At 42.1% G+C, this 143,203-nt stretch overlaps 3 protein-coding genes across 7 annotated transcripts; all 3 read right to left on the reverse strand.

Moving 5' to 3' along the window:
* Window positions 1–9,318: 9,318 nt before the first annotated feature.
* si:ch211-117k10.3 (Krueppel-like factor 15) lies at window positions 9,319–19,160 on the reverse strand. Of its 2 annotated transcripts, XM_042296454.1 has the most exons (4): window positions 18,971–19,160; window positions 16,570–16,649; window positions 14,553–15,614; window positions 9,319–12,311 (listed from the first exon to the last, which is right to left on the reverse strand). In XM_042296454.1, the coding sequence occupies exons 2-4, from the start codon at window positions 16,578–16,580 to the stop codon at window positions 12,143–12,145; spliced, it is 1,242 nt and encodes a 413-aa protein (XP_042152388.1). In that variant the 5' UTR covers window positions 16,581–16,649; window positions 18,971–19,160; the 3' UTR covers window positions 9,319–12,142. The 2 variants fall into 2 exon arrangements, with proteins under 2 accessions (XP_042152388.1, XP_024234578.1); XM_024378810.2 differs by lacking the exon at window positions 16,570–16,649 and having other exon boundaries at window positions 18,971–19,158.
* Window positions 19,161–19,720: 560 nt separating this feature from the next.
* LOC112218186 (solute carrier family 45 member 3) lies at window positions 19,721–40,727 on the reverse strand. 3 transcript variants are annotated; one of them, XM_024378778.2, is made up of 9 exons: window positions 34,264–34,407; window positions 25,973–26,328; window positions 23,215–23,909; window positions 22,848–23,089; window positions 22,604–22,716; window positions 21,978–22,462; window positions 21,534–21,799; window positions 21,099–21,326; window positions 19,721–20,966 (listed from the first exon to the last, which is right to left on the reverse strand). In XM_024378778.2, the coding sequence occupies exons 3-9, from the start codon at window positions 23,354–23,356 to the stop codon at window positions 20,775–20,777; spliced, it is 1,668 nt and encodes a 555-aa protein (XP_024234546.1). In that variant the 5' UTR covers window positions 23,357–23,909; window positions 25,973–26,328; window positions 34,264–34,407; the 3' UTR covers window positions 19,721–20,774. The 3 variants fall into 3 exon arrangements, with proteins under 3 accessions (XP_024234546.1, XP_024234564.1, XP_024234556.1); XM_024378796.2 differs by lacking the exons at window positions 25,973–26,328; window positions 34,264–34,407 and adding an exon at window positions 40,614–40,727; XM_024378788.2 differs by lacking the exon at window positions 25,973–26,328.
* Window positions 40,728–42,944: 2,217 nt separating this feature from the next.
* nucks1a (nuclear casein kinase and cyclin-dependent kinase substrate 1a) lies at window positions 42,945–78,625 on the reverse strand. 2 transcript variants are annotated; one of them, XM_024378760.2, is made up of 8 exons: window positions 78,352–78,625; window positions 70,805–70,854; window positions 70,613–70,709; window positions 70,374–70,420; window positions 60,598–60,747; window positions 60,368–60,514; window positions 47,283–47,441; window positions 42,945–47,123 (listed from the first exon to the last, which is right to left on the reverse strand). In XM_024378760.2, exons 1-8 carry the CDS (start codon window positions 78,366–78,368, stop codon window positions 46,849–46,851), a joined length of 942 nt encoding a protein of 313 aa, XP_024234528.1. In that variant the 5' UTR covers window positions 78,369–78,625; the 3' UTR covers window positions 42,945–46,848. The 2 variants fall into 2 exon arrangements, with proteins under 2 accessions (XP_024234528.1, XP_024234536.1); XM_024378768.2 differs by lacking the exon at window positions 47,283–47,441.
* Between the last annotated feature and the right edge of the window lie 64,578 nt (window positions 78,626–143,203).

Genomic DNA, 143,203 nt, shown 5'->3' on the forward strand with positions numbered 1-143,203 from the left:
TTTAATTCCACGTCTAATGTCGAATCTTTGTGAAGTTCCATGGGATAATTTAACAGAGTTGTTACTATTATTGTAAAGTGTCTTAATTACACTTTGAAAATATTGACCAAAGCCAAAAAAAATCGAAGAGTCTCTAAAAGAAAATAATGTTCAACTGTATCAAATGCCTTGTAAAAGTCTACAAATAAAATAAAGCTATCTTCCATGATGTGCTCATTGTAGTCTATCAAGTCCAATACTAGTTGAATATTATTACATATATGTCTGCCCTTCATAAAACCAGACTGGGTTTCATCAATGATTTGGTCAAGACCTTTTTTAAGTCTTTCTGCAAAGATGGATGCAAGTAGCTTTCCATCATTGTTCATTAATGTGATTGGTCTCCAATTTTCTAACATCATAGAATCTTTGTTTTGTTTGGGTATTACAGAAATTAGATCCTGTGTCATAGAAACAGGCAGGACCCCTAAATCAACTGCCTCAATTAAAAACATTTAACATAAATGCAATAATATCCTCCTGAAAATATTTATAGAATTCACTGATAATGCCATCATTCCCTGGAGATTTGTTCTCTTTTAACTTGCTGATACATTTTTTTATTTCATTAATAGAAATAATTTAATCAGAAGACTTTTGGAAGTCTTCATCTATAAATTTAGCACAGTCTTTGACAGAGTCTAGAAAGCAGATATGTCACTAGTAGGACAGGCATTACTGGTATAAAGGTTACCATAGAATTCTGAAACATATTTTGAAATATCTTTGGGTTTTTTATTTTCTTTGCCATCTATATCGAGCTTATCAATAGATGTAAATTCAGAATTCTTTCTTTCTAAATTGTAAAAGTATTTTATTTAATTTTTTTTACCTTCCTCCAACCATCTCCTTCTTGATCTTACAAATGCCCCTTTTGCTCTCTCTTGATACATCCGGTCCATTTCTAGTATCTAACACTCCCTTGTAACCAGTGTGAAATTGCTAGCTAGTTAGCCGGGTGCGTGCTAATAGCGTTGCAATCGATGACGTCACTCGCTCTGAGACTTGAAGTAGTTGCTTTTGTGAAGAGACAGGTAACGATGCTTCGTGGGAGGCAGTTGTTGATGTGTGCGGAGGGTCCCCGGTTCGAGCCCAGGTAGGGGCGAGGAGTTGAACGAAAGCAACACTGTTACACTCTGAACACCTGTGTGTAACGGAAGAAGGCCACCAGAAACGTGTTGTCACTGACAGATAGTGTCAGCTGCAACTGTGATAAAGCTTGTTAAAAAAGTAAGTGTATATTTTGCATTTTTTTAATGATTTTGATGTAATATGAAAGTAAAGGGCTTTATGTTTGTAGAACCATATCGCCATTGAGAATCAATTCACATTTAGATTAAGAATTTGGCTGTTTTCGCTGCCAGAGCCAGTCTCCCTCTGAAAATAACATACACTACATAACCAAAAGTATGTGGACACCTGCTTGTATCATTCCAAAATCATGGACACAAATTTGGAGTTGGTCTGCCCATCACTGCTATAACTGCCTCCAGTCAAGTTCTTCGACACCAATCTCGACAAACCATCGCTGTATGGACCTCGCTTTGTGCACAGGGTCATTGTCATGCTGAAACAGGAAAGGGCCTTCCCCAAACTGTTGCCACAAAGTTGAAAGGACAGAATCATCTAGAATGTAATTTTATGCTGTAGTGTTAAGATTTCTCTTCACTGGAACTAAGGGGCCTGAATCATGAAAAACAGCCCCAGACCATTATTCCTCCTCCACCAAACTTTACAGTTGGCACTATGCATTTGGACAGGTAGCATTCTCCTGGCATCCGCCAAACCCAGATTCGCCCGTCGGAATGCCAGAGGGAAAAGTGAGATTCATCACTCCAGGGAACTCGTTTCCACTGAGTCCAAATGGCAACACGCTTTACACCACTCCAGCCAAACGCTTGGCATTGCGCATGGTGATCTTAGGCTTGTGTGCCTGCTGCTAGGTCATGAAAACCCATTTCATGAAGCTCCCAACAAACAGTTCTTGTGCTGTCCCTTTCTGTGAGCTTGTGTGGCCTACCACTTTGCGACTGGGCTGTTGTTGCTCCTAGATGTTTCCACTTCACCGAAACATGACCCGCCAAACCGCACTTCTTAACGCCCGCTTGCACCAATGTGTCAGAGGAAACACCATTCAACTGACGACAGGCTGACCTTGGCCTGCCACAATTACTTTTTTTATTTAACCATTATTTTACCAGGTAAATTGACTGAAAACACATTCTCATTTATAGCAACAACCTGGGGAATAGTTACAGGGGAAAGAGCCAATTGTAAGCTAATCACAAGAAGTCACTAGAGCCCGATGAGCCAAGTAAAGACTCCCCGGCCAAACCCTCCACTAACCGGGACGACGCTGGGCCAATTGTGCACCACCCTACGGGACTCCCGATCACAGACGGTTGTGATACAGCCTGGGATCAAACCCAGGTCTGTAGTGACGCCTCTAGCACTGAGATCAAGTGCATTAGACGGCTGCGCCACTCGGGAGGCCCCACAGCATAATTATTAACTTGACCATGCTTAAAAGAGATATTCAATGTCTGATTTGATATTGTTACAGATCTACTAATCACTGGCCTTTTATGAAGCTTTCAAAAGGCTCCCTGGTCTTTGTAATTTAATATGTGCTTGAAATTCAATACTTGACTGAGAGACCTGACACAGAGGAAGTGTTAGTCATAAAAAAATCCTGTCAACGCCTATTATTTCACACAGAGTCCATGCAACATATTCTGTGAATTGTTAAGCCAAATTTTACTCCTGAACTAATTTAAGCTTGCCTAAACAGAGGCTAAATACTTATGCAATGACTGTATTTTAGTTGTCACATTTTTTTCTTCATACAGAGTATTTAATACCAATTTTAACACAATAAAATGTGAAGAAAACCAAGGGGTATGAATAATTTTGCAAGGCACTGTATACTCATAGTGTACTTGATCGCTCACAAACAGAGTTTCATTATAAAAGTAATCAATGCTTCAATTAAAAACAACTCTATGCATTTCAAATGGAAGCACAATGAGTGTGTTTAAGTTCAATGATAGTGAATATATAGTATACTTAAAGACTAAAAAACTATTCATTTAAAGTACACTTTTAATAAGTGTTTTGATGACAGTATATTTATAGTATACTAAAAGATTGAGGTTCTGGTACTTTGCTCCATTCATCTTTCCCTTGATCCTGACTAGTCACCCAGTCCCTGCCACTGAAAAACATCCACACAGCATGATGCTGCCACCACCGTGCTTCACCGTAGGGATGGTGCCAGGTTTCCTCCAGACGTGACGCTTGGCAAAAACTATTAATATAAAATACGCTTTTAATGAGTGTTTTGAAGGTTGATGATAGTATATTTCTGTTATAATAAAATACTGAAAAAAAATACTAATTTTAAGTACCCTTTTAATAAGTGTATGGAAATGTAATGATAGCATATTTATAGTATACTTAAACACTGAAAAAATAATGTGCATTCGGAAGTATTCAGACCCATTAACATTTTCCGAATTTTGTTAAATTACAGCCTTGTTCTAAAATGTATTAAATTGTTATTTTCCCTCATCAATCTACACACAATACCCCATAATGACAAATATGTATCATAAATAAAAAACGAAAATATCACATTTATATTAGTATTCAGACCCTTTACTCAGTACTTTGTTGAAGCACCTTTGGCAGCGATTACAGCCTTGAGTCTTCTTAGATATGACGCTAAAAGCTTGGCACACCTGTATTTGGGGAGTTTCTCCCATTCTCCTCTGCAGATCCTCTCAAGCTCTGTCAGGTTGGATGGGGAGAGTCGCTGCACAGCTATCTTCAGGTCTCTCCAGAGATGTTCATTTGGGTTCAAGTCCGGGCTCTGGCTGGGCCACTCAAGGACATTCAGAGACTTGTCCCGAAGCCACTCCTGCATTGCAATGGTGGAAAAAGTACCCAATTGTCATACCTGCGTAAAAGTAAAGATACCTTAATAGAAAATGACTCAAGTGAAAGTAACATAGCAAAATTTTACTTGAGTAAAAGTCTAAAAGTATTTGGTTTTAAATATACTTAAGTAACAAAAGTAAATTCAATTGCTAAAATATACTAAATTATCAATAGTAAAACTATAAATCATTTCAAAGACCTTATAATAAGCAATCCAGGTGGCACCATTTAAATTTGTATTTATTTACTGATAGCCAGGAGCACGCTCCAACACTTAGACATCATTTACAAACTAAGCATGTGTTTAGTGAGTCCGCTAGATCAGAGGCAGTAGGGATGACCAGGGATGTTCTCTTGATAAGTGTGTAAATTAGACAATTTTCCTGTCCTGCTAAGCATTCAAAATGTAAAGAGTACTTTTTTGTATCAGGGAAAATGTATGGAGTAAAAGTACATAATTTTGTTTAGGAATGTAGTGAAGTAAAAGTAAAAGTTGTCAAAAATATAAAAAGTAAAGTACAGATACCCCCAAAAACTAAGTAAGTAGTACTTTCAAGTATTTTTACTCAAGTACTTTATACCACTGCTACATTGTCTTCCAGGTTTTCATCAAGGATCTCTCTGTACTTTGGTCTGTTCATCTTTCTCTCGACCTGACAAGTCTCCCAGTCCCTGCCGCTGAAAAACATCCCCACAGCATGATGCTGCCACCCCAATGCTTCACCGTAGGGATGGTATTGGCCAGGTGATGAGCAGTGACTGGTTTCTTCCAGATGTGTCGCTTGGCATTCAGGCCAAAGAGTTCAATCTTGGTTTCATCAGAAAAGAGAATCTTGTTTCTCATGGTCTGAGAGTCCATTAGGTGCCTTTTGGAAAACTCCAAGTGGACTGTCATGTGCCTTTTACGGAGATGTGGCTTCCGTCTGGCTACTCTACCATAAAGGCCTGATTGGTGGAGTGCTGCAGAGATGGTTCTGCTTCTGGAATGTTCTCCCATCTCCACAGAGGAACTCTGGAGCTCAGTCAGAGTGGCCATCGGGTTCTTGGTCACCTCCCTGACCAAGGCGCTCTGACATGCATTGTCAACTGTGGGACCTTATATAGACAGGACCTTTCTAAATCATGTCCAGCTGGCTAGCATTTACTGCTAGTTAAGTTGTTAGCTAGCAAGTTAGCATAAACTAGCCCTAATTAGGCTAGTCATTGTCTAAATGACTGGTAGAAACACATTCATAACCATAAAGGGGTAATTAGCCCCCAGGGGCCAGTTACCCCCTAGTAAGGTGGGGGTGAGTTGCCCCCAACACTCTCATCCAACATATTACTACTTTACAAAAAAGTATCTACATTTCTTTGTCTAAACTGGTGGATTATTTATCTTAAGGCTTGCCTTCTTGTATGTAAAAAAATAAATAATTTGAATATATCTACAACTTTTTCAACATTTCAAAAAATTAGATGAACTTACCACAAAATCGTTTTGTTGAAATATCTCCAAAAGTTGTGCTGACACAGAGGACATTTTTTTGTTGAGCAAGAGCAGCTAAGGAAAATAATTTGGTGACAGCATGTGGTCTTTGTCTTGTTTTGCACACGTTGTACAAAATAATAAAAAGCAGTACTACAGGATATTTCTTAACGTAGCTCTTTATTAGCTAGCTATAACTGGCATGTTCACCTATCGCCAACCAGGATCAAACTGACCATGACCTAACCATTTGGGTGGTCTTAACCAATCATAGCACAGTATGATATGGCGGTAAAATGCATCCAATTACAATTCAGTATGTTTACACATATGAATAATACAGTCTTAATATGAATTACAAGGGCAGAGTTAGCCCCCAGGGAGCTAATGACACATGTTCATAATTGTTACTCTTTTATTTTGCAGATGCTCTTATTGGTAGAGCATGTCCTGGCGCTGCTAATGACATGCTCTACCAACTGAGCCACATGGGACCACATACTGCCTTTGTCATGATAACTAGGCCTTCTTTATGACTATGCTTGCTACTTGTGTTAGCTTTATATTGTTTGTTTGCCACGTTATGTAGCCATTGATAAATTAGCTTGCTATAGCTTCGGCCTACCATGCTATATTTATGCATAACTTTTCTAATTTACACTGAGTGGAAAAAACATTAAGAACACCTGCTCTTTCCATGACATAGACTGACCAGTTGAAGCTATGATCCCTTATTGATGTCACTTGTTAAATCCACTTCAAATAAGTGTAGATGAAGGGGAGGAAACAGGTTAAAGAAGGATTTTTGAGCATTGAGACAATTGAGACATGGATTGTGTATGTGTGCCATTCAGAGGGTGAATGAGCAAGACAGAAAATGTAAGTGCCTTTGAACGGGGTATGGTAGTAGGTGCCAGGCGCACCGGTTTGTGTCAAGAACTGCAACACTGCTGGGTTTTTCATGCTCAACAGTTTCCTGTGTGTATCAAGAATGGTCCAGCACCCAAAGGACATCCAGCCAACTTAACAACTGTGGAAAGCATTGGAATCAACATGGGCCAGCATCCCTGTGAAACGCTTGACACCTTCTAGAGTCCATGTCCCGGCCAATTGAGGCTGTTCTGGGGGCAATATTAGGTTTTTTTAATGTTTTGTACACTCAGTTTATAGTATTCACTGTAGTGTTTTTGCAGACATGACTGTAGTTACACCTGCCAACTAGGGTTAGCTAAAATGTCACAACTACCAGACTAGACTGTTAATGTTTTGTATACTGTCACGTTTGTAGTCGGACGGCATGGACCAAAACACAGCATGGTAAGTGTTCATGATACTTTATTACTCAAAATACTTACAAAATAACAAAGAGGAAAAACAAACAGTTCTGTAAGGCAAAATGACTATACAGAAAACAACTACCTACAAAACACAGGTGGGAAAAAGGCTGCCTAAGTATGATTCCCAATCAGAGACAACGATAGACAGCTGCCTCTGATTGGGAACCACACTCGGTCAAAAACAAAGAAATAGAAAACATAGAAATAAAGAAACTAGAATGCCCACCCTAGTCACACCCTGGCCTAACCAAAATAGAGAATAAAAGCCTCTTTATGGCCAGGACGTGACATATACTCAGTGTAGTATACTAGTCATGTTCGCAAAAACTCAACAGTAAATACTACAGTATACTATGGTCATGTCTGCAAAAACACTACAGAGAATACCAAGGGTTGGAACCGGTTCAGGGAACAGAACCAAAAACCATAAAATAACTAAATTATTTGATGAATAGAACCTGAACCGGAAGCAAAAGTTATCTATACTGTTCCAGAACAGAACCTTTATTTTAAAAGCATGGGAACCGGTTAATAACGTTATTTTACTAAAAAACCTTAACAAAGCTCCTATGCAAAGCCCTGACTCTGTCACTCAGAAAGCAGCATCTGCCTGCTAGCTGAAAATCTTTGCCAGTGGATGTGCTTATGTGTAGGCTACCTGCCCCACTCCTCTGAAGCATAGGTTACTATAGGCTACTGACAACTTTACAAGCATGATTCAGAAATTAGGGAGAAATGTTTAAAATAATGGATTCACTTTTTCAATGCTAATTAAAGATACTATAGTCATCACGTTTCACATTGGATTTATTAACTACAAAAAGGTAAGACATGTTTTTAATTCTACTGCTGCTTTGCACACACAAGCTTGTTAGCTAGCTAGCCAGCTAACTAACTAACGTTTGCTCTGGTCCAATGTTAAACCAATTTGGATGTTCAAAGATATTCAAAGTTCCTCCATAGAAGCCGCTCCTCCGCAGTATATATCTGTGCGCCTAATTCAGATAATTCATGTCATAACAAGATGCCCAGCGCTTCAAGGCAAGCTTCCTCCTTCCTTCCTCTCTTGCTCTCTCCTCACCCACAAAATGTCAGTTGCATTGCACACCCTACACTGACTGGCAGCACAGTGTGTGTTTGTCTTTCCATATGAGTATACCATGCTGTTACCGCAAAATGCAATTTACTCTTAACGACTTCACTATACAGATTAAATCGCTTACCCGCTGCATAGCAAGCTGCGCTATCCACACTGATTGGTGAAGTAATTTAACGTTGTGCTAAATGTAAAAAAAAAACGATATATATTTCAGAGGTTTAAATAGGAACAGAAACAATCTATATAAACCTGTAATTATTTAGGTTTCCACCAGTTCAGAATTTTATTTTGCTGGTGGAACAGTGGAACGGAACAAAAAAATTGATATATTCTGTTCATAATGAAACGATAGGAAAATAATTACAACCCCTGATGAATAATATAGTAATCTACAGTCATGTCCTCAAAAACACTACAGTGAATACTATAGTATACAGTATAAATATAGTAATACTACAGTATTTAGACCATAGTAGACTAGTGTATTTTTTAATGTGGGTCTGCAAAGTACACAGAGGTTTTCAATTAAAGAGAAAACGTATGCTACTAACATCACACTGGTTCAAGCGCTGGACAGAAAACACAGGAAACAAATGTTAAAGATTTGTCAAACCATTTAATCACTGTTGGGGTATATAAAAATTGTGGACAAATTATTCACCTTTTCAAATTCTGTGAGGGTTTAAGGAGATGGACTGAAATGTATTTTTTACTGAGATGGGCCTAGTACCTGCACATAGTAGAAGTAGCCCGTCGGCACAGATTTAGGATCAGTTGGGATACCCTCCCTCCCCAATCTAAACCTCAACCACTAACCTGTGAAGCGTGATGTCACCTGTGGCTCTCATTGGAATGCATCCACAGCTATAGGGCCAAGAATGATGTATGTTTATTCTAGAATGACAGTAACCCCTGGGCCTGGACAATATGGATGCTTATTTGCAGCCTCACAATTCTTCTAGCGATCTCAGGACTGCACCTCATTCCAAAAAGATGTCTCCTTCCCTCTGCTCTCGTTTACTTCCTTTCACAGATCTGGATAGATGAGAACAACACACCGGGAACTAGGGTGAGTGATGGAGGCTTACACCTACCCAGTTGTCTCAGGTTTGTGAATGGGAGAGTCAAGTGAACAAGGGCAGAGGGGAGGGGATGCTATTTTTTTAAATGAAATGCAGTCCAACCTTCTTCCAGACACACCTTCAGTCCCAGAACGACTCAGCTCCACACAGTGCCAGACATTCCAGTCTTACAGGCAGGCTGGTTTCTGAAGCACACTGGGAGAATTTCTCTCTCTCTCTAGCATTGTAAACCCAAATTTCTTCACTCTGTAACAGCGGAATCAATGTTAGAAATATGCCAGGGTTCAGAGTACTAAAGCCTACGGCATTCTCTTCCGAGGCAGAGGCTCTTGTAGGAACAGCCTCCCACTGTGCCACAATCAACACCTTTATTTGGGGCAGAGACAAAGCAATAGTTTTACAATGTTTGAATGTCACTCCAATGAAAGAATAGATGGACTTAATGACTTCCCAATGAAAGCATGGATCATTTTGTTTCTTGAAATACACAACAACAACAAAAAGCCATGACTCAAATAATGGCGAGGATCATGTTTACATTTTCTTATCCTTTATTCTCATACAGAGGAAAATAGCATTTCTGGTATTCAATTCTTTTTTTAACGTGTATTTCAGCAGAACTGAATTATTACAGTAGTTAGAGTTACTGGGAGAGAGCGACCTATGGTTGAAAGTAAGGCAGAAAGGGGAAAATTTACAATAGGACTGAATCAGAGGGACCCGATCAGCCATGGACACACAGCTGGGTCAGACTTATGTCTAGGGTTGATGTGGTCGTGATCTAATCAAACAAGTCATGTCCAAAGAAAGAAATACACAAACAATATTAAAAAACAACAAACTGTTTCTGTAATGGCAAGCTATCCATTTAATGATGATGATTGCCAGTGATACTGATGATGTGGTGGTCCATTCTGAGTTTACCCATCCAAATGGGTAAATGTGTTTTAAAAAAAAGGTTGGCTCATCATAAATTCTGAATCACTGGCATCGATGGCAAATGTGAGTGATGGACTGGAAATTTGAGTACAATATAAGTGGGTTTAAAGCGCATGTACCCACTCTGGTTTCTCTGAAGGAATATGGGCCAAAACTGCTACCCTGAAAAGTCCATTGTTTTCTCTATATGGTTTCCTAAGTGCAGTAGCCTGTTGAAAAAGCACATTTTACACTCAAATCCAGAGCTACAGCTTACATACTGGTAGCAGAGCCCTCCAGTCCTTGGCATAGCATTTAGAAAACAACTTTATTGTCCATGTCTTACAGCACACATCACACACAGTTGAGACAAGCACAGGGTCAAGCTGCAGTGCAGGGCCCCCGGATGGAAAGCATGCTGTGGGGTTAAGGGCCCAACAGTAGAAAAACATCTTTAGGATGTGAATCCAGCAGCCCTTCAGTTACCAGATCAATTCACACCTATTTTTCCAGTTCCCGCCACAGGATTTGAACCAGACACCTTTCAGCAACAGGTCCAATTCCTTAGCCGTTGGGCTACCTATAACTTTTCTCCATGCTTAACCCTCTCCTGCTGGACCTGCTAACATAAGTGCACTTGAGAACAGAGGGCTCATATTGATGAGGTGTGATGGGTTAACTCATTAATGGAAGAGTGAGTCTCATAATTAACTCCCGTCTGGCTGATCTGATGACCCCTCAATAACATTCCACAGTTTCACCAAGCACAGACACCACTGGATAGCTTAATGTACTGACTGGGGTTTTCTGGAAAGGAGCTTCTATATGTTCTGTACATGTAAATGTTATATTTTACAGACACAGATTGGACAACGATCAGCTGCCCTTTTCAGGTACAGTACTGTACACTATAAATGACTAGCTTTGCTTGCTGGCCTAACCTACTAACCTTTACTACAGTAAATGACTAAGCACTTCTTCATATCGGATTGCTTTGCATTGAAAAGCCCATGTATAAAACATACAGTATACACATAAGTAGCTTTCGCCGAGTCTCTTTTGTCAGTTTAACATTGATTTCAAAGACATATAAAGAAAGTAAAAGAGCTTATAGGTTTAAGAGTGTGGACCAGTTGGGCTGCGGTGTCTGCTGGTTTTCACTCAGTTACTTGCCTTCAATCAGCATCTGACGCAAACCAGGTGGCTGTGAGTGAACTCTTAACTAACAAGTTATTACATAATGGACCACTAAAGCACCATGGTGAAAACCAGCAGACACTAGTCTGCAGCCCTGAGGTCTTTTAGGGAGTGGGAAGAGGCACGAGGTCAGGGAAGCGGTGATAACAGTACTGAATTGGCCGTTAGAGTCAGGGGGGGATGTGATTGGGCCAGAGGGTTGGCACTATGGGGAGCAGGAGGGGATATGTAAGAGATTTAGACTCAAACCTGTTCTCTGAGAGAATCTGGCAGCTCACATATCAACACAGTACTTTCGAATTTCAACTGGGCTAATAGCACAGATTATGGGCTAGAATGAGCTGGGCCAGTGCATTTACCTCAAACTGTCTTGAGGGTCTAACTCCTGAAGCAGATTCACAGAGCAATATAATATGTAGAATAGAATGTGTGACAGTGTAGTCTTTTAAACACAATCTAATGACATATACAACATTATCTTCTGAGAGTTAGACCTTGTGCAGCTGCCTGTCACACTTGTCATCTGCTAAGGGTAGCGAGGTGTGTGTGTGGCAGGGGGATTTGATTTAACCTAAAGGCCTGAAATCCGCTTTAAGCTGAACAATCACATCCTTGAGATGGCCGTTACCTGTTAGTTCACTGTCTAGCACAAGGACAAGCCCTCATCTGCTCTGCTGCAGGAGGGAGGAGAGGAGAGGGTAAAGAGGGCAGAGCTCAGCAGGGTCTGAATCAGATTCAGAACCCTACTCTAAGTTCTGGCCCAGGTCTGCTCCTGTAGCACCAGTGTCCTGATGAGGACTCAGACTCCCTAACGGGGCCTTCCCGGGGAAGGTCTGGGTGGATGAGTCTGATAAGTCTGTTCGCCTGTGGTCGGGTTGAGGTTGGACTAGCCAGTGTTGGGCAGGCACAGCCAGGGTGTAGGTGTGGGACCAGGCTGCTCTGAATTCTAGAGGCAGGTACTAATAATTATTCCGTCCAGGTCAAGTGCTGCAACGGGGTTAAGGGTGGCATCAGGATCACGACTGGGCTGAGCTGGGTTTGCTGTGTCGAGATGCTGGCTGGGTCAGACGGTAGTTCTGACGATTCTGCCAGGCCGGGGGCTGCGGTGCACCTTGGTGTGTTTGGAGAGGTGATCACTGCGGGCAAACTTCTTCTCACACAGAGAGCACTCGTAGGGCTTGACCCCGGAGTGGGAGCGCCGGTGACGAGACAGCTCATCAGAACGAGAGAACCTACAGAGATAGAGGTGCTTTAATGATTTCTCAGAATTTTAATTGTTTCTACGCTAAATACATAGTTCAGTTGGTTCCAGCTAAGTGTGTCAGGAGGCCTGTTCTTCCCACTGTTTGAATGCCCCCAAATTAGAGCTCAGACCCAGCTCTGAGGGAAATAGGAACACTAAATGGTGGGTCAAACAGTATTTACAATATACAGTGCCGTCAGAGTATTCATACCCCTTGACTTATTCCACATTTTGTTGTGTTACAGCCTGAATTCAAAATGGTTCATATATGTTGTATTCTCACCCATCTACACACAATACCCCATAATGACAAAGTAGAAATTTGTGCACATTTATTGAAGATGAAATACAGAAATCTTATTTGCATAAGTATTCACACCCTTGAGTCACTAATTTGTAGAAGCACCTTTGGCAGGGATTACAGCTATGAATCTTTCTGGGTAAGTCTCTAAGAGCTTTCCACACCAGGATTGTTTAACATTTGCCCATTATTCTTTTCAAAATTCTTCAAGCTGTCAAATTGGTTGTTGATCATTGCTAGATAACTATTTTCAGTTCTTGCCTTAGATTTTCAAGTAGATTTAAGTCAAAACTGTAACTCGGCCACTCAGGAACATTCACTGTCTTCTTGGTAAGCAACTCCAGTGTAGATTTGGCGTTGTGTTTTCGGTGATTGTCTTGCTTAAAGGTGAATTAGTCTCCCAGTGTCAGGTGGAAAGTAGACTGAAGCAGGTTTTCCTCTAGGATTTTGCCTGTGCTTACCTCCATTACGTAAATGTTTTATCCTGCAAAACTACCCAGTCCATGTTGATTAGAAGCATACCCATAACATGATGCAGCCACCACCATGCTTCAAAAATATGAAGAGTGGCACTCAGTGATGTGTTGTGTTAGATTTATCTCAAACATAACACTTTGTATTCAGGACAAAGTTAATTGATTTGCCCCTTGTTTTTGCCGTATTACTTTAGTGCCTTGTTGCAAACAGGATGAATGTTTTGGAATATTTGTATTATGTACAGGCTGACTTCATTTCACTCTGTCATTTAGGTTAGTGTTGTGGAGTAACTACGTTGCTAATCCATCCTGTTTTCTCAAAACTCAAACTGTTTCAGTCACCATTGGCCTTATGGTGAAATCCCTGAGCTGTTTCCTTCCACTCCAGCAACTGAGTTAGGAAGGACAACTGTATCTTTGTAGTGACTGGATGTATTGATACACCACCCAAAGTGTAATTAATAACTTCACCATGCTCAAAGGGATATTCAATGCCTGTTTTTTTTTTACATATTATATATATATTTTTTTACACCAATATGTACCCTTCTTTGCGAGGCATTGGTAAAACTCCTTGGTCTTTGTGATTGAATCTGTTTGAAATTCACTGCGCGACTGAGGGACCTGTGTGGGGTACAGAGATGAGGTAGTCATTCAGAAATTATATTAAACACTATTATTGCACACAGAGTGAATCCATGCAACTTATTATGCAAATGTTAGGCTTATTTAGGCTTGCCATAACAAAGGGGTTGAATACTTATTGACTCAAGACATTTCAGCTTTTCATTTTTAATTAATTTGTAAAAAATTCTAAAAACATCATTCCACTTTGATATTATGGGGCATTATGTGTAGACCAGAAAAAAAGGAATCTCAATTTTATCCATTTTAAATTTGTGCTGTAACACAACACAATGTGGAAAAAAGTCAAGGGTTGTGATACTTCTGAAGGCACTGTACAAACATTATAAGCATATCCTTTCACGTCTTCTAACTACTTTAATAACCCTAAGCCCAATCATTTACTTAGAGTTCACTGCAGTTACATATTGGGAAACTGTAACTGTTAGCAACAGTGAGTGTGTTGTAATATCTAATATTTGCTGAGCTTCTATATTGTTACCATTTCATACCAGCTATACTCCCTACCTCTGCAGAGACAGAACAATATTTTCTTTCTGCTCAGCTTTATAAAATAATTACAGTGAAATACTGTATTTCAATATCCCAACAAAAATAACAACCGTGATAGAGCATCTGTTTGTCACTGTCATCATCATAACCACTTCATTTTAAACCAGTCATTACAGGCTTTTCTTTCTTCTCCCTCCGTTTTAGTATCCTATCACATGTTAATGGCTAGCTTATATGGTAATAAACTACATTTAACAAACCCAAGGTTCCTGTGTTTTCTCTGCATGTTGACTAGCATTGTTATGATTTAACCCACCTCCAGACACAGTCAGGCCAGCTGCAGGTGTATGGCTTTTCTCCGGTGTGTCTGCGGAAGTGGGCCTTCAGATGGCTGCTCTTGGTGTACATCTTCTCACAGCCCGGGTGAGAACATTTGTGTACCCTCAGTGTCTCTTTAGGAGGGGGTCTGTTGACCCTAGGGGGGGCCACAGATTTGACCACAACCCCTCCACTGTGACCCCCAATGACTGTTGCCCCAACAAGCCCCCCGGCAATCCTCACAGTGATCGGTAGAGGGGCAATTTTCACGTACTTCTGGTCTGGAGCGTCCGTGCTGGCTATGTTGAGAAGGGTGGATGGCACCTGTGAGGCCAACAGGGTAACATTCTGTCCTCCGTGGAGTCCCAGAACCAGGTGGGCCAATCTCAGCCCACTGGATGCACCAGGAGGAGAGCCTGTCTGGGGGTGAGGCTGGGCCAGAGGCAAGGACTGGACCTGGAAAAGGGGTGCTCCCAGGAACACTGGGGGGGTGAGGGGGGATGGGCTTCGGGTGTGAAGGCAATTATGGGTTTGTGGGGTGGGGGGTGACAGAGCATTGCTGGTCCCTGGCTCACTGTGTCCCCCTGAGGAGAGGGGTTGTTCCATGGAGCTAGAAGGGGAGGGAGCTGGCTCCTCTATGGGTTCACTAGAGAAGAGAACCCCCTCTCTCACCAGCTCCATCTTCTCCCTGAGGAACTCCTCGATGTCCTCCATGGTGGGAGAGAAGGGTGAGGGCAGGCGGGGGCTGAAGTCAGGCAGACCCTCTGTGGGGGTCAGATGGAATTGGAGCAGGCCCCCTTCCTCTTCGTCATCCTCCTCTCCAGGGCTGAAGCTGAGTCGAGCCCCCATGTCCCCGGCCTCGGGACTGTAACAGGAAGTAAAGCTCCCCCCCTCGCTCCCCCCCTCACTGCCCTCTCCCTCTACAAGCCCCAGGGAGACCAGGCTAACACCTTCCCTAAAGAGGTCATTATCAGAGACCAGTGCTCTGTTGCTTAACGACACCATTGATACAGTCCAGATAAAGTCCAGATACACAGGAGAACCACGCTTCTCACTACACCTGCATAGAAAACGTTGGGGATACCGCAGTTAAAAACGTAAATGCTGAATCATGAATAAGAATATAATATTTAACACCGATTTAATTAAGTACCTAATTATAGGGCAAAATAAATAACATGGGGATGTATAGAAAGGGTAGTTGAAAGCATTCATTCTCGTAAGAAAGTCAAACTCATACAATTGAATGTGTTTCATTAGCAAGATCTCTTTAGTTATTACCATTTCGCAACCTGGTAATAATAACTGAAACCTGACAATCTACAAATGACTAGGCCAAACATCCAATCCAATGGGATCAAGGCCTACACGCATGTACTGAAACAGAGCAAATCTTATCACCAAATTAAAAATAATGAACACGTTAGTGCTTTTTAATGTCATTCATACCAATGTAGCAAAACTCTGGATAATTAAATGGATACATTGTGCATAATAATGTGCCCAGTGTAAACAGTAGCAGGGTTGCCATGTGGGCGGTTTTCCTTTGAAAACCATATCGGCGGTTTTCCTTTGAAAACCATATCGGCGGTTTTCCTTTGAAAACCATATCGTGGGTGAAAATGGCATTTCTCTTTTATTTGTATTACATTTCACTGTGACCTACTACTACTGATAATCAGGGAGTGATGCAGGCTGCTGCTGAGTGAGTAAGTCAGTGGCCGTGTTCGAGGGGATCATAACCACAATATCATGGGTAAACTGTGACTGACCGATCTACGAATAATAATGAGTTGTTATTCATGATGCAAGGTTATCAGTCAGTTGGCAGTCACCTGCAGTCGTTTTGATGTTCTCGAACACTGCCAATGAGTGGTGGGGAGGGAGCGCCGGAGGGGTGTGTGTGTGTGTGTGTTGAGCACAGTCATTGGTGTTGACAGAGCGCTGCAGAAGGAAGTCATGACACGAGATGTGAAAACAACAAACTAATAAACTAGCACTAGCTAGCTACTTACTTCTCCCTCATAATTCTTGTTTGCCTCGTTCGCTGTATCCTGACCACCCCCAGTCCTACCAATCATTACTAGAGCCAACACTGCAAGGAAGAGAAACTGAGAAATAATCATCCAACAGTTTCAGCAAGAGGATTGAACTATGTGCTTTCTCTCTGGGTAAACTATGTAGCCAGGGCTCAAAATTAAGGGCCCCCCGTCGTCCCGGGACGATAAATAAAAATGTCTGGGATGATTTGAACAGACTCTAGGACAGTTTTAGGCCGATAGATTCTAAATCATACAACTACTGTACTTTTTTTTAAAAACAAGTTAAGCAATGAGGCTAACGCAACAGATCAGAACATTTAGCTTAAAATAATGATGAACTATTTCTTCACATTAGTGCAGCAATGTGCACACAGCAGTAACCTACACGCGAATGTTCCAAAATGCAATTAGCGGGAACGCACCTTTCTAAAAAGCGCACCACACATGCGAGGGGTTTCATGTGACAGAAATGAAAATATCCTTTTGAAATTTTGAAAGAGGGGAGATCTAAAGATGCAACAACTAGCATGGGTTGCTAATATGGCTAAGTTTGAGTCTTTGCCTGCTGGACAATGAAAAAGTTGATTTGAAAATCAATAGAAAAATAGAAAATGTTGGTTTCAACGGCATAAGGATTTTACTTTTTTTTATCATTCCCTCAACATATGGTCTGATTTTGGCTAAGCTACTTTGAAACAAGGGAAGACATGCCTCATGAATAAAATGTTAAATGTTATGGCTTATTAGTTTCAAAATGCTGACTGCCTCCACTCAGATTTCAAAGTGGGTGATGTGTGCGTTGCGCAACAGGAACTGGCCTTTCTCTCTGCTGTTGTGACCATTTCATCTGAACGAACCGTGCTTGGAGTATGTCAACAGAATCAAACCTTTAGATGTTAACGTTAATTATAAACTGTGTGATTCCAGCCCTGAATGCTGATTGGCTGACAGCCGTGGTATATCAGACAGTATACCATGGGTATGACAAAACATGTATTTTTACTGCTCTAATTACATTGGTAAACACTCCACGATACGTCTTGCATAACAACAGCGCTTGGCCGTGATATATTGGCCATATTCCACACCCCCTCTTGCCTTATTTCTTAATTATTTGTATTTTATTTAACCTTTTATTTAACTAGGCAAATTACAATACTTTAACTAGGCAAATTATACTACATGATAATTGTCAAACATGACTGGCGTTTAGCCTATATTTAAGTAATTTAACTAAAATGTGGCTTTGGTATCGGTGTGGACGAGAGGCTGTAACGAATATGCATATTACCTAGTCTACATTTCCATGTAGCCTAATTCTTTTTGTACATTTATGCTAAATAGATTTAATTATCCCAATGTCTTTTTTAGACAGACAGGATTCTTTTATCTATTTCGGTAGTAGGCTACTCTTATTAGCCTTTTAAATCTATGAATGACCTATGTCCTATGAGTAGACCCAATTTAATTTGGGACGATTCATCTTCAGTTTGGGACAGTTTAAAATTGCACTTTGGAACGATTTTGGGACAGTGATGAAAAAACGATGAAAAAACGATTGAGCCTTGCAAGCTAACATTGGTCAGAAAGTTGAAGTCAGAGGAGAGAGAGCGGCACAGAGCGGAACCGATTAACTCCATTACTAACTATCAAATTATAATAGCAGTGATTGATTAATAGTACAATAAACTCTGTTGATCCACTGGACTCATGATGGATGGCTTCTCTCCATTTCACTTTCCATGTTGCTCCAGAGGGGTGGATGACTAGGACATCAGATTGCAGCCATACATTAACTTACTTTAATTAAATAAAGGAAGCCAAAAAACTTTTTGGGCTTTTCGATTTATAGTTCAAATTAAATCATTTGGTGTGATAAACCATTAACAAAGGGATACATGTAGAGAACAAGGTAAAGCAATTTTACCAGCTGTATTTAGATTATCATTATGGAGACACCTATTGAATAAATGTGTCAACTCTTCACTTGCTGCGAAAAACATTTTTGAGCCTAGTTCAGGCCTTGTGGGTGGGGTTTGAGCAATAATTGGCTCAACATTTATGCTGGACCTGGCAACCCTGAACATTGGCCACATGACGCACATATGTGTATCGGGCGCAAAACAACATGGAGCAGGACCGTAATAAGTGCGTATTACACCGAAGTGAAAACTGTAATAGGCCTACAATCGATGAACTATCTTCGACATCCGCAAACAGTATTATTTACAACTTCAACTGCTTTTAAATGCAGCGTATGGGCAGGTGAGGCACATGGCAAAAGGGACCTGACAACAGCCAGACAAGGAATTCACAAGTTCGGAGTGTAGGGTCAACCGAAAACAGCAAATACCACTAGTGAGGGTGAACTTACCGTAGATAATCATTAACTATATTAAAACCTTTCGAAATGACCGTCCTGGAAGTTTTTCGCCGTCTTATTTTTGCAGAAAGGGATCCCGTCCTTGCCACAGTTCCATGTTGGCATTATTTCTGTGGCCATTACATGACTGCATTGCTGTACACTAGGAAGCATTGATCCAATTCCGCCGTTCTGATTGGCTAAGCGTACGGAGGCTCGCCCTAAAACAAGGGATTCTATTGGTTTCCGCTCGATGGGCGCGTGTTGCCATTATTTGGGGAACTGTCACTATTGTAGGTTCCTGTCCAAGAAGCCTACTTGAAGGGTGCCGCATTCAAGTGCTAATCGGAACTAGGAAACTGACATTTGACTTGTTAACTGGTCTGCTTGTCGTTATACACGTGTCGCCTTCAGTTAACAAGTCGAACATTTCCAAGTTTACTAGTACGTGGCAAATGTATCCAGTGTTTTCGAAATGTCATATATAACGTGGCTCATTCAGTAACTATGTCAGTCATGAACTGAACAAGGTAGAGCTTTGCACTGCAGGTATGGTACAATGGCCCTTTTGTTCAACTGTAGCCTATGCAGTACTTAAGTCGCATTAACAGGGACAGCCTTCTTCATGATTAACCAAATGTTGGTGTCACTCAGCCCCGTGGAGAGCACATGTATGAACATGAAACTAGAGACCTCCATTCTGATGTTTGGGAGAGTGCAGCAATACAACCTTTGTATTGCACACAAAGGACTGTTAGGTCATATAATTTACATTAAAATGTTTTGTTTAAAATATTTTATTCATAAAGAGAGAATGCTTGCATATAACCTATTAACGTGTGTAACAACTTAACCTTCAATTATTATTATTTTTAAAACACTGGATACATGCAGTGAAATGTGTTGTTTTACAGGGTCAGCCATAGTAGTACGGCACCCCTGGAGCAAATGAGCTATTACCCTGTATAATAACTAATCCTTTCCCTTGACACAATTACAAACAGTTTAAACCGTGAAAAACAAATCAATATATTATGTAAAAAATATTTACCACATTTTTGCATTAGGCAAAAGCATGTCTGAGGACACCATGCCAGGAAAACATGGAATAACTGTACATTTCCCACCTGATGACAATGGATTATGACATTCAAGTACATGGTTTAAAAATAAGGCATTTAGCTAGCAGCCTACAACAGAAACTGATTTACCTGCACTGAGTTCCCTGAAGAATAAAATGCCACATTCCCAATGCATACGTTATCAATACATACCATATCACTCTTCGAGTAATTATGATATCATAGCATACCGAAAACAGAAGATTTACATGTTGGGTTAAGGGATAGGTGACAGACTCTTGATGTATTATCCAAAACACAATTGGCACTGTTCATATGACTACCTGGTTCTTTATGTTAACATAAGAAACTATAAGGTTTGTAAATTCATTACAATTCCAGATAAAGAAATGCCATAGTGGAATGAGACACCAACCAACAGCAGAGAAATACATCTACAAAACTATATGAAATGTGCCCAGAAGTAACTGCACACAATGCAATTCTGTGGCTGGAAGAAAAAAGGTATGTGCAGAAAGAATGATCTGTCTCTTCGATTGTGTTGTTAACCTCTACCTGTGTCAACACAGCACCTGTCTGTCTCAAAGGTGCTGATGTCAGAGCTGCAATCCCCAACCCTTTGAGTCATACGGCATATTTTTCATGCTACAGGTTTCTATAACGGACTGCCAAAGTCCAGTAAAAATCTACAATTCCACAATAGAACACAGATACCAACTAGAATCCACAATGGATTAATCCTTTTGCCCCCTCAGCGTTGGAGTGTCGCCCTTTGACCCTGTGAGCTTGTGGAGGTCGCTGCGTGTGAAGACGACCCCGGTGGAGCAGAGCAGGGACAGGAGGCTAAGGAAGCAAGCGGAGGCCATATAGGCACTGACGCTGTGGGATTGCTGCACTATAGAGCCCAGACACAGAGCAGGCAGCACCTGCAGGGGAGAGAACAGTACATTATTAGCCATAATTGTTGAGACAAATATTTGTCCCAAGCAACACAAAGACACACATACAAGCACAGGTCAACCGGTCTAACTTGTAGAGAGACGAGCAGCTGTCCTTACCTGGGAGAGCAGGTAGGCACTGTCCAGGATAGCCATGTCCAGACACATCCCTCTCTGAGGCAGGGGTATGGCCTCTCCCTCTCTCTCCAGGGGCAGAGACACATGGGGGGAGGCAGAGGTGAGAAGCGGGGTCTTGCCATGGTCGGGGGTAAGGAGCGGCTTTGAGTTGGTGTGGTCGTCACTTTCTCCTTGGTGAGAAGGTCTGGATTTGGAGCTGGAGAAAAAGACCTGAGAGAGAGAGAGATGGGGGTTATCTACTGTGATTACTTCTGTCAGAATGTGACGTTTCGGTCGGCGCCGGCCATTCATCTGGCTCCTGTGTGTGGGGGTTCTGCTGGGTCTGCAGGTCTTGTCCCAGGCCTTTCACCTAGCTGCCCCGCTCTACCCACAGCACCCCTGCTGGCTAGAGTGGTAATGTATGTGTGTGTGTCTTACCCGTTTGTCTGAGTGGTACAGACACAGCAGGGTGTAGGGCAGGACCTGCAGCACACAGAAGGTATATCCAGTAGCTGCAGCCATGACAGTGACCATCACTACACTCTTTGAGAAGCTCATCACAGCTGTAGCTAATGCTAGCAGGATCACACTGCTAACGTAAACAGCCCGGGTGCCTAGCAACACCATCCAGCGCTCCATCAGGATGGAGCAGACCACTGAGATCAGGCACTGCAGAAACAGACCCACACTCGCCATGCGTACACCTGGTAGATACGAGGGGAGAGTAGATCTATGGCTGCATTGAAATGGGTGTATTGAAAATCTTATAAAAATGTCACAGGGTAAGGAGGATTGGAAAAGAAAAACGGAGAGGTCAAATTCGCAGCAACTTTTTGCAGTAAATGAAAAGATAAGGATCAAGTAAATGTCTGCCCATCCTACCTTCATCGTATCGTAGTCTCTCCTGTGTTCCAGGTGTAGCGTTGGGTACTCCACGGTACAGCCCCACTCCCATAAAGTCTGTATAGAACAGCATGAAGCTCATCAGAGCCATCCAGCTGAACAGCTCAGCTACAAACAGCCGCCGTATCACTGCCGGCAAGCTCATACATACACCATACACACGTGGCAGTGCCGACACGCACAGCGACACACACCACCCCACAGCCATCCGTACACACTGGGTCTGCGATAGCAAGGGGTGTCCACAGTATCGGCTCCTCCAATGGGAAGGGCTCAGGGTGGAACTAACGCTAACGCCCTTCCTGGTTCCCTCTCCTCCGGTCCATCTGTCCTCTGATATGAAGACTGTGCTGAGGAGGCAGGTGAGGAAGATGAGGGTGATCAATGCATAGATAAAGGCCTCCTGGCCACCTAGGTAGGCTGCTGTGGGGGCATGGCTCCAGTCCAGGGCTGGGAGCAGGTATCTAGGATGAGACAGAAGGATCACAGAGGTTTATTTTCTGGTTCTCTTTTATGACTTGATCTCTGTCCTATCCACTTTATCTCAGCGAGAGATGTAACCTGCCCCAGGCAGCTCCTGAGGCTGATCTTGAGAGGTCCCTTACCCAAGGCATCCTCCCAGGCTGATCATCAGTGAGTAGACAGAAAAGGCTCTTCTGCTCTCCTCCTCTCCAGGGAACTGGTCTGAGATCAGCGCTTCCAGCGGTGTGAAACAGGCCTGTCGAGAACAGTCATTTAGGCGCTATAAACTCCATAAACAAAACACACACACAGTAAGGAGCACTCAAATAAAGTCAAACATCTACATCAATGTTATTGATTTAACAATATATTGAGTTTCTGCTCCACCTGTCCTGAGAACTCCAGCAGACAGGCTGCCCCCACCAGCAGTATCCCCTCCAGCCATCGGGGGCGCTGTGGGTAGAGCAGGGCAGCTAGGTGAGAAGCCTGGGGCAAGACCTGCAGGCCCAGCAGAACCCCCACACATAGGAGCCAGATGAATGGCCGGCGCCGACCAAAACGACCACGCCACGAGTCACTATACGAACCAATCATGGGCACAAAGATCAAACCCAGAACCGGCCCGACTCCTGAGAGAGAGGTAGAGAGGGAAGATCTACTTCCAAGCTCAAGAACAAATCACTTATTTCAACCATGGTTAGTGTTTACACCCAGGTCACTCATCCAGAGCTACGGTCATAGAGTGTTGACTCACCCAGCACCATGGTCATGTAGCGTTCCTCCATGCCAGCCTGCAGCAGTAGAGGGGGGATGTAGAAGGTCCCTGCAGCCATACACACCTCCAGACCACAGGTTAAAGCATTCACCAGCAACAGCTGACACACACGGCCCTGCATGACTCAAAGTTGCTTCCTCTGCCTATACTTCTAACGTCCACTCTATATCTCAAGCTCTGGTCTCTCCCAAACAGTTCCCGAGACACCTGTGATACAGGAGTTTATAGTGACTGTGTGGACAGGACAGAATGCTCTTCTCTATGCACGTGTTCTAAGGGTGACTCTTCCAGAGGGAAGTCCTTGGGGTACCTGCACATGTAAACGAGTGGGTGGTGCAGAGGAAAAGGTGGCAGGGTTCTGGCTGGTGTTTGTGTCCCATGCTTCTGTGAGGAGGTTCCAGTGTCTCTACTCAAGATGGTGGAAAACAGACAATATAGCTGACCGGACGGCTTCCCCATGTATACAGTTGTCCGAGCTCACATTGTACTTCTGGCAGACAGAGGTAAAGGTAGAGTTGTCTTTCTTGCGCCATCTATTTTGGTCTTACGCAGGTAGAGCAGCAGGGTCAATGGAGGTAAGAGAGTCCAGTCCTGTGGTCATGCCTGTTGAGGCCTGATGTAGTTTACTCAAGTCTGCCAATCGCCAGAGAAATCCACACATGGAAACATGGACCCTGACAGAAGTGAGGGAGAACAGGCCGACATGAAGAGGCACACCGTGACAATGGATACTATACCATATCTTTAGTCATTACAGGACACAACAAGCTTCCTAATTCTATAGTAATGAGAGCTAGGTTCTATCTGCATTTTTGTCAAAATTGAGTTGACATAACATTGAACAGAACAAAGCTCTACCTATATAGTATTCTAAATACCCCAATTCATGTCGTTAGGATCAAAAGAACAAGGCAAAAATTGCTGACACCATTCAAAACAATGAGGGGTCAGAACTTAAGCCAATTATCTAGGAAATCATATTTTTGCAGATACAGTAGAACCTTAGTCTTAAGCTTTCAATATTTAATTGCCCTAATATTGGGTCTGGACTCATTGGTGGGCTTTAGAGATGGGGCACAATGCTTAGCGACTGCCTTTAAAAAGCAATGAATCCATTTGAAAAAAGGTCTACGTGGCATCGATATGAGTCAGTTATTTAGTGTGAAAATGTACTACAAAGTGTAAATATGATCATTTTGGTCCACTAACATGGGCTGAAGAGCTGCAGTGATTGCTCTCCATCCAACAGCATAGACAGTACGACAGACCTGCCCAGCAGTTCTGAATTTGTTTATATAAGAAATCTTGACTTTTTTTTTTTACTTGAGAAATTCCTCATAACACCTGTTGGATGTTTTAGTTATGGAATTTTACATCTTCTGCAAAAAACGACAAATTCAATTACAGATCGAGTTATGATTCATTCTGGGGATTTTGAGAAAGTGAAATAGGCTTCTGCATCTACAGTGTCTCATGGGGGACAAACATCATTACCAAACACAGAATCAGTAAAAAAACACCTCAAAGACTGAAATCAAATTGGCTCTAGACAGGTGAAATTTAAAGCTTAACACAGGGGAAGGGGGGGCAAGGTTCTATTGTTAGCTGCCTCATCCTGTAACTTGCAGGGGAAACAGGATGGAACTCCAGTTGATTAAGATTCTAAGATGTGATGAACTCCAATAAGACTCTTCAGGTGAGCTGGAATGTACCTGCCCAGGAGGGAAATCAACTGAGTCACTGTGTACATACACCCTGTCGTGGTGTATGTAGTGGTTGATTCTCTGGAAGGGAAAAAGACCAGCCCCCCCCACCAAGTTGAGTTCAGCCCAGCCTGACTTGCAGTGTGTGTCCTATTCTTTCAGTCACACACACACACACACACACACACACACACACACACACACACACCCAAACCCTGACACAATACCTTAATACCCAGTATCAAAACATGTGTACAATGCCTAGATAAAAGGTGTCTGACTTGCATCAGGAAGAAACTGACTCCTAAAGACTTGGCTTCACAGTTGAGGCAACTTGACAAAACGAGAGGAGGACTTTTCACATAACTAGTTTGTTCTTTTTTTAATGTTAGTGACAGTCCGATTGAGGACGAGTCAGGAACAGTAGCTCTCAGAAAGCAGCTCAGAGCTTGAAATGAGGATTTCACAGTGAGCACTGTTGATTATTTCCCAATTATATTACACATCAATTATTTATTACAAAACATCTTGACATTTCTAATTCTCTCACCTCAATGAATAAGGACATTTTAAAACCTACACTTATTTAATTATGTTGAACATGAACCTTATACTGCAGTGGGCTAAATCAGGGTCACAGTGTGTTTCGTTATAGTACTGCACAAATCTGCTTTAAATCAAAAGTATAAACTTCACACATATGGTTATGGAATTAGAAAAAAATAAGACACCTGTACCATGTCAGACAGAGTTGAAATGCATTACATTGAGTTTGCATCCCAATATTACACTTCATATACATCACAGAAGACTGAAATGTAACAACCATTTGACAGCAAATTTGGCATAAAAAAAAAAGTTTAATTCTGAAAAATATTAATAACATTCCACTCATGAGGCCACTAGAGGGCGATTGTCATTTGACTGCAGGAAAGTATATACTACGTAGGGCCTAATATACTGCTACATCACTTTGAATTATTACACTCTTCCTTGCATCAAAGGTTGTAAAGTCAATAAAATTCAAAACTCACTGTCCAACCATAAAATAATCCGGTGTCTCTCGTAGAGCTGTGTCCACTCCTCATGTGCCCATGTCCGTCATCTCTCAGGAGGAAGTCGTGTGTGTGTGTGTGTCATTTCCCATCAGCCAAGCAATGCAAGGCGTATCTAGGAATAAACCATATTCCTAGGTAACACACCTGTTGTGATGTGTGTTGCACCTGTCGTGAGGTAACACTTGTAACCTATTGTCAGCTGTCGGGAGTGCCAGGCTCAGGTTGGGAACTGGAATATCAGCATCCCCATCACGTCCGGGAGAAAGGAGTCACATCAGCAGGGCAAACAACAACAGTGTCCCTGCCAGCCAATAGCAGCAGAAGGGTGTGGCCTAAGAACAATGGTCACAACTGATTATAGAAAACCATCTCAAGACACACTCCTGACAACAAACCCCTTAGAACAATGCTTTCTAACCCTAGTCCTGGAGAGCTTTAGGGTGTGGCGACTTCTGTTCCAGCCCAATATAATTGACTCAACAAATCAAGGTTGTTATGATTGGTTGACTAGTACTGTAACAAAAGCCTACACATCATGTAGCTCTCCAGGACCAGGGTTGGTGAACACTGCTGAAAAATAGAGACACTCTGACTCTCAGTGTAAAGATCTAATGATATCCCAGAGGTAAAGAAGCTATCAGTCAGTCACTACCCAGCATGGATGTTTACCGAGGCCGCAATAAAGCTGAGAATCACATCCTGGTCCAACAGACCCACACCTGCCAGGGGAGCATATCCGTGACAACAGGTAGGTAACCTAAACCACTAGGACAGTGAGACGACACTGCTTCAATAAATCCAAATGAGAGGGCATTGAATGGTCATCATGTTACCAAAGAAACCCAGCTCTGAGCTGTAGCTACCTTTTCACTGGCACAGAAATTCCAGATGGGCATGAATAATGTTCTAGTCAGAAGAATCAAGTGTTGCTTAACATGAGCAGAGAAATGAGTAATGTAGTAGAGCAAATCAGCACAGTGCTCAATGCTGAAACAAGCACTTTGAAGGCGAACAACACCAAAGTGTTCATGCGGCAGTTATTAAAATTGCTGAATTAAGGGAAAACGGCGCCTGAGGTCACACACACACAAAGTCAGTTAACGGAACTATCAGTGTAGCAACAAAGGATCCTTCATGAGTGTATGTTTATCCTCCAAAAACAATGAAAGCGAGAGCACCCTGAGATGTTCATCTCTGAACAATCAGCCACCACTCCCTGGACACACTACGTCATTGCAATGTGGATAATATTTGTCAGTTCAAAAGACAGTTGAATTTCCAATGTGTTATCATTATGCTTCAACCATCTAAAAGCACAACCAAACGGAAAAACAATGTCTGATTTTTTTTTTTTCCCCAGTTTCTTTTTTGTAACAGTATTTTTATTGGAATTTCACAATTTTCACCCATATTAAGAGATAGAGACAAAGCACACAGAACAAAAACAGCACCCACTTACACACACACATACCCATGCATATACACACGCATGCATATACACACGCATACATACGCACACCATTTTCCTCTTCCCGCTCGGTGCTTCTCACCCAATCACCATCATTGCGTCTCTCAATACATACATTTTAAACAAACTTACAAACAGAAATTAAACAAAAAAGCTCAGTTTAAACCAAGAGGTTAGGTTCCACACATGGAACGTACAGTGTAGTTCTGAAATACATAGATCCCCGCCATTCTAAGAGAATCCTTGCAGCATAATAGCTGATATCTAAATGACCTAGAACCTGAGGTAAGGTTCCCATACTTTGTAGAACTGGTCTGTTTTAGAATGAAACGTACATGTCAGATATTTCAGAGGCACCCATTCAAATAATATCTTATGCCAATCTTTAATAGAAGGAACCTTATCAGTAATCCACTGTAAAAGGATGTTTTTCCTCGCTGCGAAGGTAAGGATGTTGTAAAGCCTCCTTTTACCCACAGAAGTAACATGCCTACTAGGGAGACCTAACAGTAAAGAAACTGGGTCCAATTCTAGATCAATCCCTAGGATCTTTTCAATTTCTTGCAGAACACCAGACCAGTATCTTTGTATTTTGGTACATGACCATAAACAATGTGTTAGGGTGGCTGTATCAGTTTTGCATTTAAGCCACTGAGGGGAAGAGGAAGTGGGGCTAAAAGCATGTCTGCGATTTGGGGATATATGCAATCTGTGTATTATTCTTAATTGGATTGCTCTAGTACGGTTACATATAGATATTGTTTTTGCATATCTCCAAATGTCCTCCCACATCTCTTTGTCAATAGTAACAGAAAATTCTTTCTCCCACACTTGTTTCACCCTCTGTGTGTTGACAGCAGAAAAGGACCTGAAAGTATCATAAAACAGACATTTTCCTTTGTGGGAAAAAAGCATTCTTTCAATGACAGACACATCAGGGTTACCAATTAAGGTGGTGCTCTTCAGAATATAATGTCTTACTTGTAGGAAGCGGAAAAAGTCCTGCTTTGGGAGTCGATATTTCTCGACCACCTGCTCAAATGACAACAAAATCTTATCAGCAAATAAGTCATTTAGCCTGCGTATGCCCTTATTAAGCAATAAGTTAAAGACAGCATCCAGCAATCCTGGACTGACATCTGGGTTGTTAAGAATTGGGGTAAGAGCAGAGGTTAGTTTGGACCTTCCCAGGAAGCGTTGAACTGACCTCCATACTTTGAGTGTGTTAAGTGTAACAGGATTATTGCAGTGATCTTCTACAGAGTTGAAACTTCTGAAAAATAAAAGATCCTGTAAGGGGTATTTTGAAAGAGAAGTCTCAATGTCTAACCAAATAGAGGAGTCATCATTTGTGATCCAGTCAGAAATATAACAAAAGGTGGGCACACCATTGATAGAACCTGATATTGGGCAGGTCCAAGCCGCCCATAGAACTTGGCAGCTGCAATATTGCCATCTTAAGTCTTGGCTTGCGTTTACTCCATATAAAAGGAACTTAGCCATCTATTTACATCCTTTATTACCTTATTGGAGAGTAATACTGGGATCATTTGGATTGGGTAAAGTAGTCTAGGTAAAATGTTCATTTTCAAGAGGGATATTCTACCCAACCAAGAAATCGGGAGAGAGTTCCAGCGCTCCAGATCCTGTCTTATTGTATCAAACAAGGGAACAAAATTGGCTTTGTACATTAGCTGGAATTTAGGAGTTACAAATATACCCAGATACATGAAACCTGAGGGAGACCATTTAAAAGGGAAGGGGGGAGAAGTATTAGGTACAGAGTGTAGGCTACCAAGTGGCATAGCCTCTGACTTAGTAAGGTTAATCTTGTAGCCTGAGAATTCGCTGAATAATTCAATAATATTAATAAGAGATGTAATTGAAGTCTCGGGACTAGAGATGAATATCAGGACATCATCAGCATACAAGCTTATTTTATGGTGAATATCACCAATGAGCAGCCCCTGTATAGCAGGCGTTACCCTGATGGCCTCGGCCAGTGGTTCCATAACAAGTGCAAAGAGGGGGGATAAAGGACAGCCCTGTCTGGTACCTCTGTGTATAGAGAAGCTATTTGACCTTAGGACAGCAGCCTGAGGATCATATATAAAACTTTCACCCATTTCATAAAGTTGTCCCCCAGACCAAATAATAGGTAAGACCACTCCACACGATCAAATGCTTTCTCAGCATCTAGGGAGAGCACAAGACCATCCACAGCACTTTGTTGGTAGGCTTGAATTACATTAAGAAGCCGCCTGACATTGTTGCATGATTTACGGCCCCTAATGAAGCCAGATTGGTCTCCTTTCACAATTAGTGGCAGTGAGTCCTCTAATCTTGTGGCTAGAATTTTAGAAAGCAATTTTCTATCCACATTCAGAAGGAAAATTGGTCTGTAAGAGGAACAAGACTCTGGACATTTTCCCTTTTTGAGAATAAGTGAAATGTTGGCTTCTCTCAGCGTTTGAGGGAGTTGGACATTTGAAAATGAGTGGTTAAACATATCACGCAATGGCTCAAGGATCAGGCCATGGAACTCTTTATAGAACTCACTACAAAACCCGTCTGGTCCTGAGGCCTTACCATTTTGCAGATTCTTAAATTGCGAACATTATCTCTTCCTTGGTAATAGGGGCATTAAGGAGGGACCTCTGCTCTTCGGAGATAGTAGGGAGCTCAATCGTACAAAATAAGTTCTCCATTAATTTGGGTGCATCCTTTGGCAGTTCTGAGGCATAAAAGGTTTGTATAAAATTTCTTAAATTAGTCACTTATCAATTTATTTTCATATAAATGATTACCATCAGAATCAGTAATAGTAGCAATTGACTGAGAGTCAGCCCTATTTTTAGCTAGGTATGCCAAGTACTTTCCTGGCTTATCGCCATGTTTATATAGCTTTTGCCTGACAAATCTCATTTTCTTTTCAGCGTCCTGTGTTAGGAGAGAGTCTAACGTTGATCTAATGACTGATATTTCCTTTAATAGGGCAGGAGTGGGCGTTTTAATGTAGTCCTTCTCTTTAGAGGGTGAATTAGGAACTAACATTTTTTGCTTTTCCCGCTTTTTCCATCTCTTAGTAGCTGTGTATGACATAATCAGACCCCTGGCATACGCTTTACAGGTCTCCCAAAGGAGCGAGGGGTTCTGTTGATTGAGAGTTAGAGAAAAATGCTTTAAACTCTGTTATAAAATATGATGTGAATGTATGGTCTTTAAGAATGGTTGTGTTCAACCTCCAATGTCTTGACCGATTTAATGCCCCATTGAGTTTTATGTCCAGGATCACCTCAGCATGATCAGATATGACTATGCTTCCTATCCCAGCGGATAAAACAGACTGCAAAGATGTCCTGGGCATAAAAAAATAATCTATTCTAGTCTGACATCCATGAGGTGCAGAGAAAAAAGTGAACTCTGTTGGAGGGATGAAAAGCTCTCCAGACATCCGCATACCCCAGATCATCACAAATAGCTTTAAGTGACTTAGCTTGAGGAGAGAGTGAAGCTATACCGCTGGGAAACTTATCAATAAGGGGGTTCAACAAGCAGTTAAAATCTCCTCCAACCACTGCAGTGTCTGAGTTTAATTCTGAAAAGTCTAGAAATACCTTAGTGAGGAAATCAGGGGGGTGAGCAAATATTCATTATGGAAATGTTCTGCCCTTGTAAAGTACCATTAATTATAACAAAGTGACCAAATTTATCTTTCACACAATTCAAGACCTTAAGTGGTAAGTTCTTTTTCACCAGAATTGCTACACCTCTACTTCTAGATGTAAATGATGAGAAAAACACTTGACCAAACCCCCCCCCATTGTTGTAATTTCAGGTGCTCCTTATCATCCAAATGAGTTTCTTGCAACAGGGCAATATCAATATTTTCTTTTTTCAAAAAAGACAGTACCTTCTTCCTTTTAATGGGGTTATGGCTCCCTCTAATGTTCCATGTACATACACGCAGTCTGTTACCTGCCATTGTATCTTGACCATTCAATATCCAGACTGGATCCTACTGTAAAAGTGGGGTGGTACCTTTTTCCATGTGTTGAACTCTCCTCTATCTCACTGAGCATAAACAAACGATATGAACCCTGAACTCAAACTATACTAAACCCAAAAATTAAACATGTAAAGATCCAAAAGGGGGTTTTCCCACTAGCTAACATGCAGGGGATTTCAACTCTCCAATGTAGACTCTTAAGTCCTCTTAAGACTCATTGCCGCTCAATAGCCTCATCCTTTATATGTATGGGAAAGAAAATCAATAGAAGATTGAGGCTCTTCCACCTAAAACAAAGCCTGGGCACCAATATGGATTCACACATATCTCAGCCTGAGCTATAGCGACTATTACTTTAGCAAGAAAAATAATAAAGATACAAATATTACTGAGCCGGAGTACGTGAGGACTCACACCACTGTTTCATGATCAGATTCAACCAAAAATAAACAAAGTTATTCAATGCTGTGAAGGTGCAGCTTAAAGTTATTTACCCGAGAGTGTCAATAAACGCAGCAGCCTCTTCAGGTGTGTAGAGCTTTTTAGGTGATCCGTTGACCATAATCTTCAATGTGGCCGGGTACAACAGTGCGTAGTCCATCTTCATTCTCCTGAGTCAAGCCTTCGCCTCAAACGCTTTGAGTCTTCGTACAACCGCTGTGGAATAATCATTGAAGAATGAGACCTTTGGACCTTTATGTTGACTACCATCAGAGCCGATGTTTTTAGCTGCATCCATGACGCGCTGCTCGATCCATGGGCGCTGATTGGGACCGGGTATCGGTGCTTGAGAGCGATGGGCTCTGTCCAGCTTCACCAGCCTTAGTGTCAATTTGTAGGTAGCCAGGGATCCATTCCTCAAAGAATTTTACTGAACGTGTCCCTTCAGAATTTTCCGGGAGTCCCACAACACGAATATTGCATCTGCGTCCTCGATTATCCAAGTCGTCAATGTGCTCCGCCATTTCGCACACCTGTTTCTCAAGTGCTTTTATCTTAGCGTCCATAGATGTAGTTGAAGTTTCCACTGCAGCAATTCTTCCTTCCGCCTCACCAACACGTTTCACAACCCTCTGTATTTCAGCTGAATGGCCTGCTATTGCTTCCAAGACCGTTCTTATCTTAGCATCGATCAGTCATCTTTTGAATCATCAGGTCCATTGTGCCTGGATCCGCAATGGTGTTAGCTTCGCTAACGTTAGCTAGCTCCTCATGCACATCCACAGGGGTGGTGGTTTTGGTCGACTTCTTAGTAGTTCTATTGGGCATGTTGTCAGAGATTTTTGCGAAATAGTCGTCAAGACTCATGATATGGTAACTTATTTAGCCAATTCTACCAGTTTTTCAAGCTAGGAGATTAATGTAAGAATATAAATTTACGAATGCCACGAGAGCTCGCTGAAACACCGTGTTCTCTCTACGGCGCCATTTTGTCCCCCCAATGTCTGATTTTTGGTTTAGTTGTCACCCAAATGTCTATCACTGTGCTTTCAACCATTTAAAAGCACAGCATATTTCAAATGGGAATACAATGTCAGATACTTTATTTATACAATAGATTGTCATCACTGTTAGCAGAACCAATGGACCTGGAATGCACCAAGGCACTCTTCATTTAATTAATAAAAATGCCCATTTTTGTATGGCATGTTCAATTAAACAAATCTTTTTTTAAACTCTGAAGCATTTCGGCTGCTTGGCCTTCGTCATGGAGTAAAGATTTCTTGGAACAAAGCAGTTTCCAATCAACCCTGATTTGAGAAGAGGGAGTAGTTACAGAAGAGTCAATATTAGTTGGACAACATCTAGTAAACAATACTATCAAATCAAAGCACCGACCTTACCGTAAAATGTTTACTTAAAAGCCTTTAACCAACAATGCAGTTCAAGAAATAGAGTTAAGAAAATATTTACTATAAGAAGAAATGTATAGTCACAGTAACTTCAAATTTAAAGGAGATGGAACTATCCAAGCAGTAGATACATCTGAGCCACTGGCTTAATCACATTCTTTAACTGTATTTTTGGTTGAGTTGGAGACATGAATCCAACATATCATTTGTTAACTTGTCAACATGTTAAAAGGGTATTTATTGTATTTCCAAAGTGATATTGAATTGTGTCTAGTTGTCAAAGCAACCAAATATCAAAAAGTTAACTTGGATAGGTCCATCTGTGCACTTAATGTCTTTAATTCAAGTTTGTCTACAAATTAATAATTGATGTTGGATTCACATCGCCATCTCAACCAAAAATCTTAACTTAAAACAAATCAAACTCTAAATGCACTTAAAATAAAGCTCGATTTGATTTAGTCCTTTTCTTTAACTGTGGTTGAGATGGAGACGTGACTCCAACATATCAAGTATTCATTTGCAGACAAACTGAAATTAAAGCCAGACTAATTAGTGGCACAGACGCAGAAGAAACATCTCCTTCAAAATGTTGATATTTGGTTGCGTTGACAACCAAACAATTCAAAACTCACTAAATATCATTACATTTTAAATCAACCAGAGCTTAAAACCCCAGGTCTATTTGTTCTATTTTTAGTTGAATTCTAGGTTAAACTGAAACAATAGCAGCTGATGACTTTGCAAATGCTTTAGGCTGAAATAGCTTAATTGATGATATATGAATGATAAAGGTATGGTCACATTAAATTTACTCTGTTAAACCTACCCTTTGGAATGACTTTGATAGCAACAGTAAATCGATTTAGTTTAAGTGGAGATCTCTCAAGAATCTGTCTCACAGCACATTGGTAATAGTCAGTGACAAATATCATACCTGGGCTGGGCTTGGTTAACACCTTGGATGGGAAACCAAAGATAGATCAATTCTCCAGGAGGAGATCTGCCCAGCCTATTGTTTTATTGCTGATAGTGGATATAACGTTGAAAATCTGATGTTGCTTTAAAGCGGGGGTGGGAATTTCCAGTCTTGATTGGTGTCACAGTTTTGCCTCAGCCCCAGCTAACACACCTGATTCCAATGATCAACTAATCATGAACTTCAGTTTAGGATGCAGTTTGATTAATCAGCTGTGTTTGCTAGGGATGGAGAAAAAGTGTGACACCAATCAGGCCCTCAAGGACTGGAGTTCCCCACCCCTGCTTTAAAAGTTACAAATTAAACATATGTTATACAAGGTTTGTCCATGTTAAGATTTGGTTACCATGATGACCTAATCTTGTTGTTGAAATGTTACCCTCAACAACAGTTAATGACTTGTTGAAATCCAATGTTTTATTCCATGTAGATTCCATGTCACAATCCGTTGACAAATGACATTGAAACAATGTTGATTCAATCAGTTTGTACCCAGTGGGCAGTGAAGTGTTTAGATACCCCCATTGTAGTCTAAGGTGCATCTTCTGAGTTGTGACTTTCTGGCCATACTAGAAAGGACAGAGGTTTGGCACTTCCTATCTACAAATCCCATTAAATTAGTCTGTTCTCATAGGCTAGACGTAACATAGTAAATTTAAATCTGGGACACTCAAATTAGTATGACATTATGTTTGGTATGGTGACATAAGAAACAAGGTTACACAAGGCAAAAACGAAAGCAGGGTGAATGGTTGGTGTGGATTTGTGGCATTATAACGCAAACTTCTAGCAACGAATCTCATCATGGACAACGTTTTCATTTTTAGCTAATTAGCATTTATTTACTACTTTTGAGCTACTTTGCAACTACTTAGCATGTTAGCTAACCCTTCCCCTGACCCTAACCATAACCCTTTAACCTAACTCCTGACCCTAACCTTAAACCTAACCCCGAGCCTAGCTAACATTAGCCACCTATCTAAATTGGAATTTTTAACATATCATACATTTTTCAAATATTAACACATTGTACGAATTGCAATTTAACATATCATACGGATTATAATTCGTAGCATATGATACAAAATTGATGATGGACATCCACAAATGAATACATACCATACGAAATGTAACATCATATTGGCATGTACCGGATTTACATTTACTATGTTACATCTACCCGAGTCCAGGAGGATTCAATTAAGACAGATTGATAAAGCAGAGATGAGTTTTACTCAGGGAAGATGGTGGGAAACGGATGTTCTGTTTGAAACTGATGACGGGTTGGGTGAAGATGAGAGTGAGAACGAGTGGGTTATAGTCGTGATGGAAACTAAGAAATCCCTGGATTTGTTTATAGTCAGAGTGAAGGTTTTGGATCAATGTTACTTGGGGGATCTGTTTGAAGTCACCAGGAGTATCATGGCTGCGTTGAGTGAGGTGAGAGTCACAACAGCTGGTATTCCAATTCTGTCCGCGGAACAGAAGAAGCGTGCTTTGCACCTCAAAAATATTTGTTTATATAATGTTGTATATGGATTTCCAAAGCAGGGCGACTGTCAAGTGGATTATCTCTGGGGTTGCAAATTAAGTGAATGCAGATGACATACCTGAGGAAGTAGGTGAAGTGATTAGTGCATGTCGACTGACCTGTATGGTGGATGGAGTAAGTAAACCCACTTTGTCCATATTATTGTTTTTAGGACGAGTCTATCCCTTCTCATGTAAAGCTAGGCTTAATGAGATACCCTGTAAGAGCTTTTGTGCACAAGCCCCTCCAGTGTTATGAAGGCAAAAGATTTGGGCATGTACCAAGTGTATGCTGACAAAAAGAAAATTGTATGCCAGCTGAGGTTATATGTTGCAACTGTGGTGGCAAACATGCGCCCGAATCCCCAGATTGCCCTGTTAGGGTGAAGGAGACTAAGGGATTTCCAGCATGTCTCCTATCTGGAGTCGGCGAGAAGAGTGGAAGGAGCAAGTGGCGTTGAAGACGCCATGGTAATTGACACTGCACAAGTGAATGTTTCTCGGCAATCAAGGGATCCTGATATATTACATGTGAAAAAGGTGGACTTTGTAGCATTTATTGCAATGGTCATAAACAGTACAGCACAAACAAAGAAGAAATCAGAGAAAATTAGAATTATTGTGAGTGCAGCAGAACCCTTTTTTGGAGTCAGTGACTTTACAGCCGAGGCATTGCAAGAAATCCTGTCAAAGGATGTTGCGCCCTCACAGACCCCTGAGCCTTTGTAGGAATGTGACTTGAATTGGAATGTGACTGAAGGAGTGGGCTGTTTTTCTCATGTGTCGATTTTTGTATGAAGCCGTTTTTCCCCCTTTTTTCCAACAATGGATATTTTTTCTATAGTTTACCACCCATACAGTAGGTGGCGGCATGCACCTCTAACTCTTGTTTGCGTACCGCCATAATACCATAGAAGAAGAAGAAGAAGAAGAAGAAGAAGAAGAAGAAAGCAGAGATGATGGATGGCCCAGCCCGTCTGAGCAAGTAAGTTTAACCCATCTCAGTATATTTGCCAATACTAAGGAACATTTTAACAGCCAACAACAGTGGACTGGACTGCAGTATATTATCAGAGTTTCTAAACCTAGAAGCACAACATCGCAAGACTTCTGAGAACCACAGGAGATTGGTGGCACCTTAATTGGGGAGGAAGGGCTCGTGGTAATGGCTGGAGCAGAATAGGTGGAATGGTATCAAATACATTAAACACATGGTTACCGTGTGTTTGATGCCATTCTATTCCACGTTCGAGCGGATCACTTTTGGCAAGACGTTGATCAACGTTGGTCACCACCTTTCAAAGTGTGTTGCATTATGGGTATAACAATTGTCAGACTTGCGACTACATGTCGACTGCATGACCTTTACAACAACCATGTGATCAAACGTCATGAACTTTCGACTGCAGCCAACTGGTAATTTCTGTAGTTTCTCCTCACCAACTGTAACTTGAAGTCGGAACCAAAGAAATGTGGGAGATGACCTTCTTTTTTGGAAGCAAAAGGCACGACATGCTCATAAATGGTTGATGTCGCCACCTGTCACTGGTTATTAACAATGCATGTTTACTGTTTTGGGTGGATAACTATTTAGAGCTTAAATACATCTTTATCTTTACATGTGATCCAAATTTCTAACATAAATAAATGAAATATCCTACTTGTGACAATATAGCTCATGTATTTATCTCGACGTTACTGTAATGTTGTGTCCCATGTTATAGCCTACAATTTGTCTTCTCTGTATTATTATTGTCACCAAACAAATTCAAATGTGTTGATTGTCTATTAAGTGTGAATAAAATGTAATACATATTGTAGGCTATATATGGGTTATTGTAGGGGATATCTACAATTTTAGAGGCTTAATCTGTGTCTGGGAAACTGGCCCTTTATGAGCAAGTACCCCAGACACCAGTTGTGGGGTCAATACCAAGTGTATCTGCTTGGCATATTGTTTATTCAGTATGGGAACTGATGTACATGTAGTCTAATCCTTTTCATAGTGTTTACCCAGTAATTTATGTGAACTGATGTACATGTAGTCTAATCCTTTTCATAGTGTTTACCCAGTATGTGAACTGATGTACATGTAGTCTAATCCTTTTCATAGTGTTTACCCAGTAATTTATGTGAACTGATGTACATGTAGTCTAATCCTTTTCATAGTGTTTACCCAGTAATTTATGTGAACTGATGTACATGTAGTCTAATCCTTTTCATAGTGTTTACCCAGTAATTTATGTGAACTGATGTACATGTAGTCTAATCCTTTTCATAGTGTTTACCCAGTATGTGAACTGATGTACATGTAGTCTAATCCTTTTCATAGTGTTTACCCAGTAATTTATGTGAACTGATGTACATGTAGTCTAATCCTTTTCATAGTGTTTACCCAGTATGTGAACTGATGTACATGTAGTCTAATCCTTTTCATAGTGTTTACCCAGTAATTTATGTGAACTGATGTACATGTAGTCTAATCCTTTTCATAGTGTTTACCCAGTAATTTATGTGAACTAATGTACATGTAGTCTAATCCTTTTCATAGTGTTTACCCAGTAATTTATGTGAACTGATGTACATGTAGTCTAATCCTTTTCATCGTGTTTACCCAGTAATTTATGTGAACTAATGTACATGTAATCTAATCCTTTTCATAGTGTTTACCCAGTAATTTATGTGAACTAATGTACATGTAATCTAATCCTTCTCATAGTGTTTACCTAGTAATATATGTGCATGTATAGCCTAATCCTTTTCTGTACAGTGAGTGTTTTGTACTTCATGTGACTGAATCAAATTCTATTTTGTACATGCTGACTGACAAAAGCAACATAAAGGTTGAGAATTTAAGAAATACACTGCAGGCTGTAGTGATGCTAACATGCAAACATGTACCATACAGTAAGAATCTTTGTGGACTCAATCACATTCGTTACAATTCAATGTTGCACAATCACAAACAATAATGGGGAAGGTACAAGGGCATGAAGTACTGGCAAACAACAGAGCATATCCTATATGCTGCCAATTATATATATGTAGCCTACATGATGAGATTATTATGGACGAAAGAGCGAGATTATTTTTATTTGTCAAATGGCAGCAAAGCATCGATTATCACGTCAACAGAATAAGACCCTTGATATTTATTGGAAAGCAGCATCAAGCTCACCTTGCATCATCACCACCCTGTGAAGTTCATCATAATTTAATCTGTAGGCTAATAAACTGCATGCTTTCCCTCCCTGACTTAATGGGAGGACCATACATGTCATCACATGACTCCAAGTTTACTTCCATATAATGGTTACTATATCAGTATTTGCGCATAAAAGCGTTTCTACGATATTTCTAGCATATCTCGACACAAAAGATCCCACCTTGTCTAGCATATTTAGTTTTTTTGACATTTGGAAAGTTAACCAAAAAATATTCTCTTTCCATCAGGCCTGTCATTACATGTTTTATCCAACATGTACTTTACTAGCATAAAAAGGTTGGACGGAAACCTGATTAGAGTTGGGTTTCCTAGAAACAGCAGAAGTTGTCCGATTGGCTGTTGGTGCATGTACTTCCACCCTGACTTTACTTGTCTACTTGTGTCCAGTCGAATTGTCACTCAAACACGCCAAATGAGAGAAGTGAAATATTCTTCCAGAATCTGAAGGCACAACCTAGATTCGAACCAATGTCTTAAGTAGTTGAACATGTTATTACCATAACCTTATTAAAGTGACACATTTTCATTTTTGTCAAAAACAACTTTATATGAAACGAGTACCTCTGATTTGAAGACCAGTGGTGTAATGTACTTAAGAAAAAGCACTTTAAAGTACTACTTAAGTAGTTTTTTGGGATATCTGTACTTTACTATTTATATTTGACTACTTTTACTTCACTACATTCCTAAAGAAAATAATGTACTTTTTACTCCATACATTTTCCCTGACACCCAAAAGTACTCTTTATATTTTGAATGCTTAACAGGACAGGAAAATGGTTAAATTCGTGCACTTATCAAGAGAACAACCCTGATCATACCTAAATACAAATGCTTCATGTGTAAATTATGTTTGAGTGTGCCCCTTGAATATCATCCGTAAATTTAAAAAACTTCTGGTTAGACTAATAAGGAATTTGACATTATTTATACTTTTACATTTGATACTTAAGTATATTTCAAATCAAATACTTTTAGACTTGCTCAAGTTCTATTTTACAGGGTGACTTTTAATGTGGCACCCAGTTCAATGCGGCCTCTGCATGCCAACGTCGCCATAACATCGCCTATAAGTGTGCTCGGCTATTTCTATTGGAGAAGCAGTGTTAGCCTATATTCATACTGTACTGTCTTTAATATCTTTGATATTAGTGTAGTCAAAGCCTACTTTCTGTAGATTACATGTAAAATGAGCACAATTCTCACATTGATGTTTGAAAAGTAGCCTACTTTTTGTGCTTACGAAGTTGTTTTAAAACATGTGTTTGTAGTTCCTCGTTCACAGACAGGTTAAGAACCCATTCCGGAAATGGTAGGTCAAATCGTGATGTCAAGACTTTAAAAAGACTATTGCATCAAACGCACATAGCCTAATTAAACCAAGCTCGCAAACAATACATCAAAACTAATTAAAGAACCAAGTGAAATGACAATAGACTGTTCTAGGCTGACTAAAGCACAGTGTATACAACCCTGGAGAAAACATGTACCGCATCAAACTCTTCTCGATCACTTCTGTACAAAATGAGAGGTGCGTTTAAAGTTACTGTACCTGTTGAACTCTAGTTGTGGAACCAGTGGCTTCATTCTGCGGAGCCTGTGCGCGCACTTGGAGATGCTTCCCTGTTTAGTAGCGGAGCCAGATTAAAATGTAACTGCCTGACTCTACTGCAGTGGGATTGGACAAAGAAAATTAGGTAGCTATAACCCGTTCTATATCAATATGAGGAAAACGTTCGATGTTAATTATGGGCCATGATAGGATAATTATTGATTATAAAATAATTCAACAAAGTGTCCACCTATTTAGACTACTAAACTTCGTTTTTTTAAGCAGACTCACTGCAGAGCTATGTAGACCTATAGTGGACTGACTGCGACTTTAGTACCTATACCTTTTTATGACTAGGCCTAGGCTATTGATGATCCGATGTCAATGTGTTAACTATTTAATGATTTTTGTATTATGTGTAATGATTAAGATCATGTTTTCACCTATTCTTTCCTGTGACTAAGGTAAACAAAGGAGATGAGGCCGCTAGACTAAACTATTGTGATATACAGCCCTGGACTGCATGAAAACAGTGCCACTGTGTGGCTAACAGTGAGTAGTGCACATATTGGGCCCTTGGAGAAAAAGGCTCTTGGAATGAGCCTCACATAGGGTTTTAAAGGGAGGGTCACTTTCGAAGTTTACCAGTACACTACCAGAATTTTGTTAACTTTCAAGGATTTTATGTAATTATTCACAAGTGGCCCTTTTGGTTACTTCAGATTATCTCAGTTATCTGAAATTATCTCTGGCCCTCTGTGTGGCTGGTCTTCTCATTTTGCCATAACTCTGGAAGTATGCTTGGGTCATTGTCCATTTGGAAGACCCATTTGCGACCAAGCTTTAACTTCTTGACTGATGTTTTGAGATGTTGCTTCAATATATCCACATGATTTTCCTTTCTCATGCTGCCATCTATTTTGTGAAGTGCACTAATCCCTCCTGCAGCAAAGCACCCCCACAACATGATGCCACCCCCGTGCTTCACAGTTCGGATGGTGTTCTTCGACTTGCAAGCCTCTCCCTTTTTCCTCCAAACATAACGATGTTCATTATGGTCAAACAGTTCTATTTTTGTTTCATCAGACCAGAGGAAATTTCTCCAAAAAGTACGTTCTTTGTCCCCATGTGCAGTTGCAAACCGTAGTCTGGCTTTTTTTATGGCAGTTTTGGAGCAGTGGCTTCTTCCTTGATGAGCGGCCTTTCAGGTTATGTCAATATATGACTTGTTTTACTGTGGATATAGATACTTTTGTACCTGTTTCCTCCAGCATCTTCACAAGGTCCTTTGCTGTTGTTCTGGGATTGATTTGCACTTTTCGCACCAAAGTACGATAATCTCTAGGAGACAGAATGCGTCTCCATCCTGAGCATTATGACAGCTGTGTGGTCCCATGGTGTTTATACTTGCGTACTATTGTTTGTACAGATGAACGTGGTACCTTCAGGCATTTGGAAATTGCTGTCAAGGATGAGCCAGACTTGTGGAGGTCTACAATTTTTTTTTCTGAGGTCTTGGCAGGTTTCTTTTGATTTTCCCATGATGTCAAGCAAAGAGGCACTGAGTTTGAAGGTAGGCCTTGAAATACATCCACAGGTACACCTCCAATTGACTCAAATGATGTCAATTAGCCTATCAGAAGCTTCGAAAGGCCTGGCATCATTTTCTGTAATTTTCCAAGCTGTTTAAAGGCACAGTCAACTTAGTGTATGTAAACTTCTGATCCACTGGAATTGTGATACAGTGAATAATAAGTGAAATAATCTGTCTGTAAACAATATTTGTGTCATGCACAAAGTAGATGCCCTAACCGACTTCAAAACTATAGTTTGTTAACAAGAAATTTGTGGAGTGGTTGAAAAACGAGTTTTAATGACTCCAACCTAAGTGTATGTAAACTTCCGACTTCAACTGTATATCAAATGATTATGTAAAATAAAATGTATGACAGCTTTTTTTTTTACAAACTTTTATTTATTTTACTATGTCAATATGTCTTTGTTAATGTGTTGGCACCAAAACAGAGTTAATTGAAAATGCCATTGTTGGTTAATGCTTTTTTAATTAATTAGGCTATTTTCTCTTTAACCATATGGTCTATCCACTAGAAACTCATGAACAATATGGACACAGATATAGAACATTTATACTATATATGAATACATTTAAAAGTTATTGAAGTATAAATTACCAAAGTTACCCAAGATTGCCATAGATGACATGTTAATTACCAAAATGACTAAATGTTCTGGTAACTTTGTTAAAATACTGGTAGCTGTGCAACCCTACTCGCACATGAAACACAGAGCTCGACATCACAAAACAACTAGTTAAATCTGTATAAAAAGTAGGTTGCCTTTATTAGAAGCCGGGAAACCAAAATGTCATCAACATCATTGTTGTCGTTAATACTTTAAGACCACAATATTGCCTTCATCATCATTACCATCATCGTCGCCACTCACTTTTCCACAACATGCAAAATATTCAACAGTTCAGCGTTCCCATTCCACAACACTGACAAAAGCTTCTCGGCGCAATCACCTGTAAGAATCACAATTTTGCTTACATTTACATTGCCAGTACAATTTAAGATACATAGAAAAAAACAAATGAAAAGCAATATAATGCAGGGATATTGAAGAAAGGATGGGAAAGAAATAGTAAATCCATTGTTTATCATGGTCATGTGTTCATGTTAAACAGGGGGATTCAAATCTGGGCCTGGAGGTACACAGCACTACTGGTTTCAATCCTTCCCGATTCAAACCTCCTACCATGTAAGAGAGTTCTCTGGCCAACCAGTGACATGAATCATTTGATTAACTAGCAGAAAAGAAGCCTAAAAGTATGGACCTTATAGCCCTGTGTGGGATCCCCTACTGCCTGGACACAGAAACCCCACACAGTACAAGCATTCAGGAACATGATACAAGCCTTATACTAAGATGACCAATCCAAATGAACTCCTAACCCTAAGGCCCATGTGGAGCCAAGGCTTGAATAGGCAATTTGGTAATCAATAACGTTTGATTTTTGTCATCAAAATTTGCTAATACCCATCTTTGATCTACAGAATTGCTTGGACCTATAGGGGCCAGTTTGGAGTTAGGCATATAAACACTTGTCCACTGCCGTCAGGAGGGTACCAGGGAAAGTGCACCAGAACCAAAGTTTGGTTTGGGTCTGCTGAAACATCTTCTAGGGCACATATTTGCAGTCTTGAGCGATTTGGTACTGGTCAGAACATCATTGGGTCTGACAGATAGGCCAAAAAATATATACATACAGTGGTCCCTTGGTATAATAACAGCTTTGATCTCAGTCAGCTAGGTCTTCTATTTCATTATTTTCTTTGATGACAGACGTCATCCTCTAATACTATGTTAGATCTATGGCTTCAGTTGGTCAACATCCGAGGCAGAGCACTCATTTGCGGAATTCCAAAGCGACCACTAGCCCCAACGCCCTAGGCACTCCTGTAGGCCGGGTGGAATCATTTCAGATCTACAGGTTTAGTATTCACACTAACATCCCTCCAATCCCCCTGTATTACGCCATACCGAGAGCCCCTCTAGTTTAGTAGTACCAAGGGAATATAAGGCAATAAGAAACCGAGTCAATCTTTAAGCACCCAAACTTGTTTTAATTACTAGTAGCTTTTATTCTCAGCGAAAACAATAATGAACCCACAGACCAAGAATGCTTTACAATACCATAGGTTTGGCTCAAAAATGTTTTCAACCCAGGGAGGAGTAACAAACATTCTCTTGCACTTATTTCATGCCTTCTCTTTCACTTCTGCCCATGTACACTCCTATTTGCAGATCTGAAACAACCGGAAAGGCATAAGCAGTGGTTTGACCTAGATTCCTTCATATAGAGTACCACAGTATGAGTCATAATACCTAGCGGTCAAAAAAGGAAATGGTTCCAATCGTTTTTCCACCATTCATTTCTCATAGTGGACTTTAGAAACACTTCAAATAAAATAAGGACTGTGTTTCGTGTAGACTTACCCTGGTGTGACGTTTTAATAACGGTGTGAATCTCTCTAGGACAATGTGACTTAATATATTGGCCTGTATTTACCCACCTAAAATTAAATGCTAATTAGCTGCAGCTAGTTTTTATTGGTTGTAGAGTGCAGAGGAGAGGTATAGAGAAAAACATATGCCGGCATCACTGACTACATCAACATACTGACTTCTTCTGTCTGAGGTGAATGAGCCGTGTGTGTGTGTGTGTGTGTGTGAGAGAGGGAAGGAGTAAGTATGAGCTGAGTGCAGGAGAGGGAGAGCGCGTGAGATGAGCGATAGAATGAGAGAAAAGGAGAAGAGTGGAACAGAAAGGAGTTGCTGGGTCTGCTCCCCCAGTCTGCCTAAACCCAGCAGAAAAACAGATGGATAGGGTCGACTTTTCTTTTTAAAATCAAGATACATTTTATTTATTTTCTTAAAAAACAAACATTACAAAAAATCTGAATAGAGAATTGAAACAAAAAAAAAAAAAAAAAAACACATTCATTTTAGGGGCTCTCAAAAAAACAACTCTCGATTCAATTAAAAAGGCTTGTGGATGCCTGGCACAAAGGGTTGAACATTGAAAGGATGCTCTGGCCATGCCAGGGTAGTGTGTGTGTTGGCATGGGTGTATGGTTTATGCTTGTGTCATGCCCAGCACAGATGCAGCCAAAATCTCAGAACCACAAACCAATGGTAGAGGGTCTAGGGTGAGGAAACACCAACCCCCCTGAGCGTGTGCTCCATCACAACCACACACTGGTAGTACCAGCACGCAGCAAACAAACAGGCTCTCTTAGGGCTGATCTAAGACCTGCTTCCATGACCCCCTCTCACGACATAATTAACCGTTTACAGCTCAGAGCAATCTCTCTGTCTAAAGCACAATAACACACTGCTACTCCAAAGTGATCTTCAACTCTGTTCCTTGTACTATGAATGTACTGTTATATTGAATATCATGTAAAAATGTGTTGGGTGTGCGCTGATTGTTATTTGTCCCGTGCCAATTATTCTGCCTATTTGCTTTAATAAAATCAAAACAATTGATCTCAAAGCACGACTGGACAGTTCTATATTCAATAACAAAACAAGTTTGTGTATGTGTTATAGTGAAGACACAGGGCCAGAGCTTAACTTCGGAGTAGGTGGAAATACAACAGCATTAATTCAACCAAGTTAACATTTAAAATAACAACCGTAAAACCTTCCTTAAAACATATTGTGTTTGAGAGTTTAAAAAGCACTTTGTCAGTGTCGGCACAGCGCTATGGGGTGAGTGGGCACAGGACCTAAGGGAGAACAATCTAACACGCTTACATATCCTCCCTCCGAGTCTCCAGTGTGGCCTTCTCTGATTAGTCAGCATTGGGCTGTAACTAAACCAATGGGTATTGTGGCACAGTGAATAAAATAAAAAAGTGCTTTGATTGGACAACAGCAGTCCACTGAGAAACCAGGATAGAGATGGAAACCCTAACCCAGACAGACCCAGGGCTCAGTAATCACTGATCTTTCACTACTGGATAGGTCAGGCAAGAGTTATACTACATAGCTTTCACCTATCCAGTCATGTCAGACCAGAGATTACATGGAGAGGGGAATGGAGAACTCAGCAGATAAAGAAAATGGCTAGAATATATATATATATATTTTTAATAGAAGGCTCACTTGCACACACATCAGCCTGCAGAAAGAAAAGGAATGACTCTACACTTCAAGCGACTGTTGAGGACAGATGTCCACTAGCACGGAGCTCTCAGAAAGGCAAACTAACAAAGCCCAAATAACTGTTTTCTGAGCTTCACACAGACTTGTGTAGGAAAGACTAATGCAGCCACTGTGGAGAGGGAGATGAAAAAGAGAAGAGAGGTGTGCCAGTAGAGGTGTAGCTGAGCAGAGGGGACAGGGATGGAGGAATGGGACATGTTCAGAGAGATGGAGTAAAATCTCACTTGTTCTTTCCTTCCATCCCTCACAGCCATATGGTATGCATGTTCTTATGCACACAGATACGATGTGCTCAGTCAGTCAGTCATTACGGGAAGCCAGACACTAAACAACAAACACTAAACAACAAATCCACATGAGGTTCAAACCATTGAGCCAGGCCACCAATGAAACCAAAATAAACTCTAAACCAAGAGAAACAAAAACTTGAGAAGGTAAAGAGAGGGAATGGGGAAGAGAGAGAGGTGGGACTTCTGTGGGTCTAGTCTTCCCCAGAGGGCACGTCCTCTTCCGATCCGTCCTCCTCTTCCTCCTCCTCCTCCTCCTCATCTTCCTTTTCCTTCTTCTCCTTCCCGGGTGCCTCCTTTGTTTTCTTGGGAGTGGGGGAGGAGTCCTTCTTCACCACCTCCTCCTCCTCCTCTTCCTCCAGGGGGCTCTCCGGCTCCTCCTCTTCCTCCTCTTTGGGCGAGCTCTTCTCCAGGGCCTTGGCAGCACTGGGGCGACCTTTACCCTTTCCTTTCATTGGGCTGGGGGTCACTGGGGGAGGAGAGACACACAAAGTTATGAATACACATTCATTCAATGAAGTTATGAGGCTGGGAAGATACTTACACATTATCTGAAAAAAAGCATATAACAACCGATGCTTGCAGTTCTGAAGAATATGGGTGATTGATTCATGGTGAGCGGTCCTACCAGTGGCCTTTAGTCGTGGTTTGGGGGATTTCTTTTCCTTCCTTTCTGGCCGGCTCCGTTTGATCACCTTCTTGCTGCTCCTCTTGCTCTTGGAGCGGCCATAGTCACTATCATCATCATCCTCAACCATGAAGTCTTCATCACTGCCCGACTCATCAGCTAGAGAGAGGAGGACGAGGTGGTGATTATTGGTCATTTCACCTGACAAATACACTACATGGCCAAAAGTATGTGGTCACCTGCTCGTCAAACATCTCATTCCAGAATCATGGGCATTAATATGTAGTTGGTCCCCCCTTTGCTGCTGTAACAGCCACCAGTCTTCTGGGAGGCTTTGCACTAGATGTTTGAACATTGCTGCGGCGACTTGCTTCCATTCAGTCAAACGAGCATTAGTGAGGTCGGGCACTGACGTTGGGCGATTAGGCCTGGCTCGCTGTTGACATTACAATTCATCCCAAAGGTGTTCACTGGGGTTGAAGTCAGGGCTCTGTGCAGGCCAGTCAAGTTCTTACACATCGATCTTGACAAACCATTTCTGTATGGACCTTCCTTTGTGCACAGGGGGCATTGTCATGCTGAAACAAGAAAGGGCCTTCCCCAAACGGTTGCCACAAAGTTGGGAAGCACTCAATCTAGAATGTCATTGAACGCTACAGCGTTAAGATTTCCCTTCACTGGTACTAAGGGGCCTGAACCATGAAAAACAGCCACAGACCATTATTCCTCCTCCACCAAACTTTACCGTTGGCACGATACATTCAGCCAGGTAGCATTTGCCTGTTCATCCACCAAATCCAGATTTGTCCGTTGGACTGCCAGATGGTGAAGCATGATTCATCACTCCAGAGAACGCGTTTCCATTGCTCCAGTCCAATGGCGGCGAGCTTTACACCACTCCAGACGGCGCTTGGCATTGCGCATGGTTAGCTTAGACATGTGTGCGGTTGCACGGCCATGGAAACCAATTTCTTGAAGCTCCCGACGAACCGTTCTTTGGAACTCGGTAGTGAGTGTTGAAACCGAGGACAGGCCATTTTTACACGCCACAGCACTCGGCAATCCCGTTCTGTGAGCTTGTGTGGTCTATCAATTTACGGCTGAGCAGTTGATGCTCCCAGACTTTTCCACTTCCCAATAACTTACAGTTGACCGGGGTAGATCTAGCAGAGCAGAAATTTTACAAACTGACTTGTTGGAAAGGTGGCATCCTATGGTGGTGCAACGTTGAAAGTCACTGAGCTCTTCAGAATGGGCCATTCTATTGCAAATGGTTGTCTATGGAGATTACATGGATTTGACAATATTTCAACATTATTTTCCTCTAGTTTGCAGTTTATTTTTATTTTATTTTACTAGGCAAGTCAGTTAAGAACAAATTCTTATTTTCAATGACGGCCTAGGAACAGTGGGTTAACTGCCTGTTCGGGGGCAGAACGACAGATTTGTACCTTGTCAGCTTGGGGATTCGAACTTGCAACCTTTCGGTTACTAGTCCAACGCTCTAACCGCTAGGCTACCCTGCCGCCCCAATATGCACACACAAACTACCGTTCAAAAGTTTGGGGTCACTTGGAAATGTCCTTGTTTTTGAAGAGCACATTTTTTGTCCATTAAAATATAAAATTGATCAGAAATACAGTGTAGACATTGTTAATGTTTTAAATGACCATTGTAGCTGGAAATGGCTGATTTTTACATAGGCGTACAGAGGCCCATTACCAGCCACCATCACTCCTGTGTTCCAATGGCACATTGTGTTAGCTAATCTAAGTATATCATTAGAAAACCCTTTTGCAATTATGTTAGCATAGCTGAAAACTGTTGTCATGATTAAAGAAGCAAGAAAACTGACCTTCTTTAGATAAGTTGAGTATCTGTAGCATCAGCATTTGTGAGTTTGATTACAGGCTCAAAATGGCCAGAAACAAAGGACTTTCTTCTGAAACTCGTCAAGTCTATTCCTATTCTGAGAAATGAAGGCGAGAAAACTGCCAAGAAACTGAAGACCTTCATAGAACAGCGCAAACTGTCTCTAACCAGAATAAAAGTAGTGGGAGGCCCTGGTGCACAACTGAGCAAGAGGAAAGTACATTAGAGTGTCTAGTTTGAGATGGACGCCTCAAATCCTCAACTGGCAGCTTCAATAGATAGTACCCGCAAAACACCATTCTCAACGTCAACAGCGAAGTGGCGACTCCAGGATGCTGGCCTTCTAGGCAGAGTTGCAAAGAAAAAGCCATATCACAGACTGGCCAATAATGTAAAACATTTATACGTGTTAACCCTCGCAAGGCTGCCGGCCCAGAAGGCATCCCTAGCCGCGTCCTCAGAGCATGCGCAGACCAGCTGGCTGGTGTGTTTACAGACATATTCAATCAATCCTTATCCCAGTCTGCTGTTCCCACATGCTTCAAGAGGGCAACCATTGTTCCTGTTCCCAAGAACGCTAAGGTAACTAAACTAAATGACTATCGCCCCGTAGCACTCACTTCTGTCATCATCAAGTGCTTTGAGAGACTAGTCAAGGACCATATCACCACCCTATCTGACACCCTAGACCCACTCCAATAGGTCAAATCAAATCAAATTTTATTTGTCACATACACATTGTTAGCAGATGTTAATGCGAGTGTAGCGAAATGCTTGTGCTTCTAGTTCCGACAATGCAGTAATAACGAGCAAGTAATCTAACTAACAATTCCAAAAAAAACTACTGTCATACACAGTGTAAGGGGATAAAGAATATGTACATAAGGATATATGAATGAGTGATGGTACAGAGCAGCATAGGCAAGATACAGTAGATGATATCCAGTATATACATATGAGATAAGTATGTAAACCAAGTGGCATAGTTAAAGTGGCTAGTGATACATGTATTACATAAGGATGTCGATCAGTATCAACGTATGCATATGAGATGAACAATGTAGGGTAAGTAACATTATATAAGGTAGCATTGTTTAAAGTGGCTAGTGATATATTTACATCATTTCCCATCAATTCCCATGATTAAAGTGGCTGGAGTAGAGTCAGTGTCATTGACAGTGTGTTGGCAGTAGCCACTCAATGTTAGTGGTGGCTGTTTAACAGTCTGATGGCCTTGAGATAGAAGCTGTTTTTCAGTCTCTCGGTCCCAGCTTTGATGCACCTGTACTGACCTCGCCTTCTGGATGGCAGCGGGGTGAACAGGCAGTGGCTCGGGTGGTTGATGTCCTTGATGATCTTTATGGCCTTCCTGTAGCATCGGGTGGTGTAGGTGTCCTGGAGGGCAGGTAGTTTGCCCCGGTGATGCGTTGTGCAGACCTCACTACCCTCTGGAGAGCCTTACGGTTGAGGGCGGTGCAGTTGCCATACCAGGCGGTGATACAGCCCGCCAGGATGCTCTCGATTGTGCATCTGTAGAAGTTTGTGAGTGCTTTTGGTGACAAGCCGAATTTCTTCAGCCTCCTGAGGTTGAAGAGGCGCTGCTGCGCCTTCCTCACGATGCTGTCTGTGCGAGTGGACCAATTCAGTTTGTCTGTGATGTGTATGCCGAGGAACTTAAAACTTGCTACCCTCTCCACTACTGTTCCATCGATGTGGATGGGGGGGTGTTCCCTCTGCTGTTTCCTGAAGTCCACAATCATCTCCTTAGTTTTGTTGACGTTGAGTGTGAGGTTATTTTCCTGACACCACACTCCGAGGGCCCTCACCTCCTCCCTGTAGGCCGTCTCGTCCACAGACGACGCAATCGCAATGACACTGCGATAACCCATCTGGAGAAGATGAATACCTATGTCATCGACTACAGCTCAGCATTTAACACCATAGTACATTCCAAACTCGTCATTAAGCTCGAGACCCTGGGTTTCGACCCCACCCTGTGCAACTGGGTCCTGGACATTCTGACAGGCCACCCCCAGGTGGTGAGGGTAGGAAACACCATCTCCACCCCGCTGATCCTAAACACTGGGGACTCACAAGGGTGCATTCTCAGCCCTCTCCTGTACTCCCTGTTCACCCATGACTGCATGGCCAGGCACGTCTCCAACTCAATCAAGTTTACAGTGGCAGGCTTGATTACCAACAACAACGAGACGGCCTACAGGGAGGAGGTGAGGGCCCTCGGAGTGTGGTGTCAGAAAAATAACCTCACACTCAATGTCAACAAAACAAAGGAGATGATTGTGGACTTCAGGAAACAGCACAGGGAGCACCCCTCACACTCAATGTCAACAAAACAAAGGAGATGATTGTAGACTTCAGGAAACAGCACAGGGAGCACCCCTCTCGGGACATCGACGGGACAGTAGTGGAGAAGGTGGAAAGCTTTAAGTTCCTCGGCATACACATCACGGACAAACTGAAAAGGTCCACCCACACAGACAGTGGGGTGAAGGCGCAATAACACCTCAGGAGGTTGAAGAAATTTGGCTTGTCACCTAAAACACTCAAACTTTTACAGATGCACAACCGAGAGCATCCTGTCGGGATGTATCACCGCCTGGTACGGCAACTGCACCGCCCACAACTGTAAGGCTCTCCAGAGGGTAGTAAGGTCTGCACAACGCATCACCGGGGGCAAACTACCTACTCTCCAGGACACTTACACCATCCGATGTTACAGGAAGGCCAAAAAGATCATCAAGGACAACAACCACCTGAGCCACTGCCTGTTCACCCCGCTATCATCCAGAAGGCGAGGTCAGTACAGGTGCATCAAAGCAGGGGCCGAGAGACTGAAAAACAGCTTCTATCTCAAGGCCATCAGACTGTCAAACAGCCATCACTAACATTGAGTGGCTGCTGCCAACATACTGACTCAAATCTCTAGCCACTTTAATAATTAAAAATGGGATGTAATAAATATATCACTAGTCACTTTAAACAATGCCACATTATATAATGTTTACATACCCTACATTACTCATCTCATATGTATATACTGTACTCTATACCATCTACTGCATCTTGCCTATGCCATTCGGCCATCGCTCATCCATATATTTATATGTACATATTCTTATTCATTCATTTATTCTTGTGTGTATATGGTAGTTGTTGTGAAATTGTTCAGATTCCTTGTTAGATATTACTGCATGGTTTGAATTAGAAGCACAAGCATTTCACTACACTCACATTAACATCTGCTAACCATGTGTATGTGACCAATAAAATTTGATTTGAAAAAGAAAAGATTAATACGGGCAAAAAAACAGACACTGGACAGAGGAACTCTGCCTAGTAGACCAGCATCCCGGAGTCGCCTCTTCACTGTTGATGTTGAGACTGGACAGAGGAACTCTGCCTAGTAGACCAGCATCCCGGAGGCCACTGCATCCCTAGTAGACCAGCATCCCGGAGTCGCCTCTTCACTGTTGATGCTGAGACTGCCTAGTAGGCCAGCATCCCGTTTTGATGTTGAGACTGGTGTTTTGCGGGTACTATTTAATGAAGCTGCCAGTTGAGGACTTGTGAGGCATCTGTTTCTCAAACTAGACACTCTAATGTACTTGTCCTCTTGCTCAGTAGTGCACCGGGGCCTCCCACTCCTATTCTGGTTAGTGACAGTTTGCTCTGTTCTGTGAAGGGAGTTGTACACAGCGTGGTACGAGATCTTCAGTTTCTTGGCAATTTCTCGCAAGGAATAGCGTTCATTACTCAGAACAAGAATAGACTGATGAGTTTCAGAAGAAAGTCCTTTGTTTCTGGCCATTTTGTTCCTGTAATCGAACCCACAAATGCTGATGCTCCAGATACTGAACTAGTCTAAAGAAGGCCAGTTTTCTTGCTTCTTTAAATCAGGACAACAGTTTTCAGCTATGCTAATAATTGTAAAAGGGTTTTCTAATTATCAATTAGCCTTTTAAAGTGATAAACTTGGATTAGCTAACACAACATGCCATTGGAACACAGGAGTGATGGTTGCTGATAAATGGGCCTCTGTATGCCTATGTACATATTCCACAAAACATTTTTTGAAAGAAATCTGTCGTTTCCAGCTACAATAGTCATTTACAACATTAACAATGTCTACACTGTATTTCTGATCGATTTGATGTTATGAAAAAATAAGTGCTTTTCTTTTAAAAACAAGGACATTTCTAAGTGACCCCAAACTTTTGAATGTTAGTGTGTGTATATACATTTTTAAAAATCGTGAGAACCACAAGACATTTTGTGATAATATCGTGATAATACCGTATCTTGAGGCCCCTGGTAATTCCAAGCCCAAGATGTACTCTTAAGGAGCCTAATGTTACCGTTACTCCTAAAGGTTCAAGGACCTTGTTATTTTCAGCGGTAGACTGGCTCTGGCAGGCAAAACAGATAAATACATCTAAACGCAAATCGATTCTCAATTGTGATACGGTTCTAGAACCATAAATCACTTTAATTTCATATTACATGAAAATAATTTCACAAATGCAAAATACACACTTAAAGGCCAGCCTTATCACGTTTGAGGCCAACAGTATTTTTCTGTTACACACAGGTATCCGGTATGGAACGCCTTTTGGGTCTTTGCCTGTCAAAAAAGTTACACGTCAAATAACACAATATTATAGAATGTTGTGTGTGCTGAATTTTCACGTGCAAGGCAAGCGCCAACACTATCAGTAGCACTGTCAGAGCTGTACACAAGCGCACACCGGCCACAAACGATGTGTTTACAATACCGCACTGGTAATAAGGACGTATTTATTCGCCCGCAACTTCTGGGGTAGCTAGCTAGCAATGACCAGTAGAAACTGCAGTAATTTTAATTATTCTGATATCAGAATCCTTGTGAGTAAGTATTAGCTAGGTAGACACTTGTTGTTCGCCTATTGAAATTGTACTTCAGCTCATGAAAATAAATAGCTAGCCAGCTACTTAACCCGGTTGACCAAAGCTAACGTTATATGCAGCCAGCTAGCTTCATCTGGCTAGTGAGGCTCAACCGGACCAGGATCTGTTGTGAAGCTTGCCTAATCTTTATTGTGGCTCAATAGTGGAATTTGCAGATTGCCTTCAAAATAAAAGTACCTCTTTGAAAGTGATGGTTACAATTGGTGGAATCATGCCATATTTATACTAGATCATGTTAAACAAGGTTGGAAGTGAAGCAATGGAATGGGGGTATCAATCTACTCGGTGACACCCACAGAACACAACTTAAGAGTTTACGCAAATGTTAGCGTTGTAGCTCTTATTGCGGGAGTGACTGTGTGAAATGACCTACCCAGTCAGCCTATTGTGTGCATTGACATTCATATTGCACTGTACAGCTTTACCTAAGGATAGAGGATCAATGAAATGGGAAATCAGTCTACTCAATACCATAGAGATTTTTCTCCAACGTCCTCCTCAGAATTATCAGACTCCAAAACATCCATGCACTATTGTTTCTCCTCAGGAATAGTGTTCAATACACATTGGTTGACAATAACTGTTGCTCAATTCACAGTTGTTTCAGAGTTCCGCAGTCACATGCTGACCAGACATGTCGCGTGTGCTTCAAAATAAATGTAGAAATCCATGTTATTCAATTATTGCACCCACACTGCTCGCGCCCGCCAACGAGCATCTGCGATGCCAAGGGCTAAAATAGAAGTCATTCCTATTTCTGACGCAGATCGTGCTGCAAGTCCTGCCTCTACAATCTCCTCATTGGTTTATAGAAGCAGGTACCCACGTGCCATCTCATTGGTTATACCCACGTGGGTGATTGAAAAACAAAATGTTTTGTTGGTCATTGTGGTAATACAATGTAAGTGTAGATGCCAATCACCATATAAATTCAAAGATGAAAAAGCCTGGAAGGAGGAGAGATGACTAGAAACGATTCAGTTGGCCGTTTTATGTGTGGATTAATTATCGGAGTAGAGGACCTTGATGCATCTCAGGTAAAATAACTCAAATGTTTATATCCCGGGACAAATTAGCTAGCAAGTGCAAGCTAACTAGCTAAATTGCCATACATGTTGAATGCTTTTGGACCTGTCCCCAAGTTAATGTAATTGGTTCAGAGTTTTTGATATTTTAACCTGCGTGTCATGATCGTGTTTGTTATAGGGGGACAAAATACATTTATGCATAATAGCGCACGGTGGTGCACGCACGCAGCCGGTTTGGGTTCCGTGTAAGAGCTACGACGCTAATGTTCTCTGGGTGTTACTGAGTAGACTGATACCCCATGTCATTGATCCACTATCCATAGGTAAGGCTGTACAGTGAAATAAGTATGCCCCTAATGCAATTCTAAAGTCTAATACATCCACTGAGATTTAAACAAATCAAATTTTATTTGTCACATACACATGGTTAGCAGATGTTAATGCGAGTGTAGCGAAATGCTTGTGCTTCAAGTTCCGACCATGGAGTAATATCTAACAAGTAATCTAGCCTAACAATTTCACAACAACTACCTTATACGCATACACAAGTATAAAGGAATGAATACATACATAAAAATATATAAATGAGTGATGGCCGAACGGCATAAGCAAGATGCAGTAGATGGTATAGAGTACAGTATATACATATGAGATGAGTAATGTAAGGTATGTAAACATTATATAAAGTGGCATAGTTTAAAGTGGCTAGTGATACATTTATTACATTAATTTTGGCTAGAGTTGAGTCAGTATGTTGGCAGCAGCCACTCAATGTTAGTGATGGCTGTTTAACAGTCTGATGTCCTTGAGATAGAAGCTGTTTTTCAGTCTCTCGGCCTCTGCTTTCATGTACCTGTACTGACCTCGCCTTCTGGATGATAGCGGGGTGAACCGGCAGTAGCTCGGGTGGTTGTTGTCCTTGATCTTTTTGGCCTTCCTGTGACATCGGGTGGTGTAGGTGTCCTGGATGGCAGGTAGTTTGCCCTCGGTGAAGCGTTGTGCAGACCTCACTACTGTCTGGAGAGCTTTATGGTTGTGAGCGGAGCAGTTGCCGTACCAGGCGGTGATACAGCCCGACAGGATGCTCTCGATTGTGCATCTGTAAAAGTTTGTGAGTGCTTTTTGGTGACAAGCCAAATTTCTTCAGCCTCCTAAGGTTGAAGAGGCGCTGCTGCACCTTCTTCACCACTCTGTCTGTGTGGGTGGACCTTTTCAGTTTGTCCGTGATGTGTATGCCGAGGAACTTAAAACTTACTACCCTCTCCACTACTGTCCCGTCGATGTGGATAGGGGGGTGCTCCCTGTGCTGTTTCCTGAAATCCACGATCATCTCCTTTGTTTTGTTGACATTGGGTGTGAGGTTATTTTTCTGACACCACACTCCGAGGGCCCTCACCTCCTCCCTGTAGGCCATCTTGTTGGTAATCAAGCCTACCACTGTAGTGTCTTCTGCAAACTTAATGATTGAGTTGGAGGCGTGCATGGCCACGCAGTCATGGGTTAACAGGGCGTACAGGAGAGGGCTGAGAATGTGCCCTTGTGGGGCCCTAGTGTTGAGGATCAGCGGGGTGGAGATGTTACCTACCCTCACCACCACCTCAGCATTTAACACCATAGTACACTCCAAACTCATCATTAAGCTCGAGACCCTCACCACCACACCTCAGGAAGTCCAGAACCCAGTTGCACAGGGCTGGCAGGGTCTCTAGCTTAATGATGAGTTGAGGGTACTATGGTGTTAAATGCTGAGCTGTCATTGATTTACAGCATTCTTACATAGGTATTCCTCTTGTCCAGATGGGTTAGGGCAGTGTGCAGTATGATTGCGTTGTCTGTGGACCTATTGGGGCGGTAAGCAAATTGGAGTGGGTCTAGGGTGTCAGGTAGGGTGGAGGTGATATGGTCCTTGACTAGTCTCTCAAAGCACTTCATGATGACAGAGGTGAGTGCTACAGGGCAGTAGTCATTTAGCTCAGTTACCTTAGCGTTCTTGGGAACAGGAACAGTGGTTGCCCTCTTGAAGCATGTGGGAACAGCAGACTGGGATAAGGATTGATTGAATATGTCCGTGAACACAGCAGCAAGCTGGTCTGCGCATGCTCTGAGGACGTGGCCGGGAATGCCGTTTGGGCCTGCAGCCTCGCGAGGGTTAACACGTTTAAATGTTTTACTCACGTTGGCTGCAGTGAAGGAGAGCCTACAGGCTTTGGTAGCGGGCCGTGTCAGTGGCACTGTATTGTCCTCAAAGCGAGCAAAGAAGTTGTTTAGTCTGTCTGGGAGCAAGACATCGTGGTCTGCGACAGGGCTGGTTTTTGTTTTGTAGTCCGTGATTGACTGTAGACCATGCCACATACCTCTCGTGTCTGAGCTGTTGAATTGCGACTCCACTTTGTCTCTATACTGATGCTTAGCTTGTTAGATTGCCTTGCGGAAGGAATTGCTACACTGTTTGTATTTGGTCATGTTTCCAGTCACCTTGCCCTGATTAAAAGCAGTGCTTCGAACTTTCAGTTTTGCGCGAATGCTGCCATTAATCCACGGTTTCTCGTTGGGGAATGTTTTACTAGACACTACGGGTACAACATCACCGATGCACTTGTTAATAAACTCGCTCGCCGAATCAGCGTGTTCATCAATGTTGTTGTTCGACGCTATGCGGAACATATCCCAGTCCACGTGATCGAAGCAATCTTGAAGCGTGGAATCCGATTGGTCGGACCAGCGATGAACAGACCTGAGCACGGGTGCTCCCTGTTTTAGTTTCTGTCTATAGGCTGGGAGCAACAAAATGGAGTCTTGGTCAGCTTTTCCGAAAGGAGGGCGGGGGAGGGCTTTATATGCGTCGCAGAATTTAGAATAACAATGATCCAGGGTTTTGCCAGCCCGGGTCGTGCAATCGATATGCTGGTAAAATATAGGGAGCCTTGTTTTCACATTAGCCTTGTTAAAATCCCCAGCTACAATAAATGCAGCCTCAGGATATGTGGTTTCCAGTTTACATAGAGTCAAATGAAGTTCTTTCAGGGCCGTCGATGTGTCTGCTTGGGGGAGAATATACACGACTGTGATTATGATCGAAGAGAATTCTCTTGGTAGATAATCAGGTGAACAGAAGGACTTGAGTTTCTGTATGTTATCACACCACATCTTGTTAATCATAAGGCATACACCCTCGCCCTTCTTCTTACCAGAGAGATGCTTGTTTCTGTCGGCACAATGCGTGAAGAAACCAGGTGGCTGTACCGACTCCGATAGCGTGTCTCGAGTGAGCCATGTTTCCATGAAACAAAGAATGTTACAGTCTCTAATGTCTCTCTGGAAGGCAACCCTTACTCGGATTTCATCAACCTGGTTGTCAAGAGACTGGACATTGGCAAGTAGTAGGCTCGGGGGTGGTGGGCGGTGTGCCCGTCTACGGAGCCTGACCAGAAGACCGCTCCGTCTGCCCCTTCTGCGGCGCCGTTGTTATGGATCGCTGGCTGGGATCCAATCCATTGTCCTGGGTGATGGACCAAACAGAGGATCCGCTTCGGGAAAGTTGTATTCCTGGTCGTAATGTTGGTGAGTTGACGTCACTCTTATATCCAATAGTTCCTCCTGACTGTATGTAATAAAACCTAAGATTTCCTGGGGTAACAATGTAAGAAATAACATATTAAAAAAAATACTGCATAGTTTCCTAGGAACACGAAGCGAGGCAGCCATCTCTGTCAGCGCCGAAACTTAACAAAAAGTATTTTGTTGATTTTCTATAACATTCCAACCTCATGGCATAATTGTACTATTTATTTGCATCACTGTCAATGGCATAATTTAATTTGGAAGGCTAACAGCAAAGTCCACTATTGTGGCTAATCCTTATTGTGGCTAGCTTCACATAGATGGGTCCCGACCACCATTAATCAAATAAAAACCATCTTATAAATGAAGGTCATTTTAGATGACGACACCTAGTTATATAGTTAGCTAGCTAACTAACTACAGCTACTGAAACAGGTTGTCGTTTTGCTATGTTTTTGGGGAAGAACATTGTTTGCAGCCATCAGCTAGCTAGCTTTTTATGAGCAGCACTGTAGGTGCGCGAGATAACTTTACCAGCATATGTATCGATGAATCGTTGTGACATATGAAATACGGGTGATAGTGTAATCAATGTGTAATAACTACGTAAAAAAATTATGAACGCGTTAAATTATTATGTGACGTGCAGTCATATTCAGGTCCTGATTGGTCAAAATTTTTATTTTGACGTGTATCCTTTTTGACATGCAAAGACCCAAACGGCGTTCCATAATTTGGATCATGCTAGATAGCTAATTAGCACAGGTGGTCCCTCGGTCTTCCATAAACAGGCGCTGTAACATGGAGATATGGCCTGTGGGAACACTAACCCTATCAAAGGTGTCTCCATTAAACTTTTTTATGATTTACGCTATATGAAAGATAAAGGTCCTTATGCTTCCAAAATCGTGCATCAAGCGATGCGTGTTAATGTTCAAACCGAACATCGGGGTTCTTAAAAAAACTCCCCCTATACAGAAGACGTCTTCGTAAGGCTGGGCGGTATACTGTATTTTACATTATAGCGGTAATGATGCACGAACCTGTTTGGGTTTTTAGCTTACCTTCTACAACGGGATTTGAATGTTTGGTTTGTTAAATGGAATATGCTGTGTGTACCTCCACTTTTATAGTTTACTTCGCTAATTGAGTAATCTCTCCAAATGCAGCTTTCCACACAGAATTAGCCCCGCCACGTCACTCAAGGAAAGCATTTCTTATTCATCGATCCCAAGACACTTGCGTTCAGTCTGCATGGTCATTTCAGCACATACGATGTTGATGACAATGACATTTTCACTTTGCTTCTTAATATAAATCCACTGGCTTACTACAATTACCTTATTCGTTTGTGTTTCTTACATCTGCAAACAGCTAGTTTGTATTTTCTTGAAGTTGAATTGAACAGTATAAAACAATCAGAAATAAGAAAGACCCATTTAAATCACATAGAATATGTGTTGCCACCCCAGGGTCACGCACTAAGCAAATTTTATACAGCAAATTATTTAAAAATAATAATACCGTGATATTATATTTTGGCCATATTGCCCAGGCCTATGCCTTCAATTCAAATACTTATTTGTAATGTAATGGAACAGAGTCATGATCAAGGGTTAGGTCCGGGTAGGCCCGTTTTGCTTTGAGTGGTTGACTTACGGTCTGCGAAGGCCTCCTCCTTGTCTTCACGTTCCTCGTCCTCACTGCCGCCGTCTCCCAGCAAGATCTCTCTCTGTTTAGACACAGCCTTGGTGGCGGCCTGGCGCACTGTACGCACCTTACGACTCACCTCCTCATCACTGTCATCTAACATACAGAGTAGCCAGGTTATAACACACAGTCATATTATAACTGGCGTACACACTGACACCTCAGTGTATGAGTCTTACCTGTGGGTCGTTTTCTCTTGGGTGTCCTCTTAGTGGGCTTTGCCACCTTGGCTGTCTTTCCCTTTTTGCCTCGTTTAGCTTCGTAGTCGCTCCCTCCATCCTCCTCATCTTCCTCTCCAAAGTCGTTGTCTTCATCACTGCCAAAGTCATCTGCAACCAAACAGAAAAACATTAGCAGTAGCCCGGTCACATAACTCCTGGCCACTAGCCTGGTCCCCTTCCCATAGCCCTAGTCCCCTTCCCATAGCCCTAGTCCCCTTCCCATAGCCCTAGTCCCCTTCCCATAGCCCTAGTCCCCTTCCCATAGCCCTAGTCCCCTTCCGTCCTTGATAGTGTTTTCCATTAGCCCCGGGTCGGCTAAACCAGCCAGTCACAGACGATTTTCTACTTTGATTTCATATTAACTAGGTTACTTTCCATTTAAAAAGTTTCAAGTCACTTTTCTGTCGAGCACTCTCCCGCTAGAATGAACGATATGCATCTTCTAGTGATCTATTTGTCAGTCACAAAGCGAGCGATATCAGGGAACTCAGTCTGCCGCCTGTCCCGCCTCCGGTACAATTTGATTGCGCTGTGGTTGGTTGCAGTCAAATGTCTTTACACGGAGGGAGAGCATGATGTTTGTAAATGTGCACATCCCATGTAATGTAAGTGGTAATGATGAGTCAAAATTTACTTAGCCCAATTATTAATCAAATATTTGCAGCATTTTGCCAAAAATGGACTACATCAAGATCTGGGATTCCCAGGCAGATCCAGATATTTGTGTTTTATCAGAAACATGGTTAACTGAAATAAATGTGGATTCTGAGGTTACTATTGATGGTCTTAGAGTACTCGTGCTGATAAAACGGGCAAAGGTGGCGGTGTTGCCATCTATACAAAAAGTCCCCTTCCTGTGTCTCTTAAAGGCGACTTCCAATCCTAAACAATTCACATATCTAGCCAAGTCTTCAACTAGGTTCTAATTCTAACGTAACTGTTCTGGGAGTCTACCGCCCTAAGAAACGTTTGTTAACTAGTCCCGCTGACTTTGTCACTGGTGACTTTAACGTGTCCTGAGGAACCCAAGACCGTTTAAAGGATTTTTTATAATAACCTAAACCTCACCCAGTTGGTTACCAAGTCCACATGGCCAAATCTGTCCTGATGTTTACAAATACTGCAGAGAAATGTGTGGCTAGTGGTGTTGTTTTCTCCCTGGACATTAGTGACCACTGTCCTATTGTTTGTATTAGAGATGTTAGGACTCATAGGACAAAACCATGCATTATTACAAAGAGACATTAACACCTCTACCATTGTGATCTTGATGGTATCTTCACTATACCGGATTCTGAATTGGCTCTTAATCACTTTATGACTGTTTTTAACATGACTGCAGATAAGCATGCCCAGTTTATTTATATATATATATATATATATAGTTTAACTGTTCAAAATAGGTAGACCCATTGTTTCACAACCTGAATTATCGGAGTTCATATGCAATAGAGACGCTTCCTGGGCTATGGCTAGAAGTACTGACTACGCCAGGACTGGCAATCCTTCAGAGAATTGAGAATTGTCCTTCAGAGAATTGAGAATTGTGTGTTTAAAAGCTAAATCTGATTATTATATTAAAAACACTCCTGACTGTACTGGAAATCCCTATAAAATCTGGAAAACTGAAATCATTAAAGGGCTGTACTTCCTCTACTCTTCCCTTACAAATCAATGTAGCGTTTGGCCATATAACTGATAACATTGATATAAATAATTAATTAAATCAACATTCGATTTCTGCCAATAGAATTCAAAAGTCTACTCAATGTGAGAATTCAAAAGCCTACTCAATGTGAGAATTCAAAAGCCTACTCAATGCGAGAATGTACTGGATGTTGATGGGGGAGCTTTACTGAATAATTTAGAAAATGTCAGTCAGGGTTTTTCCTTTCGGCAATTCACAAACAATGGGTTGTTGACATTAAGATATCTACAGGGCCGACCATTTGGATCCAGGTCATTGTTGGTTCAATAACCCACATCTTTACATTAAACACTTATCAGGTTCCTAAGTGTGGAAATGTCCTGCCACTACATAAGGGAGGTGATTGTTGTGATCTTGACAACTATCGTCCCATATCAAGGCTTCCTTGTCTAGCTAAGATTATTGAATCCTTGGTGAATGTGCAACCTTGTTCTTTTTCTTTTCTTTTAGCTTTAAAAAATAAGATCTGTGAACTGTATTTTGAATGTACATCAAATCAGGGTTTAGACCAAGCCACATAAATATTACTGTAACCACATCTGTTGTATATTATATTGTCAATTCTTTGGATGCTAAAATGAATTGTGCTGCCCTATTTATAGATTTGTCAAAGGGTTTTGATACAGTTGATCATTCCATCTTACGGAGTAAGTTGTCTGTGTTAGTCCTTAGCACTGATGCCCGTTTGTGGTTTCAGAATTTTCTTAGTGACCGAACCCAGGCTATTATGATAGACGGGGTTAAATCCACATTTCTTAAAGTGCTTAATGGTGTACCCCAGGGTTCAATTTTGGGGCCATTGTTGTTCACGTTGTATATAAATGGCATTGAATGTTAGAATTTGTTCTTAACTGACTTGCCTAGTTAAATAAAGGCATAAAAAAAATAAAAAATTCATCTCTATGTAGATAAGTTATTTATTCCTGTGCCTCTTCAGTGTAGCAGGCCATTCGTGACCTTCAGCATGATTGACTCATAACTTCCGGATCTTAACTTGGTGTTAAATGCTAATAAAACCAACTTTATGCTGTTCTCTAGGTCCCACAATGTTGACTGGGGACCTGAGTATTTGCCCTCCAAATGGAGCAAGTTTCTCACTATGAGAACTTGTGTAGTGAGAACTTGTGTATCTGGATTGATAACAAGTTGTCTTTGGAAAAACACATTGAAAATGTGACAAAGCTGAGCTCTATGATACATATACAGTGGGGCAAAAAAGTATTTAGTCAGCCACCAATTGTGAAAGTTCTCCCACTTAAAAAGATGAGAGGCCTGTAATGTTCATCATAGGTACACTTCAACTATGACAGGGGTGTGTCACCTGAGTGGGTTGATTCACTGATGTGGTCATCCTGTCTGGGTTGGCGCCCCCCCTTGGGTTGTGCCATGGCGGAGATCTTTGTGGGCTATACTCAGCCTTGTCTCAGGATGGTAAGTTGGTGGTTAAAGATATCCCTCTAGTGGTGTGGGGGCTGTGCTTTGGCAAAGTGGGTGGGGTTATATCCTTCCTGTTTGGCCCTGTCTGGGGGTGTCCTCAGATGGGGCCACAGTGTCTCCTGACCCCTCCTGTCTCAGCCTCCAGTATTTATGCTGCAGTAGTTTGTGTCGGGGGGCTGGGGTCAGTTTGTTATATCTGGAGTACCTCTCCTGTCCTATTCGGTGTCTTGTGTGAATCTAAGTGTGCGTTCTCTAATTCGCTCTTTCTCTCGCTCTCGGAGGACCTGAGCCCTAGGACCATGCCCCAGGACTACCTGACATGACGACTCCTTGCTGTCCCCAGTCCACCTGGCCGTGCTGCTGCTCCAGTTTCAACTGTTCTGCCTTATTATTATACAACCATGCTGGTCATTTATGAACATTTGAACATCTTGGCCATGTTCTGTTATAATCTCCACCCGGCACAGCCAGAAGAGGACTGGCCACCCCACATATGCTCTCTCTAATTCTCTCTTTCTTTCTCTCTCTCGGAGGACCTGAGCCCTAGGACCATGCCCCAGGACTACCTGACATGATGACTCCTTGCTGTCCCCAGTCCACCTGACCGTGCTGCTGCTCCAGTTTCAACTGTTCTGCCTTATTATTATACGACCATGCTGGTCATTTATGAACATTTGAACATCTTGGCCATGTTCTGTTATAATCTCCACCCGGCACAGCCAGAAGAGGACTGGCCACCCCACATAGCCTGGTTCCTCTCTAGGTTTCTTCCTAGGTTTTGGCCTTTCTAGGGAGTTTTTCCTAGCCACCATGCTTCTACACCTGCATTGCTTGCTGTTTGGGGTTTTAGGCTGGGTTTCTGTACAGCACTTTGAGATATCAGCTGATATATGAAGGGCTATATAAATAAATTTGATTTAGATTTGATTTGACAGACAAAATGAGAGAAAAAAATCCAGAAAATCACATTGTAGGATTTTTAATGAATTTATTTGCAAATTATGGTGGAAAATAAACTTTTGTTATTGACCAAATACTTATCTCAATACTTTGTTATATACCCTTTGTTGGCAATGACAGATGTCAAACGTTTTCTGTAAGTCTTCACAAGGTTTTCACACACTGTTGCTGGTATTTTGGCCCATTCCTCCATGCAGATCTCCTCTAGAGCAGTGATGTTTTGGGGCTGTCAATGGGCAACACGGACTTTCAACTCCCTCCAAAGATTTTCTATGGGGTTGAGATATGGAGACTGGCTAGGCCACTCCAGGACCTTGAAATGCTTCTTACGAAGCCACTCTTTCGCTGCCCGGGCGGTGTGTTTGGGATCATTGTCATGCTGAAAGACCCAGCCACGTTTCATCTTCAATGCCCTTGCTGATGGAAGGAGGTTTTCACTCAAAATCTCACGATACATGGCCCCATTCATTCTTTCCTTTACACGGATCAGTAGTCTGGTCCCTTTGCATAAAAACAGCCCCAAAGCATGATGTTTCCACCCCCATGCTTCACAGTAGGCATGGTGTTTTTTGGATGCAACTCAGCATTCTTTGTTCTCCACACGATGAGTTGAGTTTTTACCCAAAAAATTATATTTTGGTTTCATCTGACCGTACGACATTCTCGCAATCTTCTTCTGGATCATCCAAATGCTCTCTAGCAAACTTCAGACGGGCCTGGACATGTACTGGCTTAAGCAGGGGGACACGTCTGGCACTGCAGGATTTGAGTCCCTGGCGGCGTAGTGCGTTACTGATGGTAGGCTTTATTACTTTGGTCCCAGCTCTCTGCGGGTCATTCACTAGGTCCCCCCGTGTGGTTCTGGGATTTTTTTCTCACCGTTCTTGTGATCATTTTGACTCCACGGGGTGAGATCTTGCGTGGAGCCCCAGATCGAGGGAGATTATCAGTGGTCTTGTATGTCTTCTATTTCCTAATAATTGCTCCCACAGTTGATTTCTTCAAACCAAGCTGCTTACCTATTGCAGATTCAGTCTTCCCAGCCTGGTGCAGGTCTACAATTTTGTTTCTGGTGTCCTTTGACAGCTCTTTGGTCTTGGCCATAGTGGAGTTTGGAGTGTGACTGTTTGAGGTTGTGGACAGGTGTCTTTTATACTGATAACAAGTTCAAACAGGTGCCATTAATACAGGTAACGAGTGGAGGACAGAGGAGCCTCTTAACGAAGTTGTTGCAGGTCTGTGAGAGCCAGAAATCTTGCTTGTTTGTAGGTGACCAAATACTTATTTTCCACCATAATTTGCAAATAAATTCATTAAAAATCCTACAATGTGATTTTCTGGATTTCTTTTCCTCATTTTGTCTGTCATAATTGAAGTGTACCTATGATAAAAAATTACAGGCCTCTCTCATCTTTTAAAGTGAGAGAACTTGCACAATTGGTGGCTGACTAAATACTTTTTTGCCCCACTGTATATATATTTTTTCTTATAGAAATAAATCCTGCCTCAGTTCTGAAACCAGAAGGAAGATTGTTTAAACAACGCTTCTCCCTGTAATAGACTATGGTGACATTTACATGCATGCGGCAGCCTCTGCTTTTAAACCATTGGAGTCCGTATTCCATTCACCAATACGTTTTACCACTGGGGACGGTTATAGGACCCATTGTGTTCTGTACAAAAATGTGGGATGGACCTCTGTAAGAAGAGAGGTGCATTATTTATTCACAAAGCAGTCGTACGGAAACTTCCTCTGTACATAACTTCATTGATTAAATTCAGACGTACAAATGATCAAACCCGTTCTCAGGGATCAATAACTCCTTTTGTCTCCACATGATTTAATTTTTTTGGTCCCTGATGTGTGGAATATGCAGAAATCCTTGCAGTTAGATATTCTGGTTCCTTTCAGGCATTTAATATTATTGATTGGAGACTTATGTTACAGAATGTGATTGCTTTTCTTAACTTCTTCGATATAGGGGGCGCTCTTTTAATTTTTGGATAAAAAAAACTTTCCCGTTTTAAACAAGATATTTTGTCACGAAAAGATGCTCGACTATGCATATAATTGACAGCTTTGGAAAGAAAACACTCTGACGTTTCCAAAACTGCAAAGATATCTGTGAGTGCCACAGAACTGATGCTACAGGCGAAACGAAGATGAAATTTCAAACAGGAAATGCCCCAGATTTTGAAGGCGCTGTGTTCCAATGTCCCCTTTATATGGCTGTGAATGCGCCAGGAATGAGCTTACACTTTCTGTCGTTTCCCCAAGGTGTCTGCAGCATTGTGACGTATTTGTAGGCATATCATTGGAAGATTGACCATTTTACACTACATCTACCAGGTGCTCGCTTGGTGTCCCTCCCTCGCAATTATTGCGTAATCTCCAGCTGCGTGTATTTTTCCATTTGCTTCCGAGGAGAAACCCAACTGCCACGAATGATTTATCATCGAATAGATGTGAAAAACACCTTGAGGATTGATTCTAAACAACGTTTGCCAAATTTCTGTCGATATTATGGAGTTAATTTGGAAAAAAGTTCGGCGTTGTAATGACTGAATTTTCGGGGGTTTTTCTTAGTCAAACGTGATGAACAAAACGGAGCGATTTCTCCTACACAAATCATCTTTTTGAAAAAAACGGAACATTTGCTATCTAACTGAGAGTCTCCTCATTGAAAACATCCGAAGTTCTTCAAAGGTAAATTATTTTATTTGAATGCTTTTCTTGTTTTTGTGAAAATGTTGCCTGCTGAATGCTAGGCTTAATGCTATGCTAGCTATCAATATTCTTACACAAATGCTTGTGTAGCTATGGTTGAAAAGCATATTTTGAAAATCTGAGATGACAGTGTTGTTAACAAAAGGCTAAGCTTGTGAGTGAATATATTTATTTCATTTGCGATTTTCATGAATAGTTAACGTTGCGTTATGGTAATGAGCTTGAGGCTATGATTACGCTCCCGGATACAGGATTGCTCGACGCAAGAAGTTAAATATGTTTAATGTGCATTTTATTTGTAATGTCTTTGTAGGGCTGTTGTATTTTATATAATGCGTTTTAATTTATATACATTTAAAATACTATAAAAACAACCATTTCAAAGATATGCAGTTCATAAAGAAATCAGTCAATTGAAATTAATTCATTATGCACTAATCTATAGATTTCACATGACTGAGAATACAGGGATGCATCGGTTTGTCACAGATAACGTTTTAAAGCTATGGGTGAGGATCAGAAAACCAGTCAGTATCTGGTGTGACCATTTGCCTCATGCAGAATACATAACACATCTCCTTCATAGAGTTGATCAGGCTGTTGATTGTGGAATGTTGTCCCACTCTTCAATGGCTGTGCGAAGTTGCTAGATATTGGGGGGTACTCGAACACGCTGTCGTACACGTCGATCCAGGGCTTCCCAAACATGCCGAATGGGTGAAATGTTTAGTGAGTATGCAGGCCATGGAAGAACTAGGCCATTTTCAGCTTCCAGGAATTGTGGATAGATCCTCCGGACATGGGGTCATGCATTATCACGCGGAAACATTAGGTGATGGTGGCGAATGAATTGCACCACAATGGGCCTCAGGATTTTGTCATAGTATCTCCGTGCATTCAAATTGCCACCAATAAAATGCAATTATGTTCGTTGTCCATAGCGTATGCCTGCCCATACCATAACCACACCGCCACCATGGGGCCGTCTATTCCCCAACATTGACATAAGCAAACCCCTAGCCCACACAACGCCATACATGCTGCTGTCTGCCACCTGCCCGGTACAGTTGAAAAAGTGACATCCCTGAATAGCACACTTATCCAGCGAGCCAGTGGCCATCGAAAGTGAGCATTTGTCTACTGAAGTTGGTTATGGTGCCGAACTGCAATCAGGTTAAGACCCAAGTGAGGATGACGAGCACGCAGATGAGCTTCTCTGAGATGGTTTCTGACAGTTTGTGCAGAAATGATTTGGTTGCGGAAACCCAGTTTCATCAGCTGTCTGTCCTTAGATGATCCCGCAGGGGAAGAAGCCGGATGTTGAGGTCCTGGGCTGGTGTGGATATTCCTGCAGTCAGCATGCCAATTGCATGCTCCCTCAACCTCTGTGGCACTGTGTTCCGTGACAAAACTGCACATTTTAGAGTGGTCTTTTATTGTCCCCAGCACAAGGTGAACCTGTGTAACGATCATGCTGTTTAATCAGCTTCTTGACATGCCGCACCTGTCAGGTGGATGGACTATTTTGGCAAAGGAGAAATGCTCACTAAATGGGATGTAAACAAATTTGTGCAAAATATGAGAGAAATAAATATTTCAGCTCATGAAACAATGGACCAACTCTTCACATGTTGCGTTTATATATATTTTTCGGTTTAATTTTTTTTATGTATTGGGCTTCATTTGTAAATGTATACAGGGCTCTCTTGTAAATAGTTGTATCTCAATGTGACTACCTGTTTAAATAAAGGTTCATAAAGCAGCACAACATTTATTTAGCGATATTGTCAAAACGATAGTCAAAAATAATATATTTAACTATCGATTTCTCCCCCCCATATCACTAGTTGAATCCTGACCCCACCAAGCTTGAACCATAGCCTCCTCTTCAGGACATTTTCCCTAACCCCAAGCTTGAACCATAGCCTCCTCTTCAAGACATTTTCCCTGACCCCAAGCTTGAACCATAGCCTCCTCTTCAGGACATTTTCCCTAACCCCAAGCTTGAACCATAGCCTCCTCTTCAAGACATTTTCCCTGACCCCAAGCTTGAACCATAGCCTCCTCTTCAGAACATTTTCCCTAACCCCAAGCTTGAACCATAGCCTCCTCTTCAAGACATTTTCCCTGACCCCAAGCTTGAACCATAGCCTCCTCTTCAGGACATTTTCCCAACCCCAAGCTTGAACCATAGCCTCCTCTTCAAGACATTTTCCCTGACCCCAAGCTTGAACCATAGCCTCCTCTTCAGGACATTTTCCCTAACCCCAAGCTTGAACCATAGCCTCCTCTTCAAGACATTTTCCCTGACCCCAAGCTTGAACCATAGCCTCCTCTTCAGGACATTTTCCCTAACCCCAAGCTTGAACCATAGCCTCCTCTTCAAGACATTTTCCCTGACCCCAAGCTTGAACCATAGCCTCCTCTTCAGGACATTTTCCCTAACCCCAAGCTTGAACCATAGCCTCCTCTTCAAGACATTTTCCCTGACCCCAAGCTTGAACCATAGCCTCCTCTTCAGGACATTTTCCCTAACCCCAAGCTTGAACCATAGCCTCCTCTTCAAGACATTTTCCCTGACCCCAAGCTTGAACCATAGCCTCCTCTTCAAGACATTTTCCCTGACCCCAAGCTTGAACCATAGCCTCCTCTTCAAGACATTTTCCCTGACCCCAAGCTTGAACCATAGCCTCCTCTTCAGGACATTTTCCCTGACCCCAAGCTTGAACCATAGCCTCCTCTTCAGAACATTTTCCCTGACCCCAAGCTTGAACAACATCTCCACTACTGAAAGGGATCATAGATTTATCATAATTCATAGCTCTATCACAAATTAAGACTTAACACAAAAATAATTGTTAATCAACCAGTTGATGAATGGAAAATGTCAGAATGGCTTACCTGCTGAATCATTTTTGGATTTGGAGAGTTTTTCATCAGAATCCTCACTGAAACAAAAAACAACAATTGAGCAACAAGACACCGCAACTCTACACACCAAGTCTGTTTTTTATAGAACCACCAAATCTCGAGTTGAACGCCCTCAACTCGTATTTCTAAATCATGCATGATGCCTATGGAAGATGTTCACTGAAGTTTGAGTCAGGATTCAGCCATTTACTGTGGTTCTCCGGGCTCACCTGTCCTCCTGCGAGTTCTTTGACCGCTTGCGCTTCACCTCGCGAGGAGCCGCACGAGGCTTCTTAGGCTTGTCTGAGTTCTTCCCATACTCCTCATCTACAAGGGAATTAAAAAGGGGTTACACACACAGCTTATCTACAGGGGAAAGGGGTTGGAGTTGCACACACGTACACAAACTCTTGCTCTCTCACCTGCGTCATCAGATTCCTGGAATTGTGAGTAATTCACCACCTTCTTGTTCCTGTGAAGTAAACACAAACAGAGATTTCCTATCCTGTTTCTAGTCGGTAGGATGAAGACTGTTGCCGTAAGACAAAACATGCAGAAATAATCATCATGACAGCCTTCACTAGCAGTTACATGCTGTCAGTGGGACCCAGTTGACACCTTTACCCCCCCCCCCCTAGCAAACATTGCTGATTAAACTAATTGCATTTTAAACTGAAGTTCATGATTAGGTGATCATTGGAGGCAGGTGTGTTAGCTGGGGCTGGGGCAAAAAAGTGACACCAATCAGGCCCTCGAGGACTAGAGTTGCCCATCCCGGGTACAAGTCAAAAGTCTAATGTGGCTTCCTCTCCTTCGTCTGCACCGATTTCAACAAACACAGGGTGGATGAAAGCAATTTGGAGGACAGGGCTCTAAGTGAAACCATTTGGGTCACATATGCTCCTAAATATTTTGCTGTGCAAACTGTCATTTTAAGTTGGAGGCACCAGTTATCAGCCAGATTATAATTGTTATAATTGATTAGGCGTCGCTGTACCGCTTTTTCCTATTCATGAAAAATGCCTACAGAGAAAACTGCTGGTCTCTAGCCTAAACCAATCAAAAGTTGTGACCATATTATCGGCGCTACGTTTTGATGGATGCATTTCCGCTGGGGAGGGGGGCGCATTTTACACTCAGAAACCATTTCTCTTACTTTTGTCATTTACCAGACGCTCTTATCCAGAGAGACTTACATGACCAATTACGGTTAAGTACCTTGCTCAAGGGCAGACCTTTTTTTCTTCACCTAGTCGTCTCGGGGATTTGAACCAGCAACCTTCCGGTTACTTGGCCAACCCTCTTAACCGCTAGGCTACCTGCCACCCAGGTAACGGGCTGTGAACACCTTGTTCAGTCATGACATTACCTCATTAGTTAGTTAACAACCTGGTAACTTCATCAGTATATCCAAACATATGGGGGCACAGAAAGAATGTTAAAAGGACAGCTACTTCAGGACATCAATGACCACAGCAATGAATGAATGATTTTCATGTTATAACACAAAAGTGACATTCTTAAAGAGAGTGTACAATTTTCAATGCATTTCGATAGAATTATGCACCGTTTCCTATCCTCCTGATTTCCGCTTACAAGCAAAAACCAATGCAGGTAGTACCAGTGACTCGCTCAATACAAAAGTTGTCAGATGATGTGAATGCTACACTCCAGTACTGTTTTTCTAGCACAGACTGGAATATGCTCAGGGATTTTACCTATTCACACCGTGCATCTGCATTGCTTGCCGTTTGAGGTTTTAGGCTGGGTTTCTGTACAGCACTGTGAGACATCGGCTGATGTAAAAAGGGCTTTATAAATCAATTTGCTTGATTCACATTAAGGAGTATACCACCTCAAGTCACCGGCTTCATCAAAACTGTATCGACGATGTCGTCCCAACAGTGACAGCACGTACATATCCTAACCATAAGCCATGGATTACACCGGCTCTGGCACTCAATGGATGTGACAGGGCTTGCAAACTATTACGGACTACAAAGGGAAACTCAGCCAGGTGCTGCCCAGTGACGCGAGTCTACCAGATAGGCTAAATGCCTTTTATGTTCTCTTCGAGGAAAGCAACACTGATGCATGAGAGCACCAGCTGTTCCCGGACGACTGTGATCACACTCTCCATAGCTGATGTGAGCAAGACCTTTAAACCGGTCAACATTCACAAGGACACCGGGCCAGACGGATTACCAGGACATTTACTCAGAGCCTGCGTGGACCAACTAGCAAGTGTCTTCAAAGTAATTTTAAACCTCTCCCTGACAGAGTCTGTAACACCTACATTTCAAGCAGACCACCATAGTGCCTGTGCCCAAGAACGAGAAAGGGTAACCTGCCTAAATGACTAGCGCCCCGTAACACTGAGGGCCTCCTCAACCTCAGGAGGCTGAAGAAATTTGGCTTGGCACTTAAAACCCTCAAACTTATATAGGCACAATTAAGAGCATCCTGTCAGGCTACATCACCACCTGGTATGGCAACTGCACTGCCCACAAACACAGGGCTCTCCAAAGGTAGTTATTGTCTGCCCAACGCATAACGAGGGACAGACTACCTGCACTCTGGGACACCTACAACACCCGATGCCACAGGAAGGCCAAAAAGTTATTTGCAGTGGCCCAAAGAACAACTACCCGAGCCATTGCCTGTTCACCCTGCTATCATTTAGAAGGCAAGGTCATTACAGGTGCATCAAGCTGGTACCGTGAGACGGAGAAACAGCTTCTATCTCAAGTCCATCAGAATATCGAATAGCCTCACTACCACAGAGGCTGTTGCCCTACATACAGTCGTGGCCAAAAGTTGAGAATGACAAATATTAATTTCCACAAAGTTTGCTGCTTCAGTGTCTATAGATATTTTTATCAGATGTTACTATGGAATACTGAAGTATAATTACAAGCATTTCATAAGTATCAAAGGCTTTTATTGACAATTACATGAAGTTGATGCAAAGAGTCAATATTTGCAGTGTTGACCCTTCTTTTTCAAGACCTCTAATCCACCCTGGCATGCTGTCAATTGACTTCTGGGCCACATCCTGACTGATGGCAGCCTATTCTTGCATAATCAATGCTTGGAGTTTGTCAGAATTTGTAGGTTTTTGTTTGTCCACCTGCCTCTTGAGGATTGACCACAAGTTCTCAATGGGATTAAGGTCTGGGGAGTTTCCTGGCCAGAGACCCAAAATATCGATGTTTTGTTCCCTGAGCCACTTAGTCATCACTTTTGCCTTATGGCAAGGTGCTCCATCATGCTGGAAATGGCATTGTTCATCACCAAACTGTTCCTAGATGGTTGGGAGAAGTTGCTCTCGGAGGATGTGTTGGTACCATTATTAATTCATGGCTGTGTTCTTAGGCAAAATTGTGAGTGAGTCCACTCCCTTGACTGAGAAGCAACCCCACACATGAATGGTCTCAGGATGCTTTACTGTTGGCATGACATAGGACTTGATGGTAGCGCTCACCTTGTCTTCTCCGGACAAGCTTTTTTCCAGATGCCCCAAACAATCGGAAAGGGGATTCAGAGAAAATGACTTTACCCCCAGTCCTCAGCAGTCCAATCCCTGTACCTGTTGCAGAATATCAGTCTCTGATGGTTTTCCTGGAGAGGTGGCTTCTTTGCTGCCCTTCTTGACACCAGGCCATCCTCCAAAAGTCTTTGCCTCACTGTCAGTGCAGATGCACTCACACCTGCCTGCTGCCATTCCTGAGCAAGCTCTGTACTGGCGGTGCCCCGATCCCACAGCTGAATCAACTTTAGGAGACGGCCCTGGCGCTTGCTGGACTTTCTTGGGCGCCCTGAAGCCTTCTTCACAACAATTGAACCGCTCTCCTTGAAGTTCTTGATGATCCGACAAATGGTTGATTTAGGTGCAATCTTACTGGCAGCAATATCCTTGCCTGTGAAGCCATTTTTGCGCAAAGCAATGATGACTGCACTTGTTTCCTTGCAGGTAACCCTGGTTGACAGAGGAAAAACAATGATTCCAAGCACCACCCTCCCTTTGAAGCTTCCAGTCTGGAACTCAATCAGCATGACAGAGTGATCTCCAGCCTTGTCCTCGTCAACACACACCTGTGTTAACGAGAGAATCACTGACATGATGTCAGCTGGTCCTTTTGTGGCAGGGTTGAATGCAGTGGAAATGTTTTTTTTGGTGATTCAGTTCATTTGCATGGCAAAGGGGGACTTTGCAATTAATTTAAATGAATTTGATCACTCTTCATAACATTCTGGAGTTTATGCAAATTGCCATCACACAAACTGAGGCAGCAGACTTTGTGAAAATTAATATTTGTGTCATTCTCAAAACATTTGGCCAAGAATGTACATAGACTTGAAACCTCTGGCCACTTTAATTATGTTTACATATTTTGCATTACTCATCTCATTACAGTGGGGCATAAAAGTATTTAGTCAGCCACCAATTGTGCAAGTTCTCCAACTTAAAAAGATGAGAGAGGCCTGTAATTCTCATCATAGGGACACTTCAACTATGACAGACAAGATGAGGGAAAAAAATCCAGAAAATCACATTGTAGGATTTTTAATGCATTTATTTGCAAGTTATGGTGGAAAATAAGTATTTGGTCACCTACAAACAACCAAGATTTCTGGCTCTCATAGACCTGTAACGTCCTTAAGAGGCTCCTCTGTCCTCCACTCGTCACCTGTATTAATGGCACCTGTTTGAACTTGTTATCAGTATGAAAGACACCTGTCCACAACCTCAAACAGTCACACTCCAAACTCCACTATGGCCAAGACCAAAGAGCTATCAAAGGACACCAGATACAAAAATGTAGACCTGCACCAGGCTGGAAAGACTGAATCTGCAATAGGTAAGCAGCTTGGTTTGAAGAAATCAACTGTGGGAGCAATTATTAGGAAATGGAAGACATACAAGACCACTGATAATCTCCCTCGATCTGGGGCTCCACGCAAGATCTCACCCCGTGGGGTCAAAATTATCACAAGAACAGTGAGCAAAAATCCCAGAACCACACGGGGGGACCTAGTGAATGACCTGCAGAGATCTGGGACCAAAGTAACAACGCCTACCATCAGTAACACACTACGCCGCCAGGGACTCAAATCCTGCATTGCCAGACGTGTCCCCCTGCTTAAGCCAGTACATGTCCAGGCCCGTCTGAAGTTTGCTAGAGAGCATTTGGATGATCCAGAAGAAGATGTCATATGGTCAGATGAAACCAAAATATAACTTTTTGGTAAATTTTAAAAACGAACAAAAAAACAAATATATATATATATATATATATACACAAAAGAAATCGGCCAATTAATCGGTATCGGCTTTTTTTGGTCCTCCAATAATCGGTATTGGTGTTGGAAAATCATAATCGGTCGACCTCTAGTCCAAACACTCCAAGACAGTCGTGAAGAGGGCACGACAACGCCTATTCCCTCTCAGGAGACTGAAAAGATTTGTCACATGTCCTCAGTTTCTCAACAAGTTCTACAGCTGTACCATCAACAGCATCCTGACCGGTTGCATCACCGCCTGGTATAGCAACTGCGCGGCATCAGACTATAAGGCGCCAGCAGAGGGTAGTGCGTACGGTCCAATACTTCACTGGGTCCAAGCTACCTCCCACCCAGGACCTCTATATCAGGCGGTGTCAGGGAAAGGCTCAAAATGGTCAGCGTCTCCAGTCACCCAAGTCATACTGTTCTCCCTGCTACCACACAGCAAGCGGTACCGGAGCGCCAAGTCTCGGTCAAAAAGGCTCCTTAACAGCTTCTACCCCCAAGCCATATGACTGCTGAACAATTAATCAAATGGCCACCCTGACTATTTGCATTGACCCCCCCAACCTTTGTTTTGACACTGCTGCTACTCACTGTTTACTATCTATGCATAGTCACCCTAACCACATGTACAAATTACCTCAACTAACCAGTACCCCTGCATATTAACTCGGTACCGGTACACCTGTTGTATTCAGCGCATGCGACAAATACAATTTGATTTAGAACTTTTATATTAGTAAAGTTGTTTTTAGATTATACGTTTTTGGATACTGGGCACAATTTATCACAAATTGAGATTTTTAGATTTTTTCATTTCACACTGATAAATTCCCCTCAGGGAATCAAAAGGAAGATTCAATGACTTCAATGTAATGTAGAGTCAGAAGGGCAAAGATAGACGCAGATTAGTTGAACATAACTCTAGGAACCACACCTGGTTCATATAAGATGCACAACTCAGTATGGTTCTTCTCATCTCCAGTAAGTAGAAAACGTATGCATCAAAATGCAGCCGGGACAATGTATTTCCAATTATTCCAAATCAAGGCGCAAACAGGATTTCATCCACCTCAGTTCCGTCTATTCCACCACACCCCCAAATACACTCAGCCATCAATCATGCATCAGCAGTATGTGTTTTGATGTTAAAAAGGTTCCCTCACACAGAAGGGGATAGTTTCTCTAGTAAACTGGATGCTTGTCTCACTTCTCCAGTTTCAAGGGCTCATTTGGGAAAGTGGATGAGTGGAATGGGTTAACACACACTACAGAAGACCAGTGCTGTAGGTGACACAGCTGACCACAGGCAGGTGCTCAATGTAATACACACCTTCAGAGCCGTGCCATAATATACACACACAGGCATGAGGCATACATAACCTACATACAGTGGTCTTGATCTCGAACACACACCCTTCTATTTTCCCACCCCCCTGACGTCCTAACACACACCAAAGTGATTGGAAACATTGTCTGTAATAGTAACTATAGGCTTCCAAGGTACCTCATATGGTTTAATGTGCTAGCGGGGGCAAGGGAGGTCAAGGCAATAAACGCTTATACAAGCGCAGGCCCTGTCGCCACCGTGAAGACCTCAGACACACAGGCCGAAAGACAAAGCCCTGACCACCACTAGAAAAGCAATCGCATGAGCTCAAACGAGGCCCCCCCCTCCAAAAAAGAATGTTTTTTATTTTTATTTTTATTTAAGAGGGACCCACGCATTACCTGGGGGAAAAACGGGAGCAAGGGGAGGGGCAACCATCGACGCCACATTGCTACTTTGTTGCATATTCGTGTGCAATATCGGTTACATTGTTGCAACAGTTGCTTGATTCGCTTCCGCGATATTTAATTAACAAGCAACGTCCATGTGTGTTTTTCTTGCGAAATAGGTTATTTTCTTCGCTCAAATGCGACCCTCTCGGTCTTTTCAGGCAGCGAAGAGCTAGGCGTGGGGGGGTGACTTCTAAAGCCACTCCGCCCCCCTGCTATCAGTGAAAATGTAGCTCCTCAGCTCTCCCTTTCTCGTACCGCGTTTTCACTCAAAACCAACAGGCTGCCGTCGCCCCTTTCACATTTCATTGTTCCCTAATAAGACCATAGAATAAAACAATTGCGTTTCAATGGTGGATAGCCTACTTGGAACTAGTACAGACGTCGCTAGGCTGCGTGTTAATAAGATCACATCCCATGAACCGATGTCCACCTCCAGTCCTGTTTTTTTATTAACGTTTCAGAGGCTCTCGTGGATGAATGGGTAGCCATATTCCTCAGTCTGATCTACCTCCCATCTCACACAAAATACCATGACATATCACATTCTAGGAACACATAAAACCAAGGTAAATACAACTGAAACATAAGGGTATCGCACCAAATGATATTCGAGTAGGATCGTTTTTTGTAGACATGATTCACACCAGATGCACGCACTCTCGCCAAGGGGCGCGCAATACAGGCATTTTCACCCCGCCATGGCGAACGAACAGTCCACATTGCAATGATCCATGCTAGTAAGTGCGTGCACAATTAGAAAAAAAAGACATTTACATAAATGTTTCATCAAATAAACGGAACTGTAGCCAAAAACACAACATGGTAGAGACGTACGTGTCTCCTGTAAAGGCAGCGTGCACGCCACACTGTTTCAGCGAAGGACATTAGAAAAACGTACCTCACTGGTCTTGACATTTTGCACAAATACTGTAGAGGTTAAGAATGTAAGAAAGGGGAAATTAAATCCTGGAAAATAAAAATGAAATCGTCCCGCTCTGCAACTCCAATGGGCGCAACGAAACGTTCCAACGCCCGAGCTACTGCGTAAAACGAAATATACGGGAACGAATTTATTTTCCAAACGCGATTTTAGTTTAAATTTTACCTTGAGCTACTCAAAATGGTGAATAAAACAAACTGAAACTGCAGCATGTGCGCAACCTAACTGATTGGCCCTGGGGCGGGCTCTTGGCACAGAGGACCGCCCATCGTTGCCGCTGAAAGGATAGCATCAACACTCAAAAGCTTCTATTGGGTAGTTTGAATGATGATTTCCTTTTTGGTTGGATCTTCTAGTTGCTCATCAAACTCAGTTGTTCAACCCATTTACCCTCCCCCTTTCAACGATAGGTTGAGACAGCACTACTAAGAAAACAAAAAGAGGCCCTCAGTGTGGATGTAAGTTGCCGGAGTTTGTGTCCGAAATGACCGCAATGTAACTTTTTTTTATTTGGAAAGATGCGCGGCAGGCCAGCATAGTAGTTACATGAATGGCTGTAGTGGATATGAATTTGTAATATATTTTCCACTGACGGGGGCTTGTGGTCCTGACACTGTATGTATCCTCAGGCACCACCATGCAGCCATTCCCAGGCAACCAGAATAGGCCTATCTGGTAGATCTAAGTTTCAACCTGAATTGCACAGAAGACTGAGTCAGGTATAAATGTTATTCTACAGTCTGAAAAAGTGAATATTCATAACCTCCACCAATATCATGATGTCCAAACAACAATCTAATGTGAAAATCAAAGAATATTTAAACAGAAAAATTTGTCAGGTTTTACATTATAGTTTCTCCCTGTCAATATACCAAGTAGCCTTTTCATAGACGCTAATGCTAAACATACCATATACTGCAAATGCATAGACACTGCCAATAAGCCCTGTCTAAACGTAAATACTTTTAGGCAGAACAGTTTTGGAAACATTTGGAACTTAACTTTCATATCGACGAGAAATAATAATACAAAATAATGTTGAACTACTACACATTGTTAAAGGGCTAGGGTTCCCACAAGGCCATGTACCGTACCTAGATTTTTCTATGTTTCTTTTCTTTTGTGTTATTGACTGTACGTTTGTTTATGTGTAACTCTGTGTTGTTGTTGTTGTCGCACTGCTTAGCTTTATCTTGGCCAGGTCGCAGTTGTAAATGAGAACTTGTTCTCAGCTGGCCTACCTGGTTAAATAAAGGGGAAATCAAATTTTAAAAATGTAAAAATGTTTGTGTATGGAAGACGAATGCGACCGCCTAATTTAATTAGCTACAGTGCCTTCAGAACGTATTCACACCCCTTGACTTTTTCAAAATGTAGTTGTTTTACAGTGTAAATTTGAAATTGATTAAATTGACATTTTGTGTCACTGGCCTACACACAATACCCAATAATGTCAAAGTGGAATTATGTTTTTAGAAATGTTTACAAATTAAGAAAAAATGAAAAGCTGAAATGTCTTGAGTCAATAACTATTCAAATCCTTTGTTATGGCAAGCCTGAATAAGTTCAGGAGTAAAATTGTGCTTAAAAAGTCACATAATACATTGAATGGACACTGTGTGCAATAATAATGTTTAACATGATTTTTGAATGACTTCATGACTTCATCTCTGTACCCCACATGTACAATTATCTGTAAGGTCCCTCAGTCGAGCAGATAATTTCAAACTCAGATTCAACTACAAAGACAGGGGAGGTTTCCAATGCCTCGCATTGGGCACCTAGTTGTGGATTGGTAAAAAAAAAAAATGCAGACATTGAATATCCCTTTAAGCATGATGAAGTTATTAACTACACTTTGGATGGTGTATCAATATACCCAGTCACTACAAAGATACAGGCATCCTTCCTAACTCAGTTGCCAGAGAGGAAGGAAACCGCTCAGGGATTTCATCATGAGACTAATGGTGACTTTAAAACAGTTACAGAGTTTAATGGCTGTGATAGGAGAAAACAGAGGATGGATTAACAACATTGTATTGCTTTACAACACTCATGTGGTGAAAAGAAGGAAGACTGCACAGAATAAAAATATTCCAAAACATGTATCCTGTTTGCAATAAGGCACTAAAGTAAAACTGTGAAAAATGTGGCAACGAAATGAACTTTATGTCCTGAATACAAAGCATTATGTTTGGGACAAATCCAACACAACACATCACTGAGTGCCACTCTAAATATTTTCAAACATGGTGGTGGCTGCATCCTGTTATGGATATGCTTGTCATCAGCAAGGACTATGGAATTTTGTAGGATAAAAATAAACGAAATAGAGCTAAGCACAGGCTAAATCCTAGAGGCTAACCTGGTTCAGTCTGCTTTCCAATAGACACTGGGATACAAATTCACCTTCAGCAGGACAATAACCTAAAACACAAGACCAAATATACACTGGAGATGCTTACCAAGACCACATTGAATGTTCCTGAGTGGCCTAGTTACAGTTTTGACTTAAATTGGCTTGAAAATCTATGGCAAGACTTGAAAAGGACTGTCTAGCAATGATCAACAACCAACTTGACAGAGCTTGAAGAATTCTAAAAAGAATGATGTGCAATTATTGTAAAATCCAGGTGTTCAAAGCTGTTAGAGACTTACGACGTAAGACTCACAGCTGTAATCGCTGCCAAAGGTGCTTCTACAAAGCATTGACTGAGGAGTGTGAATACTTATGTAAATTCAATATTTATTTGCAAAAATGTCAAAAAACATATTTTCACTTTGCCGTTATGGGGTATTGCGTGTAGATGGGTGAGAAAAATGTATCCATTTAATCCATTTTTAATTCAGGCTGTAACACAACAAAATGTCAAATAAGTCAATGGGTAATATTACTTTCTGAAGGCACTGTATCTATAGCTTCTCCGAATACCTGTGTGTAACAGAAGGATGCCAGAAACGTGTTGTAACTTTAAAATATTGTCGGCTGCACCTGTGTTAAAATTAAAACACTGAAACAATTAAAACGGTTAAAACATTGTGCAGTAAATTTATATTTTCTATGTATGAAATTATTTTTATGTGATATGAAATTACAGGGCTTTAAGTTTCTAGAACTGTATCATAATTGAGAATCGATTTACGTTTAGATTAAGTATTTGGCTGTTTTCTCTGCCAGAGCCAATTTACCTCTGAACATAACACATAAGGTCCTCAGTACATTCTTGGCCTATATACTGAGCTGATGAACATGGGCTATTCTTACACTAAATACTATTCATGCAGTATTGATGACAAGACAATAGTAGTATGAAGGGTATGCTATTCAAAAACAATCTTTATTTAAAAAAATGTCCTGCTGTTTAGTCATATGCTTTTCTTTGTTGACAAAAATCCTCGAAATTTGAAGAGATGGTCTTATGATGAATGAGAGGATTGTGCTGAGACTGTTTGATTAACCTATTTGAATATGTACAGTGGGGCAAAAAAGTATTTAGTCAGCCACCAATTGTGCAAGTTCTCCCACTTAAAAAGATGAGAGAGGCCTGTAATTTTCATCATAGGTACACTTCAACTCTGACAGACAAAATTAGAATTTTTCTTCTCCAGAAAATCACATTGTAGGATTTTTAATGAATTTATTTGCAAATTATGGTGGAAAATGGTGGAAAATAAGAACACTAAGGCAACCTGCTTAAATGACTACAGACCCGTAGTATTCACGTCGGTAGCCATGAAGTGCTTTTAAAGGCTTATAAAGGCTTATAAACATCAACACCATTATCTCAGAAACCCTAGACCCATTCCAATTTGCATACCGCCCTAACAGATCCACAGATGATGCAATCTCTATTGCACTCCACACTGCCCTTTCCCACCTGGACAAAAGGAACACTTATGTGAGAATGCTATTCATTGACTACAGCTCAGTGTTCAACACCATAGTACCCTCAAAGCTCATCATTCAGCTAAGGATCCTGGGACTAAACACCTCCCTCTGCAACTGGATCCTGGACTTCCTGACGGGCCACCCCAGGTGGTGAGGGTCGGTAGCAACACATCAGCCACGCTGATCCTCAACACTGGAGCCCCTCAGGGGTGCGTCCTCAGTCCCCTCCTGCACTCCCTGTTCACCCACGACTGCGTGGCCAGGCACGACTCCGACACCATCATTAACTTTGCAAACAACACAACAGTGGTAGGCCTGATCACCGACAACAACGAGACAGCCTACAGGGAGGAGGTTAGAAACCTCATTCAGAGATCCTCACTGAACTTCTGGAGAGAGTTTGCTGCACTGAAAGTAAAGGGGCTGAATAATTCTGCACGCCCAATTTTTCAGTTTTTGATTTGTTTAAAAAGTTTGAAATATCCAATACATGTCATTCCACTTCATGATTGTGTCCCACCTGTTGTTGATTCTTCACAAAAAAATACAGTTTTATATCTTTATGTTTGAAGCCTGAAATGTGGCAAAATGTCGCAAAGTTCAAGGGGGCCGAATACTTTCGCAAGGCACTGTAGAACAGATAGGGGTATTTGTCATAGAATATGGAATCATGTCAGATTTATTCATTCTGTTTCTATCTGCACCATTCACGTTTCACATCACTGACTACAGACCCAGTTTTTCTGTTAGATTTGTCCCTTGCCAGATTTTGTTGATTTTGGTTTGTGTGCTTAAATGAATAAGCCCAATTAATGAGCACAAAATATGCCAGTAGAGTAACATCCCCTGGATCCAGTGGAAATATAGAAGGCTGTTGTAAAGTCATACCATTATAAGACATTCATATCAGACCATCTGAGAGGACCCCTGCTCTTTCTCCTTTCATTCCTCTAACCTCTAGTGTCAATCATTTATGTGCACCAGTCATGGACGAATCTGAGATAGACAGTTCATTATGTCAAATAGAGATGAATTACACACAGCTAGATGTAACACTGGAGCTTGACAAAAACTAGAAGTAACACAGGATCTTAACAAAAACCTTAGTTTTTTAGGCTGGTGTAATTTAAAGTCTGCCCCCACACGTGCGGTAACTAAGAGTAGGCTTTGCTCAAATTGTAGGCTGTGTTCAGTGCTGGCTTGGAGAGGGAAGTGTTGTCAAAGAGCTGTGTGTGTGTGGGCGTGCGCACGTGTGTGCATGTGAAATGTTTTCAGTTATGGTTTGAAGTCATGCAGAGCTGAGAATTGGACTAAACTGCTGCAGTGTTGATAGATGTTATTAGAACTATGTAGTGAGCATAACTGCATAGAGATCCATGATTATGATACTGTGTACATGTATAAAATAACATTGTGAGCAATACAGGTGAGCAATGCAACATTGACATTTTAAGTGTAGTATTGAATAAAAAATGAATTCACTGATACATGACAAACATTGTGAGGTGTGTTACAGTCAGAGGCATTGTGTGGTGTGTACGGAAGGTGTGTACATGAGACCTGTGGATTGTAAATGTATGAGGTGAGGCAGTTTTAAAAATGCATGCTGTCTGTCTTCTCGAGTGTTCTGTGTGAGATCAGACTGTGCTCTGGCTGTCTGTGCTCAGGGCTGATACTGGAGTAAGGAGAAGAGACGTTTCTATGGTAACCAGGTGAGAGAGTTTCTCCCCTCTACATCCCCTTCTTCTGCTTTCTTTCTCAATATTGGTTTCGATGTTCAATGTAGCCAAGGTTGTTTAGAGCAGGGGTTTCCAATCTTTTTATAGTCCTGTGCCCCTTCAAACATTCAACCTCTAGCTGCGTACCCTCTCTAGCACCAGGGTCAGCGCACTCTCAAATGTTGTTTTTTGCCATCATTGTAAGCCTGCTATACGATATATTTATTAAACATGAGAATGAGTGTGAGTTGTCGTCAACACCCCGGCTTGTGGGAAGTGACAAAGAGCTGTTATAGGACCAGGGCACAAATAATATTAATCAATAATATTATTTAGCCACCTTACATATGAAACCTTATTTGTTCATCTAAAATTGTGTATAACTCACCACAGGTTAATGAGAAGCTGTGCTTGAAAGGATGCACATAACTCTGCAATGTTGAGTTGTATTGGAGAGTCTCAGTCTTAAATCATTTTCCACACACAGTCTGTGCCTGTATTTAGTTTTCATGCTAGTGAGGGCCGAGAATCCACTCTCACATACAGTGGAAGTCGGAGGTTTACATACACCTTAGCCAAATACATTTAAACTCAGTTTTCCACAATTCCTGGCATTTAATCCTAGTAAAAATTCCCTGTTTTAGGTCAGTTAGGTTCACCACTTTATTTTAAGAATGTGAAATGTCAGAATAATAGAAGAGATAATTATTTATTTCAGCTTTAATTTCTTTTATCACAGTGGGTCAAAAGTTTACATACACTCAATTAGTATTTGGTAGCAATGCCTTTAAATTGTTTAACTTGGGTCAAATGTTTCGGGTAGCCTTCCACAAGCCTCTCACAATAAGTTGGGTAAATTTTGGGCCATTCCTCATGACAGAGCTGGTGCAACTGAATCAGGTTTGAGGCCTCCTTGCTCGCACACGCTTTTTCAGTTCTGCCCACAAATTTTCTATAGGTTTGAGGTTAGGGCTTTGTGATGGCCACTTCAATACCTTGACTTTGTTGTCCTTAAGCCATTTTGCCACATCTTTGGAAGTATGATTGGGGTCATTGTCCATTTGGAAGACCCATTTCCGACTAAGCTTTAACTTCCTGACTGGATATATTGAAGCAACATCTCAAGACATCACATCATTTTCCTCCCTCATGATGCCATCTATTTTGTGAAGTGCACCAGTCCCTCTTGCAGCAAAGCACCCCCACAACATGATGCTGCCACCCCCGTGCTTCACGGTTGGGATGGGGTTCTTCTGCTTGCAAGCCTCCCCCTTTTTCCTCCAAACATAATGATGGTCATTATGGCCAAACAGTTCTATTTTTGTATCATCAGACCAGAGGACATTTCTCCAGAAAGTATGATCTTTGTCCCCATGTGCAGTTCAAACCATAGTCTGGCTTTTATTATGGCGGTTTTGGAGCAGTGGCTTCTTCCTTGCTGAGCGGCCTTTCAGGTTATGTTGATATAGGACTCGCTTTACTGTGGATATAGATACTTTTGTACCTGTTTCCTCCAGCATCTTCACAAGGTCCTTTGCTGTTGTTCTGGGATTGATTTGCACTTTTCGCACCAAAGTACGATAATCTCTAGGAGAAAGAACTCATCTCCTTCCTGAGCATTATGACAGCTGTGTGGTCCCATGGTGTTTATACTTGCGTACTATTGTTTGTACAGATGAACGTGGTACCTTCAGGCATTTGGAAATTGCTCCCAGGGATGAACCAGACTTGTGGAGGTCTACATTTGTTTTGGTGAGGTCTAGGCTGATTTTGTTTGATTTTCCCATGATGTCAAGCAAAGAGGCACAGAGTTTGAAGATAGGCCTTGAAATACATCCACAGCTACACCTCCAATTGACTCAAATGATGTCAATTAGCCCATCAGAAGCTTCTAAAGCCGTGACATAATTTTCTGGAATTTTCCAAGCTGTTTAAAGGCACAGTCAACTTAGTGTATGTAAACTTCTGACCCACTGGAATTGTGATACAATGAATTATAAGTGAAATAATCTGTCTGTAAACAATTGTTGGAAAATTACTTTTGTCATGCACAAAGTAGATGGCCTAACCAACTTGCCAAAACTATAGTTTGTTAACAAGAAATTTGTGGAGTGGTTGAAAAACAAGTTTTTATGTAAACTTTTATGTAGACTTCAACTGTAGGTACGTGGTTGCAAAGGGCGTCAGTGTCTTAACAGCGAGATATTCCAAGGTAGGATACTCTGAGCACATCCCAATCCAAGAATCTGGCAGTGGTTTCTGATTAAATTACATTTTCACAGAAACGCTTATTGCAATTTCGAAGTGAGGCTCTCCTGTTCAGATATCGATAAGTGGACTGGAGCCAGGACATGAAAGGGATAACAAATCCAGTTGTTTGTGTCATTCATTTCGCGAAAGTACATGCCTAATTGCGCACCCACATTTGACATTGTCCGTAAGCTTGAGTTCATTTGCACACTAAAAATCATACAATGATGGAAAGACCTGTGTGTTGTGCTTCTTAATGCAGACAGAGAAGAGCTCCAACTTCTTAATCATAGCATTCATTTCGTCCTGCACATTGAATATAGTTGCGGAGAGTCCCTGTAGTCCTAGATTCAGATCATTCAGGCAAGAAAAAACATCACCCAGATAGGCCAGCCGTGTGAGAATCTCGACATCATGCAAGCGGTCAGACAAGTGAAAATCATGGTCATTAAAGAAAACTTTAAGCTCTTCTCTCAATTCAAAAAAATATGTCAATACTTTGCCCCTTGATAACCAGGGGCCGGATTCACAAAACATTCTTAAGAAGAAATTTCTTCTTAACTGCCATTTTTTCCCTAAACTATAGATTTAAGAAGGAAGTTAAGCAAAGTTGCTATTCCTCAATAAAGTTATTGGAAAAGTTCTTAAGGTTTTTCCTAAGTTTCCTGAGAAAAAAGTTAAGAAGAAATGGGATTGAAAATAATGCTTTAGGATTTCTTGGAAATGTACTTAACTTTAGGTAAACCTTTGTCTTGAGACGAATGGATACTTTTGTAACCATGAACGATTTCTTGCGCCACAGACACAGTTGGCTACCGGATATTTAAATACAGTAAGAATACAAATTAAACAGGCATTATCTAGCTAGCTAGTAATTAACAATATATTACAATATTCTGGAAGTGTTAAATAGCTAGCAATATCTTGTCAATTTGCAAAGAAGAACTTGGCTAACTTAGCTAACGTTACCGTCGTTAGCTATTTTGGCTATAATGTCTTTACACGTTAACTAGCTAACGTAGCGAACTAAATTTCCAGTCGCACAGTCCCTCTACCACCTTCTCTATGATGGACGACACCTTCGCCTCCAGCTGGTCCACATGGTCTCTCTGCTCCCTTCTTCTTAGTAGCAGACTTGATGTTGGACCACTTCTTTTTTACTGCATCACTGTCCCTTGCCATACCCCCGATGGCAGAGACAGACTTGGCCACTTGCCCATCCTTTCTTTTTGGTCTCTGCAGTTACCCCGCAGTTATCAAGTCTCCCCAACAGCAAGCTTTTCCTGGCTGCTATTTACTCCACCATCACTTCAATCTCTTTTCTTGGTTATCCATTTTTGATTTTGATATAGCTAGTCTGATGGCTATAATGTATGGAAAATAGCTAAATAGCCAAATCCGATCACATAGGGGTTTATTTATTGGTTTCAAGCACGTCACTAATGTCAATGCTAAATAAGAAGTTTTTAAGAAAGATATTTACAAAGTTTACAAAGTCCTAAGAAAACTATGAATTCCTAAAAACATTTTGAGGAATTGCATTTACAAACTATCTTATGAACTTCCTATTTTTTTCCTTAAGAAACTTCTTACATTTTTTCATAAGTAACCTTTGTGAATCCGGCCCCAGCTCACTTCTGTATGTTGTAAAAGTGTTACATGGTTGCTACCCATATCATTGGATAGTGCAGAAAATACGCAAGAGTTCAGGGGCCTTGCTTTAACAAAGTTAACCAGTTTCACTGTAGTGTCCAAAACACCTTTCAAGCTGTCAGGCATTCCCTTGGCAGCAAGAGCCTCTCGGGGGATGCTGCAGTGTGCCCAAGTAGCGTTGGAAGAAACTGCTTGCACCTGTGTTACCACTCCACTATGTCTCCCTGTCTCCCTGTCATGGCTTTTGCGCCATCAGTACAGATACCAACATGAGCAGCAGCTATGTTTGGCTACATATGGACCGTTAGTGGTAATGGTTAATGTGATTGGATGTTAATTATTTGACGAGGCTACCTGCATTTGACATTGTGTTGTTATTTTGCTGAACACTAGATGGTTTAATTTGATTTTTGCAGTGAAGGCTACTCAGGCTACTCACCCAAATGTATAGCCCCGTCGGAAAATCTAAATGGACTGTTTGATTATGCGAAGAGAAACGAATGTAAAAAAAAAAATTATATATATATTTATTTTTTTGGTTTACCACCCACAGCATTGGAGTATGGGAATACATGGTTTAGAAGAAACAGTTTGACACTCACCTTAGCAAAATGTCAAAGCAGACATCTTTCAGTGTTTCAGCTTTTCAGTGAACGTCAGGTACATGGAAAAAAGGAATTGATACTCTCTGCTACCTTGCCTTGCATCCATAGACATTTTATATATACAGTGGGGCAAAAAGGTATTTAGTCAGCCACCAATTGTGCAAGTTCTCCCACTTAAAAAGATGAGAGAGGCCTGTAATTTTCATCATAGGTACACTTCAACCATGACAGACAAAATTTGACAAAATTTGAAAAAAAATCCAGAAAATCACATTGTAGGATTTTTAATGAATTTATTGGCAAATTATGATGCCACTGTGCCAGGACCGGCTGGTATCCCAACACGCATTGAAATGGTGACATGTTCGTGGAGGAGTGGCGGAGTGAGTTCTGGGCCAACTCCGCCCATTCTCCTGGCCAGTCCTGGCAACACTACCGCAGAAACCTACCCACCTCCTGGTTCCCTCTCACCACCTGCCCATTACTCTCGGGTGATAACCAGAGGTCAAGCTGACCGAGACTCCCAAACGCTCCATAAACGCCCTCCACCCTCAGGACGTGAACTGGGGACCCCGTTCAGAGACGATGTCCTCCGGCACCCCGTAGTGAGCGCACACTGAACAGGAAGAGACATAGAACCTCACGTCCCTAACTAAGGTGGGTCACGAGTACTTCCCCCTATGAACCCTGCGCTGTCCTCGCCACACCAGGATGACCAGAAGAGGGTAGTGTGTGAGCCCACTCACACACAATGTCCTGTAGGACATTGTGGAGGCGCAGGTTCCACCGGTAATGCCCGCTCAATGTCCGCTTCCACCTCCCATACCACTGGTGCCACCAGTCTAGAAGCTGGAAGGATGGGAGTAGGATCGATGGGCCTATCCTCCTTGTCATAGAGACGGGACAGCGCGTCGGCCTTCGTGTTCAGGGAACCTGGTCTATACGAGATCGGAAACCTAAATCGGGTGAAGAAGATGGCCCACCTTGCCTGACGTGGATTCAGTCTCCTCGCTGCCCGGATATACTCCAGATTACGGGGGTCAGTCTAGATGAGGAAAGGGTACTTAGCCCCCTCAAGCCAGTGTCTCCACACCTTCAGGGCCTTTACCACAGCTAACAACTCCCGGTCCCCCACATCATAGTTTCGCTCCGCCGGACCGAGCTTCTTTGAAAAGAAGGCGCAGGGGCGGAGCTTCGGTGGCGTACCCAAGCGCTGTGATAGCACGGCACCATCCCCAGCCTCGGACGCGTCCACCTCCACTATGAACGCTAAACAGGGGTCCGGGTGCGCCAGCACAGGCGCATCAGTGAACAGCGCCTTCAACCGATTGAAGGCTCTGTCAGCCTCTGCCGACCACCGTAACCGCACCATCCCCCCTTTCAGCAGTGAGGTAATGGGAGCCGCCACCTGGCCAAAACCCCGGATAAATCTCCGGTAGTAATTGGCAAACCCTAAAAACCGCTGCACCTCCTTTACCGTGGTTGGAGTCGGCCAATTACGCACGGCCTTAACGCGGTCACACTCCATCACCACCCCCGAGGTGGAAATGCGATAACCCAGGAAGGAGACGGCTCGTTTGGAGAACACACACTTCTCAGCCTTGACGTATAGCTCATGCTCCAGCAGTCGACCAAGCACCTTGCGCCCTAGAGACACATGCGCGGCATGCGTGGCGGAATAGATCAGGATATCATCGATATATACAACCACGCCCTGCCCGTGCAGGTCCCTGAGAATCTCGTCTACAAAGGATTGAAAGACGTCTGGAGCATTCTTTAACCCATACGGCATGACGAGGTACTCATAATGGCCAGATGTGGTACTAAACGCGGTTTTATGTTATTCCAGTTTTGTGAAAAAACGCGCTCCGTGAAATGATTCCTCTTCCGTAGCGATGAGAGGTAGCGGGTAACTAAACCCCACTGTGATGGAATTGAGAAATCCATAATCAATGCACAGACGCAGACCTCACTCCTTTTTCTTCACAAAAAGAAACTTGAGGAGACGGGTGACATGGAGGGCCGAATGTACCTCTGTCCCAGAGATTCCGTGACATATGTCTCCATAGCCAACGTCTCCTCCTGTGACAATGGGTACACGTGACTCCTGGGAAGCACAGCGTTTACCTGGAGGTTTATCGCACAATCCCCCTGGCGATGAGGTGGTAATTTGGTCGCTCTCTTCTTACAGAAGGCCAAATCGGCATCCTCAGAGGGAATGTGCACAGTGGAAACCTGGTCTGGACTCTCCACCGACGTGGCACCGATGGAAACTCCCATACACCTACCTGAACACTCCTCTGACCACCCCTGGAGAGCCCCCTGTTTCCACAAAATACTGGGATTGTGACTGGACAGACAGGGAACCCCCATCACCACTGGAAATGCAGGTGAATCGATAAGGGACTAATCTGCTCCTTATGATCCCCCTGCATTACCATGTCCAGTGGAACCGTGGCCTCCCTGACCAGCCCTGACCCTAATGGTCGGCTATCTAAGGAGTGCACGGGGAAGGGGGGATCTATCGACTAGCGCCTTATGCTGGAGAGAGGGAGAAAATTAAAGGAAGAAAATGCATACAATCCCAACAGGGGGCTCTGGGTGAGTTTGATGCTGACTCACCTGGGGGGACCAAGAAGTGTTCTGCCTGCCCTCTCGACTCTCAGACGGGCTCCTCCAGCACCGGTCGGACGTGTGTCCTCTCCGACCATAGCTGGTGCAGGAGGAGCCTCCTCTTCCGGTACCCCTCGAAGCGGCCCCTCCTAACTCCATAGGAATGGGAGCGGGAGGGCGAGGAGGTGGAACTGACAGGACCCTTTCTGAATGCCTGCGGGCAGCTAGCAGATTGTCCAGCCGGATTGACATGTCTATGAGTTTGTCGAGGGAGAGAGTGGCGTCCCGACAAGCTAGCTCCCTGTGGACTTCCTCCCCTGGAGGCTGCATCGGTAGTGGTCCATCAGGGCCCTGTCATTCCACCCGGCCCCAGCGGCCAAGGTCTGGAACTCCAACGCAAAGTCCCGCACGCTCCTCGTCTCCTGCCTAAGGTGGAATAGCCGCTCAGCCGCCGCTCGGCCCTCCGGAGGGTGGTCGAACACGGCCCGGAAACGGTGGGTGAACTCTGGATAGTCATCCCTCTCCGAGTCTGGTCCATTCCAGACAGCGGTGGCCCACTCCAGAGCTCGGCCCGTCAGGCAGGAGACGAGGACGCTCACACTCTCCTCGCCCGAGGGAGTCGGCCTCATGGTAGCCAGGTACAACTCGAGCTGGAGTAAAAACCCCTGGTACCCAGCCGCTGCTCCATCGTACTCCCTCAGGGGCGCAAGACGAAGTGCGCTGGAGCCGGACGCCACCGGAGGAGTAGGTTGACTCGTCGGAGGAGCTGGATGTGCGGTGGGGAGACCACTCGTCTCCCATCGGTCCATTCTCTCCATCATCTGGTCCATCACAGACCCAATCCGATGGAAGACGGTGGTATGATGGAGGACGCGCTCCATCGATGGAAGGGGGGTGGCCGCTCCTCCTGCTGACTCCATTCTTGATGGTGCTGGCTTCTGTGACGCACTCAGGCGTAGTGGGTGCGGAGTCAGGCGCAGGAGGCAGAAGGTACAGAATAGTGCCTATTTTTCGGCACAGGAAAAATCGTACACGCCAAATAACGGGCGCACTTCCACGATAAGCCCAAAAACAGGTCCGGAGTCCGGAGAAAAACCCAACACGAAACACACTACCACACATAAACACAGTGGAAAAAGAATCCCTCACAAAGAGCACGCGGGCCTGCCGGCTTACATAGCCCAACTAAAAACCTAAACAAGAAACAGGTGAAACCAATAATACAAAACCAACAGAAAAGGGATCGGTGGCAGCTAGTAGACCGGTGACGACGACCGCCGAGCACTGCCCGAACAGGAAGAGGAGCCACCTTCGGTAGGAGTCGTGACATTACCCCCTTTTTTGACCTTCTCTCATCGCTGCAACTCCCCAACAGGCTCGGGAGGCGAGTCGAGTCATGAGTCCTCTGAAACATGACCCTCCAAACAGCAATTCTTAACAACCGCCCGCTTAAACCTGAAGCCAGACGCACCAATGTGTCAGAGGAAACACCTTTCAACTGACGACCAAAGTCAGCCCGCTGGTGCGTGGCCTGCCACAAGGAGTTGCTAGGTCACGATGAACCAAGTAAAGCCCCCATGGCCAAACCCTCCCCTAACCCGGATGACGCTGGGAGAAATGTGTGATCACCCTACGGGTCTCTTGATCACAGCCGGTTGTGACACAGCCTGGGATCAAACCCGGTCCTGTAGTGACGCCTCAAGCACTGCGATGCAGTGCCTTAGACCGTTGCGCCACTCAGGAGGCCCCTAGATATTTTACATATCTTATCAGCCTCTATGGGTTCTTGAGCTGCCATGAACAGGTACTCCATTTCAAGAATACTCTCAATTCCCTTGATCCTAAAATCAGTAACAGATATAGGTCTGGGAAATCAGAGCAATCTCTGACGTGAATGGATGAAAGCCAGTTTCTAAGGAATTTCCTATGCCTGGGCTAAGAGCTAAGTAAAGTGGCTAAGGACTGGAATAGAACCAGGCCAAAGTCACAGTAGAGCTGCTGGATCAGTAATACATCTTTCCCTGTGTTGTACTGTCACTTAGTGGTTGAAAGAATATACTACACTCCATCCATATAACTGTCTGATCTTGTTTGTTAATATCATTTTTTTTCAAGTTGAATTCACTTCACTATTAAACCACCCAGGGGCAGTGCAAGACTGCCATTGGCAAAACAGCATAATCAAGTTCTCCCATCCCGTAGCCTACTATGATCTATCCTCAAATTAGTAAATTTGAGCAGGCCAAATTCAAACTTTGATTCGGGAAGTCTGATTCAATTGTTTGCCGACCTGAGAGAATTCTGGGTTCCCTGTTGATGAGCTTCAACTTGTCCTTCAACAACTTATGTGTTTGTCCTTTTGGTGCTCTTAAGACTGAGAGAAAGAGAGAGAGATAAAGAAAGAAAATACTCAGGGCTAAATTCATTTCCATGAATGAATTTCCTATTTAAAGACTTACCACATGCCTTCTGGCAGAGAAGTTTTTTTTATCCCTTGCTTTCTCTGTACTCCCTCTACATGAGTTGCTCTGGGCGGTTCAGTGGAGGAGTGGACCCTAGTTTAGGAGTGAGAGGGGTAGCGAGGGAGAGCCAGAGAGAGTGATCGAGTTCTGTGTGTTTGTATTTGTCCCACAGAGAACTCTGTAGTTTGCTGCGTTCCGTTAGCTAGTGTTATGACAGGGATTGCTATTCTCGTCATGTCACCAGCTCTCCATTTAACCCTTCCATTCTAATTCTTGTACCAATAATAGCATGTGATTGTCTTTGTTGAACATTTAAATAAATGATATTCTAATGAATGACTGTGTGAGTTAGAACCCATACGAGAATGAGGCCTATTCCAATTCTGTATATAATGAAGTAAAGAGTTTGAATGCTTTTCTCTATTGAAGCACTTATTCAGAGATTCATCCTCCTCATCATCTTGACAACAAAATGATAATATACCTATGAAAGGTTTCATTTTGGTGGTTTAAGTACTCTGTTGCTCTGTGCATATTTAATCAACTACTGGCCTTGCTCAGCCAAATCCCTTTTTAACTGCAGTAGTTTGATCTCTATATGATCTTCATTAATACTTGATGTATGAGTTAGTGCCATAACTGAAATCCTAAAAGGAATCTAACTAAATGTCATTGATTAGTCAAAATCAATTTGAGGTACGTTTGAGATGGAACTAATCATAACAGTCCATTATGCACACACACAAACGTAACAGTCTCGAGTGGACACAGATCTGGCAGGTGTCGTGGCTCTCTAGGATTTGATAAGTGAGTGAGCTGGAGTGGCCTAATCAGACCATTGATGACTTCAGATGTCTCATTAAGACATGGGAAACACCAGCCTGACATCTGCAAGCACACACACACACGCATGCACGCACACACGCACGCGCATACACACACCCAGCTCACCTTGTAGCTCTACAGGTCACCTTTTAGGGCTTCATTTGATGGCCACATCCTCCCTCCTGACTGATCAATACTCTGCCCATGATTTGATGAGTCATTTGTCATCGCATTAGCTGATTGGATAAGAGCTACCTGTAATTGATTGGCTGGTTTGGGAGATTTGGTAATGATGCTGAGTTTATTTCTGTCCAATAAGCAGCTGTCTCTGATGGCTGATGGATGCCTATCTAGAAGCTAGATGGATACCTCCGGGTGAATGTTTACTCGCTGCTGCTTTGAGTTCATTTGCTCATTGGTTGATTCAAATTCAGTTCCCATTATTTGCTTTGTTTTGCACTTTGATAGATGTTCCATCTTCACTTTGCTTCATTTGCAAAGTTTCAGAGGATCAACAACTATAGGCTTAAAGAGAGTGAGGTTGTAAAAGCCAGCGGAAGTGACTGTACCTGCCATGCACCGTCTCTGAAAAGGAAGTCCATTTTGACAAGCAAAACTGTGTTTAAAGTGAATTCTGACTGTTTTTACTATGTTAAACTCTAACACAAACATCTGAACACAGCATTTCTACAAACAAGGATGCAACCTAAGCCTAGATGAATTCTGTTAATTTAAGTACTATTGTTTTCATTGATATAAGAATATTCTAACACAATGCCTTCAGTGAAGAGGTTGAATTGACTCTAGGGACTGCACGTGTTTCCCCCACAAATCCCCACTCTCTCAGAGAACAGATTTGCTTACAGTCCTTTGGCTTGAATTGCAAATAAGTCCACTATTAATATTCAAGCCTACCCCCCCACATATGCTACTGTCTATGTGTTTGTGTACAGAGAGAGGGAGCAGTAGGGAATTGGAGTGTATTTGATCAGACTCCCCATGGTACAGTGTGAATTGCAGAATCAGGGGTTCAGATGCGGGACAGTCGATAAAACTGAGTGCACTGCAATTGTTTCAATTCATATTTGTCTTGCTTTTTTCAGTATTTCACTGGGTGTATGAGGAAGTGTGAGCTGTTGTTTTGCTAGGTTAGGTGCAGTGCCTGAGACACGGCATATTGGACTCATAACGCATAAGGTTCGGGCATCTTTTATTTGTATGTCCACTTTCGTGTGTGTGTGTGTGTGTGTGTCTCCGGACTCCGAACCCTTGTTGTTGAAAACCTGACTGACACAGAAATCCCTGTCGCTGCCAACTTCTTGCAAAACCCAGGCATTTATCCTGTTTACTCAAACACACACACACACACACACACACACACACACACACACACACACACACACACACACACACACACACACACACACACACACACACACACACACACACACACACACACACACACACACACACACACACACACACGTACAGTGCATTCACCAGCCAGTCACACTGTATTTCTGCCACTTTGTCTACAATAGTCACCTCCTATGCCCAATCCACGGATGGGCGAGATGTAGCAAAAAATGATCATGGTTCTGTTGCTGATGGTTAGAGTAAGTGTGTGTTTGTAGCATTTGTTTGGGTATATGTGTTTGAGTGTGTGTCTGGTTTGTACACCTCTCCAATCTCTAACCCATATGCTGCGTGCTAGTCAACATGGTCCCAAAGACACACTCACAGCTGGTCTAATCCCTCTCCTGATTACATGGGGGATTGTAGGCTGCTGGACAGTTTGTTTGGAACATCTGACCATCTGAACGAGGACCCTAGGAGAAAAGTTCTCTCCATCTATTCCTGAGCTTGTAGAGACATGGTTTGTCCTGTCTGTCTGTCTGTGTACGTGGGTGCGTATGTTTACCTTGCAGGATGTGTTGCATTTAACCCAGCTCCAGGGCTGTTTGAGTCCATGTCTCACCTCATGATGAGCACCCCAGCATCTCTCTTTCCCCCTCTCCACTTTTCTCCACCTCTCCCCCTCTCCTCTCTTCTCCCTCATTCCACGCTTGTTGAGGAGCTGTCATCTTCCCTGTGTGTCTGCAGGCACGGATCAAAGAGGGGCGGGGGTGGAGGGAGAGAGAAATAATGAAAGAGAGAGACGGGGGAAAGAGAGTGAGTGTGTCTGTTTTTGGGGTGAACGAGAGGACATGGTGGCTCTCTGACACAGATACAAACCCAGCAGCAAATGTGTACTGAAGAGGAGCTGCAGCCTCTATAAACCTGTTCCTTTAACCCCTACAGGAGAACCAACCACATGAAGCTGTCTGTTGTTGAACGTTCTGACTGATCCTGATTCATGACAGTGGGAAGCTAACCCAGGTCCTTATGGAAGTGTGGAGATTTGGGATAAAACACTGAACTCCATTTCAACTGCTTGTTATTTGGAAACTTTAACAGAATGGCATGAAACAACCACACCAGTATGATCTTAGTTAAAAACAGAACACAGAGGAAGAAGGGGGAGAGAGGGAGGACGATCCCTCAACTATATAGCTTTGATACATGAAGGATGCAGATGAACATTAATTATGTTAAGTAAACAAACAGTGCTACAGCAGTCTGATGTTCCTCGGGGGGCATGGTTGAGATGTTCATCTTGTTTCTCTAAATGTCTAATATTCACCCCTCCATAAAGGCTTGTTTTTTATTTAACCCTTATTTTACTAGGTAAGTTAACTGAGAACACATTCTCATTTACAGCAACAACTTGGGGAATAGGTACAGGGATGAATAAGCCGATTGTAAACTGGGGATGATTAGGTGAAATTGGGATTGGGAATGTAGCCAGGACACCAGGGTTACCACCCCTACTCTTACAATAAGTGCCATGGGATTTTTAGTGACCACTGAGAGTCAGGACACCCATTAACACCCCCCTACACAGGGCAATGTCCCCAATCACTGCCCTGGGATATTTATTTAACCAGAGCAAAGGGTGCCCCCTACTTGCCCTCCAACACCACTTCCAGCAGCATCTGGTCTCCCATCCAGGGACTGACCAGGGCCAACCCTGCTTAGCTTCAGAAGCAAGCTAGCAGTGGGATGCAGGGTGGTATACTGTTGAATCAACTGTTGAGTTGAATTGTATAGAGCAAAGGCAGGCATGTATTTGGGTAGAATGTGAGAAAGATAATTAAATGTTGTGTTTGTGTAGTGGTCTTTGTTGCCACTGGGTGCCATCCTTGGATGTATCCACTGGAACTAAAGGATGATTTCCCATTTCTGACTGACCTGGAACAGTGATAAAATCACAGCTGCAAGGATGCTAAATACTCTAGGATCATGCAGGGGATGAAGTTGTTATGAAGAGAAAAGGTAAGAGGACTTTGGATATTGGAAGGAGTGTAGTTGTACTGTGTAGCTACCAAATGTCACGTTTCAATAGAGAAAGCACAATCCAATTCCTCTTGAAATTAGAACAAAGGATCAATGTAGTGAATGATTGCTGTACCTTGAACAAGGACTGATTATTCAATATGTACTAAAAAGGAGGATAGAGGGAGAAGTTTTAGTTTTCCTGTATTAGCAAAACATGGAATAGAAGAAAACCGATGCAGAGAGAGGAAAGAAAAAACCTTCTGTAATCTGGTGTTCAGGGTTAGCCCCAAGCTCTCTCCAGGCTATCGCAGGGTGGCTTTCTCACTGTGCAAAACCTGAGTTAGCAAAGATGTCACATTTAGCCTTACACAAACTTGCACACTAGAGCTAGAGCAAAAATAATGTAAAAAGTACAGTATTACTGTAGAAATCAGTGTGTGTCCTATATAAGACTACTGTGTCTTCTATCCCTATACAGATATATATGCCATAGTAAACGATGGATATGTATAGGTTGAATGCATCCGGACTGATAACCGTGTACCACACAGCTGCTCTCTCCTGGGAGATGAGTATGGATCCCAGACATGTCCTGTATACACTGTATGTGTGTGTATGTGTGTGTGTGTGTGGAGTCACAATCCATTTCCACTGTCCTGCAGTGTGTGTAATTACAAATGGCCTCTTCAAACAGATTTCATCATCCCAGTGTGTGTTCATGTACATGTGTGTGTGTACGTGTGTATGTCTGTGTGTATGTGTGTGTGTTTCATGACTGTGTGAGCAGCTGCCACAGGAGCAGACAGGACAGGTAGGTAGGTCAAGGTTAAAGGGGGTGAGACGACGAGGGAAACAGAAGGGACGAGGACTCTTCTTTGAACTATTCTACCCTGTTCTCTCTCTCTCTCTTTATATTTGTCTTCCTTACTCTCTGTTTTTCCATTTAGCTCTCCCTGCCTCTCTAGTCTTTCTTTCACTCTCTATGCCATTTTCTATTTCACTCCCCCCCTGCCCCCCCCCACACACACACATTAAACCAGCAATAACACAATTTTCAAATAAAGAAACAATTCCAGAGCAGATTTTGGCCCCGCTCTCTCCGTCTCCACAGTTAATTGTTTTTTTTACTCAAATAGGCACCATCCGTCTGTAAAGTATCTCGCTCTCTCTCCCTGTGTGTGTGTGCGTGTGTGTGTGTGTGTGTGTGTGTGTGTGTGTGTGTGTGTGTGTGTAGAGAGAGCCCTGTATGGAGCTGCTCTGCATGTTTACCAAGGCAATTGCACTGTGATTATGTGTCCCAGCATCCCTAGAATGTGTGTGTGTGTGTATGTATGTATGTAGACAGGCATGCACAGAGACAGGACTTTGATCTCTCTCAGTTCACATAGACTGAATGGGGAGGGTTTGACAGTTACTCAATTGGGGAGGAACATGAGGAGTGGGGAAATTGAAAAGATAATTCTCATTTGCTCAATACAAAAATAAGACCTGTCAGAACAACTGTCATACCTTCACTATACTCAAAAAAGTCACATCATAGGAACCAGAAGGAATTACAAGTCCATCATGTCAAAGTTGAAGTGATACTTCTGCTTCTAAACCAGGAAACGTTCATGAAGACCCTGTTCTGTCAACGAGCTTTGAATAACCAAATACATCCATCAATTTTGCTATGACATACAGTTGTCACATTTAGTTCAGTGTGCTGCAACTCGGACCAGGAGGAGCATCCCTTATTTTATCTGCCAATCTATCATAGGCAAATAGGACTCTACCATGGACAGTGCCTTCAGAAAGTATTCACACCTGTCACGACTTCCACCGAAGTGGTTTCCTCTCCTTGTTCTCGCGGTGTTCGGTGGTCGGCGTCACCGGTCTTCTAGCCATCATCGATCCACTTTCATTTTCAATTTGTTTTGTGTTGTTTTCCTACACACCTGGTTTCTATTTCCCTCATTAAGTGTTGTGTATTTAACCCTCTGTTCCCCCCATGTCCTTGTGTGGAATTGTTTGTTTGTAAGTGCTTGTACACTATGTTACTGGTGTGCGTCAGGTTTTGTACCCAGGTCGGTTCCTTTTTGTAATGCCGTGGGTTTTGTAATTAAACTGCTCCGGCTATTACCGATCTCTGCTCTCCTGCGTCTGACTTCACTGCCACCAGTTCCACAACCCTCACATAATTCCACACAGTTTTACACGAGGGCGTCCGTCGAGAGTTGGCCTGCAGGGAAACCACCCTCACCTTCGACCAGCTGGTAGACCTATCCATTCGGCTGGATAACCTGCTGGCTACCCGCGGACGTTCAGATAGGGGTCTGTTGGCACCACCACTCCGATGCCCATGGAGTTGGGAGGTGCTGGGAGTTGGGAGGTGCTCCGCTTAGGGAGACCGGAGGAGATTCCGTCTCGTGCACCATCTGTGGCCGCAGAGGTCACACTGCCGTGGCTATGCCCTTCCCAGTTTACGCCTTAGATAGTAGACCATTAGGGTCAGGGTTGATTGGGCATGGTGACGCAGGGTCACACGGAGAGAATCAGTCTCTTTCTCATTGACTCTCCTGCATTTCCCGTGGTCCTAGGCCTACCCTGGTTGGCTTGTCATGACAAAGGAGGGCTCTCAGGGGGTTGTCGCGAAAGTGCTCAGGGGGTGGGGGGGTGTTTAGGGGTTTCGGTAGGTTCTACTACGGTGGAAAGTCCAGACCAGGTCTCCACCGTAGGCATTTCCCCCCTGAATATGCCGATTTGGCTCTCGCCTTCTCCAAAAAGAAGGCGACTCAATTACCACCCCATTGACGGGGGATTGCGCAATAAATCTCCTGGTAGACGCTGCACTTCCCAGGAGTCACGTGTATACTCTGTCACAGGCAGAGACGGTGGCTATGGAAACATATGTCTCCGAATCCCTGCATCAGGGGTACATTCGATCCTCCACTTCCCACGCCTCCTCGAGTTTCTTTTTTGTGAAGAAGAAGGAGGGAGGGCTGCGCCCGTGTATTGACTATCGAGGCCTTAATCAGATAACTGTGAGGTACAGTTATCTGTGCCACGGCAATTGAGTCAATGCACAGGGCGTGCTTCTTCGCCAAACTTGATCTCAGGAGTGCTTACAACCTGGTGTGTATCTGGGAGGGAGACGAGTGGAAGACGGCGTTCAGTACGACCCCAGGGCATTATGAGTACCTTGTCATGCCGTACGGGCTGATGAAGGCTCCATCAGTCTTCCAAGCCTTTGTAGATGAGATTTTCAGGGACCTGCATGGGCAGGGTGTAGTGGTGTATATTGATGACATTCTGATATACTCCGCTACGCGCGCCGAGCATGTGTCCCTGGTGCGCAAGGTGCTTGGTCGACTGTTGGAGCATGACCTGTACGCCAAGGCTGAGAAATGTCTGTTTTTCCAACAGTCCATCTCCTTCCTAGGGTACCGCATTTCCACCTCAGGTGTGGAGATGGAGAGTGAGCGCATGTCAGCCGTGCGTAATTGGCCGACTCCCACCACTGTAAAGGAGGTGCAGCGGTTTCTAGGGTATGCCAATTACTACTGGAGGTTTATCCACTGTCCTGGGTGTATGAGACAGAGGTGTGGCCCATGGATCCCAGCCCCATACTCTCAGCCTCCTGCCTGGTGGTGCCGGCAGTGTGGGAGCTGGATGCGGACATTGAGCAGACATTGCGTGCAGAGCCCGCTCCCCTCCAGTGTCCCGCTGGGCATCTGTACGTTCCGTCTGCTGTCCGTGACCGGCTGATCTATTGGGCCCACACGTCACCCTCCTCTGGTCATCCAGGCACTACGGCGTGCCTGAAGACATAGTGTCTGATCGGGGTCCCCAGTTCACTTCGAGGGTTCATGGAACGTCTGGGGGTCTAGATCAGCCTTACCTCGGGTTTTCACCCCGAGAGCAGGTGGAGAGAGTTAACTAGGATATGGGTAGGTTTCTGAGGTCTTATTGCCAGGACCGGCCGGGGGAGTGGACAGCATTTGTGCCCTGGGCAGAGATGGCCCAGAACTCGATCCGCCAATCCCCCACTAATCTCTCCCCCTTCCAGTGTGTACTGGGGTATCAGCCGTTTGTAAGTGCGTGTACTCTATGTTACTGGTGCGCATTGGGTTTTGTACCCAGGTCGGTTCCTTTTTGTAATGCCGTGGGTTTTGTAATTAAACTGCTCTGGCTATTACCGATCTCTGCTAACCTGCGTCTGACTTCACTGCCACCAGTTCCACAACCCTTACAACACCCCTTGACTTTTCCCACATTTTGTTGTGTTACAGCCTGAATTTAAAATGGATTAAATTGAGATTTTGTGTCACTGGCCTACACAAAATCCCCATAATATCAAAGTGGAATTATGTTTTTAGATACATTTTTTATATTAATAAATAAAATGTCTTGTGTCAATAGGTATTCAACTACTATTTATGGCAAGTGTCGTGTCTTTGCTATGCCGGATTAAGTGACATGCTATTATATAAAATAATTTCTCTGTAATTAATATTACCTGATTGAACTAATCATGTAAATGTAATTAACAAGAAAGTCGGGGAACCACGAAAGAATGTTTAATCTTTTACATCAATAGCGGTCAATTCTTAATCGTCACCTTATTCAGTCTCATCTGAAGTCGTAGAATTATTGGTTATCTTCACGAACCGTGGCTAACACTTTGAATCAGCAATACAAGATTTGGTTGAATTATTTATTTACTAAATACCTAAACAATCACACAGAATTACACATACACAGGATGGGTCATACATTGATTACTAATTATGTCATAAAAGAAAACGTCCCTAGCGGCCGGAACAGATATGACGGCTGGTTACACAAAGAAAGGGGGTTGGGTTTTGAATGAAAGCGCGGAAGACTGAGGAACAAAGGAATTTGGTCTCTGATCGGACCTTGTAAAGCTATGCTATCGTAAATACAGAATTTTATGAACTCTAAATAATTGCCCATTTGGAAAAGGAAAATGCAAGAAATATTTACTCTGAGTGGTGCTTCAATAGGTTGGTTGTGGATGGAAGGCCGTGTTGCCCAACAGAGATCTCCCTTGTCCTTTGAAGAATATGTCTTGTGGTAGAATGGATATGTTGTCGTACCGTCATGTGTTTGGTAGAAGAGATACTTTGTCCATCCTTTCCTAGCCCACGTTTACAACTGCTGCTGCTCACTCAACGGCTAGGAGGTATCACTTCTTTAGTGAACACGAGTTCAAAGTTCATACCAAGTTGCCATACTTTAAGCTCATGCTGAAGTTGGCTTAGTTCTGTAGTTTGATATTAGCCCTTTTAACGTATGGACCGTCGTCCTCACGTCCTCGGGAACACAAAGTTACATTTTCTTAAAGGGGCTTAAGTTTTAGGGGAGAGAAGGGCATGTTTCATAGTTTACAACCAATGTCTGTTCACATGGGCGGGGCCACAGAGTTTTAACTCTATGAAAACAATTCTCTCATTTAGAAGCTAAAATTACATTGAATCTTTTCACAAATAGTTTTATATTTAAACATTTAAATTGCACAACAATTCCATGTGAATCTGATAACTAGAATGTGTAGACTTTCCAAGATACAGTTTATGTCATCCTATCATCAGTAATGATGTCTCAGACGACAACTGATCTGACAATCATATTCTTTAAGTACCAATGGATATTTGCAACTGGTTGGATTACCAAAATATGATTCTGTTCCCCACCTTTTGATGTTACCAGACTCTCTCTCTACGTTAACAAAGGGCTTTCCAAGAGTCACTCTGTAGAGTAGAGAGAAAAGAGGGAAAAGTATTTATGGGGTAAACCCCATAAACCTCACCAACAGGCCAACATCATGACACAAGCTTACCTAAATTCAAGAGTAAAAATGTGCTTAACAAGACACATAATAAGTTGCATGGCCTCTGTGTGCAATAATAATGTTTAACATGATTTTTGAATGACTACCTCATCTCTGTACCCCACAAATACAATTATCTGCAAAGTCCCTCAGTCGAGCAGTGAATGTCAAACACAGATTCAACCACAAAGACCAGGAAGGCTTTCCAATGCCTCGCAAAGCAGGGCACCTATTGGTAGATGGGTAAAAAAAAGCAGACATTGAATTTCCCTTTGAGCAAGGTAAAGTTATTAATTACACTTTGGATGGTGTATCAATAAACCCAGTCACTACAAAGATACAGGCGTCCTTCCTAACTCAGTTGCCGGAGAGGAAAAAAAACACTCAGCCAATGGTGACTTTAAAACAGTTACAGAGTTTAATGGCTGTGATAAGAGAAAACTGAGGTTGGACCAACAACATTGTAGTTAAGCCACAATAATAACCTAAATGACAGAGTGAAATAAAGGAACCCTGTACAGAATAAAAATCTTATAAAACATACATCCTTATAAAACATGCATCCAATAATGCACTAAAGTAAAACAGCAAAAAAGAAAGAAAGAAAAATAAATAATCTTTGTCCTGAATACAAAGTGTTATGTTTGGGACAAATGTCACTGAGTGCCACTCTTCATATATTTGAAGCATGCTGGTGGCTGCATGATATTATGGATATGCTTATCATCGGCAAGGACTAGGGAGTTTTGTAGGATAAAAATAAACAGAATAGAGCTAAGCACAGGCAAAGTCCCAGAGGAAAACCTGGTTCAATCTGCTTTCCACCAGACACTGGGAGATTAAATTCACCTTCAGCAGGACAATAACAAACCCAAATCTACACTGGTACTGCATACCAAGAACACAGTGAATGTTCCTGAGTTGCCGAGTTACAGTTTTGACTTCTATGGCAAGAACATTTTTTTTCCACATTCATTTTATATCCTGAGATTTCTGAGTATTCTGAAAATATCTTTAGCAAAGAGGGCAAAAAGGTTTCAATATTGGTCAGTTATATCAGAAGATATATCCAAATGTATGTGTACACCCCTTCAAATTAGTGGATTTAGCCATTTCAGCCACACACTCTGCTGACAGGTGTGTAAAATCAATCACACAGCCATGCAATCTCCATTGACAAACATTGGCAGTAGAATGGCCTTACTCAAGAGCTCAGTGACTTTCAACGTGGCACGGTCATAGGATGCTATCTTTACAACAAGTTCGTTCGTCAAATTTCTGCCCAGCTAGAGCTGCCCCGGTCAACTCTAAGTGCTGTTGTTGTGAAGTGTAAATGTCTAGGAGCAACAACAGCTCAGCTGCGAAGTGGTAGGCCACACAAGCTCACAGAACGGGATCGCTGAGTGCTGAAGTGCTTAGAACGTAAAAATCATCTTTCCTGGGTTGCCACACTCACTACCGACTTCCAAACTGCCTCTGGAAGCAACGTCAACACAATAACTTTTCGGCGGGAGCTTCATGAAATGGGTCCATGGCCGAGCAGCCGCACACAAGCCTAAGATCACCATACGTAATGCCAAGTGTCGGCTGGAGTGGTGTAAAGTTTTCCGCCATTGGACTCTGGAGCAGTGGAAAGGCATTCTCTGGAATGATGAATCACGCCTCACCATCTGGCAGTCCGACGGACAAATCTGGGTTTGGCAGATACCAGGAGAACACTACCTGCCCCAAAGCATAGTGCCAACTGTAAAGTTTGGTGGAGGCGGAATAATGTGATCTGGGTGTCATATCTGCTCCTGCAACACCCTCTACTGCTAATCCTGTGTCCCCTTCCCTCTCTCTGTGTGTGTGTGTGTGTGTGTGTGATTGTGTGGGCGGAGACAGGTGTGCTAGAGTCAGAGCAGATCCACACCAGCTGCAACCCGTTCCATAATCAAGACCTCTACAAATACTCAGTCCTGCCACTTCCACACTGCCAGATCGTAATCTCTGCTCTGTCAGTCTACTGTGCGTGTTACCCTGCTGTGCCTGTTACCCTGCCTGACGCTGTTTGTCTCTCCGCTACAGTTCTGCCCGCTCTGACTCTGGTCCCTGTCTCCTGTCTCCTGTCCCACGTCTCGTCATCCTGCTACTCTGTCCTGGATTCCCCACTCTACTACTCCCTTGGATTCCCCTCCGGACCTGCTTACCCTGTCCCAACCTTCCTTCCCCTGGCCTGCACTCCATCTTCCCCCTGTGTTCCAATAAATACCTTGGTTACTTCATCCTCGTCTGAGTCTGCTCTTGGGTTAACCTGTTCCCCTCCACCTAACACTGTTTTTCATGGTTCGGGTTAGGCCCCTTAGTTCCAGTGAAGGAAAATCTAAAAGCTACAGTATACAATGACATTCTAGGCGATTCTGTGCTTCCAACTTGTGGCAAAAGTTTGGTGTAGGCACTTTCCTGTTTCAGCATGACAATGCCCTGTGCACAAAGCAAGATATAAACAGAAAAGGCTTGTCGATATCGGTGTGGAAGAACTTGACTGGCCTGTACAGAGCCCTGACTTCAACCCCATTGACCACCTTTGGGATTAATTTTGAATGCCAATTGCGAGCCAGGCCTAATCGCCAAACATCAGTGCCCGACCTCACTAATGCTCTAAACCACTAATGCCAAGCTTGTCCCACCCTCCCATCCTTTCCCACTTTTGCTCCCCAAGCCAAGCTTATCACCACCTCCCCTCCATGCCCTCCCTTACCCACCCAGGCCAGTTTATCCCAACCTCTGTCTTTTCCTCCCTCCCCTCCTCAAAGATACATTTACACCCCTCTATATATCCACCCACCTACCCACCCACCCACCCACCCACCCACCCACCCACCCACCCACCCACCCACCCACCCACCCACCCACCCACCCCCACCCACCCACCCACCCACCCACCCACTCATCAATTCACACACAACTTAAACCCCACACCTCCGCACACACACCTTCTCCCACCCTCCTACACATAGGGGGAATATTGTTTCAATTTACAAAAAACTGGACTTAGGCATCACTGAATGTAGCCTAATGTACTTGTCTGTTTTATTCCACTTCTGCCTCTACTCAGGGCACTGGGCTTTCTTCAACTTCATTCTCCGGAGTTCACAGATTAATGTGCAAATATTGAACGCTCCAAGTGTGCAAAGCTCTTAGAGACAGCTGTAATCGCTGCCAAATGTGATTCTAACATATATCAACACACATGTAAATGAGATATTTATGTATTTAATTTTCAATACATTTGCAAAAGTTTTCACTTTGTCATTATGAGGTATTTTGTGTAAATGAGTGAGAGGGAAAAACAGATTTTTGAATTTAAGCTGTGACACAACAAAATGTGCAATAAGTCAAGGGGTATGAATACTTTCTGAAAACACTGTAGTTGCTGTATAATTGTGTGTGTGCATGCGTGCATGCGTCGCTCAGAAAATGATGTATTGAGCCAATCACTGAGTGACGTTTCACACATAATTGTTATTGCAGCATATTGCCCCCAATCCTCTCCTTATCTCTTTACGTCTCTCTCTTGTTCCCCCTCTCACTCTGTCCCTCTCTCTTCTCTATTTATGATCACATCGTAGAAAGAATAGATAAATAATAACTTGTATATAAAAAAATAAATGGTTTACTTTGACAATGTAAGCGTTTTACTTTCCATGTCAATAAAGTATACTGAATTGAATTAAATTAATAACGCTTTCATGAGACTTTGTAATTCTCTAGACAAAAAGGATCTGTGCCACTTTTTGATAGATTGTTTTCTCACCTCACACATTCTGCACTAACATAGTGCAACATTTATACTGTGTATGAAGAATGTATTTTGGCACATCACCTCTACAACATTGTGTTGTATGTTAAAAGCTGTAGGCCCTACGTTAAAAGAAATAGAGAAATCAGGAAAATTGGATGCATCTCACTTCTGTGGTGAGGGAAAGAAACAGATACTATTTTTTTGGTCATAGTTTGGGTTCTGTATCAACCAGCCATCAATCTCTCTGCTGGCCTTGCTGAATCAGGTGAATCAGGAGCTGGGTTGGAACAAAATGTCTGCTCATTCTGTACCTCTCCAGTGATGGTCCCCAACCCCCCTAGAAACAACACATACTGTATGCAGCTCAGTAGCCGACACTCCAAAAAGCTCCAGAGTAGATTTATGTCAAAACTGTAACTTGAACACTCTGGAACATTCACTGTCTTCTTGATAAGCAAGACCAGTGTAGATTTGGCCTTGTGTTTTAGGATGCATGTTTTGCAATATTTGTATTCTGTAGAGGCTTCCTTCTTTTAACTCTGTCAATTAGGTTAGTATTGTTGAGTAACTACTATGTTGTTGATCCAGCCTCAGTTTTCCCCTATCCAGCCATTAAACTCTGTAACTGTTTTAAAGACACCATTGGCCTCAAGGTGAAATCCCTGAGTAGTTTTCTTCCTCTCCGGCAACTGAGTTAGGAAGGACACCTGTATCCTTGTAGTGACTGGGTGTATTGATACACCATCCAAAGTGTAATTCATAACCACCAAACTCAAAAGGATATTCAGTGTCTGCTTTTTTTTACCTTACATATACTTGTAATGTATGTGTTGGGCACAGAGATGAGCTAGTCATTTAAAAATCCATTTAAACAATATTTTTGCACACAGATTGAGTCCATGTAACTTATTATGTGACTTGTTAAGCAAATAACAATTCCTGAACTTATTTAGGCTTGCCATAACAAAGGGGTTGAATAGTTATTGACTCAAGACATTTCAGTTTTAATTCATCATTGATTTGTAAACATTTTGAAAAACATATTTCCACTTTAACATCATGGGGGGAAAAAATATAAAAGTTGAATCCTTTTTAAATTGAGGCTGTAACACAACAAAATGTGGAACAAGTAAAGGGGAGTGAATACTTTCTGAAGGCTCTGTTAATAAATCAGGACTTTAGACAGAGCCAGCAGATCCAACTGACAGCATCTTAGTAAGGTTTAATCCTCTCTCTATGTGTACCTCTATCTCTCATTCCCCTGTCTTTCACACTCTTACCTTCTCCCCAGCTAAGCTGTGAAACCAATTGCTATTCTTGGATTTAAAAAAAACTTGATATGGTCAAATAACTCAATTAAAGATGGGTGACTTTTTTTCTAATTTGGGACACAGAAACTAAAGGCCATGAGTAACTTTGTCAAAAATAATGACCCTGATTGGCCTATAGGTGGCACTGTTATAAGAAGTCTCACTTAAACCATCATACCCAACACCCCATTTGACCAAGAGACTTGAATGTTGTATGTAAGTTGCCTCAAGAACCCACAAGGTCCATCAGGATAGATTTTCTTCCATCTTGGAAATAACACCAAATTTGGCTGAGATATTGATAAATCATGAAATCAGATTTAACATGTCCATTTAAATTATTTGTAAATCCACTTCACAATGTCCAATCAGCTTGAAACGTTTAAAGGCCATCAAAAACATTACCACGATGAACCAAGTTAATATCTTAAAACATAACGCTTTAAATAATCATAAACAATCTTCTTCTCATGTCAGATTCACTCCAAATTTGGTCTTTGGACTCATCACCATAGTCCCTAAAGAGTTGAAAAAATGACGTATATGCATTCAAAGATGGCCACACTATACAAGTAGATCAGGGTCGTAACCAGGGTTTGGTCTGGAGGGTTGGGGTGAGGGTGGGGGGCTTTCTTTTTTCTTTTTGGTACTTTTTACCCTGTTTTTCTCCCCAATTTCGTGATATCCAATTGGTAGTTACAGTCTTGTCCCATCGCTGCAACTCCCTTATGGACTTGGGAGAGGCAATGGTCGAGATCCATGTGTCCACGGAAACACGACCCCGCCAAGACGCGGTACTTCTTGACACACTGCTCACTTAACCCGGAAGCCAGCCGCACCAATGTGTCAGAGGAAACACCATACAGCTGGCTACCGAAGTCAGCGTGCATGCGCCCGGCTGCCACAAGGAGTTGCTAGAGCGCAATGGGACAAGGACATCCCAGCCGGCCAAACCCTCCCCTAACCTGGACAGTACTGGGTTAGGTGCGATTACAACTCAGTCAGATCAAGAATATAAGCATTCTGAGCTTCGATCTACGCTGTGAGCAATATTTAGATGTTGACAAGTAATTTATTTTCTTTATTGTGTAGAACATGTATACTGCATTTGTACTATAATATATATTTTTTAATTAGTAAAATATAAAGTTACGGCCATGCAGTAGATGCCTTTTAGCACATACACTAATATGCTAAACTATGCTAAACATACTTCAAAAAATCTTCTTCTCATCAACCGTAGGACCAAATGACACACACTTTAGAATGTAGGCCCATGGTACATCTTAACTTAGTTTGATAAAAGCTAATTGATTGGTCAAAAAATTGCAGAGTTATTTACAGATCAAAAATCTGATTTTACTTGTCCATTTTACTTGTCCATTCTCTCTCTCTCTCTCTCTCTCTCTCTCTCTCTCTCTTTCTGTCTCTCTCTTAGGGATTAAACAGAATTCCCACACAATGCACATCAATGTGATCAAGAGCACAGAGGGACACATGGTATTTCCCATAAAAAATATTTCTGTGTATGTTTCTGTTATGTTGAACAGCTTATACTCCCCTAGCACAGCTCTTCTAGTCTACAGCGTACACCTTAGAATCTGAGAAAAGCATTAGAGCAGTCAGAACAACAGGCCCTCAGACGCAGCTGGACATTCTTACGGATAAGCTTGCAGCCAGGTATGCCTGGAAAGGTGTTACTGAGGACGGGAGAGGCCTCAAACCTATTCCCAGGCTTCAGCCCCACTAGGCAGACACAAGGCGGTCATTATATCATGGTCTGGCTCCCATAGTACCAGAATGGGGATGGAGAAGAAAAGGAGGGGTGGAGGAATGAAGGGAGATCAAAGGGATGCACTCTCAGGCCTCAACAGTGAGACACATGACACTTCTGAGAATGGAGAGAGAGGAGGGGGAGAGAGAGAGAGAGAGAGAGAGAGAGAACGAGAGAGAGCGAGAGAGAAGGCGAGAGAGAGAGCGAGAGAGAGCGAGAGAGAACGAGAGAGAGCGAGAGAGAGAGCGAGAGAGAGCCTAGCAGCACCTACCACTGAGGTACACTTATTGGAGACACGTTGGAGCATCAATTACTGAAAACCAAAACCTCCTGTTTCTATTAGAATACTTTATTCTAAGCATCACAGCCAATCCAAATGGGCCGTATGCTCATTATCGTGTTTATGTCAAAAGCTCCCCTCCAAACCTCTATCACCCCCCCCGTCCAGCGCTTCTTTCTCATCTGGGGATAAAAATAACTATCTGATAAAAGCGTCCACGCTGCTGATCGAGCCTCGTCGTAAACACACATATGCACATACCACACGCACATACGCAGGCACGCGCACACACAGAGCCCTTCCATCTGAGAACCAGCACGACTCATCCTCAAGGAGTTGAAGAGAAAGAGGAAGAGGCAGGGAGAGGAAGCAATTATAAGATGGAGAGGAGAAATGGCAGTCTTATGTCAGTGCTCTCACACTCGTCACAATTAAAGGTCACAGATCCTCGCTTTTTCTTCTCTTCTTTTCCCTCCTGTCTTCTCTTCCTTCCTGCTGTCAAAGGCCCCTCTCCAACTTAAACTCTCCTGTGATGACTGAGTGTTAGAATGTGTGTGTGAGAGTGTGTGCTAGTGAGAAAGGTATGTGTGCATATGAATGATCAGTGCAGTGTGTGTGTGTTTGCTTGTTTGTGTGTGTGTGTGTGTGTGTGTCTCTCTGTGTGTGTGTGTGATCAGAGGGAGTGTGAGCTGTCATATCTGAGCTGCTCTGCAGGTTCATGCTGAGGTTAGGTGTTTCTCAGGGGTCTAATACTCATGCTGAACGAAAGATCAGAAAACAGAGAGAGAGGAGAGGAACGGAGAGATTAACACTGTCCACACACTGGCATCCCATCAGCCCAGCCTCCCCGCAGGGGAAGTGTGTGAGTGTGTGTGTGTGTGTGTGTGTGTGTGTGTGTGTGTGTGTGTGTGTGTGTGTGTGTGTGTGTGTGTGTGTGTGTGTGTGTGTGTGTGCGTAGCCCCTTCTCTCCCTCCGGCTAGCATTGTTCAGAACCTTTCTTCTCCCATATCAGATTTGTTAAAGAGAGAAAGTTGAATGGACAGACACACACTGGCAGTGGTACATTAGAAACACAAGGCTTTTCTGAAAATAGTTTCACTACTATAACTTTGCTATATTAGTGAGTGTGTTGCAATTACACCAGTGTCAGTAGTGTGTATGCACATGTGTGTAACTAAAAACGATGTAAGGTGTGTGTCATTAAAAACTCCTGATCACAAACCCAATGAATTCCCACCAATATATATCTCTGTGAAGGAACTGAAGCATCTCATCGAAGCATCTCATTCCACATTAAGAAACATGAATGTTTGAGAATGAAATATAAAACGATGGCTGATAAAAGGAGTGACGGTTTTGATCCATCAGTGATGTCTTTCCCACTGGAAGACAATCGTTTGGCTCCTCTTTCTTCCCTACAGTTGGAATGAACAGGCTCTCATCTGGAGGTTTCGTTAACGAAGAGCTCTCTGAAGCACACACAGGGGCTTCAAACATTACTGTGCCATTGGGTTTGAAAGTGTGTGTGCATGTGTGCATATGGGTGTGTATGTGTGTATTTTCCTGTGTGTCTGTGTAGAGGGTCATTTGATGAGTAACCTTGCATCTGAGTCTTGAAGACTTGAGCATTATCTCAGTGGAGTAAGGCATTCTTGAGTCGCACGGACAATCCTGGTCCGATATCCGTCATTCTTAACTGTTCATGTGTGCATTAGTATGCCAACAAAAAGCCTGTAGGGAATAGAGTGGAATGATAGAACAGAGTACTACTCCCAGAGCATCCTACAGGGACAGTCAGACCCCAGGGATTTCTAGTGATCCTATTATCATCATTGTTATGGCCCTGATATGAAAAAGAGAGAGGGGATTTTAGTGATAATAATTACAGATAATAAAAATAATATGCTCATTTTGCAGACGCTTTTATCCAAAGCGACTTAGAGTTCTCAAACATCTATTCAGAATATGTGGCCCAAGATGGAATTAAACCCACAACTTTGGTGTTGACAACCAACTCAGCTATGGGAACCACGTTTATACTGTATCTACAAAATGGGCCTGCAAGCATCCAATTATCAACCAAGAAACCTAACAAACCTGTCACAGCGGATTACCCCCCTCCCCCAACAACACACATCACAACACGCTGGTTCCCTCCGCTCCCCTTTTTACATTTGTACTGGCCAATTATCTCCCTCTCCTTGCACCTGCCTGAGACTGGGGTTTCCAGTAATGGGAGAACTCCCCCATTCTCTAATTGAAAGGATTTCCAGAGGATTATCGAGAGGTCCAAAATAAATTTGTTTTAGAAAAGTCATAAACACAAGCTTTTCTGCTACACTGTTGAGGAATATTTTCCAGTAGCCCTTTAAGAAGACTCCAGAGCAGCTTATCTCTCATTGAATACTTAGGAAGTAGTCAAGTCGAAAGCTGTCTGGGAGGGAAGGATGGATGGAACGAGGAAGGTTTAAATGAGAGAAAAGCGAGTGCACGTGCAGAGTTGGACCTGATTTATGCTAAATCATTAATGAGTCTGACGTGTCATGTTTTCGAGGTGACATGGGGGTTATTGATCGTGACTCACACACACCGTAATCAGTCATCTGCATGTTGTCAGAGACCTCTCTGTGTAGTATGTTCCTGAAGCATGTAGTCTGCGTGCCATTGCATAACCCACACTGCTGAGGTGAATGTGGGTTAAGCATGTAGCATGTAGAGCCCATAGGGTAAAAGAACAATTTACTTCAGATGAGATAAGTTTAAACATGCCCTATTTCCCTCAGTATGATCAACATGACAGAGTGATCACACTTTAGAGAGGAACTAAAAGGCTTCAGGGTGGACAACTTTACTGTGTGGTGTGCACGGGTGAGTGTGTGTGTATATGTGTGTGTGTACAACTTTAATGGCTAGTGTGCAGTGTGTGTATAGAACTTTGCTACTTGTCTAGCGTGCAGGGATCTAGGGCTCTGAGCGAGCGTGTGTAACCCTGCTGAGCCCACTGCAGGGGGTTGGCTTTGTATGGGTGTTTGTTTGTGTGTATGACCGGAGAATGTTTCAAGGTGTAGTTTGTAAAGGCACCTCACCCATTCGTGACTCTAAATCAGAGAGATCTCTAGACACTGTCCCACCAAGGGTGAAATCTAGATACAGCCAGCAGGGATGTCATGAGAGAAAAAGAGAGAAAGAGATGGTGTTTGATGCACATCACATTTCACAGATGGTGTTTCAATGTGAGAAGAGGTCTATTTATGGCATCATTACAGTTTTTCTTCAATTGTTTAAGAACAGTTTTGAAAACAGGGCCCAGTTTGTCAAAACACTACACACAATTAGCACAACCCTACGCCAAAGTAGCACACCACTCAGATCATTTGCAAAATGGAACACTTATCAAAACTAAACACAACTTCATAAAAATAATATTTTGTTACCATACGAAACACACTTTTCATATGACTTCAATCTTTTTGAACCAGTTACACATTGCTGTTGCCAACCTAAAACACTTTTAGCAAGTCTAATTGTCAGTGATTGGAGTACTGTAAATGAAGTACACAGAGAAAGTGCAGCTATACAAACACTACACAAGACCAATGCTGCAGACTGAGGAAAACATAATTTATTTCTCCCCATATACCCAAATCAGTCAACATGTCAACATGGAGAATCACAACAAAACATGTCCCAGTTTTCATGCTACTACAGTAGTGTGCATAACACTTAGCTCAGCAAACAGACAAACGTAAAATACTGTATCCAGTACAGGTTACAATTACAGTAAATAACAACATAAAAAAATTCTGAAAAAAAATTGACAATATTGTACAGAAAATACTACAGTAAACATACTATATATTATCTCTTCGCCTAGCTGGATCTGGCCAGAGAATTGCATCATCACAAGCAATATCGTCATTAGCAAGACAATGCGGGAAGAACCATCTTGAATGTCGAATCCATCCTTGCACAGCCTCGGCGTCGACTTGGTCACAGGCGTCCTCCATGGCCTGAATGAGGGGTACCTGAGCCTGGGGCTGGAGATCGTAAACCTTCCTGGCCTGAATGAGGGGTACCTTGCAAGGAAGTGACATCATGATATACTTCTGTGTCTGATGTGTACAAGTGTGTTTAGTGTTTTGCAAATCACTGTGTGTAATGTTTTGCAACTAGTGTGAAGCTGACAATGTGCTTGCAGTTGTGCAAATCTAGCCTTGTGTTTTGCTCCTTGAGTGTAAGGTTTTGCTAATTGTGGGAAAAGTTCCATTTTAGTGTGTAAGCAATCGTAAAAAACTCTAAACTCTGAGGGATATACAGTGGGGCAAAAAGTATTTAGTCAGCCACCAATTGTGCCAGTTCTCCCACTTAAAAATACTTATTTTCCACCATAATTTGCAAATAAATTCATTAAAAATCCTACAATGTGATTTTCTGGATTTTTTTCCTAATTTTGTCTGTCATAGTTGAAGTGTACCGATGATGAAAATTACAGGCCTCTCTCATCTTTTTAAGTGGGAGAACTTGCACAATTGGTGGCTGACTAAATATTTTTTTGCTCCACTGTATGCACATATGTGGGTTTGTTTGCTTGTTTGTGTGTGTGTGTGTGTGTGTATGTCCGTGTGTCTGCATTATTGTGTGCTTGCTAGGGACTTGACATGAGAGGCATGATTTGATGCACAGAATTTGTGAAAATAAAGTGATGATGTGTGGAAGGCTGTAGAATACTGATAATAAAGTAAATAAAGTGATGATGTGTGGAAGGATGTAGAATACTGATAATAAAGTGATGATGTGTGGAAGGCTGTAGAATACTGATAATAAAGTAAATAAAGTGATGATGTGTGGGAGGCTGTAGAATACTGATAATAAAGTGATGATGTGTGGAAGGCTGTAGAATACTGATAATAAAGTGATGATGTGTGGGAGGCTGTAGAATACTGATAATAAAGTGATGATGTGTGGGAGGCTGTACCGATGATGAAAATTACAGGCCTCTCTCATCTTTTTAAGTGGGAGAACTTGCACAATTGGTGGCTGACTAAATACTTTTTTGCTCCACTGTATGTACATATGTGGGTTTGTTTGTTTGCTTGTTTGTGTGTGTGTGTGTGTATGTCCGTGTGTCTGCATTATTGTGTGCTTGCTAGGGACTTGACATGAGAGGCATGATTTGATGCACAGAATTTGTGAAAATAAAGTGATGATGTGTGGAAGGCTGTAGAATACTGATAATAAAGTAAATAAAGTGATGATGTGTGGAAGGATGTAGAATACTGATAATAAAGTGATGATGTGTGGAAGGATGTAGAATACTGATAATAAAGTGATGATGTGTGGAAGGCTGTAGAATACTGATAATAAAGAGATGAAGTGTGGATGGATGTAGAATACTGATAATAAAGTGATGAAGTGTGGATTGATGTAGAATACTGATAATAAAGTAAATAAAGTGATGATGTGTGGGAGGCTGTAGAATACTGATAATAAAGTAAATAAAGTGATGATGTGTGGGAGGCTGTAGAATACTGATAATAAAGTGATGATGTGTGGGAGGCTGTAGAATACTGATAATAAAGTGATGATGTGTGGAAGGCTGTAGAATACTGATAATAAAGTAAATAAAGTGATGATGTGTGGGAGGCTGTAGAATACTGATAATAAAGTAAATAAAGTGATGATGTGTGGGAGGCTGAAGAATACTGATAATAAAGTGATGATGTGTGGAAGGCTGTAGAATACAGATAATAAAGTAAATAAAGTGATGATGTGTGGAAGGCTGTAGAATACTGATAATAAAGTGATGATGTGTGGGAGGCTGATAGAATGTGTGGAGGCTGATAAATAAAGTGATGATGTGTGGAAGGCTGTAGAATACTGATAATAAAGTGAAATAAAGTGATGATGTGTGGAAGGCTGTAGAATACTGATAATAAAGTGATGATGTTTGGAAGGCTGTAGAATACTGATAATAAAGTAAATAAAGATGATGTGTGGGAGGCTGTAGAATACTGATAATAAAGTGATGATGTGTGGAAGGCTGTAGAATACTGATAATAAAGTAAATAAAATGATGTGTGGGAGGCTGTAGAATACTGATAATAAAGTAAATAAAGTGATGATGTGTGTGGAAGGCTGAGAATACTGATAATAAAGTAATGATAATAAAGTGATGATGTGTGGAAGGCTGTAGAATACTGATAATAAAGTGAATAAAGTGATGATGTGGGAAGGCTGTAGAATACTGATAATAAAGTGATGATGTGTGGAAGGCTGTAGAATACTGATAATAAAGTGATGATGTGTGGAAGGCTGTAGAATACTGATAATAAAGTGATGATGTGTGGAAGGCTGTAGAATACTGATAATAAAGTGATGATGTGTGGAGGCTGTAGAATACTGATAATAAAGTAAATAAAGTGATGATGTGTGGAAGGCTGTAGAATACTGATAATAAAGTGATGATGTGTGGAAGGCTGTAGAATACTGATAATAAAGTGATGATGTGTGGAAGTGTGGATGGATGTAGAATACTGATAATAAAGTGATGATGTGTGGAGTGTGGATTGATGTAGAATACTGATAATAAAGTGATGATAAAGTGATGATGTGTGGAAGGCTGTAGAATACTGATAATAAAGTAAATAAAGTGATGATGTGTGGAAGGCTGTAGAATACTGATAATAAAGTGATGATGTGTGGGAGGCTGTAGAATACTGATAATAAAGTGATGATGTGTGGAAGGCTGTAGAATACTGATAATAAAGTAAATAAAGTGATGATGTGTGGAAGGCTGTAGAATACTGATAATAAAGTGATGATGTGTGGAAGGCTGTAGAATACTGATAATAAAGTAAATAAAGTGATGATGTGTGGGAGGCTGTAGAATACTGATAATAAAGTGATGATGTGTGGGAGGCTGTAGAATACTGATAATAAAGTGATGATGTGTGGGAGGCTGTAGAATACTGATAATAAAGTGATGATGTGTGGAAGGCTGTAGAATACTGATAATAAAGTGATGATGTGTGGAAGGCTGTAGAATACTGATAATAAAGTAAATAAAGTAATAAAGATGATGTGTGGGAGGCTGTAGAATACTGATAATAAAGTGATGATGTGTGGGAGGCTGTAGAATACTGATAATAAAGTAAATAAAGTGATGATGTGATGGAGGCTGTAGAATACTGATAATAAAGTGAAAGTGATGATGTGGAAGGCTGTAGAATACTGATAATAAAGTGATGATGTGTGGAAATAAATACAGATGAAATAAAGTGATGATGTGTGAAGGCTGTAGAATACTGATAATAAAGTGATGATGTGTGGAAGGCTGTAGAATACTGATAATAAAGTGATGATGTGTGGAAGGCTGTAGAATACTGATAATAAAGTGATGATGTGTGGAAGGCTGTAGAATGATAATAAAGTGATGATGTGTGGAAGGCTGTAGAATACTGATAATAAAGTGATGATGTGTGGAAGGCTGTAGAATACTGATAATAAAGTGATGATGTGTGGAAGGCTGTAGAATACTGATAATAAAGTAAATAAAGTGATGATGTGTGGAAGGCTGATAATAAATACTGTTTGGATGTAGAATAAATAAAGTAAATAAAGTGATGTTTGGATGTAGAATACTGATAATAAAGTGATGATGTTGGCTGTAGAATACTGATAATAAAGTAAATAAAGTGATGATGTGTGGGAGGCTGTAGAATACTGATAATAAAGTGATGATGATGTGAAGGCTGTAGAATACTGATAATAAAGATAAATAAAGTGATGATGTGTGGAGGCTGTAGACTGATACTGATAATAAACTGATAATAAAGTGATGATGTGTGGGAGGCTGTAGAATACTGATAATAAAGTGATGATGTGTGGGAGGCTGTAGAATACTGATAATAAAGTGATGATGTGTGGGAGGCTGTAGAATACTGATAATAAAGTGATGATGTGTGGAAGGCTGTAGAATACTGATAATAAAGTAAATAAAGTGATGATGTGTGGAAGGCTGTAGAATACTGATAATAAAGTGATGATGTTTGGAAGGCTGTAGAATACTGATAATAAAGTAAATAAAGTGATGATGTTTGGAAGGCTGTAGAATACTGATAATAAAGTGATGATGTGTGGAAGGCTGTAGAATACTGATAATAAAGTGATGATGTGTGGAAGGCTGTAGAATACTGATAATAAAGTAAATAAAGTGATGATGTGTGGGAGGCTGTAGAATACTGATAATAAAGTGATGATGTGTGGGAGGCTGTAGAATACTGATAATAAAGTGATGATGTGTGGAAGGCTGTAGAATACTGATAATAAAGTGATGATGTGTGGTAGAAGGCTGTAGAATACTGATAATAAATGATGTGTGGAAGGCTGTAGAATACTGATAATAAAGGATGATGTGGGAGGCTGTAGAATACTGATAATAAAGTGATGATGTGTGGAAGGCTGTAGAATACTGATAATAAAGTGATGATGTGTGGATAATAAAGATGATGTGTGGAGGCTGTAGAATACTGATAATAAAGTGATGATGTGTGGGAGGCTGAGAATACTGATAATAAAGTGATGATAATAAAGTGATGATGTGTGGAGGCTGTAGAATACTGATAATAAAGTGATGATGTGTGGAAGGCTGTAGAATACTGATAATAAAGTGATGATGTGAATACTGATAATAAAGTGATGATGTGTGGATGAAGGCTGGAAGGCTGTAGAATACTGATAATAAAGTAAATAAATGTGGGAAAGAATACTGATGATGTGTGGGAGGCTGTAGAATACTGATAATAAAGTGAAATAAAGTGATGATGTGTGGGAGGCTGTAGAATACTGATAATAAAGTAAATAAAGTGATGATGTGTGGGAGGCTGTAGAATACTGATAATAAAGTAAATAAAGTGATGATGTGTGGAAGGCTGTAGAATACTGATAATAAAGTGATGATGTGTGGAAGGCTGTAGAATACTGATAATAAAGTGATGATGTGTGGAAGGCTGTAGAATACTGATAATAAATGTGTGGAAGAATAATAATAAAGTAAATAAAGTGATGATGTGTGGAGGCTGTAGAATACTGATAATAAAGTGATGATGTGTGGAATGCTGTAGAATACTGATAATAAAGTGATGATGTGTGGAAGGCTGTAGAATACTGATAATAAAGTGATGATGTGTGGGAGGCTGTAGAATACGATAATGAAAATTACAGGATGTGTGGAGAACTGTAGAACAATTGGTGGCTGACTGAAATAAAGTGATGATTTGCTCCACTGTATGTAATAAAGTGTGGGTTTGTTTGTTGTGTGGAAGGCTTGTTTGTGTGATGTGTGTGTGAATGATATGTGATGTGTCTGCATTATTGTGCTGAATACTAGATGGACTTGACATGAGATGATGTGTGGAAGGCTGATTTGATGATGATGTGGACAGAATAAAATAAAGTGATGATGTGTGGAAGGATGTAGAATACTGATAATAAAGTGATGATGTGTGGAAGGATGTAGAATACTGATAATAAAGTGATGATGTGTGGAAGGATGTAGAATACTGATAATAAAGTGATGATGTGTGGAAGGCTGTAGAATACTGATAATAAAGAGATGAAGTGTGGATGGATGTAGAATACTGATAATAAAGTGATGAAGTGTGGATTGATGTAGAATACTGATAATAAAGTGAGATAAATAAAAAGTGAATAATGTGTGGGAGGCTGTGAGAATACTGATAATAAAGTGATGATGTGTGGGAGGCTGTAGAATACTGATAATAAAGTGATGATGTGTGGGAGGCTGTAGAATACTGACTGATAATAAAAAGTGATGATGTGTGGAAGGCTGTAGAATACTGATAATAAAGTAAATAAAGTGATGATGTGTGGGAGGCTGTAGAATACTGATAATAAAGTAAATAAAGTGATGATGTGTGGGAGGCTGAAGAATACTGATAATAAAGTGATGATGTGTGGAAGGCTGTAGAATACAGATAATAAAGTAAATAAAGTGATGATGTGTGGAAGGCTGTAGAATACTGATAATAAAGTGATGATGTGTGGGAGGCTGTAGAATACTGATAATAAAGTGATGATGTGTGGAAGGCTGTAGAATACTGATAATAAAGTAAATAAAGTGATGATGTGTGGAAGGCTGTAGAATACTGATAATAAAGTGATGATGTGTGGAAGGCTGTAGAATACTGATAATAAAGTAATGTGTGGATGTAAATACTGTGATGATGATGGGAGGCTGTAGAATACTGATAATAAAGTGATGATGTGTGGGAGGCTGTAGAATACTGATAATAAAGTAAATAAAGTGATGATGTGTGGAAGGCTGTAGGCTAAAGAATACTGATAATAAAGTAAATAAAAAGTGATGATGTGTGGGAGGCTGAAGAATACTGATAATAAAGTGATGATGTGTGGAAGGCTGTAGAATACTGATAATAAAGTAAATAAAGTGATGATGTGTGGATGTGTGGAGGCTGTAGAATACTGATAATAAAGTGATGATGTGTGGAAGGCTGTAGAATACTGATAATAAAGTGATGATGTGTGGAGGCTGTAGAATACTGATAATAAAGTGATGATGTGTGGAAGGCTGTAGAATACTGATAATAAAGTGATGATGTGTGGAAGGCTGTAGAATACTGATAATAAAGTGATGATGTGTGGAAGGCTGTAGAATACTGATAATAAAGTGATGATGTGTGGAAGGCTGTAGAATACTGATAATAAAGAGATGAAGTGTGGATGGATGTAGAATACTGATAATAAAGTGATGAAGTGTGGATTGATGTAGAATACTGATAATAAAGTAAATAAAGTGATGATGTGTGGGAGGCTGTAGAATACTGATAATAAAGTGATGATGTGTGGGAGGCTGTAGAATACTGATAATAAAGTGATGATGTGTGGAAGGCTGTAGAATACTGATAATAAAGTAAATAAAGTGATGATGTGTGGGAGGCTGTAGAATACTGATAATAAAGTAAATAAAGTGATGATGTGTGGGAGGCTGAAGAATACTGATAATAAAGTGATGATGTGTGGAAGGCTGTAGAATACTGATAATAAAGTAAATAAAGTGATGTGTGGATGATGATAATAAAGTGGATGTGTGGGAGGCTGTAGAATACTGATAATAAAGTGATGATGTGTGGGAGGCTGTAATAAAGTGATGATGTGTGGAAGGCTGTAGAATACTGATAATAAAGTAAATAAAGTGATGATGTGTGGAAGGCTGTAGAATACTGATAATAAAGTGATGATGTTTGGAAGGCTGTAGAATACTGATAATAAAGTAAATAAAGTGATGATGTGTGGGAGGCTGTAGAATACTGATAATAAAGTGATGATGTGTGGGAGGCTGTAGAATACTGATAATAAAGTAAATAAAGTGATGATGTGTGGAAGGCTGTAGAATACTGATAATAAAGTGAATAAAGTGATGATAATAAAGTGTGTGGAGGCTGTAGAATACTGATAATAAAGTAAATAAAATAAAGTGATGATGTGTGGAGGCTGAAGAATACTGATAATAAAGTGATGATGTGTGGAAGGCTGTAGAATACAGATAATAAAGTAAATAAAGTGATGATGTGTGGAAGGCTGTAGAATACTGATAATAAAGTGATGATGTGTGGAAGGCTGTAGAATACTGATAATAAAGTGATGATGTGTGGAAGGCTGTAGAATACTGATAATAAAGTGATGATGTGTGGAAGGCTGTAGAATACTGATAATAAAGTGATGATGTGTGGAAGGCTGTAGAATACTGATAATAAAGTGATGATGTGTGGAAGGCTGTAGAATACTGATAATAAAGTGATGATGTGTGGGAGGCTGTAGAATACTGATAATAAAGTGATGATGTGTGGAAGGCTGTAGAATACTGATAATAAAGTAAATAAAGTGATGATGTGTGGAAGGCTGTGGAATACTGATAATAAAGTGATGATGTTTGGAAGGCTGTAGAATACTGATAATAAAGTAAATAAAGTGATGATGTTTGGAAGGCTGTAGAATACTGATAATAAAGTGATGATGTGCGGAAGGCTGTAGAATACTGATAATAAAGTAAATAAAGTGATGATGTGTGGGAGGCTGTAGAATACTGATAATAAAGTGATGATGTGTGGGAGGCTGTAGAATACTGATAATAAAGTGATGATGTGTGGGAGGCTGTAGAATACTGATAATAAAGTGATGATGTGTGGAAGGCTGTAGAATACTGATAATAAAGTAAATAAAGTGATGATATGTGGAAGGCTGTAGAATACTGATAATAAAGTGATGATGTTTGGAAGGCTGTAGAATACTGATAATAAAGTAAATAAAGTGATGATGTTTGGAAGGCTGTAGAATACTGATAATAAAGTGATGATGTGTGGAAGGCTGTAGAATACTGATAATAAAGTGATGATGTGTGGAAGGCTGTAGAATACTGATAATAAAGTAAATAAAGTGATGATGTGTGGGAGGCTGTAGAATACTGATAATAAAGTGATGATGTGTGGGAGGCTGTAGAATACTGATAATAAAGTGATGATGTGTGGAAGGCTGTAGAATACTGATAATAAAGTGATGATGTGTGGAAGGCTGTAGAATACTGATAATAAAGTGATGACGTGTGGGAGGCTGAAGAATACTGATAATAAAGTGATGATGTGTGGAAGGCTGTAGAATACTGATAATAAAGTGATGATGTGTGGGAGGCTGTAGAATACTGATAATAAAGTGATGATGTGTGGGAGGCTGTAGAATACTGATAATAAAGTGATGATGTGTGGGAGGCTGTAGAATACTGATAATAAAGTGATGATGTGTGGGAGGCTGTAGAATACTGATAATAAAGTAAATAAAGTGATGATGTGTGGGAGGCTGTAGAATACTGATAATAAAGTGATGATGTGTGGGAGGCTGTAGAATACTGTTAACAAAGTAAATAAAGTGATGATGTGTGGAAGGCTGTAGAATACTGATAATAAAGTGATGATGTGTGGGAGGCTGTAGAATACTGATAATAAAGTAAATAAAGTGATGATGTGTGGGAGGCTGTAGAATACTGATAATAAAGTAAATAAAGTGATGATGTGTGGGAGGCTGTAGAATACTGATAATAAAGTAAATAAAGTGATGATGTGTGGGAGGCTGTAGAATACTGTTAACAAAGTAAATAAAGTGATGATGTGTGGAAGGCTGTAGAATACTGATAATAAAGTAAATAAAGTGATGATGTGTGGAAGGCTGTAGAATACTGATAATAAAGTGATGATGTGTGGGAGGCTGTAGAATACTGATAATAAAGTAAATAAAGTGATGATGTGTGGGAGGCTGTAGAATACTGATAATAAAGTGATGATGTGTGGACGGATGTAGAATAGTGATAATAAAGTAAACAAAGTGATGATGTGTGGGAGGCTGTAGAATACTGATAATAAAGTGATGATGTGTGGGAGGCTGTAGAATACTGATAATAAAGTAAATAAAGTGATGATGTGTGGGAGGCTGTAGAATACTGATAATAAAGTGAATGAAGTGATGATGTGTGGGAGGCTGTAGAATACTGATAAATGTCCATGGTTTGTGAGATTATTGGACATAATTTAGTATTTCTCATTTCTACTTCTTTCTTAACATTCATACTTAGTCAATTATGTATGGCATGTTTTACTGAAATCCCCGAAAATGTAGACTTGCATACACATGAATGAAAATCAGGTCAGACACATAAAATATGTGTGTATGCCTGAGTGAGTTTGTTAAGTAACATTGTGAGAGTGCTTCTCTCACTCAATGTCACACTTAGACATCTGTGTGTGCGTGAGAGGATGAAGGAGAGAGGGGGAGAAGAAAAGAGGGAAGGTATGGAAGAGAGAGGAAGGGTGAGAGGAGAGAGTGAGACAGTGGGTCGTTGGGTGGGAGAAAGGGAGACAGAAATGGAAGGAGAGAGGCAGAAGGAGGAAGTTTGAGTGTTTTTTCATGTGGCCCAGAAACAAACTTCACAGATACAATGATTTATTTTGCTCACTGTCACACAACAACTTTTTTCATCTCACTGGCTAGAATACAGAGTTCTTGGGGAGCCTTCTCCATCTAGGCTTCTAGCTTCTTACTTCCTGGTTAATTAACTCTTCTTGGATTTATTGTCAGGGATTCTTCTTGAAGGAAGTGATTGGCTGACTACTGTCACTGCCCGTATCTTTCATCTGTGCTATTTTAGCTTGTATGCTTGAACAAGATCGGACCTTTTTCTGTTGTGACAAAGTAGGTTCATGGGATTTGCATATATTGGTTGACTTTGTAAATTAACATATACTATGGAGTGGAACTATGAATGACTGAATATGTCCAGTAAGGGTTCAGACAGTAGACATATGAATGTAGTCTCCTGTAACAGCCATGTTTATGTTCCCTAGTGTCCTTCAAGTGCTCCCATGGCCCTCCCTCTGACTTGTCCATCAGCCCCACTGCATCTCCTCTGGTCCCTCAGGCAGTCTTGGAAGTGTGTGTGTGTGTGTGTGTGTGTGTGTGTGTGTGTGTGTGTGTGTGTGTGTGTGTGTGTGTGTGTGTGTGTGTGTGTGTGTGTGTGTGTGTGTGTGTGTGTGTGTGTGTGTTGAGGTGACTGCCAGTGGAGAGGATAAGTGGTTGGAGTTTGCCTCTGCCATGAGAGCAGTGGAGAGGAGACTCTTGGGTAAAGGCATGTGCAGCACTTAAGAGCCAATTACCCACCATGTACCCTCCTCCTCCCTCCTTCCATCCTAGTTTCCTCCTTTCCCTCACTCCTCCATTCCCAGCAGCCCAACCAGATGGCTCAGGGTCCAAGGCAAAATCCGATGTCTGTTCAGGTAGCCAGAACGTCGGCCGATGACTTAAAAACTGTCAACTAGGGGCAAAAGTGAGTGCTATTACGCTATTAATGCCTAAACTTAACCATTTCGTTGTTTCTATTGTAACCACAACCCTATCCCAAACTAAACCATCAAAGAAACTTTGAAATTTGACGTTTGGAGAAACTTTGAAAAATGACATTTGGAAAAATGTTAGTAAAACCATGAGATGTCGTTGAGCAGCCAACGCGGCACGCAACTTACTAAAATGGACCTGAGGGACGCACACACGCACGATCACAGCCACAGAGGCACTGAATGACTTGTGTGTATAGAAACCCATTACATACCCATGGTATGTGCACCTGAAATCTCTCTCTTGCTCCCTGACCTGCATGCACACACACACACACACACACACACACGACACACACACACACACACACACACACACACACACACACACACACACACACACACACACACACACACACACACACACACACACACACACACACACACAACACACACACACACACACACACACACAGGCACGCACACAGGCACGCACACACGCACACACACTCTCATCACAATTTAATGCGTCTGAAGAGGAGGCACTCAGTAGAACAGCAGGGGGCTTCCTGGCAAGTCACGGAAGCAACAAGGACACACTCTTGCTCACGCTAGCAAGAAATCACACACACATACACACACACACACACACACACACACACACACACACACACACACATACACACACACACACACACACACACACACACACACACACACACACAATCACGCCAGAACTCTAAACAAACACACCCACATGCACACACACGCATGCAGTATCACTCTAAACATTCATATACGGTATGCATTATATTCTTGCAAATACTGTCATACTGTAAATACAAACACAACCCATCACATTATATCCAGTCACACAATCACATGGACAGACACACACACACGCTGACACGGACACACACACAGTGCTCTTGAGTGCAGTGGCTCATGTAGAGCAGCAGCAGCTTAGAGGTCCTTGCAGAGTGACAAATTCCGTTATCAGTGTCTGTCGTGTGTTCCATGTAACAATGCAAGTGATCAGATATGCAGTACATACACACATATGCAGACATACAGTACATACACACATATGCAGTACATACAGTACATACACACATATGAAGACATACAGTACATACACACATATGCAGACATACAGTACATACACACATATGCAGACGTACAGTACATACACACATACACAGACACAGCACATACACACATGCAGTACATACACACATACACACATATGCAGTACATACACACATATGCAGACGTACAGTACATACACACATGCACAGACACACAGCACATGCACACATATGCAGTACATACACACATACACACATATGCAGTACACACACACACATCTGCAGTACATACACACATAGGCTGACATACAGTACATGCACACATATGCAGACATGCAGTACATACACACATATGCAGACATACACACGTTTGCAGATATGCAGTACATACACACATATGCAGATATACACTAATTTGTAGATATGAAGTACATACATACATATGCAGACATACAGTACATACACAAATATGCAGAAATACATTACATACACACATATGCAGACATGCAGTACAAGCACACATATGCAGTACATGCACACATATGCAGACATACAGTACATGCAGACATTTGCAGACATACACACATGTGCAGTGCAATCAAAAATATGCAGACATGCTGTACATACACACATATGCAGACATACACACATTTGCAGATATGCAGTACATACACACATATGCAGATATACACTAATTTGTAGATATGAAGTACATACATACATATGCAGACATACAGTACATACACAAATATGCAGAAATACATTACATACACACATATGCAGACATGCAGTACATGCACACATATGCAGTACATGCACACATATGCAGACATGGAGTACATGCACACATATGCAGTACATACACACATATGCAGACATACACTAATTTGTAGATATGAAGTACATACATACCTATGCAGACATACAGTACATACACAAATATGCAGGAATACATTACATACACACATATGCAGACATGCAGTACATGCACACATATGCAGTACATACACACATATGCAGACATACAGTACATGCAGACATTTGCAGACGTACACATATATGCAGACATACATACATATGCAGACATACACACATATGCAGACATGCAGTACATACACACACATATGTATACATGCAGTACATACAGACATTTGCAGACATACACACATATGCAGACATGCAGTACATACACACACACATGCAGACATACTCACATATTCAGACATACAGTTCATACACACATATGTAGACATGCAGTACATGCAGACATTTGCAGACATACACACATATGCAGACATACACAAATAGGCATACATGCAGTACATACACACACACATGCAGACATGCAGTACAGACACACATATGCAGACATACACATATATGCAGACACACAGTACATACACACATATGCAGTACATACGCACATATGCAGACATGCAGTACAGACGCACACATACAGACATGCAGTACATACACACATATGCAGTACATACGCACATATGCAGACACACAGTACATGCAGACATTTGCAGACATACAAACATATGCACACATGCAGTACATACACACATATGTAGACATGCAGTACATACACACATATGCAGACACACAGTACATGCAAACATACAGTACATGAACACATATGCAGACATACACACATATGCAGACATGCAGTACATACACACATATGCAGACATGCAGTACATACACACATATGCTGACAGACACACATGTGCAGACATACACCCATATGCAGACATACATACATATGCAGACATAAACACATATGCAGTCATAAACACATATGCAGACATACAGTACATGCAGACATTTACAGACATACATACATATGCAGTACATACACACATATGCAGACATGCAGTACATGCACACATATGCAGTACATACAGTACATGCACACATATGCAGACATGCAGTACATACACACATATGCAGACACACAGTACATGCACACATATGCAGTACATACACACATATGCAGACATGCAGTACATACACACATTGCAGACATGCAGTACATACACACATACACACATATGCAGACATACACACATATGCAGACATGCAGTACATACATGCAGTACATAAACACATGTGCAGTACATATGCACATATGCAGACATACAGTATATATCTTACATTAGTACCCCAGGTCATCTTAGGTTTCATTACATACAGTCGAGAAGAACTACTGAATATAAGAGCAGCGTCAACTCACCATCAGTACGACCAAGAATATGACTTTCGCGAAGCGGATCCTGTGTTCTGCCTTTCACCCAGGACAACGGAATGGATCCCAGCCGGCGACCCAAAAAAACGACTTCGTAAAAGAGGGAAACGTAGCGGTCTTCTGGTCAGACTCCGGAGACGGGCTCATGGTGCACCACTCCCCAGTATACTTCTCGCCAATGTCCAGTCTCTTGACAACAAGGTTGATGTCATCCTAGCAAGGGTATCATTCCAGAGGGACATCAGAGACTGTAACGTTCTTTGCTTCACGGAAACATGGCTCACTGGAGAGATGCTATCGGAGTCGGTGCAGCCAGCTGGTTTCTCCACGCATCGCGCCGACAGAAACAAACATCTTTCTGGTAAGAAGAGGGGCGGGGGCGTATGCCTTATGGCTAACGAGACATGGTGTGGTCACAAAAGCATACAGGAACTCAAGTCGTTCTGTTCACCTGATTTAGAATTCCTCACAATCAAATGTCGACCGCATTATCTACCAAGGGAATTCTCTTCGATTATAATCACAGCCGTATATATTCCCACCCAAGCAGACACATCGATGGCTCTGAACAAACTTTATTTGACTCTTTGCAAACTGGAATCCATACATCCTGAGGCTGCATTCATTGTAGCTGGGGATTTTAACAAGGCTAATCTGAAAACAAGACTCCCTAAATTGTATCAGCATATCGATTGCGCAACCAGGGCTGACAAAACCTTGGATCACTGCTATTCTAACTTCCGCGACGCATATAAGGCCCTGCCCCGCCCTCCTTTCGGAAAAGCTGACCACGACTCCATTTTGTTGATCCCTGCCTACAGACAGAAACTAAAACAAGAAGCTCCCGCGCTGAGGTCTGTTCAACGCTGGTCCGACCAATCTGATTCCACACTCCAAGACTGCTTCCATCACGTGGACTGGGATATGTTTCGTATTGCGTCAGACAACAACATTGACGAATACGCTGATTCGGTGTGCGAGTTCATTAGAACGTGCGTTGAAGATGTCGTTCCCATAGCAACGATTAAAACATTCCCAAACCAGAAACCGTGGATTGATGGCAGCATTCGCGTGAAACTGAAAGCGCGAACCACTGCTTTTAATCAGGGCAAGGTGACCGGAAATATGACCGAATACAAACAGTGTAGCTATTCCCTCCGCAAGGCAATCAAACAAGCTAAGCGTCAGTATAGAGACAAAGTAGAATCTCAATTCAACGGCTCAGACACAAGAGGTATGTGGCAGGGTCTACAGTCAATCACGGATTACAAAATTAAAACCAGCCCCGTCACGGACCAGGATGTCTTGCTCCCAGGCAGACTAAAGGAGGACAATACAGTGCCACTGACACGGCCTGCAACCAAAACATGCGGCCTCTCCTTCACTGCAGCCGAGGTGAGTAAAACATTTAAACGTGTTAACCCTCGCAAGGCTGCAGGCCCAGACGGCATCCCCAGCCGCGCCCTCAGAGCATGCGCAGACCAGCTGGCTGGTGTGTTTACGGACATATTCAATCAATCCCTATCCCAGTCTGCTGTTCCCACATGCTTCAAGAGGGCCACCATTGTTCCTGTTCCCAAGCAAGCTAAGGTAACTGAGCTAAACGACTACCGCCCCGTAGCACTCACTTCCGTCATCATGAAGTGCTTTGAGAGGCTAGTCAAGGACCATATCACCTCCACCCTACCTGACACCCTAGACCCACTCCAATTTGCTTACCACCCAAATAGGTCCACAGACGATGCAATCTCAACCACACTGCACACTGCCCTAACCCATCTGGACAAGAGGAATACCTATGTGAGAATGCTGTTCATCGACTACAGCTCGGCATTTAACACCATAGTACCCTCCAAGCTCGTCATCAAGCTCGAGACCCTGGGTCTCGACCCCGCCCTGTGCAACTGGGTACTGGACTTCCTGACGGGCCGCCCCCAGGTGGTGAGGGTAGGCAACAACATCTCCACCCCGCTGATCCTCAAAACTGGGGCCCCACAAGGGTGCGTTCTGAGCCCTCTCCTGTACTCCATGTTCACCCACGACTGCGTGGCTACGCACGCCTCCAACTCAATCATCAAGTTTGCGGACGACACAACAGTGGTAGGCTTGATTACCAACAACGACGAGACGGCCTACAGGGAGGAGGTGAGGGCCCTCGGAGTGTGGTGTCAGGAAAATAACCTCACACTCAACGTCAACAAAACTAAGGAGATGATTGTGGACTTCAGGAAACAGCAGAGGGAACACCCCCCTATCCACATCGATGGAACAGTAGTGGAGAGGGTAGCAAGTTTTAAGTTCCTCGGCATACACATCACAGACAAACTGAATTGGTCCACCCACACAGATAGCACCGTGAAGAAGGCACAGCAGCGCCTCTTCAACCTCAGGAGGCTGAAGAAATTCGGCTTGTCACCAAAAGCACTCACAAACTTCTACAGATGCACAATCGAGAGCATCCTGGCGGGCTGTATCACCGCCTGGTACGGCAACTGCTCCGCCCACAACCGTAAGGCTCTCCAGAGGGTAGTAAGGTCTGCACAACGCATCACCGGGGGCAAACTACCTGCCCTCCAGGACACCTACACCACCCGATGCTACAGGAAGGCCATAAAGATCATCAAGGACATCAACCACCCGAGCCACTGCCTGTTCACCCCGCTGCCATCCAGAAGGCGAGGTCAGTACAGGTGCATCAAAGCTGGGACCGAGAGACTGAAAAACAGCTTCTATCTCAAGGCCATCAGACTGTTAAACAGCCACCACTAACATTGAGTGGCTACTGCCAACACACTGTCAATGACACTGACTCTACTCCAGCCACTTTAATCATGGGAATTGATGGGAAATGATGTAAATATATCACTAGCCACTTTAAACAATGCTACCTTATATAATGTTACTTACCCTACATTGTTCATCTCATATGCATACGTTGATACTGTACTCTATATCATCGACTGCATCCTTATGCAATACATGTATCACTAGCCACTTTAACTATGCCACTTGGTTTACATACTTATCTCATATGTATATACTGTACTCGATATCATCTACTGTATCTTGCCTATGCTGCTCTGTACCATCACTCATTCATATATCCTTATGTACATATTCTTTATCCCCTTACACTGTGTATGACAGTAGTTTTTTTTGGAATTGTTAGTTAGATTACTTGCTCGTTATTACTGCATTGTCGGAACTAGAAGCACAAGCATTTCGCTACACTCGCATTAACATCTGCTAACCATGTGTATGTGACAAATAAAATTTGATTTGATTTGATTTGATTTGATTTTGATTTGATTTGATTTGCAGACATTTGCAGACATACACACATATGCAGACATACAGTACATACACATATATGCTGACATACAGTACATACACACATATGGAGACATGCTGTACATACACACATATGCAGACATGCAGTACATACACACATATGCAGACAGAGACACATGTGCAGACATATACACATATGCAGACATACACACATATGCAGTACATACACACATATGCAGACACACAGTACAAACACACATATGCAGACACACAGTACATACACACATATGCTGACATACAGTACATACACACATATGCAGACATGCAGTACATACACACATATGCAGTACATACACACATATGCAGACATACACACATTTGCAGATATGCAGTACATACACACATATGCAGACATACAGTACATACACACATATGCAGACATGTTGTACATACACACATATGCAGACACACAGTACAAACACACATATGCAGACACACAGTACATACACACATATGCTGACATACAGTACATACACACATATGCAGACATGCAGTACATACACACATATGCAGTACATACACACATATGCAGACATACACACATTTGCAGATATGCAGTACATACACACATATGCAGACATACAGTACATACACAAATATGCAGACATGTTGTACATACACACATATGCAGACATACACACATTTGCAGAGACACAGTACATACACAAATATGTAGACATGCGCAGACATACACGTGCAGACATACAGTACATGCACACATTTGCAGTACATACACACATATGCAGACATGCAGTACATGCACACATATGCAGCACACACACACATATGTAGACATGCAGTACATACACACATATGCAGACATACAGTACATGCAGACATACACACATATACAGACATACAGAAATATGCATACATGCAGTACATACACACATATGTAGACATGCAGTACATACACACATATGTAGACATGCAGTACATGCAGACATACACACATATACAGACATACAGAAATATGCATACATGCAGTACATACTCACATATTTAGACATACACATGTGCAGACATACAGTACATATACAAATATGTAGACATACAGTACATACACACATATACAGACATGCAGTACATTCTCACATATGCAGACATGCAGCCACTAATGAACATATACACACTCACACAGAAACACACAAAGCCGTTGTCCAAGCAGGAATCAGGTCTTCTGATTTCAGAATGACTAAAGTGTTTCCTCACTGTAAAGTCTGTCTGTATTCGAATGTCCCTCTCCTTGAATGGGGAGACTCTCTACTGACATAAGAGCACTAGCTTTTCTCATAGTTGGCATAGTTGAACCAATCCCTGAAAGACAGAGGTCAGAATTGTGACCCACTGTCTGTATGTACCCTTTTTATACACTGGGATGTGATGTAAGACAATGTTTTTATTTTTGTGAAAAGCCTTCAAGTGGAGTAGAGCATAATGAAAGAAGTTAAGAAACCACTGCAGTAAGGCTCCAAAACCATAGTTCTTCTCCTGCGGCAGTTTGAATATCTATCATCATCATTTTACACTATCTCTCTCTGCCCTGCTAACGAGTTCAAGCACATGCACGCAGACACACACACACACACACACACACACACACACACACACACACACACACACACACACACACACACACACACACACACACACACACACACACACACACACACACACACACACACACACACAGTTGCTTCACTCTCAATTGCAGAGAGATAATGATGTGATACTGCGGTTCTCAGGCTTAATTGAGGGTGAGCTATCTCCAGACACACACTCCCAAAGCAGACACACACACGCTCTCTAAACACACTCAGACAGGGCTGACACCAAGGGGACTTATCTAATGAGGAATGCCTTATCTGATGGACGTCAGTGCCACGAAACACACACACACACACACACACACACACACACACACACACACACACACACACACACACACACACACACACACACTACATACTACACACACACACAAACAGAGACAAAAACGGAATGACTTGTGTGTATAGAAACCCATGACATACCCATGGTATGTGCACCTGAAATTTCTCTCTTGCTCCCAGACCTGCATGCACACACACACACACACACACACACACACACACACACACACACACACACACACACACACACACACACACACACACGCACACACACACACACACACACACACACACACACACACACACACACACACACACACACACACACACACACACACACACACACACACACACGCACACACACACTCACATGCACACACAGGCAAGAGCTGCGTTTGAATACCCATACCAACATACTGTATACGGGATACTTAATGAGTATATACTACATACTATATACTATTAATTCATTTTAGAATACTGTAAATGAACGGTATCCTTTCAGTTTAGCGTACTAGTGCTACGCCTGTCTACCGGAAGTTGATGCTGTTGCTATGCAACCTCTTGCTAGCTTGTTAGCATAGCAAATTACTAGCTAGACTTCGGGTGTGTTTGTAAATTCAATCTGGAGTGCCAGAGTGCGCTCTGGGCGTTCGTAAATTCAGGGCGTTGTCAGATTGTCCGTTCATAAATTCAGAGCGTTTTGCTCTTGGAGCTTTCAGAGCACACACTGGAAGCCTGGCCGAGGAGTAGGGTAGATCTGAGCTTTCAGAGCACACACTGGAAGCCCTGGCCGAGGAGTAGGGTAGATCTGAGCTTTCAGAGCACACACTGGAAGCCCTGGCCGTTGATCCAAGCGTTCTGACCTCACAACGGCAGTCAAGCACCCAATCTAACTGGCTAACTTGCTAGCTTCTTCCAGACACAAATTAATGAACACCTCTCTCTGACCATTTTACTCGCCCTAGCAGAGATGGTTAGTCAGTTTTTATGTTATCCATAGTGTTGATGACTGTAACTGTGCTGCTGGCAACAATTTAATTAAGCGACATTTACTGATACCGGTCACATTCAACAGGTGTTGAGCGTTTGTAAATTCATCAGTTATTCTGTACTCTGCCTCTGGCAGTCACACAAGAGTGCTCTGAAATCGGCGTAAATAGCAAGAGGAAATTTACGAACGGACCCGATCGACTATACCACTTAGCTAAGCTATGAATGACGTGAATAATCAAGTCAATAAACGTTGGGTAGTTAGTTAGATAGCATAACGTAAATATACTGGCAAGTTCGATGTACTAGTAGCCAACTAACGTTACAATAGGTAGCTAACATACCTGATACATACCGCTGTAATGATATGCTGTTCATAAGGATAGCGTAGCTAACAAATTGTCAGCCAACATAACGTGTAATGTAACTTATTTGAAAATTCATGACTTTATTACATTGCTCAACATTTTCTTAACATTTGTTATAATTAGTTAAAGCAATGAATTTGTATCCTCTCTCGTCGGACTTTGGCTGCATATTTTCCGCCTTTTTCTTCGCATCTGAAAACGTTGTGAAGCCACGCCCATTTAGTGAATAATTGCATTATGGGCCCTAAATGCACAGAAATAGTGTCCACTGAGTGTATATTTCGTATTTTGGCAAATTTAGTAAGACATCCGGGAACTTTTAGCATACTAACTATATCCATACTATGACCAATAAGCATACCATAAACTCAATTTACATCACAAATATTACGGTTAGTGCTGTTAGTATGAGTATTCGAACACAGCTACTGTTTATCATCATTTGAAAGTAGTTCTCTGCTTCTCTGGCAACCTAGGTTCAATACCCAGTCAGATACTAGTTTCACAGTAACAAAACAGCAACCTAACTCAAAAAATATAACTGTCACGTTCTGACCTTAGTTTCTTTGTTTTGTCTTTGTTTTTGTATGGTCAGGGCGTGAGTTGGGGTGGGCAGTCTATGTTTGTTTTTCTATGTTGGTTTTTGTGTTCGGCCTAGTATGGTTCTCAATCAGAGGCAGGTGTCGTTAGTTATCTCTGATTGAAAACCATACTTAGGTAGCCTTTTTTCACCTGGGTTTTGTGGGTGTTTATTTTCTGTCTAGTGTGTGTTGTCACCTTACAGAACTGTTTCGGTTTCGTTGATTCACGTTTATCATTTTGTTCCAGTGTTCAGTTGTGTTTTTGAATAAATCAACATGGACACTTACCACGCTGCGTTTTGGTCCAATCCTTGCTCCTCCTCAGACGAAGAGGAGGAAATCCGTTACAATAACATAAATTAAGTGAACTTTGAAAAACAGTATTTGTGGATTTCCTTATTTCTTAAATTAACTTCCTCTGTGAAATAATTCCAATGTAGTGTTTATAGTTTATGTGAGTGTTCCATGGGGACAGCCTGCCTGTGAGCAGCGTTCATAATGGACTTTAGGCACAGTGAACTGGGACAATGCCTGTTTAGTTCTGCCAACAGTGAGGACAGAGTCATGGGGAGGCTACTGGGCTGAAGTTCATTAGGACCATGTATAATCCTGTTTTGACTCTGTAAACACACATTGTCATGCACGGACGCAGGCACAAACAAATCCAAATCAAATGTTATTTGTCACGTGCGCCGAATACAACAGGTGAAATGCTTACTTTACAAGCCCTTAGCCAACAATGCAGTTTTAAGAGAATACTTTAAAAAAGTAAGAGATAAAAATAACTAATAACAAAACACCCCACTGACCTTAGAGGTGACAGGGTGTCCCAATGTGTGTGTCGATGACATTGCATTGGTCACCAAAAAGGGGTAACCCATTAAAAACATCCAAATGTATTACCTTTGAAACTACTAAATACTGCAATCATAAAATGTATGTGGATCTAACAGTGCACGTGTGGTAACAATTTTTTTATAAAAAGTTACTTTTAGAGGATACAATCCTTTGTGGATCATAGTTGAGAGGACGGCGCGGCTGGTGGCTATACGTTATTAACAGCTGTTTCACCAGGACTAGCAGAGTGCATGCTGGGATGCTTCAAAGTCATTGGTGTTCTACAGTAAATGCTGTGGAATCCTTAGAGGATCAGCATTATTTTCCTCTGCCCTAAATATAGTCTAGCACTAGTCTAAACATACACTCTCAATGGCAAAACAATAAATGCTCAATGGCAATGAACATTTATAGGAAATGTTTTAATTTAAAGCGTACATCTATGCACTTTAAATGGTACAGTTGGTTTTGGTAAAACATCTACACTTTAAGGTCACTCAATGGCTCCATTCCATTACCTTGCCACACCTCTTTTTGTTGTATTTTTTTAATTACGTTTTTGGCACAATGTGTTAATTGGTTTAATGCAAGTTTTAATGTCTCTTTTCTTTCCTACAATCATTATTTTCATCCATCTTTGACAGTCTATAAACCATTAAAGGAGAGATGTACAGACGAAGCAATCATAAAAAGGCTTTTCTCCACACGTAACCCAGGGTTATCATTAGCCCTGGGCTCGGATTAGCCAATGAATAACTGGCGCCACCTTTCACACTGCCTCCCCTTAACCCTACAACAACCCATTGTTGCACCCCAGTTAGAAGCAAAACATCGACCCTGTTCTGGAACCAATTTAGACCTGGGGTAAACTCTGTGTTCTCCCACTTTGAAACAGGCTACTGTGAAATGTTGCTTTGCCCTGGGCTATGCTGAGAAGAGTGCTGGGTAGAGGGCTTATTTAAATCACACACACACACACACACACACACACACACACACACACACACACACACACACACACACACACACACACACACACACACACACACACACACACACACACACACACACACACACACACACACACACACACACACACACACACACAGACAGATATGTGGAGTTATTCTGCCATTGTATCTGTGTGAATGACTCCATCATCCCAGGTAATTACTTTCCCAGCCCCAGGGTTCGTCCTTGATGAAACTCAACACACAAAGCCAGCGGTAATGAAGGAACCAATGAATTGGCCTGTTTAGCAATCTCCTCTCATAAACATATCCAATAGATTCTCTATGTGTGTCTAAATCCAACTTTACTCAAGATACGAGACAGAGCAATCCTATTTTTTCTGCTAATGATATTGTAGTGAATTTAAAGGGCATCTGTCCGAGAGGGGTCGCAAGACAAATACTCAAATCAATACCAATAGGCTTCATTTAATGTACAGGTACTGATAGCATGGAGGAGTCAATACAGGATCTCAAAACCCCTTAGAAATTTGATATTTGGAGCAACTTTGAAATTTGGTGTTTGGAGAAGTGTGGATAAACGTCAGTATCCTAAGTCAAATTGGAAAAAATCCTGAGATCTTTTTGTTGAAATCTTCATGCGTCAGACGTGGGTTTCAGAAACATGTGAAGTTGCAAGTGTTTTAAAAAATCCCCAAATGTGACATTTTCTTCACAAGTGTATTTTTTTCTTCGCTTCCATGTACATCTGGTCTCTGGTCTAGGGACTGATCATGGCCGAGCCTGCTTAGCTTCAGAGGCAAACCAGCAGTGGGAAGGAGGGTGCTGTGTTGCTGGAATGAATGAATGTGCAATAACTTGCAACTGGCAAAAAAAGCAGTTAAAGCAAAGGCCGGGGTAACATAACCAAAGACGAGGCATTTTATTTAATCGCGTTATCATAAAAACATTTTCACTGGATTCTTTGTTTTTGCATCCGATTACAATTCATTTGTTATTTCCTTGCAATATTTTGTTTCGCTATCAATACGTTTGAGTTCATGTTTTGCTTTCAATATATTTATTTTAGTTTGCAATACTAAGAATTTTGATCTCAATTTGAGAAGTTTTGCTTGTTATTAATGGCACAAAGTAACTGACACACTATATGATTGCACCATATAATAACACTATAAAGGTATATTAAAGGTATTTAATCCTTAGTTGAAATATTAACAAAGTTTCAGTAAAAAGCTGAGGGATTTTTTTATTTATTTTACCTTTATTTAACTAGGCAAGTCAGTTAAGAACAAATTCTTATTTTCAATGACGGCCTAGGAACAGTGGGTTAACTGCCTGTTCAGGGGCAGGATAGGCCCGGAGACTTGCAACCACTCACAAATCCATAGACTACGCTATGGATGCAAGGACTAACCATCAATGATATCTAAATGATAGTTTTAACCATGATTTTATGTTATACAATCATTGTTTACATTTACTTTGGAGTAAAAGAAGCTTATATTTAGAGTTTTGATGGGGTACGACAGTAGAACTAAGTTCATGTGGCCTTTATACATTATATTCTTCAATGGGTACATACAGTATCATTGGGGACATAACATTCATTTATAAGTCCAAAAATGGATGTAGCAACTAGCGATAGCGACAACATGCAGTGACCTTTATACAGCAGAACTATGGCGCCATTTGAACATGATCCATTAACCTGCCTCACAAAAATGTTTTCTGTCCACTGTTCTGCGAATGTCCCTCAAAATCGTTTCCTTGTCCTGCAATTGGGCTTTTTAAATGTGGTCACCCTAATTCCACCAGTGGAAACATTGCTACTGCAACATGTTAACACAATTGTTTCATATGTGAGGATTACTTTAACTCCACATGTGAACTTCCAATTCCACATGTGAAAGTCAGATTTTCAAATGCAGAGTTTTCTTACATGTGAAAGTGAAAGTCTCACATGTGAAATTGCATGTCCACATGCAAAAATCTTGTAAAAATCGAATTTGCAGTTTCATATGTGAAAAACTTTCACGTGAAAATCTCACTTTCACTTCTGGAAATGCAATTCAATTCCACATGTGAAAGTCAGATTTTCACCTGAATGTAATACATGTTTAAACATGGTTTCACGTGTGACATTTAAGCTCAACGTGAAACTGCATATTTGAAACTGCATATTTAACATTAGATTTTTTTTGTAAGGGTACACACACACACACAACTCCCTCTGTGAGTTTGAGACAGCGGCTGTGCGGTAGCAAAACACCACGTTGCTGGCAGGGTTAACGATGTGGCAGAGCAGATGTTAAAGCTCTCCTCTCTCTGCTCTCTTATGTAATTCATGTTTTATCTGCCTTAATCCCCACTGGTGTAATTAGGCCAATAAAACCAGCGACTCATTAGCATAGTTATGTAAGATGAACTAATGAACTGTACCCATTCCTACCAGGAAGGGGGGGGGGCTATCCACAAGCTTCCTGTCACACCCCATATGATCATATAGACAGGTGTCACCCATCCATATCAACTCTATAGGAACATGTATGTAAACTACGTATGAACACATCACACGCAAACATGCAAGAGTCACACAGACGTGCTTGTAAACACAGACCTTGGACATGGCAGAAGATGGGTGAGCGGAGAGGTTTAGGAATGAGGGGTGAGGAGTGAGGAATGAGGGGTGAGTGAAGGAAAGGTTAGGTGCTGCAGAGGGTTGAGATGACGGATGGCTCAGGGTGGTGACAGGTGGGGGGTAGGAGAAAGAGGGCGAGATGGACAGAACGGAGAGAGTGGGAGGACAGGACAGCTGGGTGTTAATGCAGGTCAGTGGGGAGTCTGTGAATAGCTGGGCTCTGCCAGTAACTGACCTGGAGAGAAATAGGGAGAGAGAGAGGCAGAGGGAGGGAGAGAAGAAGGGAAGAAAGGAAGGAAGAAGGAAGGAAGGAAGGAAGGAAGGAAGGAAGGAAGGAAGGAAGGAAGGAAGGAAGGAAGGAAGGAAGGAAGGAAGGAAGGAAGGAAGGAAGGAAGGAAGGAAGGAAGGAAGGAAGGAAGGAAGGGGAGAGAGAGAGCGATATACCAAGCAGAATATAGATGGGGTGAGAGCAGATGTTATAGCAAGAACGGTAGAGCAGACAGAGAGAGAGAGCAGAGTCAAGCATCCTCCAGGGTATAGACTTGACCCTGACTACTGTCTCCTGTCCTCCTCTCCACTACTTCTCTGTCTGTCTGGCTGATGGCTAACATCTACAATTTCTATTCATTTCCATTCTCTCCATTTCCGCTTTTTGTCTCTCGGTACCCTGTTTGTGTGTGTGTGTAGTGTGTAGTGTGTAGTGTGTAGTGTGTGTGTGTGTGTGTGTGTGTGTGTGTGTGTGTCAGGCCAGTGTGTGTACCGTCAGAGCTGGAGTTAGAGATAAGCCTCTCCTAAACGCTGTGAGATCGACAGAGCCGCGCGCCGCCGGCTAAGATTAGGAACACCCAGCCTCCTTTCCTCTCTCTCCTCATCTCCTCCGCTTCAACGTCAAACTCTCCCAGTCCCTCTCTCCCTCTTTCCCTTCTGCAATTCCACCAATTCTGAAAGTAGCTCGGTGCAAGATTACAAGCATCCAGGGCTAGTCTTTATCTCTATTTTGTAGATGGAGGAGGAGAGAGAAGAGGAAGAAAGGGGAAAGAGAGGGGGAAGAGAGGAGAAGGGGGAAGAAGGGAAGGAAAGAGGCTTCTAATAATTGCAGCAGGGTTGTTTTAATTGTGCTCAGTCTCCCCAATGTTCAGGGCAGGCAGGAGAGGGACTTGGCCGCTGTTATGTTTCTCACCACACTCTTTCTGCTCTGCACAATCACACACACACACGCATGCACGCACGCACACACACACACACACGTACGCACGCACGCGTGAACGCACACACACACACACGCACGCGTGCACACACACACACACACACACACACACACACACACACACACACACACACACACACACACACACACACACACACACACACACACAGACACACACACGTACAATGCATTTACCAGCCACACACATTGTGTTCAACCACAATAACAAACACTTGCTGTGTTTGGGGAAAAAATGACACACAAACACTTGCTTTGTTCGACTACAACAATACACACACACTGTGTTCCCAGAAATGCTGTCAACAATCACAACAACTGCTGTCATTTTGCTACTATTCATTCCTCACTGTGCTTATGTTCTCCTGTTTGTATCTTAACACGACCCAGGTAACTCTCTCTCTCTCTCTCTCTCTCTCTCTCTCTCTCTCTCTCTCTTTCTCTCTTTCTCTCTCTCTTTCTCTCTCTCTTTCTCTCTCTCTCTTTCTCTCGCGTGCTCTCTCTCTCTCTCTCTCTCTCTCTTTGCGACCTTTTGCCACATTTCAGGCTTCAAACATAAAGATATAAAACTGTATTTTTTGTGAAGAATCAACAACAAGTGGGACACAATCATGAAGTGGAACGACATTTATTGGATATTTCAAACTTTTTAACAAATCAAACACTGAAATATTGGGCGTGCAAAATTATTCAGCCCCCTTAAGTTAATACTTTGTAGCGCCACCTTTTGCTGCGATTACAGCTGTAAGTCGCTTGGGTTATGTCTCTATCAGTTTTGCACATCGAGAGACAGAAATTTTTTCGCATTCCTCCTTGCAAAACAGCTCGAGCTCAGTGAGGTTGGATGGAGAGCATTTGTGAACAGCAGTTTTCAGTTCTTTCCACAGATTCTCGATTGGATTCAGGTCTGGACTTTGACTTGGCCATTCTAACACCTGGATATGTTTATTTTTGAACCATTCCATTGTAGATTTTGCTTTATGTTTTGGATCATTGTCTTGTTGGAAGACAAATTTCCGTCCCAGTCTCAGGTCTTTTGCAGACTCCATCAGGTTTTCTTCCAGAATGGTCCTGTATTTGGCTCCATCCATCTTCCCATCAATTTTAACCATCTTCCCTGTCCCTGCTGAAGAAAAGCAGGCCCAAACCATGATGCTGCCACCACCATGTTTGACAGTGGGGATGGTGTGTTCAGGGTGATGAGCTGTGTTGCTTTTACGCCAAACATAACGTTTTGCATTGTTGCCAAAAAGTTCAATTTTGGTTTCATCTGACCAGAGCACCTTCTTCCACATGTTTGGTGTGTCTCCAAGGTGGCTTGTGGCA

Source organism: Oncorhynchus tshawytscha, linkage group LG02 (genome assembly GCF_018296145.1).
Source record: "Oncorhynchus tshawytscha isolate Ot180627B linkage group LG02, Otsh_v2.0, whole genome shotgun sequence".
In the NCBI taxonomy this organism is placed as follows: domain Eukaryota; kingdom Metazoa; phylum Chordata; class Actinopteri; order Salmoniformes; family Salmonidae; genus Oncorhynchus; species Oncorhynchus tshawytscha.

Coding starts and splice junctions, on each gene's coding strand:
- nucks1a (XM_024378760.2), bottom strand. Junction 70,421..70,612: donor AAGAACTCGCAGGAGGACAG/GTGAGCCCGGAG, acceptor TTTTTGTTTCAG/TGAGGATTCTGATGAAAAAC. Junction 47,442..60,367: donor GGAGGAGGCCTTCGCAGACC/GTAAGTCAACCA, acceptor TCCTCTCTCTAG/CTGATGAGTCGGGCAGTGAT.
- si:ch211-117k10.3 (XM_042296454.1), bottom strand. Junction 12,312..14,552: donor TGGCCTGACTGTGTCTGGAG/GTGGGTTAAATC, acceptor CTATCTCTGTAG/GTTCTCTCGTTCTGATGAGC.
- LOC112218186 (XM_024378796.2), bottom strand. CDS start 23,356: ATGCAGGGCCGTGTGTGTCAGCTGTTGCTGGTGAATGCTTTAACCTGT. Junction 22,463..22,603: donor AGCCTGGGAGGATGCCTTGG/GTAAGGGACCTC, acceptor GTCTCATCCTAG/ATACCTGCTCCCAGCCCTGG. Junction 21,800..21,977: donor GAGACTACGATACGATGAAG/GTAGGATGGGCA, acceptor CGTATCTACCAG/GTGTACGCATGGCGAGTGTG.